The sequence below is a fragment of the Seriola aureovittata genome, chromosome 3 (genome assembly GCF_021018895.1).
Source record: "Seriola aureovittata isolate HTS-2021-v1 ecotype China chromosome 3, ASM2101889v1, whole genome shotgun sequence".
In the NCBI taxonomy this organism is placed as follows: domain Eukaryota; kingdom Metazoa; phylum Chordata; class Actinopteri; order Carangiformes; family Carangidae; genus Seriola; species Seriola aureovittata.
The window spans coordinates 695327-818031 of record NC_079366.1 but is presented as its reverse complement, the minus strand read 5'-3'; the positions used below and the strand labels follow the sequence as shown (position 1 = coordinate 818031).

Below are 122705 nucleotides of genomic sequence, written 5' to 3'. Positions count from 1 at the left end.
AGACCCTCTAAGAGACTAGTGAATTAGTGAAACCGGTGAATTAATTTAATCCATCTCCTCTTTCACCTTGTCAGAAAAAATGTATAGAGTTGTATCAGCATTTGTGGTGTAACCACTAGATGAGGTTTTATTAATTAAGAGCAGTCAGTAGTGTGAACCTCTCCAGTTAAGGTTAAAACTGCACAGCTGATTTAAAAGAGAAATTGCTCCTGCTGCAGTTTAAAAACATATTGCTTGACATGTTATAGAAATGTGATTCCTAATAGTAGCTGATTTCCCTTACTGTTGTTGTTTAGTCATTAGGTTGGCAGTAGTAGTTAGCAGCAGTAGAATTACAGGCACACACACAACATGCGTCAGAGCTGCTTCTAGTTAAGGTAATGGAGCATGTGAATTTTAATTGAAAATGTTTTTGATGACACTTCCATCTGAGCTGTCCAGTACAAACACCTACAACCCCCTGTTGATGGCTGTGGACTGACAGCTCACTGTACAAGTAAGTGTAGCTGTTTTTTTTTTCGATCAAACATCAAATGTTGTCAGTTTGATGTTTAAATCTTCGTCTGTCCCTGTGAATGCGTAAAGTGCCTCTGTCTGTATGACAAGTCTCCATATTGTCTGTAAAGCAAGGAAAAAGGTCAGATATCATTAGGCAGTGACCATCCTTTCTGTTTACTTAACATTCAGTTAGTGGTACTAAAGAAAGAAAGAGAATACTGCACCAGTGTCTGACTCACCATCCATTCGTCTTAGTTTTATGGTTCTTCCAAAAATGTACAATCGTGGGTAGTATACAGTGTACTAATAACTAATAACTACTAGCTCTCGCTCTCTCTGTATGTATATATATATATATATATATATATATATGTGTGTGTGTGTGTGTGTGTGTATTTACAGAACTATATACTATACCATATACAGTATATATATATATATATATATATATATATATATATATATATATATGTATATGTATATGTATATGTATATATATCTCAACCCACCTGCTCATTTCATTTGACTCTACTATTGTAACACCTTCATCACAGTGCTTGACATCTCAGTGCAAGAAGTCAACATTTCTGATATATATATATATATCAATAACTATATATAAATATGAATAAATACATATAGATACATATTGTTAAATTGTATAATAGTAATACCCAGTTCCTGTTTTTTTCTATTTTTACTTTTAGTTCATTTGACATTATGAGAAAAGAAGACATTAAATCACACAGAACTACAAAATGTGAAGGATGGGACAATAAAGTCCAAGAAGAGTAAAGATGCAGGAGTCCACGTAGCATCATCTGTCTAAATTATCACCAGTTAAACTATGCAAGCCAAACATCCAAAAGATATACTGTAAAGGATTACAATGTAACTAGAATGGTAAGTTTACACTTCCTGTAAACCATAATTTAACATTCCATTTAGCAATGTTTTGGTTTCCTTTTTATGTCAATATGCAAAGAGTAACTTATTCCAATTCAACATGTTGGTATAAAACCTTGAGTAATAGCAGGTTTAGTGTGGTGGACATGAGCTCAGGTAGTCCCTTTATACTAAAGTCTGCTGTGCTGTGTGTTTCCTGTCTCCCAGTGGCTGAGTGGTTTAATGGGACAATGTTCATGGAATGTCTGTGGACAGAGGCAGAGAGGTGGCTGCTGGTGGCTGTGCTGGGACTGGAGATGGTGATGGGAGTTGTGGGAAACTGTCTTGTTCTGCTGGTCAAAGTCATGGTAAGGTGGGATGGCAGTTCCTCATATTAGTGTGAACTGTTATTCCTGACCATGAAGTACTGTGGCTGAAATAGACTGGATCTTTTGGTTTTGGATGATCATTCACTTTGACATGATCTCAATATATTTTCTTCTTCTTTCTGTCGTTTTCAGTGCAGGGGTCAGTTCTGCTGTCGTTACTGGCTTCCTTTCATCAGTCTCACCTTGTCAGATTTAGGTAAAATTTACATGCCAAGGCCAACAATAGTGCATTACAAGAATATACGTTGTAATCTCCTCTCTTGGTGTATCCCACTACCTCTCAACCCACCTCATTTTCTTGACTCTAGTATTGTAACATCTTCATCATAGTGCTTGAAATCTCAGTACAGGAAGACAACATTTCTGATAATGAACCACTGTGTTGTCAAGGCTGCTCCCTGCTCATCATCTCTGGCTCCCTGTTGGCCATGCTGACGGGAGGTCAGAGGTCACCATGGTGTGAGGTCGTCAGCCTGCTGAAGTTTGCCTTCATCACCTCCTCCATAGGGAGCATAGGTACTTTTTTTAAAATTTATTTGATACATTAGATATACAGAATAAGGCACAGAAGAAGTAGGAAGTAGGTCCTAAAAATCCTGGAGAGGGTAGTAAGAAAATCTAGATTTTCCAAGGATCAATGTGGTCAACAAACAGGAGCTCTGGTCCTTTCCCCTGTGAACATACAATTTTTCAAAGTTTTGGTGCTTTTGGTGCAACACACTCTCCTTCCACCAGATACCTCACTCTCCAGGTGTCAATGGACAGGGTGTCTGATGGCAATAACTTAACAGCTCAGATATTGCTATTGCTTGGTGACCCATGCACCCCATTGTCACAGACTGAAAGGTATAGCCATTTTATGCCAGTGTCTGTTCAAGGTATTGCCATTGTATCAATGTACAACCACTACCTGTCCATTCTGCTGAACCCATGCTCTGCAATAAGGTAGGTTAAGCGGACAAAGTCTGCATACCCCCAGGACAGGCCCTCATTCCCTGGGAGACATCCAGGCCCGGACACCCCCTCCACCAGCCTCTACATGCTCCAGGGCAGACCCCCTAACCCAAGCACCCCTCGCCAGCTATACACTTCCAGTTGCACCCACAAGATACTCATGCCCCTGGTACCTGGGGACCCTGTTTCCATCATTGTGCAGATGTTTGATACCCTGGAGACCCAAGTAAAAGCTCTTATCACTAGAGACGGGGACACTTTACTCTTCTTCAGCCAAAAAACTTTTTCAGGTATTTCCATTGGGCACCAGAATATATACTTACAAAGGCATTGCCACTGTAAACCAATATCACTGCCTGTCCACCAATGGCGGCTGCTGGTCTTATAATGAAGGGAAGCTCATTTTCGGCCTACATCATAAAATGTGTCCGTTTATTTATATGTAAATTCGCAGAGTGACAGAAGAGAGTCGCCAAACACAAAGCTAGTCGATTTTAACAAAGACAAAGTCGCTGAGGATCAGTAACGTCTCCAAATCAACTCCGAACAACGGAATTAAAAACTTGAAAACTGCTCCGGTGGATGCTTATACTTCAAGATCGCTGATTCGCTCATTTCGCTGTCAATCAAAAAGGGACTCAGCCTCAGACAGATAATCCAATCATCATGCAGAAGCCGAGCGTCCGGGCCAGCCCACTGTCCCATAGACTCCCAGAGACGCTGAGCGTCCGATGGGCGGGACAAAGCCCAGCATTTATCCAATGACCGTCTAGTTTCGCTGCAGTGGAACAACCCACTCTCTGCTTCCCCATTGAAGTCAGGAGACGCTCGGCGTCTACACTGTGTAAAGCTCTGTGGCGCTGCGGGGATGAATGAGAAGAAGTCGTGTCGGTTACCTGTGATAAGTAGCTGATTCTGAACAAAAGATGAACGTGTTCTAGCGCATATTTAGTCAATGAAATGTACACACAACAGGACATATTTGACCACTTGTTTTGTTGACATTTTAGGGGAAGCTGAGCTTCCCTTGCAGTCTTAGAGCAATCACCACTGCTGTCCACTTACACATGCAGTAAGGTAAGGGAAATGGACAAAGTCACTAAACTAAACTGGTCAACTAAATCTCTCTATGACTGAACTCTTGCTCATCCCGGCCAATCATTCTCTCCATTACAATAACTTCAGCTCCTACCCCAATCAAGGTTTATAAGGAACCTGGATGTCATGATTGATGACCAGCTCTCCTTCTCTCACCATCTTCTCTCGGTCATGCCAATTTATTCTACACAACATCAGAAAAATTGGTGACTCAGTAGCCTACCCAACTCTTGGTGCAGGCCATGGTTATCTCTTGCCTTGACTACTGTAATGCCCTTCTAGTGGCTCTCCTTTCGTACAGAGTGAAACCCCTACAGAAAGTCCAGAACGCAGCAGTGTGTTTGGTTTTTGATCAATCTGAAGGGGAACATGTCACTCTACTGCTCACTGACCTCCACTGGCTACTGAAGGAGCTTTTTGCTGTTTAGAGAAAAAAACTCTCACCCCCACAGGGTGAGTGCAGTGTTCAAAATACTCAAAAGACCAGTGAATGTCCACACCAAAGAATTTAGTTCAAATTGTTTAGTGAATCTTTTCAGCAAGCAATGAACAATTACAGAATTCTGGATCAGATGTGCCTTTTCCTAACCAATAACAAGTGTTGGTCAGTCCACAGTCTGACAACCTAACTTTCCCTGATCCAGTGTATTTATACAAGTACAAACAAAGAAATGTGCACAGTCGTTTTGTCGTCTTCTGATTGGCTCTGCTGACTTCCTCCTTCCCATCTGACTCCGACCTTAAATGTCACCTAAAGCTCAGCACGCTCAAAGGAAGACAGTTAATGCATACATATAAATTACCACTAATCTACCTCTGTTACCTCCGGCTACCCCCTACACATGGCCATAGGGTGATCTTTATCAGTGGTTGTAAATAGTTTCCCGGAGGCAGATGTTTAAACGACCACTCACCCTTAGCACCTAAATATCCACTAGTATAAATCATTAAACAGTTTTAACTTTAATAGTCTGAAATACTACAACACTACCCATGGCTGTCAAATTCAAGTCACTACTGCTTGTCTGCAGAGTGACTTCTGAGTCTGCACTAATTTAATTCAATCATACAGCCTTATGCTGTTTCTCGAAACCTCCAATCCTCCAAGTAACATTTTCCCTGCTTACAATATAATCTGAGTCCAGACTGTTCTGGTCTGTGGTTCCCCAATGGTGGCACAAGCTACCAAAGTCTATCAGAGCAGGTCGTCTCTCTATTGTCAAGAATCTGTTGAAGACTCATCTCTTCAGAGAGACCTCTTCTCCTAACACCTCTGACACCCTAACATGTGTACCTCACACTTACTGTGAACTTCTTTACCTGATCTCCTTGCAAGTACAATGGGACAGCACTCCACAACAATAATGGATTTGGTCCTGTTCTCCCAAGGTCAACGTATACTATATACTGTATAAATATATGGATACATGGCTAATATTCTGATATTTTGCAAACTGATTATTTGTTATTAGCTGTATGTAAAATCTTAATCAACTAAGTTACCAGTATACATCTACAGCCGTTGATGGAATGTATCACTGTGGACTATCACTGTGATAAGCCAATGATACTGAACTTTTATGTTGTCCCTTGGCAAACCACTTAGCCACCGGACCATATCATACACTTGTTTGCTATATTAGTATATATATATATATATATATATATATATATATATATATATATATATATATACATACAGTACAGGCCAAAAGTTTGGACACACCTTCTCATTCAATGAGTTTCCTTTATTTTCATGACTATTTACATTGTAGATTCTCACTGAAGGCAACAAAACTATGAATGAACACATGTGGAATTATGTACTAAAAAGTGTGAAATAACTGAAAATATGTCTTATATTCTAGTTTCTTCAAAGTAGCCACCCTTTGCTCTGATTACTGCTTTGCACACTCTTGGCATTCTCTTGATGAGCTTCAAGAGGTAGTCACCTGAAATGGTTTTCCAACAGTCTTGAAGGAGTTCCCAGAGATGCTTAGCACTTGTTGGTTCTTTTGCCTTCACTCTGCGGTCCAGCTCACCCCAAACCATCTCGATTGGGTTCAAGTCCGGTGACTGTGGAGGCCAGGTCATCTGGCGCAGCACTCCATCACTCTCCTTCTTGGTCAAATAGCCCTTACACAGCCTGGAGGTGTGTTTGGGGTCATTGTCCTGTTGAAAAATAAATGATGGTCCAAATAACGCAAACCGGATGGGATGGCATGTCGCTGCAGGATGCTGTGGTAGCCATGCTGGTTCAGTATGCCTTCAATTTTGAATAAATCCCCAACAGTGTCACCAGCAAAGCACCCCCACACCATCACACCTCCTCCTCCATGCTTCACGGTGGGAACCAGGCATGTAGAATCCATCCGCTCACCTTTTCTGGCGGTTGGAACCAAAGATCTCAAATTTGGACTCATCAGACCAAAGCACAGATTTCCACTGGTCTAATGTCCATTCCTTGTGTTTCTTGGCCCAAACAAATCTCTTCTGCTTGTTGCCTCTCCTTAGCAGTGGTTTCCTAGCAGCTATTTGACCATGAAGACCTGATTCGCGCAGTCTCCTCTTAACAGTTGTTCTAGAGATGTGTCTGCTGCTAGAACTCTGTGTGGCATTCATCTGGTCTCTAATCTGAGCTGCTGTTAACTTGCGATTTCTGAGGCTGGTGACTCGGATGAACTTATCCTCAGCAGCAGAGGTGACTCTTGGTCTTCCTTTCCTGGGGCGGTCCTCATGTGAGCCAGTTTCGTTGTAGCACTTGATGGTTTTTGCGACTGCACTTGAGGACACATTCAAAGTTTTCGCAATTTTCCCGACTGACTGACCTTCATTTCTTAAAGTAATGATGGCCACTCGTCTCTCTTTACTTAGCTGATTGGTTCTTGCCATAATATGAATTCTAACAGTTGTCCAATAGGGCTGTCGGCTGTGTATCAACCTGACTTCTGCACAACCCAACTAATGGTCCCAACCCCATTAATAAGGCAAGAAATTCCACTAATCAACCCTGACAAGACACACCTGTGAAGTGAAAACCATTTCAGGTGACTACCTCATGAAGCTCATTGAGAGAACACCAAGGGTTTGCAGTGCTATCAAAAAAGCAAAGGGTGGCTACTTTGAGGAATCTAAAATATAAGACCTATTTAAGAGTTAAGAGTTATTTCACACTTTTTTGTTAAGTACATAATTCCATATGTGTTCATTCATAGTTTTGATGCATTCAGTGAGAATCTACAATGTAAATAGTCATGAAAATAAAGAAAACACATTGAATGAGAAGGTGTGTCGAAACTTTTGGCCTGTACTGTATATATACTGTATATAGATATATATATTGTGCATTAACCATTACATCCAAGGCAAAAACAGGAGCATCAAAATGTGCTCTGAGAACGCATTTATTTGGCCTCAATATCATTATGGGGTCGGATGTGGGCTGCCAACATTTTTGAGATTTTCAAGTGGGCCCTGAGTTGGAAAAGGTTGGGAACCACTGCTCTAAAGTAAAGGTATGAATCATTTTCAATTAAATCCACCCACTTAGTTATTTTCCATAACTTGTCCTGACCTGCAGTAGCAGTAGCCGTTGTAGTAGACAGCAGTCCCACAGCTTCAATTCATTCAGTTTGAGGGTTTCTACTCTCCTTCACAGCTCTCCTCTGTGTGCAGCGGCTGATTGGCAGGGCCTCCAGAGGAAGTGCTCTCTTTGTCGTCATTGTGACAGCATGCTCGGTTTCTTGGGTGACAGGGATGGTGTTTGGGAGTGTCCCTGTTGTCTACACCTGGATCAGGTATTACTACTTCATGCTTTCACATGACACATGACAGTTCATGAGAGTTACTACACAGTAATGAATAATAAAATTAAGCACTTCATATGATATGTAATGAAACAGATACATGCAGCTAAATGTGGTTGCAGTGAGAATACAAAGTGATGTTCCACATGGATTCCTGGATCATGACTGAACCATAGTAAGTGGGGTAACATACCATATTCCTCTCCATTATGTCTTCTCTCTCCTCCAGGTATGACAGTGCAGAGATGCTGTGTGCTGTCTTCTGGGAGAGCAGCTACTCAGACATGTTGGTCTACATTCTCTGTGCTTTCTCCATCTGTATCTTCCTCCCCTTCCTCATCATCTTCTTCTGCTCTGTGCTAAGTGCCACCGGCTGCTGCTCAAGCTGCAACAGGTAAAACACCTGAGAAAAGATGATTTCAAGAGACATGACACAAGCTGGAGACTGCTCAGATGACATTCTTGTTTATGCCTGGTAATATAAAATGGACACGTTCCAAGGTTTGGAGTTTGGTGCAGTTCCCATAATTGTGACTATTATGGTACCATGAATCATGCTAACCACCTGCGTTTACAAGAATCAGGTAAATAAGGACTCATGTGGAACTACCTGTATGAGTGCAGGCAGCACGAGCCTCCTACAACTTTCCAAATGATTTTATTTCATCTTATATTTCATCGTCGTTTTGGGTCTCTGTGGCGATTTTACACCTAAATGTTTTTCTGGTCATTTTTTCTCCTTTTTCTTGTTTTGAATCTGTTTATGGTTGATTTCAGTCTCTGTGGTAATTTTGTGCCTTTTTGTGATCATTTTCAGTCAGCTTTTGGTTGTTTTGCACCTATATTTTGCAGCTTTTTTGTGCCGGTTTTGAGTCTCCTCGTAGTTGTCTGACATCTCTTTGTGGTCATTTTCAATCTCTTTGTGGTTGTTTTGCATTTTGGTCGTTTTATTAATCTGTTTTTGGTTGCTTTCGGTTTATGTGGGCATTTTGAGATGTTATGTGGTCGATTTCAGTCAGTTTCAGTCGTTGTGCATTTCTTTTGGGTGGTTTTGAGTCTCCCTGTGCTCGTTGTGCGTCACTTTGTGGTTATTTCACATCTTTGTGGTTGTTTCGTGTCTTTTGATGTTTTTTAACTGACCACTATTACTTGCAAACAAGAAATAAAAATATTCACTTCATGTTGATACCATGACTAAACTACAGAGCACAATCCCTGTAGTTTTAATACATACAATTATATATGTAGTGTAATATTTACTATATATTGCTGTGCTATTATAGTGCACACATAAACAAAGCTGTCTTGTTTCCTCCTTTTCTCAGTGGCGATGAAGACCTGTCTGCAGTCACACCGCTGCTGGTGGCCTCCTATGTGTTCTGCTACACTCCCTTTGTTGTGTCTGAGGTGACAAATGCACTCAGTAACTCTGAAGCATCACCTGAGCTGCTGTACCTGCATGTATACAGGTGGAGAAGCCACAGTCAACACCTGCTTCTCTACTCACTGACTGTCTTTGTTTCTGTCTCTCCATCCACCAATCAGCTGATCCTGCTGGGTAGGCTGGACCTGTCACCGGCTCCTGCCTGGTTAAGGACACTGTCATCAGTGATGTCATACCTGGACTGTGGTCTGAACCCTCTTATCTACTGCTCCCACCACGACTTCAGGGTGGCAGGCCTGACCCTGCTGTGGACCAAAAGGAAAGCACAGTCCGAGCCTGTCCTCACGGCTGTCACTCAACGTGAGCTATAAACATGAGGGGAGAACCCGACAGTGATACAGCTCATTTTCCTTCCAATCAACTCATTGCTTTTTTCCTCTTTGTTTATCTATTCAGTGAATAATCCAAATTTCAATTAAAGTCATCGATGTGATTTCCAATTTTAAGACCCAGAGCTTTTCTTTGCGTTTCAGTCTGAAATGTTTCCTGTTCTGGGTTTTTGAGAAATGGATGCTCTCTGCAGTACATTCTTCATGTGGACTGTACTGTGAACATTATATTGCGTCAGAGCTTCCTTGATGTGTGTCTGGAGTAGGAAGAGTCACACACTTAAACGGATTATTTTTTAATCAGATCTTTAGTGAAACTTTTAAAAGCATAATTAGAAAACAAAATGCTGACTCAAAACAGAAAGACTGTTCTACTACTGTTTATTACACCATAAAATGATTATTAATGAGTAAGATGAGTAAGCAACATGTAGGGACATTATAACTGATGTAGGGAGCATTAGTGTATTAATAAAGGCTTTAATTACAGCATACAGTCTCGGCTTATCAGAAAATGGCGCCAGAGAAGGTTTAGTTGGTGAACTGCCACAACACCTACAGGCCAAAGTCACAAAATAATCTTAATGTGAGATGAGGTAGGCTACTCCCCGCGGCTCCGCGGACCTGCGCTCTCTCAGTCCTGGCGCGCGGCGCTCTCTCAGTCCTGGCGCGCGGCGCTCTCTCCCTGGGCCCTCTGCGTCAGCGCGGTCAGGAACCAAAAGCAGAAGTGGAACTGCAACACGTCGCACACTTTGGACCAGAAGTGCCCGGTGAGCCGCTGGAACAGCCGGTAACGAGCGAGCCAGTGATCCAGCAGCTTCAGCGCCACGAATCCGGCACACGACAGCATCGCGAGCAGCAGATATCTCCGCGTGTGACCGTCCCCCTGCTCCAACTGCAGGCGAACTCCCTTATAAACGGCAATAACAACGTGACAGCCCAGCGCCACCTCGAAGCCGCGTTCGTGCACCAGCGCCAGACCATAGCTGAGGAGCGAACACAGTTCAAACGCTGCCGCATGGGACGCGCGCCACCTTGCTGGCCCGCGGTCGATGAAGCCGATCCACACAGGAACCCACGCGAAGATCGGTAAGGTGAACCACTGGTCAAGCACGGCGGGAGCGCGCCGCAGCACAGCCAAGCGAGTCCACTGCACAGGAGCGTAAAAGAGCGCCATGAAGGCGAACACCTGTCTCATGTAGCGGCTCTGCGCCGTCTCCTTGTCGCCTCTGTCCCACAGCAGCCAGGACAGTCCCACGTAGACATAGGCCAGGTTCACCAGACAGTTACAGGGCATCGCCAGGAAAACTGGCAGAGACTCGACCCGTCGCTCCGCATAATGCTCATAAGACAAGTCCACTTCAACTCCGTCGAACAGGCTGGTGTTCGCCAAGGCGACGCAGAGCGCGACAGGCAGCGACACGTGCAGCAGAGCCGACTTCATGACTTGTTCCCGGTCATTACACTCTTCCTACAGTCACATGTGGACTCACCAGCTCTATGAGATTTAACGTTTCTCTCACTTTCCTGAATGGGATCAAAAGTCGGAACTGCTGTTGTTGTTATTATTCCGGATATCAAAATCATGTGGTAGGAGGGTTTGGATTGGCTTGCTCGCTGCTCGCCCCGCCCCACTCTATACTTCCAGTAAACAGAGCGGAACATTTGCTCAGTGCTTTTTGGCTTTACTGATTACTCTTGAAATCTATTATTTAAACGTTCAGCTTTCCTTAGGACTTAGGAAAAGACAACCTGCTTAGAGAATCTGACTGGACTTACACTTTTTTTTTTAAACTAACTTTATTTAAAGATAAATACAATGACAAACAGAATCACAGCTGCTGAGAAAGATGTTTTAATCCCTCACAGGAAGTAACATCAATACTGCTCAAAACAAGAACAAAGCAAACAAGATGAAGATGTTCAAGTAAGATACCATTGGAGGAATATACATATAGAGTCATCATTAACCAAAGTAAGGAACTGAAGAAGGGGCCAGAGCAATGATATTCAGACATGAGTATATTGTTTCCTGGCATAGGTGCACTGACCTTATATATTTAGTAGGTGGGGTGGTTTAGTGAAACATTTATATATTTATATATATATATTTATATATATATATATAACCTTTGGCCCACTTGAAAATCTCAAAGATACTGGTGGCCCACATCTGACCCTGTGACTATACAGAGACCAAATAATGCTCAGAGCACTTATTGTTTTAATGAGAATCTCTTGACTCTCTTTCCTTTTATTTCTTCCTGTTAATAACCAGCTCTCCATGTTGATTCTCCACTTTTTGCCATGTGATGTGATTTTTAGTGACAGGCCTTAAAAAAATGAAGGAGTATTTAAACATTTTAAAAGATCATCTTACTTTAAAATACTTAAACACATTATTTATATATATGTATATATAGATATATATTTTTTTAGATTTACATCTTTTCACCAAAATTGCAGCCTACTGTTTGGCAAATGATTTGTTGGCCCACTTGCAGGACCCCGCCCATAGGTTGGGAACCACTGATTTATGGATTTGGGCTTCAGTCTATCAGACAAGGATTTCCATCAGTTCTTGATCGGGTCACAAGTATAAAACAGCTACTCTGTTGTTTCTAAATTTATGTGCGTTTGTTGTGGTCAAACTACAATGATGTGTCGCTTTAAATGTTGCTGCTGCAAGGACACTCAAGTGTTTCCTCTGCTAAAGGAGATAAGATAGGAAGCAGTAAAGCTCCTTCCCTGAGCTCTGATCATGATGCTGCTCAGATACTTCAGCTAATTTCAATCAGTTGGAATCTTTCTTCTTTCTGCCTTTGCCGTTGTCTTAGCTTGGTGTCCGCAGGTCAAGCAGACAATCACAGCTTCCTCTTTTTTGGCGTTCTTGATCTTTTTTTGGATTGCGTCTTTGCTTGTAGTGTTGTATACATTGTAAATTATTGTTACCAGATCTCACAAGCTGGTCGGGCCTGGTCAGTACAGGATGGCAGACTGCCTGGGAATACCAGGTGCACTTTATCTGTTGCTGCTTCTTCACCAAACACAGCTGACAGACACGGTTCAGAGCATGTTGATATTTTAAATAGGTGATAATTAAAAAGTGAGAACAGACAAAGGCAGAGCTGCTCTTCACTCTGGTCCAATCACAAGATGATCTCAAGTGTCAAGTGTATGTCACCTGTAATGAGTGTTTTTACCCTTGGGAAGGAAAGCAACAAGCAGCAGGATCAAAAAAACACTTTATTGTCTCTTTATTAGCTAGTTACCAAAATATCATGCAACGTTTCCTAAAAAGAACTGTATACTACAACATTTCAAATCTCTGTACACATTTAACCTGATTTCATTTAATGATATGGAAAGTGACAGCAAAGCACTGATGAAACCAGATCGATTTACACAAAAACATAAAAGGGATTTGTGGCCACGAGCCAGCTCTCACCAAATATTTGTGACTGAGTGAGTGAGGCCGCTGCTCCTTTAAAATTATTTGGCGTGAACAGTTTCTATGATGTCATCAGGGGGTGTTTACAGCTGATCCACAACAGTTTTCAACCTTAACCCTAGCCTCGTTTTGATCTGCTCCTTGTTGCCCTGTTAAAGTTACTGCAATACATGTTAATAATTGAAATCTTCCCACAAAAAGCTCCAAGATCAAGATCCTCTTCTTAAACCACATGAACCACATTCTTCCAAATGCTGAAGCTTGTAGGCAAAAGCTCAAACCACATGTTCACAGAAAAACAAGAGCATCCTGTTGCAGCTGAAATCACACTGGCCCTCATTTATCAATCTTGCGTGAAAACAGGCGCAGATCTGAGCGCAGAATTGGTCGTACGATAGGATCCACGTGTGATTCATGAAACATTCGTATCTGACCAATCCCAGCGTACGAATGATCGGGTCTTGATAAATGCGGCGGCTGAATTCGATCGTCATTAACATGTTACGCCCTTAAATATTCCTGGTTCGGAGGCCCCGCCCACTAAGGTCAAACATGGAGAGAAGCGTTACTGGCAAAAAACGAAACTTTTCAGAGATGGAGATCGACATCCTGACATCCGAGGTGGCGCAAAATAAGGATGTGCTTTTTGGCAGTCTGAAGAGTGGGGTCAAAGGAGCTCATAAAACCGCTGTGTGGAAGAGGGTGACGGAGATGAGTTTGGCTCTGCAGCGCCGCCTCCTGCAGCCGCGCGCCAACACAGCTGTTTTGAAAAATAAAAGAATCGTGTGTGTGTCCTGGCCACCTGCCCACCACGTTTAAAAGCGATAGCTTGGCATCACAAATCATCTGTACATTTATAGAGTGGTAGTTCATAGCATGGTAGCTCCAACCAAATTTGGAAACCCAGCAATCTGGAGATCCCTGCGGTCTCTGAAAACGCGCTCACGTCTGACACGCGCGTATTGTTCCTCCAAAACGAGTAAATCTGCCATCGTTATGATTTAATAACTGTCAAAGCATCTGTTTAAATAAGGGAGTGAGTAAACATCTGACCAACCACAGTGCAACAATGATTATCTCACCAGATGCTTTTAATTGTTGTTCCAGTTGTGTCACACCCATCGGAAAAAACAAAAAACAATTACACAATTTTGCCATGAGTTAATTTGCAAACACACATTTCTGCTTGTATTTATTATTATTTCAATTTTAATGTGCAATAATTAGATGTCATGTTAGGCTATTTAGCCTCTCATATTGTTTTATTGTACAAAAAAGTGGTATCAGTAAAAAACGTGGGCTTTTTTAAAATTAATTTTTTTTTATCTTGTTTTATCCGTTTTAAGAATCTGTTTTGATCTGTTCTAAATATGTGACTGTTTATGCTAATGACAGCTGAGGTTTGTTTAATAATTATTTTCAGACTCAGCCAGATTTTGCTGCTGCACCGCAAATCCAGACTCAGATTTGCGTACACGAGCTCAGACCTGACGTGAGATCTGATCGTAGCTTCCGCTCACGTCCAAATTGATAAATACCGAAGCTTGCGTGGAAATGGTCGTACGCACGGTTTTCTGCCGTGCGTACGCAAACACAAACGTAGGCAAACGTTCGTTTGACGTTCGTTTGATAAATGAGGGCCAGTGATCATTCCAGAGGAACACAGTACTGAGTAGCAAAATTATTGTATTGTTTGACAGGTTGATCTCTGCACGAGAGGCGTTTGTCATGTTTCACTTGCCACCAGCAAACACCAAGTTCATCTGTCATGAGTGCACCGCTTTAAAAACTGCTCGAGTCATCCACTGTGGAGAATATGGGCACTTCCACAGCTTCTATCTTCTCTTCGTACCTCCAAAACCTGACAAACAAAGATGTTGGTTAGCCAGCAGGAACTACGGCAAGTCTCCAACGGCTGAGACCTTGCATCAACTCATCTCTGGAATCACAGTGCCTTCACCAAAGAAAACACATTTCATTCTAATTCATATCATGAATTATAATCAATAAATTCAGGGCCAGCTAAACCAGTGCAGGATGCTTCATGGATACAAAGGCACCATTTGGTAACAAATATCAAAAAAATGCATACAGTCAAGTTTGATAAAATGTTTGCTGAAGTTTTAGATCAGGTCACAGAATACACTACAACACCTGTTGCCAGGTAACTGTGATGAGTTCAAACTCAGATTAAGGAAAAAAGTAAAAAAAAAAAATCTCTTTTAAATGAAGGAAGAAAGTTGAAAATGGATAATCCGGAATTAAGTTTCACTTACAGTTCTGACAGAATATTAAATCAGGGTTCAGGGGAAAACAATTCACAGAAAATTGAAACACCTGTGTGGACTCTCGGCGTCTCAGCAGAGAAAGACATCAACGTTCAGCTTGTGGTACGACGTAAAGGCGCTACTGGTAAAGACTAAATGAATATTATCAACCAGAGGCATTGCATTTATTTAAGGTGTAGATGTGTTATATAATTTTGATTAATATTGAATGATTGATCTGTAATGTTGAGCAGCATATATGGCAGAGTTTGATTTGATTAATTTATGGATGTTTGCTAATCTTATCTGATTATGAGTTATGGGGATGTGAATATTATTTTAAATTATTTAAGCATAAAGCTGCAAACAAAATGTGCGAGTATGGTTTACTGCTAAATAAGTATAACTAAATGAATGTACTTTAAAAAATATTTAGTTAAGTAAGAGGTGGATAATATCAAAATTCAAAGAGTGGATATTTTGAAAATAATTGATTTTGTGTTCAATTTTCTTTTGTTTCTTAAAAATACCCAAAATCTCATCAATTCATCCTTAAGTCCTATTGAATGTTTGTGCCAAATCTGAAAAAGTTTTGTCAAGGTGTTACTGACATATCATGTCCACGAGAATGAGACAGACAGACAACCTGAAAACAAAATGGCTGCTCCTCTGACTGTCGCCAGCGCGGAGGAATAAAAACAAAATGCTTGAATGTTCACGAATCCAGATGCTGAGGCACTGACTTCTCACACCAACAGTGACCATGTGACTGTTCTCATCAATAATTGTCAGAAACAGCATTTCAGTGGTCTCACAGTTCATACTCTCTGTCACCCAGGTAATGACAGTAAAAATCATCACAGGTTTCTTTTACTCCAACTAGATATATAGTATCAGGATTAATCCTTTCATCCAATAAGCTGTTGATATCAGAGGTGGTAAAGGTGTCAGACGTTCGTGTGTGTGTGTGTGGCTCTGTTCGCCAACATACCTGAAGCAGTGCGTGTCCCAGAGGAAGAAGAGGAGGAGGAGGAGGAGGAGGAGGAGTCTGCAGCAGGAGGATGTCTGCTGTTGGTGTAACTGGAGTGGTTGTAGTTATAGGGCTGGTTTCTGCATAACAATCACACAAACAACCTGAAGGCTCTGATTTAAGCGGAGGAGGAATGATGTTCTCTCATCTCTTAACTAACCTTTGACGGCCAAATAGATACCCCAGCACTCCACCTGTCCCCATGCCAGTCCAGAAGCCTCCACCTGTGCCGGGAGCAGCTTGGCCTCCTGGGTACTGTTGTCCATGGGTGTAGTCACTACGGAAACCGTAGCCTGGGTTGGCACCACGATAGCCTGAGCAGACAAGAATACATTGCAGATTTCAGAGAGGCAGCTGTAATCTTATTTCACACTCCAGCACTACAAGCTGGATGCTTATTCAGCTGTTTGTACCAGAGAAGAAATACCCCAACTCACCCACCCCCCTCCCCAACAGGAGGACCAGACCATCTACTGTTGCTCTACCCTTCTGCATCAGCTACCTGTGAAGTCAGGTTTGAATCCCGGGGGTGGTGGTCCTGCGGTGGAGCCGTAGTGATTATCTCTAGGGTACCCAGCCTGTCCTCCGTCCTGCTCCCACTGGGCTGTGTTCCCAACGAGGAACAGCTTGTAGACGCCATAGGCTAAGAGCAGAAGCACAGCAACCACCAGCAGGCCACCTGAGTTCTCGCTGCCCGAGGGGTATGAGCTCTGATGGCTCTGCTGCTGATACTTGTTTCCGGAAAAAGCGCTGAAGAAACTGGAGGCGAAGCCCCCAAGATCTGAGACAGACAAACAGAAAACAAAATTTCCTCAATATCAAGTCTGTGTGTGAAAATTAAACCACACCAACCTCAAGTCTCTATACTCTGACCTCCAAATCCCTTGAATCCACTTTGGGAGCCCCAGCTGCCTTGTGTCCTCCTCCGGCCCTCTTCAGTCAGTTCCAGTGAGTATTCTAGCCCACAGGAGCCCTTCAGTATGTAAGCATCAGCAGGGTGGCTGTAGCCCTCACAGCTCACCTCCAGCCTTCCAAACTTGTACGCATTGTCCATATCAGTCTTACACTCCCACTGTGAACAGCAGAGGAGGGGTTATAGCCACAGACCACATCATTCACAATCACACACACACGTCCTGACTTCTTGTTTCCAAATAAATCACAGACTGACATTTGACTGACATTGAGTTCTGTTATGGACATTACTTTGTTTACAGTCAGTCTCACCTCCTGGCATTGGGACAGGAAGGAGAGTGTGAAGAAGCAGCACCAAGAAGCTGCCATGGTGCATGTAATGACTCCCACTAGCGGGCATCCTCACTGGCTTCCCATTGGTGAACACAGCCAGCTGTGTTTGTTGGAATAAGGCTCAGTCAACACTGAATCTCTTAGGCTCAGACCAATATTTATATGGGAAAATTTAGAACATCCTATGCAACTGTCGTGGCAAACATTTGTGTTTTTAATATTAACAACAAAAACTGAGTTGTGACCAGTCTTTGTGCTGAGCGGCATGATGTACAGTGATCTCAAAGCATCCTAAAAATTCATTCAGTTATACTCCATCCACCTCACCTCTCAGTCCTCACCTGTACATCCACTCCATCCCAACCTTTGTTCTGACACTGCACCACCTCTGGGATGAAGGCCTGGCAGCCTGCTGACCCTCCAACACACTGGAGCTGAGGGACGGGGCTGGAGCGCCCTGCTGTGGTGTAGCGACCCTTATACAGTGTCAACACCTGGACATCCCGCAGCAGCACACTGCCTGTAGTGGGGAGGAGAGGAGCAGGCTGGGTAAGCGATACTCCTACAGGTCTGCAGTTGTAAATGTCTATAATCAGGTGTCCTGCAGCCATTTCCCAGATCAATGCTCAAACAGTTGGAAAGGTGTAAAAAGATTGCTGGAGGATGGTTTTCCACAACCTGGCAACCCAGCAGTTGGTCTTATTAATATCTTAAAAGACTTATTCACCATTAATAAAGCCGTTAATTAAAGTTTACTAACCCCGCGGACTATAAACTAATTTAGTTTCCGGTATGGGCTGCGAGCGGAGTGGAGGTGTTTGTTACATTTTCTGAACATGGTGGTTGGCTGTAACGTTACCCTGACAACGTTAAAACACAGTGAAGCAGAACTTACCGCCATCCCAAGCCTGGACGTGTCCCACCATCACAAACGACAACACAACGGTAATGAACCGCTTCATCTCCCCGCCGTATGTGCCCGCTATAGTTGTAACTACAGTGGAGACCGGAACACAGATGATGACAAGACCAGCGAACTTTACCTTCCCTGTTGCGTCATTTGTATTTGCTGTCGCCGACCAATGGGGAAAGAGCACGACACCCATGTAAACTGTCAGTTCAACCAATCACACAGAGTGGATTCGTGTGGTCAATACCGTGCGTTCATGTGGGGTCGGAAAAATTAGTTTCCATCTGGGAAAATTCACGTGAACACATCATCAGTACGGAGCAACAACATTTTCGATGCATAAGCAGTTTAAGGACTGATGAATCCTGGATGAAGTTATCTTGAATAACAGTGAATAACTGTTGAATAACTGTTATTCATTGGCAAAAGGCATAATGGCAAAATGAATTAGAGAGATTTATTATCGTCTACCTGTAGTGGAGGCTGAACACATGAAAACAGCTTTTACCCACGCAAAGCATCATGATAATAAACATTATTTATGAAGTTTACTATATAGTGAGACTGTAAAAAAACATAAAGTTAAATTTGATTTTGTTAAAAGAAAATGAAATCAATTTAAACAACTTCTAACTATAAACGACACACACACTATGTATATACATTACATATAATATTTGTTGTTGTCTGTTTTGGCATTTTTTATGTTGATTTTATATTGGCTTTGTGTGTTAACACATTGCAAACTGTTGTTTATAATGTATTATACATATATATACAGAGTGTATATATATATATATATATATATATATATATATATATATATATATACTGTGTGAATAAATGTGAATAAATGTGAATGATTTGCTTTTACAATTTGCTTACAATGCAAATATCAATAAAAAAAAGTGAAATATCATTTTGGTTCTTAAAAGACTGGTTTATAGAGATATTTTTGAAGGTTACAAGAGTGAATCATTTTCTTTTCTTTTTAGTGGGTATCTTAATTAATAAGAATGTAGGCAGCCATATATCAGCATTTTTCTTTGCTTGAGCCTGATCAGTCCTTATTTAATACATAGAACATATATTGTTTATATTAAATGTGGGACGACTGAAGAAAAAACTACTAATACTACTACACGAGAACCAACAAACTACAATCCAGTCACAACCATTAGCCCACACTAGCATAGCTGTGATATACTCCACAGCAATGCTGAGTTAGCCAGCTAGCAATATCAACATTTGCAGAACACACCTGGGTATGGGTAACAGAAAGTTTGCTAACATTAGCATACTATTGTAACCGTCACTAGTGAAAATAGACATGTCATATTGTGAACCATCAAGTTACTGACACATGGAGGAGAAGAAAACCAGTTATGAGTCTGGAGGCTTTAGCAGCTCATAGGGTTCTCCTCTCAGTAAGCCAGACCAGTATTGGCTCCACGGTCGGACTGGGCAGGAAATTCAGCCTTGGACTGATCCACTGGGATGGGTTGCATGAATGATGCTGACGGAGCTGATCAATGCTTGACTAACGAGTGATGAAGAGGAAGAGAGCACGACGGGCCCGCCGGTGAAGATGAGTCATACTGATTACAAGTCATTTAGCTTGATTTATTTTTACAGTTGAGCTGCTGAGAGTACGAGACGAAATCCTCCAGTCTCTATTTTCACCATCGGTCCGAAGTGAAGAACAGAACTCACCTGTGCACCACAATCAAGGAAAAAGACTTTAAACCTTTTCTAAAATAAGCTAAAACAATCAAAATATAGTTGTCCAATCAGTTTTTTTTCTTTACTTTTTTGTCATCACTTGGCAGAGAAGAGATTAGTTGGCTCACTGATTGGTTAGGAGTTCATAACTAGGCCGTAAACTAATGAAAAATAATATACAAAAAGCCCCCCAGCCGAAACTTGTTGCCCAACAGTCGGTAATGGACTTCACATGAGAATATTCACAAAAATATGTTTAAGCAAAATGCTTTTGATTTTTTTGAATTGGTGGACCTTTATGAACTTAAAGAACATAAATAATTGAGGAATAAACAGACAATTGGACTTCCCAGATGTCATTTTATCAGTTGTTCCTTACCATAGTTTATCACAGTACAACAGTTACCACGGTCAAAATACATGAAACCGGACCTGTCCCCCTTTTTTCTTTAGTAGATAAAAACATTGGATATTTTAATGATATATTGACCACTGAACTGGAAATGTCCCCTTTTTCCATTTGAGAAATCTGGTCACCTTACCCCATGTCCAGTCCACCTCAACTCAGGTCCGATCTCTGTCTTTGTCTGTGGCCTTTCTAGACAGAAACATGGTTTTCTTCCTCAGTGGAGGAAACTCTGGAAGGTCGCTTTCACCTGAACACTGCACACTGAACTGTGACATCACCTGTGGGTGGAGCCTGAGGGGAGGGCCAATGGTTTCAGAGGGAGGGACTCACACGAACTAACATGCACACACTGCTGGATCAGCTACCAAAACAAAGAGCAGAGAAACTCAGATTACATCATGCACAGAGGGGGTGTGGCTTCTTCTCTGTTCAGGATGCCATTACTCCACTATACATAGAAAACAGATTTTTGCTGATGTATTAAAGTTTAAAATCTCATTTATAGAGCCTTTAAGTTTTCTGGGTCCAACATGACCCAACTCCAGCATCATCTCAAGGAGAAGTTACTCATTTGCTTGAAAACACAATAAAAAAACACAACCCAGTGGTTGTAGTAAAAATCAGGTCTTTTATTTTCTCAGTCACCCAATGTTTAGCCCATATTATTAAATCTCTGCTATAAGTTAGATATTTACAACATCATTCAAGGCCCTTCACAAAATGCATCACGATCGTCTTTAGAAAGAAATCTATTTACATTGTACAAAACATTGCATACATGATGATCTGTACACCAAAACCCTCTTTCCCAAAAAAAAGGAGTCACATTTTTTTTCCTTTGTTGTATTCCCCACCATAAGCATTTCTCACTGGCATCATTTCCCAACCCAAAAACCCTGTGTGTGTGTTTTTTTTTCTTTTTTCCTTTTCAGACAGGCAGTTACTAAGTCACAGTCAACTGGTCAGCTACTAAATTAGTCATCAAGACTGTGAGGAAGGCAGGTCGGTCAGAAGTGCTCAGTCCGTCATATTGATGTGCTCTCCTCTAAAGCATCTCAGTGTTTGTAGGAGCTGATGAAAATTCATTCAAGCCAACAGAAATCAACAGAAGCAAACGGCCAATCAAAGTTAACTAAATAAATAATGTGAATAGTTACTTTTACTGAAGTTTTACTAGTGTGGATTTGAAAGCATATTCTCTGAGGGATGGACCACTGCTGGTTTTCACGTGGCGAGGGACCTTGAGGTGTTTTAGAGAAAGGAGTGCTCTGTGAAGCTTCATCTAGGAGTAAACCAGCGTCTGTTGCTCTGTTTTCATTATGTGGTTTTCTTTTGATGCTCTTCTTATTCATTAACCTGTCAGATTACTGTGTTAGCTTCGACCTAGACGTGCCTCTTCCACAGGGGATGCTAAAAATGCTGTTCACAGACTCTGGAGTGCAAATGTGAAGAAAAAACAAATACAATTCAATGTCAGAATCTTGTTTGGCCTGTTCAGCGTTTGCCTACAGGAGCTTTAATTAGCTCTCTCTCCACAGGGGAAGGCTGATGTGGTCTCATCGACATGCTGATGCCGGCCTGTTGGCTCTTTCAGAAGCAGCTGACCAAACAGGACAGTTTTTCACTTCCACATGTTGATTGTTTATATCCTCCTTCACACATCAGCATGATGCCACCAAGTCAACACAATCAAATTTTTGTTTCAAAACTTTTAAAAATGCGGAGCGGATTACTAATTTCCCAGTCTATTGAACAGATTCTGCTCACCTGAGTTTCCTCCTTTGATATTTCTATTAAATGCTTTGTTTCTGACATCCTGTTTGACATATTGTTCCAGCTTGAAAGCCATCCAAACCTGCCTTTCAGACAAAAGCAAGGATGATGCCAAGGATGATGTGTATGTACAAACACCTGGTTAAACACACTGATGATGTGACTAAATCTTCCACCAAAAAAAAAAAAAAAAAGAAAAAAAAGACTCTTTGGTAAGTGAGCTAATCAGTTTGGCTAGCAGTTGATTGAAAAAGTCTAATAAGAGCAAGACTGTTCAATAGTTAGAATTAATATGATTAATTTCATAAATCATCGAGTGGTTTAGAAAAGACCTGAGAGCCCAAAAGAACAGATAGAGACATAGTGTAAACACGAGCATCATGAAGGACCGAGACAGAGACAGAGCCCAACATGTTTTCAGTTCAGTGAACCAGCAGCTTCAGCCTCCACATCACCAGCTCTTCTGCCACCTGGAGTATCTGTGTGTCTGTATCATGGATGAACATGTGGACTAAAGTTTGACTGAGGCATATTTTGGCTGGTGGCAGCAGTTTTGGATTGAAGCTGTGAACAGTAGACACTCTGACAATGACCGGCTCATGACAAGTTTTTCTTCAAAAGGACAGTGTCAGCTCGACAGACCTGTAAACTTATAGCATGGATGTGTTTCTTGGCGTGTTAATCAGTGTGTATGTCTTCATACAGTCACTGTGTTGCTCTCCCAGCTCCTGCTGCTCCTCTAGTCTTCATACGGCCACGATGTTGTTCATCTCCCATTTCTGAGTGGTTTTACTGGTGTCACAGTCTGATATGAACACTTTGTGCAGCAGGTCAGAGCGGTCCAGACATTTCCCTGTTTGGAGAATACAGATGAACATTAGGTCAGAACACACTGTGTTGCAGCTGCGAAATGTCTTGGTTTTTATTTGGGGGGGGGGTTTCTTATTTTTCTAGGCAAAAACGCTAAGGAGGAAGGGATTCTGTGACTGTAAAAAAAAAAAATCATATAATAATCTGTGGAACCAGATTTGGCCCACGGGACGCCAGGTGCCAACCACTGATCTAGAGATTCGGTGTCTTGCTTATTTTTCATATGTGACATGTCTCCTGGTGATGTTATAGTGACATCATAGCAGCAACAACACATACAACTTCCACCTTCCACCATAGTTTCTCTTTAGGCTGACTCTGAATATGATATAGACATAAAAACGTTTAAAAAAAAAAAAAAAAAAAAAAAAGAGAAATTAACTAATAATGAAAAGAAAAACATTCAGTAATCTGCTGCAGCAGAGAGGCAGCAAGCGTGAACACACACATGCCAGCTTCTCCACAGCAGCTGAGTGATGTCAGCCGCCACGCTCACACAACACAGACCGTGTGGTCCTGGTGTTACTACTACTGTGTGTTACACAACACGATTAATCCTTGTGGATCCCAGAAGCTGCACAGAGGCTGTGCAGCAGAACCTAACTCCACATCACAGGCCGCTCAGAGTGCAATGACCAAACCTGAGTGTGTTCAGCATCTGCTTCACCTGAACACACCTGATCACATGTCAGTGTTTTCTCCTCTCGTGGAGCTACAGGCCACACTGACAGGGTGGACGCTCTCAGGCTGTGCGCAGGCTGTCACTGAATGTCCTAATCCTTCTGATGATGATGATGATGATGAATATATGAAAAGTATTTTCTGTGGTGCAGATATTTACCTGTTTGCACATGAGTGAACCGATGGAGATCCTGGATGGACAGAGAGAGAAACAGGCTTCTTGGTCAATCCAACACTTTCCACTGTTAATAAACACTTCTGTGTGTGTGTGTGTGTGTCACCTTGAAGTACTTCCACTCAGTGTGCTGGTTCTGGTCACAGTGTGTGATAATGACAGCTGAATTATCAACTCCTCTGGTCAGGCACTGGTCGTACTGCATCAACTGGTTGGCTTCATTGATACGGAACAACTACACACAAACACGCACACACACACACACACACACACACACACACACACACACACACACACACACGCACACACGCACACACATGCACACACACACACACACACACACACACACACACACACACACACACACACAAATGGATCAGATTGCAGGGTAAAGTACTAGATGCCCTGAGGTACAACTCTTTGTTCCACAGAGTTGATATTAGATATCACTTTAACATCTGCACTCAATTGCTTACTGTGCATTGATGAATCAATGAATATTTATTCCTCATGTTGTGATTGGTCGCTCTGATGTCAGTTCAATCATAGTTGTCCTATTAGAGATGACGTGAACATGTGTGCAGCTGAAAAAACTTTAAGACTGGACTAAAGGCAGTTTAAAAGTCGAGCTGCCTAAGTCTTCACTTGTTATATTTAACACTGATTGTTAAGCAGCAAATATTTATGTAAGATTGACATCCAAAATGAGTTTAACTTAAACACCTTTTCAACAGTAAATAATGATGAATTACTATCACTGGCTCAGATAGAATGAGGCTACAATTAATGGTCTGTAAGTAAATTAAAAAAACATAAAAAGGATTCATAACTCATTAAGGAAACTCAAGTGGAAAACATTGAATAAAATCTAATAGTGTCAATAACTCATTGACATTGTGCCAAACTTGAAGAAGGTGTTCAAGGTGTTACTGAGATATCGTGTCCACAAGAATGGGATAGACGGACAACATGAAAACAATATGGCCGCTCCTGCTCTGTCGCCAGGCAGAGGAATAAAAACTGTCCTTCACTGGAAGACATAGAGTCCACTCATCTAAAGTAGCTCAGAAAGGCCACATATTGCTTCTGCAATTCTCTGTCTGACAAACTCATCAAAGACCAAACCAAACCAGATCCAGATCAGTCTCATCTGGACTGAGCTGTGCTAAAGGAGACTGAAGTGTTCCTTTACCTGGTTGCCCCCCATCCTGTGGCACGGTCCTATTTCCACATTGCCTCCATTGGTGTGTCCCATGCTGTCAATACAGTAACTTGTCTCAAAGCCGCGAATCTACACACACAGAGAAGGACACACACACACAATCTGCTGTCAGAGGATATTTCATTACATGGTTCAAACAAGCTGTGTGTGTGTGTGTGTGTGTGTGTGTGTGTGTGTGTGTGTGTGCACCTACCTCCCCCCACTCCACATTTTTCGGAGGCAGAGGGTAGTGCAGGGGGATGTCGTACGCTATTTCCTCCATGAACCATTTGAAGCTCTTGCATCGATGTTCCTCCCTGACAACAAGTCCAGACAACAAACAGCAATTCACTAACAACCACCACTCTTTGACTGTGACATAATCATTTATTCATTTCATAACCACTTCTAAAAATAAAAAGTCCTTTGACACTAACCCAACCCTTTGAAGAGCCTTTACAGGGCACAGTGTATATCACTTGTGTTGTAGTGATTTTAGATTTTTTTTTTTTCATCTCATCCCTCTCAGTCACAGCAGTGAGTGTCACACTTCAGTTCAGTTCTGAATGCCGTAGGTGAGGGACTGCAGTTTGATGGTGTAAAAAAAAACAAAAAAAACAACAAGACCAGCCAGCAAACTCACCTTAGTTAATGTCTGTTGTGCTGTCACCATGATCAAGCTGCTTTCTGCTACAGTAATGTTACACATGACAAAAACTTGCACTTACTACTATTGTAAAGTAACAGACAGCTTATAAACGAATGCCTTTAATTAAACAAGTGTTGCAGCGCTGTGCCATTCATCAGTTAAAAGAAGCATCAACATCTGGGGCTGAAACATGAAGCATCAACACTGAAGAACTAATTCCTCAGTTCCTGCAGTTCGTCTAATGACCACTAGGGTTAGCTGGCTCAAACAGTGAGTCAATCCCCATAGACTCCCATGTTAAAATGGCTAACTTTACAACAGAAATAAACATGTTTACAGCCTGATACAAAAACTGTTTTGGTCTCCACGCTAATTTCCTCCCTCATGACAACTGCTTATATAACTTGTTTACATTTTATTAAAGACTAAAGTTATGGAGAATTGAGGGCGTGGCCTCTTTGACTGACATGTGGCTAGTGAGTGAAATTCTAGTATGATTTAATTTTTATGTTACCATTGATTAGCAGGTGTTTGTGTCTGTATTCACTACCTGGATTGTTAGGTTAGGTTGGTTGTCAACTTGCTAATTAACCAGCAAATGAATTCACCTTGGGTTAGCCTTCGAGCAAGACGCCCAGCTGTGCTAATGATACTGTTATTAAACCAGCATGCCCAAAGTCCATGCATGCTGCTCCTCCTTGCCCATTTATGGATTAGCTGGGAGTTAGAGGAGGAGTCAAGCACTGCCAAGATGGTGAAGGTGGAGCAGCTCACTTTAAGCTTCTGATGTCTATCTTTATTTACAGTCTGTGGTCAAGAACAGAGATGTCTCTGACCTGCATTCATGTAATGTTGGAATAATCAGAAAAAAGTTCCCGACTGAGAAAATTGTTGCATTCACATGAATTTTCTAAGTTCAGTCCATGTCAGAGTGTGACGGTTGCACTCTGTGTCAGTTTGTGTGACGTCCACTTGTGCAGAGATTTTGTGGTGAATCGAAGCACTACAACGTGAATGGAAGGAAAAGAGGCGCAAATAGAGACATGTCTTCAACACAATGTCATTGGTCTGTACCGCTCCCATGTTGTGAACACGTAGCAACAGTAAACAAGCATTGCTGCAGTAGCAGCAATAAGCTAGTGTATTCAGTCATTTCACGCAATATTGTAATGGCTGGTTTACAGATGTGGATCATAGCAGCAGTCACTTTGTAAAAGATTTGGTCCTAAACTGTACTCAGACTAAAAGTCACAGTGTGCAGAGTCTTTAGGTGGGCATTTGATTGATTAAGTGAGACGAATAAAAAGTTTGAGCATCTATTAGAAATAAAAGTTTGCATTATTTTGTTATATGTGTGTTATACCTGAAGCGTTTGAGCTCACTGATGTCTCCGTAGGCCAGAGTGAGAGTTTCAGGGCGACTGGCGTAGAAGTAGTCCTTATATTCATCCCACCATACCTCCACCACACGAACATAGTTCTGTACACACACACACACTCACGTTTTTATAGCTAACTTTAAGTGTTGGAAGAATGTAAACATGTAAAATGTGACTATACATCTGATTAGTGGCTACACCTTCAGAGTGGGTGAGGATCCAACATGTGCAGGTGGAGGGTTCCCTTGCCATCCCTGAAGTCTGTAAATATGGCCAACACGAGAACATGGTACGAAGAGAAGCTGGCCGCCACACTGCCAGATCTATACAGAGAGAGAGAGAGAGAGAGAGAGGGAGAGAGAGAGAGAATATTGTTCTAAAGCCTTTAAAATGATCTTTCAGCCTCAGCCTGTATAAACTGGACTATTCCATGTCTACCTTGTATGAGATTTCAAAATTCTCTCCTCCCCATATCTGCAGTCCGGGGTCATACAGACCCAGCTCAAAGAAGAATTCTCTCTCTATGGCAAAGAGACCACCTGCCATGGCTGGAGACCTAGGTACAAAGACAGACACACACATCCAGAAACAGACATGTAGACACATGCTCACACAGGTGCATCACTGTGTAGCTCAACATTACTCTTCACTCTAAAGGTTTCTCCATTTCAAGCTACTACACAGTCAGTCCCTCAGTCAGTATTAATAACAATGAGAACACAGAAGAGACAAGAGCAGACTGACACAGAGACAGGCAAAATGAGAAAGTAATGAAAGCAAAACTGAGGGGAAAAACAGACTGACAGCAAGGCACAATGGATGAAGAAGTGATTGGGGGGAGGTGGGGGTGATGGTGCCCCAGTCCGAACCCGATTCACACCAGAAGCTCCCCTGTAGACCTGACCAAATTTCCCAAGACAAACCCACGGCCTTTAGATCAAGACTCAATCATTGCTCACTGAAGGCAGTGTTGTAAAGTTGTCAGTCCCTGGGTTAAAAAGAAAATAGCTTCACAGACCCTCCCTCCCCAAAACAAATAGGAAATTGGCCTTAATTACTGCAGTTACACCACAAACAGCAGAGTCAGACTGAGAGTAGAAGACTACACAAAGAGACAGGGCCACAGCACACTGTGGTGAAACGCCAATCAACTCCCAGTAGTAGAGACATTAGAGCACAGCAGCAGCCAATGGACAGGACAGGAGTCAGATATTCCCTCGGAGGGAGGTAGGTTTGGTTTAGTTGGTTAGTTATGATATGCAGTAAGAGTTAGGCTAGTTTTCCAAATTTAAACATCCTAAATTTGTGTTTAATATCAGCCGATGGTACTCATACTACCCGGTCCACATATTTCTGGGATTAGCATTTCTTCACTAGTTGGTTGCTGCAGTAGTCTTAATCTAATGTATGTACATATCGTTAGCATTGTTCCAGGTTAGCTGGGATATGTTTGTCCTCTGTGTTGACACTGACAGGATTAGTCAGGACGCATCATGTTCTGTACCTATATGGCTCAGTGTGAGTTTTTCTGAGTGCTTTTTCTCTGTCACCCAGAGGAACTCTCTTCCAGAGCATGCTCCAGTCCCACGCTCCTCTAGCAAAGCCGTCCTGGTCTCCTCCACCCTGGGGCTCGATGGTGAACTTCTGGCCATGGATGGAGTCGATCAGAGGCACCGTACACACCGTTCTGACGGAATGGGGGTGGGGCCATGCATACAAGATACATGGGGGGAAGAGGTGTAGGGGTGGTGTACATGAAGGGGGAAAAAACAGGACAATATGGACAGCAGTGCCAGTAAAAACACAAAGACATGGGGTGGAGTGTCAGAGACCGAGACAGAGCGAGACAGCAGCGGAGAATAGGACAGGTGGGATGAAGGGATTGGAGACAGAGACACAAACAGAACAGGGATGAGTGTTAGCATGCTGGCTGTGGAGTGAGTACCGGTAGGGCTGGGTGGTGTACTTTCTTTTGGCCTTCTCTCTCTGGCTAAGTGGGACTCTCTTCCAGAGCAGGCTCCAATCCCATGCTCCTCTAGCCAGGCCGTCCTCATCTCCACCTTGCTGGGGCTCCATACTGTACTCATTACCATCTATATAGTCTATCAGTGGTACTGTGCATACTGTCCTACACACACACACACACACACACACACACACACACACACACACACACACACACACACACACACACACACACACACACACACACACACACACACACACACACACACACACACACACACACACACACACACACACACACCTTGTCTGTATTGGACTATGATGATTAGATGTTATTTTAACGAACCTCACACCCACTTATCAAAAGGTTTTGTGTTGCTTAAATTAAATTAAATCAGTAATTTTCCTATTGAACAGTGGGACGATTGTGGGAAAAATGAAACGTTTTCATAAAATGTCACGTCGTTGATCTAAACCAATCAGCTGTTAGATCTAGTACACTCAAGGCGTTTCCCATCATGCCCTGAGGGGTTTGCAGTCAGTGGAGAGCACACATGGCGCCTGGCTCCAAAGATCCGCTGTTATTGTTGCCTACATTTGCATCACGTCAGAGCAAGTCGGGGTCAGGTCGGACAGAGAGCTAACTGGCTGCTGAGAATAATGTTGACTGTCTCATAACGACTGCTCATGTCAAGCTGTGGGATGTATAAGACGGTAAGTTAACAGTTGGTTCTCGTAGTAAACTTGTTGGACTCGGGAGAAAAGACCCTAGCCACTTTGAAAAGACCTGGGCTCACTCTTTCATTCCTGAGCGCAGTGTAGCTGCAGTGTCTCTGGTTTAACAGCAGCGTGCTGGACAGGTGACAGGTGTGTTACAGTGTTTGTGCTCTGAAAGACATTACAGCAGGAAAATGAACGTGTTCATCCGGGTGTTGTGTTCACATCACTGACGCTGAGAGCTGGAGCCGATTTCAGATGACTGAAATATGATGTTTCAGGTTTCAGAGCTCATAAGTCAAACATGTTGACTTTCTGTAAAGTATAAGCAGCTCATAAATCATTATCAATGCGTCAGGACAGAAAAGAAAATCATCACTATGTTACATATGGATAATATATAATAATAGTATATGTCTTGTATTAGGCGATACATGCATCATGTAGTTTAGATCTGTGGTTCCCAACCTTTTCCAGCTTAGGGCCCACTTAAAAATCTCAAAGATGTTGGCGGTCCACATCCAATGACATAACAAATAATACACAGCGCACTTTTTATTTTAATGATAACAATGGAACATTTCTTTTTTGTTTAAAGCGGAGAGATCACTTGTCGATTCACAATCTGTCTCCTTTTCCTGTTGCTAACCAGCTCTCCATTTTGATAGCAAACAAGTAAACAATGTGATCCAACAGTGACAACATAAAGGTTCCTATGATTGTTGAATTACAGTGAATTGCCTTGATACGAAAATAAATTTAAAAAATGAAAGTTTTTATACATCTTAATGTTTTTAAATATCATGTCATTTTAAAACATTTAAAAACATTTAATATTTTTACCAAAATTGCAGCCTACTGTTTGGCAAATGATTTTACAGCCCACTTGCAATATCCCGGCCCACAGGTTGGGAACCACTGGTTTAGGTGGTAAAGGTGAGATCACAGATATGGAAATACAACCATTACTGATGATATTCTGTGTAAAAACGACCATGTGCATGTCCGCATGCACCAACAGTAGGTTAATAATAAACTAAAGAAATGGCAGCATAAAATATCTAATCCTGTTTGTACCAAACTCTGTCCAACACACAAAGGGTCAAGCATACGAAACTCCACAACTGACTTTAATTGCGTAATAAACAATTTCTTTTTGATGAGAGCCAGTCTTATAAACTCAGAACTCTGTGACAGCTATTATCACATGATGAGGCTGAACAGGTGTGTGTGTGTGTGTGTTACCTGTCTTTTGAAATAGGAGCAATCAGTGGAGCATACCAGTTGATTCCAACCTCACAGTGAGCGTCCAGGTAGATCAGCACCTAAAAGACAAACGCACACAAACACCTGGATGTTTCTCTTTCACGTGATCCACACAGACTTTACTTGTGCAACTTGTGTGCAACTTGTGTGCCCCCCCTTAATACTGCACCAGGTCAGAGGAACAATTGACAGCATTACTTCTCTTAGAATCTCATTCAGGAAACCAGTGGTGATACCCAGCCCTCATAAACATCCACACACTAGTAACAGCAACAGTGACAGGTCCAGAGACGCAGCAGCACTGAGACCACGATACCTGTCCTTTAGCAGCCTTCTTGGCTCCTATACTCCTGGCCTGGATCAGTCCTTCTCTCTTCTCATTTCTGAAGAGTTTGACGAGACCGTTCCATTGTTTGATGTACTCCTCCAAGCGCTCCTTCAGATGGACTAACACACACACACACACACACACACACACACACACACACACAGATGGAACTTTACTTCAGTACTGTACTAAATATATTTTTTGAGTATCTGTACTTTACTTGAGTATTTTTTATTTCTTTTTAGAAAAAACTCCCCTACACTTAAAGACAAATATTGTACTGACTCCAACCCATTTCTATGAGGGACTCTTTGAAGCAGAGCTTTTAGTCAGCGAATGAATATTCTTTTATTTTGAAAATGTGATAGACCATACACTGTGTTGATCACAGGAGAAGAACCAATCAAAGCCAACTCCTCCACTGTCACTCATGTGTGAACCTGTCAGTGTCCTAACGATGGCGACATTAGATAAAGATGAGGCAGAAGATTCTTCACCAGAGACCATGGTCTGATCTGAGGTCTGTGTTTGAAGGTTTACAAATAAGTCAGTGAGTCATCAGGCTCTGTAAATATGGATCAATACAACGAGTTGACATTAAAAATATACTTTTGAATACTTCCGTATTTTTAAAATCAAGTACTCCAGTACTTTAACTCATAGCATTTGACCTGGAGGATCTAAACTCAGACTCCAGTGATGGAGTTGTGGACTTTGTCCACCTCTGCCCACCACTAGAGCTGCTTACAGAGGATATTTGTTTAAAAAATGTGCATCCAGCTGTCCTCTTTGATCAACTCATCTCGGCCCTTCCCACCATCTTACCCACAATGCCTCTGTTTCAGTTCAGCTCTCCCTACGACAGTGTTATGCTACATCACATATATCCATGACAGTTTGGCCTCTGTCTGCCCCCCGTTTCCTACGCCAAACTAACAGGGGGCAGCACATCACCACAGAGTCCGAAATCTGACTAACTGATGCTGGAATGTTCAAAGATCACATTTTATTCCAGCCGCCATAACGTGTGAGCAAAGCAAACCCACCTTTGTTGCTGTAGTCATCTATCATGACAATCTCGGCCAGGTACTTCCTGGGAGTCCTCTTGATGACACTGTGGACGGTTCTCATCAGAGTAGACCAGCCTTCATTATGGAAGACTATCACCACACTGGAGGTCAGCAGTCTGTCGTCATAATGCCAGTACTTACACCTGGAGATGTGGGACAGAACACAGAGTGCAGGTCAGTTACATTCATTCAGAAATGTCAGGAATGTTGCTGCTCTCTCTCTCTAATGCAACGTCTCTGCGCAGACATGAAAAAAACAAATAAATCTCTTGGATTAATCTCCTAGAAAAGAAATGGAGGGGCAGCGGGTAGGGAAACCACGAGAACCGATACTTCAGGAATCGGAAAATGGGATGGTACTTGTTTTTCTATAGAACTGAAGGTACTGAAGGTATCGTAGGTGCTGGAGATGTTATTCTTCTAGGACTTTCGAGAGCAGTAGAATAACACTACAAGTGTTCTGACATCAAACTCAGCAAGAAGAAGACAGGCACAGTAAACAACAACAACCATGGCGAACAACAGTGGCAAGTGCAGGTGCAGCAACAGGTCCGTCACAAGTTGTGCAAAAAAAAAGAAAACATGGAGATAGTTAGTATTTGACGCGGATCACTTGGGAAAGTTCTAGACGACTAAAAGCTAATATGTAAGCTGCCACAGGAGGAAACAGTTCAGACTGATCTGAGCAGCTCAGAGACAGACGTCAGATCTGTACATAGTTCAGTTACTCACTTTATATCATGTATATAACATGTCGTCAACATGTTCATGTCCTGAAATGTTAGTTACTGTCAGTGAGCTTTGACAGCTGACACCTGTTTTAACGACACTCAACACACAACATTTACAAGAATCATATCTCCTAACGTTAGCTTGTTTAAGCTAACAGTCTGTGAAAATATAACAATGACTAAACAGCAGACTAAACTGCTGCTCTACTCTGACTTTATGCAGGTGTATGTATGTGTGTGTGTGTGTGTGTGTGTTTGTGTGTGTGTAAGGTAAGGCAGCAGATAATGTTCAGTTTTTATTCAAAGTGTTCTAGAGAGTTGTTAACTCAACTGTGTGATCGTCATGGTGATGTAGCATGTGTTAATTCTGAGCTGTATCACGCTGTACTGAGAGGTGTGTCTGTTATTTAGCCTTACTCCATTGATATAAATAGGGTGGACAAAATAATAGAAACGCCTTTTAATAGACTTTATGTAGCAAAGTGTTTCCTCTACATTCATTTAGCAGTGGCGGCCCGCCAGTGCTAAATCATAGCCGCCACGCCTTCAAATTTCTTTTCTTTTTTTATTTTATTGTCGCAAATGCACCACCGCCACATCTCTCTACCTTCACAGCACAGCCGGTGTGATGATGAGCGCAACAGTGGGGGGAGGGGAGGAGAGGGGAGGGAGGGAGTGGGGTGGTTGGGGGATCCTATTGGAGTTAAGTACTCGCGAGAGCGCGGCCTTGAAAGTGACGTCACGTCAGGCACCAGGTGAGAGTCAGAGAAGTGTAGTCGTGAGGAATAAGGCAGCGAATTACCAGAGAAAAGGTAGATTTATTATCCAACTCAGTGACGCTAACTTGGGTGAACTAATTGATAGCATTAAGCTAATATCTACACGTCATTATGTATTAACTGCTGACTTCATTTTCAGATGAGCTTGTTCAGATACTTCTCTAAGAAGAGAAAGACAACAGATGAAGAAGACGCTAGTCAGGTAGCATCATAAGCCTTTTACTGACTCGTAAATGACGATGGTTAGGTAAAAAATAGTATTTTAATGTTCACACTTGTAATCAGATGTGATGTGAGTGTAAACTATATAACGCTGTTAGCGTTACGTTACTCACACTTTTAATGTAATCTTATTAGACAAGTAACATTAGACAGGGAGGAGTTGTTAAACAAAGTGGAGGAGAGCAGAGCACAGCAGCGGGAGAGCTGGGTGAAGGTGCAGGAGAGAGAGATGAGCCTGGGTGCAAACTTTGCCACTGACTCTACCCCCCCCCCCCCCCCCCCCCAAGTTGACTTACAACAACCAGTGCAGCTATGTGCTGGATAGCAAGCTGGCTATGTAGGAAGATGACATCCCCATTCTTATTTCTACTTACTAAGCTCTGATTGGTTGACTGCTTCTCCAGCAGCAGAAACCCCTGATAGAAATCACAACAACAGACCCATATATTTAAATCACTGAACAAACTGGAGATGTGACACCGGGCAAGGATTACAAGTGCTTTATGTTAAAACTACTACTTTAAAGCACATTCTGTCAGGCTGTAAGGTTAGTCTGTCGCAAGGCAGGTATACGTGGCGACATAACCAGGTTTTAAAAAGCTTAGCTGCAGGAATTGAAGAGTTACAGAGGCAGGCAAATTTATGAGGGCCTAAAATAAAGAGAGTTGCAATCAAGTTTTTTCAAGAGGGAGAGAAAGTTGGTAAGACAACAAGGAGGCAAGGCAGCTTAGAAGGTGCTTGTGATTGGGAAATGCAGGTAGATTTAGGAGGAAAGCTTGTTGTTCCCCAGGAAATAGCCAGTACAAAGCTAAGGCCTGACATAGTCTTGTGGTCTAGGAGTAGAGCTGACTGTTCCGTGGGAGGCCTTAGTTGAAGAAGCATATGAAAGGAAAAAGCTCAGGTATGCAGAGTTAGGGGCAGAAGCAGAGCAGCGAGGATGGAGAGTTAGGATTTGTCCAGTGGAAGTAGGATGTAGAGGATTTGTAGCAAGGTCTGTTGTCTCTTTGGTAAAGGAGTTAGGAGCAAGTGGACAGAGTGTGAGGAAAATAGTAAAGGACATGTCAGATGAGGCAGCAAGATCCAGTCAGTGGATTTGGATGAGAAGGAGTAATGGTAGCTGGGGGCCCAGCAGGGGGAGCACTTAGGATAGACAGACTCCAGGAAATCCAGGAAGAGGAAGTGTTTTTAAGTGGGGGGTGTAATCTGCTAGTGTGTTTTGTCAGAGTTGATGATGGTGTTGTTTGTGGTAGCATAGGCAAGATAAAGAAAATAGTTGTGGTGTGAGGAGCAATGATGGCTGGCATTAGGGGAGTGACTCTGGGACGCCAGTGATCACTGTCACCTCCCTCTTAAATCCCTCCATAAACTTCAATTGGTCCAGAACACAGCTGCCCGTATCATTACTCATACCCCCTCCATCCACCACATCACTCCTGTCCTCCAACAGCTCCACTGGCTACCGGTTCAGTTCCGTATTCATTTCAAAGTCCTTCTATTAACATTTAAGGCCATCCACAACCTCGCCCCCCCATATCTGTCCGACCTCCTTCATGTTCCCACTCCCTCCCGCTCCCTCAGATCATCTTCCTCCACACACCTGTCTGTCCCCTCCACCCGTCTCACCACCATGGGGAGTAGAGCATTCAGCTGCTCTGCTCCCCGTCTCTGGAACCTACTACCACCCCAACTCAGCAATATCGATTCATTCCCCCATTTCAAATCACAACTCAAAACACATCTGTTTAAAACTGCCTTTTCCATCTGATGCCAATTGCACTGTCACTTTTGTATTGTTTTTATTTTTATATTTCATTTTTATTGTTGTTAATTAATTCTTAATGTGTTTTTAATCTCAATTTGTGTAACTGTGTACGGTGTACAATATACAGTGAGTATATTTTATACAATGACATTTTATCTTACTCAATTTTGTGTTTTCTATTACTATATTTTTTCAGCATAGGACTGCAAGGCAACTTCACAGGGGTGGCAGAGGGCCCCTTTTCACACCTGAACAGGAGGAGGCTATTTGCACCATGGTTGTAGAAAACAATGCCATAAGACTAAGGGAGATAAAGAGTGCCATTATGGAGGACAACAACATCTTTGAAAACATCCAAACAGTCACCATCTCAACCACTGACAGGCTGAAAAGACACCAAATGAATATGAAGCAGCTGTACACTGTTCCATTTGAAAGAAATGGTGAAAGAGTGAAGAAGCTGCGCTACCAGTATGTACAGGTAAAACACGTATGAGCATGCAGTAACTGTACCTCACAGTAAACAGTACAACATCGTATAGTGATATACAGTACAGTAAGTGTGACCTTTACACATTTGCTATGGCTGTAGAAAAGAAGTTGCAATATGTGCTGTATACATTTGATGTAATTGTATCTTGTCCAAAATGAAAATGCATGTAATTCATAAAACTCATTCTGTGTCTTCTGGATATAGCGTATAATGGAACTGGAAGCAAGTGAACCACCGCACAACTTCATCTACATGGATGAGGCTGGCTTCAACCTAACGAAACGCAGAAGACGTGGTCGAAATATCTTCAGCCACAGAGCTACAGTTGATGTGCCGGGCCAACGGGGCGGGAACATAACCATGGGTGCTGCTATCTCTGAGAATGGTGTGCTAACGCATATTCCCATTATTGGGCCATACAATACAGAGCGTCTTGTCACCTTTTTAGACACTCTCTACAGGGATCTCATCCCTGAACAAGACAGGGGTCAGATTGGAGATGACTTGCCAAAGTACGTGATAGTTTGGGACAATGTCAATTTCCATCGCTCCAACATCATCAGGCAATGGTTTGGGACCCACAGGATGCTGATGGAGTTCCTCTCACCCTACTCCCCATTCCTTAACCCCATTGAGGAATTTTTCTCAGCATGGAGATGGAAAGTATATGATCACCAGCCACATACACAGATGACCCTTCTGGCCGCCATGGATACAGCCTGTGATGACATCACAGCAGATGCCTGCAGAGGCTGGATAAGACACTCTAAAAGATTCTTTCCACGCTGCATCGCAAGAGAAGATATTCGTTGTGATGTGGATGAGAATTTGTGGCCCAACAGACAGGAACATCAGGAGGTGTAGGAAGACTGCAGCACTACTTTATTTTTGTTTTTTTCTTGTGCTATGCAGTGCTGTCTTTTTCCTTTCTGTATCACAATGACATGGTCTGTCAACAAATAAATAAAAACAGTAAAAGCATAAATGTGAATCTTGTCCAGTCTCTTGCAATCAATCTCCCACATACACTAAGGTGTAACTTACAATTTACAATAATTGTCATCGAAACTTTAGCCATAGTTTACATCAGAACATCCCTCCAGAGACACTGTTATATTGACAACACGACTAAGCAATTTGACTGTCTTATCCGTACACAATAACACAAGGACTTTTCATCTGATGGCAGTGACATGTTCATTGACACAGATATTTACTTTTGAGAGATGAACTAAGGATTTTGAGCAAGAGACTGGCTTTTGCAGGTAATCCATGGTGTTTTGCTATTTGTACGAATTGTTTTGAGAAATTCACTTACTGTTTTGCAAATTTCGAGGATGATTCGAGAAATGTACCAAAGCGACTGAGAAAAACTGTAACAGTTATCATAGGACATGTTAAGCTTAGGGAGCCATTCACTGAGTCTGGTCCATTTTCTGTAGCACAAGTTTCTTGTGTTTACCTTAAATATGCTGCCAAGTTAGCTAACAGAGCCCTGTGCCATGAAGTAGGTTCAACATTATCAAGGATAACTTTTATTTATCTGGTTTAACTGAACTTAACATTGACCGTCCAGATAACCTGTACTATGAAGCTGGTTATCACCTGGTTCAGTTAACTCTGTGTTTACTTGCGACTTGTGTTTACTGCGATTCCGTTAAATCGATGTCATGAAGTGATATTCAACAAGGTGAAATGTAAACAACATGATCACATGACTAGAATAAAAAAGAAACACTAGAAATATTTTCCAATGACTTATGTCAGACTAATGATATTGTAAATAAGAGAAAATTAATTATTATGAATCATGAATCATTATCTTACTGAGTATTTTGCTCTTTTGTCTGATGATGAACAAACTGTTATGAACATGTGATAGGAGAGGAGAGAAGAAAAGTAGCTGATGTCTGATTATACCGTCTGACTGAAATGTTCATTTCTAATCATGGAAACATTGAACAGTGTGTGGATCATTGTTGGTTGTTTTATTTCTCGTCATGTTGCTCTGAGCTCAGTGATGAAGAAGAAAGTAAAAGCTTCGTCACTGTCAGTTATCTTTTTGATTAAAGAATCTGTTTTCAGGTCAAATGAAGCTCTAATAGTTATTGTGTAGTTATTTAGTAGATCCTGTAGGAATGGTGACTCAGTTACCATGGGGATTTACCCCAGTAACACGTGAAGCACCGTCATAGAACTGAAAACCCAGAGTTAAACCTGAAGTCATCTCGATAACCTCACATCCTGCTTCGTAGTACAGATTCCAGGTCAAACACACAGGGATGCCAGTACAGAGGGCTCCCTCAAAAACAGGGTGCAGGGTGTCCTAGGAAAAAACTTAACATTATGTGCAAGGCTCTTTGATGGCCAAACACCTGCGAGTGCACATTCCTGGTGAATCACTTAGTAGCATGAACATTGTATTTCTGTTTACCTTGTGATCGCCATGACAAAAGCTGGACGTGCCTTGAAAACTTTGCAGAGTTGCAAATTGTTTTTTTTGGTCTGAACTCCTGTGAACAACTAAGTGGGACTGACTCTGCTCCGACACAACTGAGCTGTCCACTTTATAAGCCACACACACACACACACACACACACACACACACACACACACTCTCTTTTAAATACGTCATGGAATCTGCTGTTTGTCTTTAGACAAATCTAACGTACCAACAATGACAAACAGTTGGGTGGGGTTTCTGTGTGTTCCTGTGCTGGCTGGATGTTTAAAGGCAATAATGAGAATTTTTCTGGAAAAGAAACCTGTGGATTATGTGAGGACTGTGCAGTCAGAACATGTTAGAGCTCCTGAAAACACCGAGTGGGACTCAGAAGTGAAGTGAAGCCAAACCTGGTGCAGTCATGACGTGTTAATGTAAAGGATTGGCTCAACCGTCCGACCTGTGTGTATCAGACCGGTTAAAGGCAGTGTGTTCAGTGGAGCATGTATGAGTCACACCTGGCTGCCTTGTGTGTGTGTGTGTGTGTGTGTGTGTTTGCTTAAAAGACGAGTCAGTCATCAGGTGTCTGGGCTGGTTTGGGCTGTTTGTGTAGGTGTGTGTAGGTGGGTGTGTGTGTGTGTGTGTGTGTGTGTGTGTGTGTAGAAAAGCAGGAACAGATTCCACAGCATAACTGTCATTGTCAAATAACTTATTTTAACTCCCTAGGGTAGATATCTAGGGCAGTTTGCTTTGATGTGTTCATTTACTTTAACTAAACAGCTCACAGTGATTTAATTGATCCTAGCTTCATGCACTCAGAGAAACAGGGATATGGTTTTTGTACCCAAAAGGTCAATATTTCATAAAAGTATCCTGTAAGGTGCTGAAATGACCTCAACACAGCGGTAGTAAGTAACACAGCTAGGTGGGTGTTTTAGTGATTTCAGCTAGTCTTTACATTGTTCTAATGGTTTTAATAATGTTGTAGGGTCATGCGGCAGGCTCACAAAGCCAGTGATAAAACACTGAATGAAGTGAATGTAATACAGTATGCGAGTCATGAATTTGTGTTTTGTAAATGTACTTTTACTGAACTTTGTTCCTGAATTGTGTCTGAAACCAAAATGAAATTTCTCTTGGTTGTAATCAGTGATAAGTGAATGGCTCCTCCGGTCTTATGCTTCAACTTAATGTTGAATAGCTGCTTTTTCTCATGTGCTGGAACAAATAACACTGAAAATGGATCAGTTTACATATAAAATGTTGATTTTGTTTAAAGGTGTAAAATAATTGTCATGTAAAACAAATTTTGGTCATTAATTGTTAATGTTTTTGCCTCATAAAAAGGTACAAAATGCACATAGCACCAACTGTACCTCATAAGGTAGCAATTCTGGAGGTGCCTCGGTGGTTCACCTGGTAGAGCGCCCACCACATGGGTTTAGTCCTAACTGCAGCAGCCGTGGGGTCGAGTCTGACCCACTGCCCCTTGCTGCATGTTATTCCCTCTCTCTCTCTCCCTGACTTTCCTGTCCCTCTCACCTATCAAAATAAAGGCAAAAATACCCCAAAAAACTTAATAAGGAACCAATTCTGTACCTTTCCAGTGGGTATATTTTTGTACCAGGACATAAAGGTAATTTTTTGTCACTAGGGGAACAGAAATGTTCTTTCAGAGGTCCAGAGAAGAAGGTACAAAAATGTACCAATGTTCAAAAGGTACAGCTGAACCCTGCTAGGGTACAGTGTCCTGTACTTCATTTCTTAGTGTGTGTTGGTAAAACTCCGCCTGTACTTGCATTAGATGATGTAGGGATCATTTAACTTTTCCTATAGTGGTCCTGTAATAGTAATCTAGGGCATATTACAGTTAGAAGAAACAACAGTATTAAAGAAGGCGGCAGACTTGCAGTCAGTATGAACAGCGTCACTCACTCTTCATGGCGTATATCACTGATGGTTCTGTCCAGTGAGATCATGTCGCTGGCCACCATGTTGAAGCCAAACTCTTTGATGGAAGCCTGGACTGAATCTTTGTACTCCGGACCCAGGATAAAAGGCTTCGCTCCCTCTCCAGGACCGCTGAGGACCCCTGGAGGCTCGGGCTCCTTGGGCTCAAAGTTTCCCAGGATACCTTTCTTCAGGATGGGGCTGGTGTAGGCATGTGAGTGGGGTCTGAATGTCACATACTGCTGCTGGATCACCTGCTTCTGGTTGGGCTGCTGCTGCTCAGGGTTCAGGGGATGGTCAGCTCCTCCTGGAGACAACAACCAGATATCAAAGGTGATTGATGACATACCACAATGTGCAGTTAATAAGAACCCTGTACTAGTGTGTTGTGTGTGGCAAAATGCCATAGAATGATAAAAATGGTATATTTTCCACAGTGAGTTTCTACTGATTCAGCAAGTTAAAAAAGTACATGTATTTATCAATCAATAAATAATCATCAAACACAACCTGGACCTGTATAGATAAAAGGATGGATTAACCCATTTAAAAATAACTCATGTAAACATGAATTTTACATAAGGTGCAGTGTTTCCTCTACATTCATTTAGCAGTGGCGGCCCGCCAGTGCTAAATCATAGCCGCCACGCCTTCAAATTTCTTTCTTTTTTTTTTTATTGTCGCAAATGCACCACCGCCACATCTCTCCACCTTCACAGCACAGCCGGTGTGATGATGAGCGCAACAGTGGGGGGAGGGGAGGAGAGGGGAGGGAGGGAGTGGGGTGGTTGGGGGATCCTATTGGAGTTAATTACTCGCGAGAGCGCGGCCTTGAAAGTGACGTCACGTCAGGCACCAGGTGAGAGTCAGAGAAGTGAAGTCGTGAGGAATAAGGCAGCGAATTACCGGAGAAAAGGTAGACTTATTAGCCAACTCAGTGACGCTAACTTGGGTAAACTAATTGATAGCATTAAGCTAATATCTACACGTCATTATGTATTAACTGCTGACTGCATTTTCAGATGAGCTTGTCCAGATACTTCTCTAAGAAGAGAAAGACAACAGATGAAGAAGACGCTAGTCAGATAGCCTATCATAAGCCTTTTACTGACTCGTAAATGATGATGGTTATGTGGCATACAGAGCCATCAGTGGGTTAATATACTTACATTATTATTGTTATTGTTTGCATGTTTGACATGGTTTCCGTTTTGTACAGCTCAGGTTCAGAGTGTGGTTAAAATTGTCTGTGTTTTATGGTAAGAAAAGGTTTGTTTATTGTTTGAAAAATGTATATGAATGTAGCAGTATGTGTCTAACTCCGACCAGCAGGATGAGCGCGTTCGCTACACTGTGTGTGTTCAGGGACAAGGGAAGTCTCGCGTTAATACGTTCCGAGAACGAGAGCACACACTTGAGTCCGAAATCACTGTGTGTGTGTGTGTGTGTGTGTGGCGAACGGTGATAATAAAGTATATGTTTGCTCTTTACAGGTAAGAAAGGAAAGAGTTAGAATTGTAAAAAGTGAGGGGTGAATATGTTGTGTCGTAGTTTATGGTCCCGGTTCCGTTATATGTGATATTGTTTATAAACGTTAATTGGTCAGCGAAAGTAACGTACCGAAAACGGCTGTTGGGATTGGTTGCTTAGTTACCGCAAGCGAGTGGGAGGATGGAGAGTACATAAATAACTTAAAATAGATATATGGTTGATTTGATTAATTTGACAATGTTTGGTATACATGATTAGCTGACTCTGTATTCGAAAAACAAGTTGATATTGAATGTACATGATGAAAATGGTCCGGATTAGCCATACAACGGACGTTATTTACCGTTTGGATGTTAGTGTAAATGTTCATCATTTGTCTGTGTTCAAATCGAACACGTTCCGAGAACGAGAGCACACACTTGAGTCCGAAATCACTGTGTGTGTGTGTGTGTGTGTTTGGCGAACGGTGATAATAAAGTATATGTTTGCTCTTTACAGGAGTAAATAAAAGACTTCAAATTAAATGTGTAGTGGAGGGCAGCTTCATTCTGCACCACGCTACATATTTTGGTAGCAGAGGATGGTTGATTCAGCCCACGGCCCAGTCGCATAGAAACATAAATGGACAGAGAAAAAGGAGGACCATGGAGGAAGCAAGGGACGACGTAAGCAGGATACTGCTGACACTGGAGGAGAAGGAGCTCATTTCCTTGTGTGAGCATCTAAAGTGTAACGCACCTGTTGGGGGGTTTGCCAGCAAAACTAGACGCGCCCTCATCAGTTTGGTGGAGACAACATTAGATGAAATCGAGGAGGGTGAAGAGTCCGCAGAGTCATATCAGCAGTATCTGCAGCATGTATTGTCCTACCTGGCCTCTCTGAAGCCGGCATTGGGGAAAACTGAGGCTGAGATTGTAGTTCAGGAAACAAGTGAGTTAGAGAAGTTGAAAATGCAGTACCAGAAGTTACAGCAGCAGATGGAAGAGGAAATCGGGGCGTTGGAGAAAAAGATCAAGCGGAAGACACAAGCAGCAGGAGGAGACACTGCGCCTGCCATCGTGACTGCAAAGGAAGAGGACACAAGGACTGCCACCACAGCACCAAACAGACTGCCCGAGGTGACGCTAAGGCGGGAGTTCCGGATAATTGGACAGATTGGGGAAGCTGGTCAAAGGGATAAATTGTCCTACACAAGCCTCATCAACCAGATCGAGTCTGGACAGCGGAAAGGACATGGAGAAGCGGAGATCATTGAAGCAGTCACACGTGCTGTGAGCCCAGGTCTTCATCTGCGGGAGATGTTGGAAATAAAGCGAGAGCTGACGCTGCACACCCTCAAGACCATACTCAAGGGTCACTACAAAGTGGACTCCTCCTCCGACTTACTGCATCGCCTGATGAACATGACAGAAGATCCAAAAGAGTCAGCACAGAATTTCTTATTCAGAGCATGAGAAAGTCCAGTGATGATGATGGAGGTGAGGAAGGTGAGCAGTTTAGTCCAGAACTAATTCAGAGAAAATTCCTCCGTTCCATAGAAACTGGTCTTTACAGTGATGCGGTTAAGTTCCAGCTCAAGCCTTATCTCAGTAACCGTACTGTCACAGATGAGGTGTTAATTGAGAGAATCAGTGAGGCTGCAAACTTAGAACAGGAGAGACAACAAAAACTGAGAAAGGCAGTCATAAACAAGCCCCCAAAAGTCAGTGAAGTGCAGGCGGAGGTGTATTCACCTGACGCCTCAGCGGCGGCAGTTGATACTGTTACTCACCGTGAAGCAGGGGGGAAGAGAAAGAAAAGTCAGGGACCCAAAACAGAGACAGACCCAATTGAAGCACTCAAGGCTGAGGTTCTAGAACTTAAAAAGTTGATGTTACAGACAGTGGAGGCCACACAAGCTAGACCGACAGAGAAAATGTTCACACCCAGCCGTAGTCGGCCCAGGGGTTGTAGGGCATGTCAGGAAGCTCAGATAGGTGACTCCTGCAGACATTGCTTTAAGTGTGGGCAAGAGGGGCATCTCTCCAGAGGATGTCGGCGGACCAGAGAGCAGCAGGGAAACGAGACTGGGCTGCCGAGCCGGGACCCTCGGTAGCCCGTGAATCATCCAGTCTCAACATGCAGCAACCTTTTCCCCCTCCTGCAGCGCCTCAAATGTCATCAGTCAACTACCTCCCACCACGACGCAAGGAAAGACTCATCAAGTTGATTGCAAAGAGACACACTGTCCATTGCACGCTGGACACGGTTCCAGTAGTAGCATTATGGGACTCAGGCGCTCAGGCGACCATCATTAATGAAGAATGGAGAAAGCTGCACTTACCACACAGCACGGTGCGACCTCTCAGTGAACTGTTGGGCTCAGACATTTTATTGGGAGTGGCAGCCAACCAGACTGAGATCCCCTTCATGGGCTGGGTGGAGGTAGAGTTTAGACTAGGGAAAGAATCCGCCATGACAAAGCCACTTCTAGTACCTATTTTAGTGTCAAGTGACCCAAACGTAGCAGCAGAGCCCATAATTGGCTACAATGTGATAGAAGAAATAACAGGAGAGGGTAGTCAGACAGCAAAGACAGAGACCATCCATACTGTGTGTCAAGCCTTTCAGATAACAGTCAAGACAGCACAAGCAGTGCTTCAGCTTATCCATGCCCCTGTTAGTGAGGAAGATGTAGGAATTGTACACACAGGTAACAGAACACTTACTTTAGGCGCTGAACAAGTCACCACAGTGTATGTTAATGCCAACACTGGGGCTCAGTATCATGGCCAAGACCTACTTCTAGTCCCAAGTGAAGAGCCGACATTGCCAGAGGGCGTAGTGATAGAGGAGGGTCTAGTCAGTGTCCCCAGTAAAAGGTCAGGTTATATACCCGTCCCCATCGCCAACACAAACAAACACAGTGTAACCCTGACCCCACGCACTGTTTTTGGTCACCTGCAAACGGTCAAAACTGCTTACGCGGCCAGTGTTGAACAGATAACCAGAGGACAGGGATTAAAGCCACCAAATAACACAGCATCAGCCCCAGACGGTGACAAATCAAAAAAACATAAACCCGCCTGGTGGGACCCTCCGGTCGACCTTAGTCACCTGAACGAGGAGCAAAGGAGGATCACAAAACAGTTGCTGAGAGAGGAGTGTCACGCGTTTGCATACGACGATGACGACATCGGCTCGATCCCCTCACTGAAACTCCACATCACACTGCACGACACCACCCCAGTAAGAAAAACGTACATGGCAGTCCCAAAGCCACTACACCAGGAAGTGAAAGAGTATATCCAGGACTTGTTGAATCGGGGCTGGATTACTCCTTCACGCTCTCCGTACGCCTCACCGGTCGTGTGTGTGCGAAAGAAGGATGGAACTTTAAGATTGTGTTGTGACTACAGGGAGCTGAACAAAAAGTCAGTCCCTGATCGCCACCCTATACCCAGAATCCAAGACATGCTTGACTCTCTCACTGGCAGCTCCTGGTTGTCCGTACTGGACCAGGGGAAGGCTTATCACCAGGGGTTCCTGGACAGGGAAAGCCAGCCCCTGACCGCTTTCATAACCCCCTGGGGCCTGTACCAGTGGGTCCGAATCCCGTTTGGGTTGAGTGCAGCGCCCGCGGAATTCCAGAGGAACATGGAAGACTGTTTGCGTGGCTTGAGAGATGTCATGTGTCAACCGTATCTGGACGACAATCTGGTCCATAGCCCAAGCTTGGAAGACCACATTGAGAACCTGAGGACTGTATTACAGAGATATCAGGAGCACGGGGTTAAGCTCAGCCCCCGCAAGTGCGAAGTGTTGAAGAGGAAGGTGAGATTTCTGGGACGGTTGGTGTCTGGAGAAGGCTACACTATGGACCCATCTGAGGTGGCCCCAGTCCAGGCCTTGAAGGAGAAAGCGCCTACAACAGTGGGGGAGCTGAGAAGAGTAATGGGATTCCTCTCATATTACCGAACCTACATCCCAAACTTCTCCAGAATAGCCCAGTCTCTCTACCAGCTGCTCTCAACAACACCTGATCAACTGAACAGAGGGAAGGTCAGGGCCACCACCAGGAAGAAAGGTAACCTCCCACCTAACACTCCTATACAGTGGACAGAGGACCACCAAAAGACATTGAACTCTCTCATAGACAAGCTGATAGAGCCTCCCGTTCTGGGGTACCCAGAGATGACCCAACCATTCGTCCTCCACACGGACGCATCCCAGGAGGGATTGGGAGCAGTACTTTATCAGAGACAGAATGGCAAGATGGTAGTTATAGGCTACGGGTCCAGGACTCTAACGCCACCTGAAAAGAACTATCACATGCACTCAGGGAAATTAGAATTTTTAGCACTAAAATGGGCAATATGTGAACGGTTTCAAGATTATCTGTATCATGCCCCACAGTTTGTAGTATATACAGATAACAATCCCTTAACCTATATCCTCTCAACAGCTAAGCTAAATGCTACAGGTCATAGGTGGGTGGGTGAGCTGTCCGAGTTTGATTTTTCCATTAAGTATAGGCCGGGAAAAAGTAACGCAGATGCGGATGGCCTATCCCGCATGCCTTTAGACATAAATGCGTTTATGACACAGTGTACAGAGGAGGTGGGTCAGGAAGTGTTCAGTGCAGCAGTGCAGGGAGTCTGCGTGCAGGGAGACACCCCCCCGGTCTGGGTAGCAACAGTCCCCATAGAAACCCTAGATTTAGTGAGAGATGCGAGAGCACACCCTCGAACCAAGTCCCTGACACCAGAACAGATACGAGACAGTCAGGAAAGAGATCCTGTCATAGGCCAAGTTCTGTATTATAAGAGGGAAAATCAGCACCCGTCCAGGAGAGCTCTCAAAGCAGAACCGGCAGGCGTCAGAGTATTAATGAGACAGTGGACAAAGTTGTATGTCAATGAGGAGGGAATTCTCTTTAGGAAAGCAGGAGAGAAACAACAGCTTATTCTCCCAAAACAGCATCGTCAAACAGTATTCCACGAGCTTCACAGAGAAATGGGACATCTTGGGGTCGAGAGGACTTGGAACCTGATACAAGATCGATTCTATTGGGCCCGTATGTACTCTGACATAGAACACTTTGTTACCCAAGAGTGTGAGTGTCTCAAGGAAAAGCGACCTCACAAAGCAACCCGTGCACCCATGACAACCATTGTCACAACACGCCCAGGTGAGCTTGTATGCATTGACTTTTTACACTTAGAGACATGCAAACAGGGGTTCGAATACATCCTTATTGTGATTGATCATTTCACTGGTTTCGCCCAAGCCTACGCCACGAAAAACAAGGCTGCCAAAACTGTTGTTGACAAACTGTTCAATGATTTTGCACTTCGCGTCGGATTTCCAGAGAGAATTCACCATGACATGGGGAGAGAATTTGATAACCAGCTGATGGACCAACTACAGAAGAGCTGTGACGTGCGGGGGTCCCACACAACATGTTACCACCCCCAAGGCAACGGGAAGTGTGAACGGTTCAACAGAACAATCTTATCAATGCTCCGCACCCTCACAAGTGAACAAAAGGCTGACTGGAAGAGCTCATTGACAAAACTGGTGCACGCATACAACTGCACCCGCAGTGGGGTCACAGGGTTCTCTCCCTACTATTTGCTCTATGGAAGGTCACCCCGCTTGCCAGTTGACCTGCTGTTCAACCTACAGTCCAGAGAGGCAAAAGAGACTTACACTGAATATGTACAGAACTGGCAAAATCGAATGCGACAAGCCTATGAGATCGCATCCAAAACAGCGGCCCGAGAAGCTCTACGAGGCAAGAAAGGCTATGACAGAAGAGCACATGGAGCCGACCTGCAACCTGGTGGACGGGTGCTCGTGCGTAACCTGTCAGAGAGGGGCGGCCCTGGTAAACTGCGGTCCTACTGGGAAACCAAAGTGCATGTGGCGGTGAAGAGAAGGAGCAGTGACAGCCCGGTGTATGAAGTAGCACCAGAGAGAGGAGGTAAGAGTCGTGAGTTGCACAGGAACCTCCTACTCCCATGTGACAGTCTGCCCTTAGAGAAACCGGAACCTGCCCCTGCAAAACAAGAGAGGAAAAGACGGACACGGACAAGAACAAGACAACACCAAATCAGCGAACCAGAAGAAGACTCAGACAGTGAAAGCAGTGAGGAAGTTGAGCTGGTGTGTCATTTCCCATACGACCAAGAACAAAGTCAGAAAGCTGTAGTCTTGAATCCAGAGGCAGAGCCGTTTGCACCAGCTCTGACGATGCAAGACGGAGCACCAGATCTGGAAGATGCAACAGTTGCTCAAGAGGAGGCAGAGACTGACAACAGAGGCGTCATAGCTGATGGAGATGGTGAAAACGACGCTGAGCCCGGGGAAAGTCTACAAGAGCCATCAGAGGAAGATGATCCTGATCCTGATCCTGATCCTCCTCCAATGACCAACTACCCGCAGCGACACAGGCACCGTCCCCAGATGCTGACCTACAACACCTTGGGTGAGCCGACGTGGGTGGGAGCGGGTGCTGAGAGTCTACACGTCGTGAGTATGTCCCCAGCCTGCAGCCCACCGGTCATGTGGCGACCGTGGGCATCACTAGACATTGGAGTAACGGGTTGAACTCACATTACACGAACATTACTCTAGCTCAGAGAAAATGGACTCTGAAAAGTAGAATGGTGAAATTCTATGGACTGTGAAGAAGAGACAATTCCAGGAGAAACATATTGAACTGATACCGTACAAACGAAGAGACTGGTAACAGACTAAGAGAATTGAGGCCGATATGAGTTCTGTTACATTTGAGAATTGACCTAATTGGGGTCCAGAGTACAGTAACTGATGTTTAGTGGTATAGGCCGAAATGGGTCAGATACTTTGATAAATGGGTACTAATTGAATTGAATGTCAAGTGCCACTTTAAAATAAGTAATACCATGTTTTCAGTGAAAAAAAAAAAATAAAATAATTCAATGTGTGAAAGGTACACTTGGGTATCTGAAATGTCTGGAGACATTTATTATTGGGGGGGAGAGTGTGGCATACAGAGCCATCAGTGGGTTAATATACTTACATTATTATTGTTATTGTTTGCATGTTTGACATGGTTTCCGTTTTGTACAGCTCAGGTTCAGAGTGTGGTTAAAATTGTCTGTGTTTTATGGTAAGAAAAGGTTTGTTTATTGTTTGAAAAATGTATATGAATGTAGCAGTATGTGTCTAACTCCGACCAGCAGGATGAGCGCGTTCGCTACACTGTGTGTGTTCAGGGACAAGGGAAGTCTCGCGTTAATACGTTCCGAGAACGAGAGCACACACTTGAGTCCGAAATCACTGTGTGTGTGTGTGTGTGTGTGTGTGTGTGTGTGGCGAACGGTGATAATAAAGTATATGTTTGCTCTTTACAGGTAAGAAAGGAAAGAGTTAGAATTGTATAAGTGAGGGGTGAATATGTTGTGTCGTAGTTTATGGTCCCGGTTCCGTTATATGTGATATTGTTTATAAACGTTAATTGGTCAGCGAAAGTAACGTACCGAAAACGGCTGTTGGGATTGGTTGCTTAGTTACCGCAAGCGAGTGGGAGGATGGAGAGTACATAAATAACTTAAAATAGATATATGGTTGATTTGATTAATTTGACAATGTTTGGTATACATGATTAGCTGACTGTGTATTCGAAAAACAAGTTGATATTGAATGTACATGATGAAAATGGTCCGGATTAGCCATACAACGGACGTTATTTACCGTTTGGATGTTAGTGTAAATGTTCATCATTTGTCTGTGTTCAAATCGAACACGTTCCGAGAACGAGAGCACACACTTGAGTCCGAAATCACTGTGTGTGTGTGTGTGGCGAACGGTGATAATAAAGTATATGTTTGCTCTTTACAGGAGTAAATAAAAGACTTCAAATTAAATGTGTAGTGGAGGGCAGCTTCACTCTGCACCACGCTACAGTTAGGTAAAAAATAGTATTTTAATGTTCACACTTGTAATCAGATGTGATGTGAGTGTAAACTATATAACGCTGTTAGCTTTACGTTACTCACACTTTTAATGTAATCTTATTAGACAAGTAACATTAGACAGGGAGGAGTTGTTGTGAAGGTGCAGGAGAGAGAGATGAGCCTGGGTGCAAACTTTGCCACTGACCCCCCCCCCCCCCCCCCCCCCCCTTCCTCTGTGGTGTCCAGGGCAACAGGACTCCATGCTCCATGATGTGTGGGTGGTGGACTCATGAACAGAGATGTGAACCAACCCCATTGATTCCTTTAAGCCTTCAGCTGTGACTCTGAGCTTCTTTTTCTCATTGATCTGAAACCAAATCATCTCCAGTTATATAAAGTCTGTCTGACTGTGAACTAGGGATGGTACCGAAACCTGGGGCAAAACTTTCCAAGTCGGAAATTTCGTTCAGAAATTCAGTTTCAGGTCACAGAGGATGAATGTGAGGAAAGGGGGGGTGATAATGGGTTAATGTTTATCGAGTGCATGTGAGAAAATAAGCAATGTTAATATTGTTCTTAATTTCTTTTTTTTCCTCTTACAAAATGCCAAAAAGTACAGATAAAAGTACTGCTAAAGTACCGGATCCATAAGTGGTATCGATAAAAGTAGTACTGATTTAACTACTGTTAAATCGATCGAGATGACTGTCACCCTTTCAGCTCCATGATGATTAACAATTCCTGATCCTGAGGCTACATCCACACTAATGTACTTTAGTATTAAATAACATCACTTTTACATTGTTTACACCTGACTTCCTCACGACTCCGGAGTTTTCGAGCCCCTAAAAAGGAGAGTTCTGTAAACACTGCTGGTTTTAGTTTGAAAACTGTGTGGGGGTTGTGTTTTATTTTGAAAACTCTGTTGTGTTGTAGTCTGGACGGACAGAAACGATGATGTAAACACCCACATTCGCTTCCTGATTGGGTCTACCAGTACCACCTTGATGTATCGCTGTATTAACATTGTGATGACTCCCAATATTTTCCACCGCCATGCTCGCCTCATACCCATGTTTTACGTTCAGTAGGAGTTCCACCTTGCTATGAAAACTCTGGTCTTATTTTTCACCACCGCTGTTACTCGTTTGTTGCATTTTCTGCAACAAAGCAACCAACTGCAGAGTAGACAATCTGCTTCCTGTTCACACCGGCACACACATCCCCAGTGGATGTGAATGGTCATGTGATGTGCACTTTCAGGTGCGTTAGTAGAGATTATGTCTGATATGGACCTAAAACACTCATCTGGATGGAGATCGTGTTCAGTTTAAAACGCCGTTCTAAAATGAAAAAGGCTTTTGTTTTAGTGATACACACAAAGTTTATGATTAATTTATGTAATTTTGTTTGTTTTATTTTGAAAATATTATTTTTGCAAGAGGCAGTATGGCGCTTTGCTTCGGTCCAGGACTCTCTTTGCATGGACTCTTGTTTATTTCCTCATTCTGCTGAGCAAAGCTGCACTGACCAGAAGCACTGCCGCCTGTCTCATTCTTTCTCCTGTTTTCACAGGTTGGTGATGTTTGAAACACTTGTATAATTACATACACTTATTCCTCTACATTTGTATTAAATGCTAGATCGATTTTGTAAGGGTAGTTGATGCATTTACATGAATTTGGGAACGAATGGGGATAATACAGTTTTTCTCTGTCGCGTGTGGCCCGATATGGCGCAGACATTAAACTCTTTGTTGTGTACTCTAGTTTAGTACATTTATATAGTTAGTGTGATTGTTTGATATGTATATTGTGAATTGTTATATTATTAGCACTTTGAGAAAGTGAGAAACTTTGCAGACACTGTAGTGGGTTTAAGAAGCCACATGATTTAGCTCCAGACAACACAGGTTAAAACTTGTATTAAACCTTGAACTGCAGCTACGATCACTATTGCAAAACAAAGCCACTGTGTTTAGTAAATGCAACAGTTTCCAGAGCCACTAATAATTGCCTGGATTTACTTCCTGATGAATGGTTGTTGTTACAGTGAAGCAGTCTGACGACCTTGCTGGTAAAAATCACAGTTAAAATATGTGTATCACAACCTGTTCAGTGACATGTCACCTGTTTCAGCAGGGTCCACGTGTCTTGTTCTAGACAAAGTAGGAGCTGAGCTTTTTACCCAGTGTTTTAAAAAAAAATGGAGCTCACCATGTTTGAGTCTGATGGAGTTGAGGTCAACCTCCACCCCCTCCACATGAGGCCAGGGCACCACAGGCTTAAACTGATCTGCGAGGTCTCCTTTGGGCAGCAGACTGTCATCCTGCAGGAAGTGTGTATTACTCACAGGTACATCATTAACATCAGAGAAAAACATAATGGAAGACTATGGTGCGACAAAGCAATGAAAAGTAACACAATATGATTAAATATGGCTCTGGACCAACTTCACACTAAGTGACAGTAAGCTGATAAGAGCTTGTCACTAACGGTGGGATAAGTGAAGGCTAAATCATTCTGTTCTGTTTCATTATGAACACTTTTGCCCAATCCTGCAGAGGAGCTTTTCAAGTTCATTTGGCTCATTATTAGGTTTTAAAGCTCACACATTTATTGTATGGTTGAGTCTGAACCGCTCTCAACGTGTCGGACAACCAGCGCACACTATCTGCCCAGCAAGCTGACCGAGTTAGCAAATATGTCAGGCCTGTGTGTCTGTCAGCTTTAGCGTTGGATGTCCGCGCTAATCTCCCCATTCAATTCATTTGGTTCGTGTCAACCCTTGATTCAGTTACATCAGATAAAAACAATGTTACATTAAGAATTTCTTCTGCATTCAACCAGTGAGCAGCACTTATGTTTCCTTGGATACAGAATGGTGTAAAGTGGCCAAATTTCCCGGTTATGAAAATTATTACTTTTATTGGAAACTGTAAAATGACAAGGGGCATCATCGTCATGCAAAGAGTCAGAGTCACTTATTAGCATCCCTGAATTTTCAAGTGCATTATTCTGAACAGGGTTTTTCTTGCATAGAGAATTGGGAAGTGGCCACCTCCGTCAAATTTCGTGCCGCCTCCCAATAAAATTCTAGTATTTGTTTTCTCTGTACTCGATGGATCTGAAGTTTGTAACTGCAACTGTACGCCACTACGGCAATGTAGTGGCGCTGTATCGTAATCTGTGAATCAGGCAGAGCCATCCGAAATTGCCAAAGAAGAATACTAACTCGCTGGATTTTCTGCCTGCGGAAGGAGGCGGCGCCCACATTTTGTGGCTCTTCAAACCATCAACGTTTTATAAGAAATGGAATACGGCGGCCCAAAAAAGATTTTTTTTTTCCGGATGACGTCACCGTGTGTACTACACTCTCCGCGCGGTCGAGCTTTGCCTCAGGAACGAAGATGCTTGCTAGGTTGATGCAAACGCCATACGGAAAAGTTAGTTAGAAAACTTGTCGGCCTGTTTTTCTAACGTAATTGTTAATCTATATATTAGCCGATATATTAGCTGCGTAATGACTGGATTCACTGATATGACACTGTAAGTGATTTTTAATAGCTTCCTTTTCTTCAGTGAATTTTAATTTGGTAAGTCATTTACCTGACAGGTGATCTTTTCTGTGATCTGTGTGCCCGCAGTCTCTCATCCTTACTGAAGTTCACCAGCCTGTCTTCCACTCACAACAACCACATTCATTTAGTTTATGGCTTAAACTGTCTCAGTGTGGTAAAATTATAACTCTGACTTCACGTCCACGTTGGTGGTTGTGGCCTGAGATGGTGCAACCTGCTCCCCTTCTCCCACTGGTCCCTGAGGGGAAGAACCGTCCATCATCGTCTCTCTTACTCCCTACATCGTCATTATGTATTCAGTATACTGTATGCTAAATGTTCAATGGCATTCATTATTGTTGTTTTTTAAGAATCCTTTTGATTTATTTTATCTTATTCAAATCAAATGTCTGGGACAGTAATGTACTTAATGAAAATACCTGGGTTCTGTGACAGCTATATTTGTGAACATTGAAATTCTGCAGTGTTGTGGAAATATTGAATTGTAATGAACTAATTCATAACAAAGAGTCACCCCATGCAGCCTGGCACTAATTTTACGTATACGTAAACGGAAACCACAATAAAGTTATAACCTCCAATATATATATATATATATATATATATATATATGTGTGTGTGTGTGTGTGTGTGTGTGTGTGTATATGTATACATATTATTGTGTAATCACAATAAAGTTATTAAAATGGAGGTTTTAACTTTATTGTGATTCGTTTAGACATTTAATGCTTGTTACTGATGATTTTCGCATCATCTATATATTACCACTTTTTTTCCTTTTCTTTTTTTTTGTGGCCAATATCATCTAACATAAAAGCACAGATAGGTCGCACAACTGCTTTTATTTTATTGACATTGATTGTGAAAAGATACTAACATTACATGGTGATCACCACAGAAATAAAAGGAATCTGATGACAATAGGTCGCTGAATGGATAGGTTTACAACACACATTTCAGTTCAGGCTACTTCCATCTGTGGTCAATGTGTCATGGACATGGACTCTTCCTTCGAGCATCTTCGCTCCCTTGAAGTGACACTCGGTTTGAATACACCGTTACAAAGGAAGTATTTCAAATGCATGTAACATGTGAAATCCTTCATTTTCGTGTGTGAAGTTGTTGTGTTTTTGTTGAGAAAGACGCTATCAGGTAGAAATCCCCTGTGTAAACTTGTGTGTGTTTTAAAAGATGCTGTCGGGTAGTAACCATGGTAACCAAGATATATTTGTACAAACGGAGCTGCCGTACTTTTCTGTCCAAGATGGCCGACCGTATTGCACATGCGCGAAGCAAATCGGGTAGGTCCGCAGATCGGGTAGCCACAGGCCGCATGACGCGGAAGTAACCCGGAAGCCAGAAACTTTCTTGGGGTAAGCGCCAGGCGATCAACTGCTATAGAAATGAACGGGCGCCATTTTTGATCCAAACCCTACAGATGAATATCATCTCTTTTACATCCAAGCACAACCAGCTTCTTGAAAAATGTCTCTAAATTAACGATACATTCATAGATTATTTTAAAAAGAGTTAGAAGTTAGAATCGCGAGGACAGGTTAAACAGTGCAGAGGGCAGACATCTTTAGTTCTTCTAATATGGGAAAAAAAAAGTTAATTCATGTTACTGACGAGATACAGTTAATTTGTCAGGACTGAAAGTAGGCCTAGTTCTCAGCCACAAGTATAAGTTGCCAGTGGAGGAGAGGATCAGAGTGCAAGAGAGAAGTCAAAGCAAAAGTACCAAGTCATTAGGAGTGTATTAAAGAGTATATTAAAGCCAACGTTTTTGGGTTTTTTTTAATCTTATTGCCGCCGTTGTACGGCTTAGTACCATCCCCGCCAAATTTTCGACCAGGAAAAACCCTGTTATTCTGAATATCTTCGGAAATAAATGCAATTGAACCAATTTGCAAGCAGAATATTTAAATAAAATGTCCAAAGCTAGTGAACTAAAGAAAAATAATAACTCTTCACGTCACAGTTTGTGTGACTGTGGGCAGCTCATACAGCAGCTACAGTAAGTTTTAAACTTGGTAGTGACTTGATTTCCACACGGAAAACATTTCACACAGCATGCAGCCCTAACTGAGCAACTTACATGACTAAACCACTGTCTACACACAATATTTAGTCATTTTAATCATCAGTAATGGATCAGTTTTGATAAAAATCATGACGACAACATTTATTTTTCACATGGCTGCACATCCACCTGGTGACGCAATATATATTCCTTCTGAGCACAAGCTTGTGTTTTTTACACAAAACAATTACTGATACCTTGATCGATCAGCCATAGACAGTTAGTGTAATAATCTTATGATCAAAGCCTCATTTATAGCCCTCACTGGTTCATCTACACTGAAAATCCCTTCATGAAATCTTATAAGGGTCAAGTGTGGAGATCTGGAACTGCATTTGCAGATCTAGGTGAAAATGAAGCTGATGAACAAACCTTTAAAAGGTACTTTATCTGTATATGTTACTATCCACAACAACAGTGTCCGAAACTATCCATAGAGTGTTAAAGTCACACTGAGAGGGATTAATAAATAGGAGGCTGTGGTAGTCAAATATTAACCAGGCTCTTCCTTAACTACACTCATAACTCTGCTGTTTATTGAAGGCCAGTTAAAAAAGGTAGCTTGTAATAGATAACACATTTCCCTGACTATTACTACGTGTGACATCAGTTATCAGAGGACCAATGAGTAATCTGAATCAGAAAGAAAGTTACACAATTCAGTGTCTCAGTGTTTCACTGTTTTTTCACTGAACTTCAGTTCCTGAAATTTCAATAAAAACTAGTAAAATGCAGGTATTGAAAAACTTCTGACTGGTTGTGTATGTGCTTAAAAAAGAAAGTAAAATATCTTCTTGTGAACTTTCACTACCTTGGACAATTATTCCTATACAACATATCTATCAATATCATATACTATCTGATGTCCATATCATTAGATAAATTGGGTAAATATAAAAATCCATTTTAATCTTGCGAATTATTTTTTTGTCTTGATGGTTTGTTTTTTTTAGGCTGTTACAATAATAATGTTTTGATGTAAAATATTGACATTCAATAAGTCATAATTTTTTCCTTCCAGAAACGCCACCATGTGAAAAAAAACCATACTGCACCACTGTCACCTCCACCCCACAGGTGGCATCACACCTGTGGATATACTGTAGTGGTTTCTACAGTATTAACCACGCCTACCTATGTTGGTAATGGAAAATATACACTGTGGATATCCTACATCAAGTACATCCTCATACTCCCATCATTATCCAACAGGTCGCTATTTTTGCTTTGCAGCAAATGTTCTCAGTTGTGACAGTTTCTGTAGAAAGGGGTGGCACTACTTTACAGTTGTCAGTTAATAATGACAATCCAATAATCATCGGGCATTTTTTTTGTAAAAATGGCAACATTTGCTGGTTCCTGTTTCTCAGATGAGATGAGAGCAAACAACAGATTCAAGTCGACATACTTTTACACGGGAGACATAATTGAACTGAGCTCAGCTGGTAACTAACAACTCAGTTCCGCCTGAGGGACCCATGATACCGACATGACGACATATGCGGATCTGCATCCTGGTGTGAACCTTTGTGGGTTAGGACTGTAACCTCCACGGCACCATGTGAATAAAGGCGCTGGTACTAATCGAAGGAGGATGTAGTTTTTCATCGAAAGGCATCTATTCACTTCACAGGGATGAATGCAGCTAGGAAACAATCTCCATGACAACCAGTGTAGGAGAGCTAGCTGAGTGAAAACCTGGTCGCTATCGGAGCGATGGCACCGATCTGCTCCTCCGACCCCTCTGACATTACCATTCATCACCCACACACTGGGTTTGCATAGCTAATGTACCAGGTGCTTTAGATGTGTTGTATTGGGAGTTATGCTAGCAGCGCCGATAGCCGTTCACGCTACATGCGCTTTCGACACTTCGGATTTACCGGTTTGCAGTTCACTCACCCGTTTTCCGAAGGGGTTTTCGTCGCTGGGTTTCGGTGACAGAGAGGACCAGAGCACCACCAAACCAAGAAACGTCCCAATTACAAGCAAGCTCCGTAAAATGAATCCGACTTTCAGCCTCATGTTGCGAGCTCTTCCCGGGTAGCCTGGCTGCCGTCAGCTAAGCTAAGTTAGCTGCTATTGCTCCTAGCAAGGGCTGACCGGCTGGCAGGATAGCCAGGCAGGCGGCTATCGACTCGGTAGCTGCGGATGTTTTAAGTTTGAACAATGAGGTTGGCCCTAACTCGACGACAGGTAGAGGTGCTAAAACAATGATATCTTGTCCCACCAGGCTGCTATCGTAGGACTCCTACGTCCGTCCCCTTCTTGACAGTTGTGGTCCTGCCCTGCTAACGTTACTGCTGACACGGTCCCCCCCGCCCCCCCGCAGTGCAGCTCTGCCCAGCTAAGAGACACACGCCTGTGGCGGCGTTAAGTGGCTCACCTCTGCGTTATGGCTCCAAACACTAAGAAAAATGTTGACTGTTATATTAACTATATATTATAAATTTCTTAACATCCAAATGTTAAATATCGACACCCTCTTAAAATAATGGCCTAAGTCATTTTTTCAGGTTTTTCAGGAAACACAAAAAACTCAACAAAAGAGTCACACTTTTGACATAGGCCATTATACAACCGGGGGTAGAATTGCATGTTCCCCTCAACTGAGGATTCAGGCGATTTTACCAGAGGTGGCCAGCATCATGAGGGGGTGATTTAGGCAAAAAAAACATTTTTGTCAAAACATGACTTAGGCCATTATTTTAGGAAGGTGACGATATTCATGTCGTGTCCCACAGTTTCTGACAGCAGTGTGCAGCGGGGCTGGTCGAGGACTCACGCGTATTAAAGCAGGTTTTACTGGGTGTGGGAGATCAACCAAACAAGAGGTCTATCTGGTTCTTGAGAGCACATTTGGTAGGTGACGCGCGGCTCAGGTATTATAAAGGCTGTGGCTCATTGTTGTAATGGCCACGTCATATATGTGTAGAGGAATGCAGAGACAATAAAAAAAACCCTCTTCAGTAAGGAAACAGTACGCAGGAAATATCCACACAGCTGGATAGAGAACACTGAAGAATAAAGAAAATTAGAAAAAATATAATGTAAAGTGTAGTATGTGTTAAGTCTTTTAACACAGTGTGAAGACCACGTGGAGGGTTTGGGTCATAGGTGTGTACTGGTAATTTTAGATCATCCTCAGACCTCACAGCATCACTTCTCAGACGTCATTTAACATGTCACAGGTTGTAGGCTTCTCCTCAGACACAGTCTTGGACTGAGAATCTTTCTGGACTTGTTACTAAATGTGTTTTTAAGTCTGCAGTCAACCACAAATGATTGTTCACACATCACATTTACTCAAGTACTGTGCTTCTGTCAGATCTGAGCTACCATGACTTTATTTCAGTGTATTCTTTTCATGCAATTTTATACGTACTCCATCACATTTCCGACTGCACTACATTTATCTGACACCTTTAGTCAAACATATGAATAGTTTATAAAATACGATGCTTTGTAAACAATCTATACATGTAGAGCTGAGACGATTAATCCATTAATCAATTGGTTGACTCAGAAAATTAATTGGAAACTATTTTGACAGTCACTTCGGTCATTTTTCATGTGTAAAGCCAAACATTTCGTGGTAACAGTTTGTCAAATTTGAATATTTGCTGCTTTTCTTTATAATTATTTAGAATTTATTTTTAATAATTAAAGCCTTGTAAAGCTGTCATTTTGGCCATTTATCAATATTTGATGAATTTTAACAAACCAAAAAAGTGAATGTAGAGCAATTGTTCTCCAGACTCATGCAATACCCTAGAATGCACTTTAAACATTGATTCCCTGAAAACATTGCAGCAATTACAAATATGCTTTTAAATCGTTTAAATCATAATGTTTCTGAATGTAATTGTTTTTATAAGGAACTGATTTTGTGTATTCTGATTGTTTGCCTGTTTTCTTTCTGCTTGTGTAATCTCGGCATCATTGAACATGAGGGTCACCCCTCAATGTACAGCGGGGAAAATAAGTATTGAACACGTCAACATTTTTCTCAGTAAATATATTTCTAATGGGGCTATTGACATGAAATTATCACCAGATGTTGGTAACAACCCAAGTAATCCACACATACAAAGAAATGAAAACATATAGGTCCATAAATTAAGTTATGTGTAATAAAGTGAAATGACACAGGGAATAAGTATTGAACACACTTAATGAAATTTATTTAATACTTAGTAGAAAAGCCTTTGTTGGTAATGACAGCTTCAAGACGCCTCCTTTATGGAGAAACTAGTCGCATGCATTGCTCAGGTGTGATTTTGGCCCATTCTTCCACACAAACTGTCTTCAAATCTTGAAGGTTCCCGGGGGCCTCTTCTATGAACTCTGATTTTCAGTTCTTTCCATAGATTTTCAATTTGATTCAAGTCAGGTGATTGACTGGGCCAGTCTAGCAGCTTTATTTTCTTTCTCTGAAACCAATTGAGAGTTTCCTTGGCTGTGCGTTTGGGATCATCGTTTCCTCTTCAGCATCCTGGTAGATGGCAGCAGATTCTTATCAAGAATGTCTCGCTACATTTCTCCATTCATATTTCCTTCAATTATATGAAGTCTGCCAGTACCATATGCTGTAAAACTGCCCCACACCATGATGTTCCCACCTCCAAACTTCACTGTTGGTATAGTGTTTTTGGGGTGATGTGCCATTTCTCCTCCAAACATGGTATGACATCCAAAGAGTTCAATTTTGGTCTTATCTGACCAGACTATATTCTCCCAGTATTTCATAGGCCTGTCCAAATGTTGTGCAGCAAACTTTAAACGAGCTTCGACATGCTTTTTCTTCAACAATGGAGTCTTGCATGGTGAGCGTGCATAGAGGCCATGGCCATTCCCTGTGTCATTTCACTTTATTACACATAACTTAATTTATGGACATATATGTTTTGATTTCCTGTATGTGTGGATTACTTGGGTTGTTACTGACATCTGGTGACAATTTCATGTCAATAGCCCCATCAGAAATATATTTACTGAGAAAAATGTTGACGCGTTCAATACTTATTTTCCCCGCTGTATCTCAGATATAATGAAAGGTTGATGAACTGATCACTCAAGTAAGTAGCAAAATGCTGCATACACATTCATGTTGGAGTAATAATAATCTAATGATGTAATATATAAATGTACACCAGTCAAAGGGGGCATTTTCCTCACTGAGTACTTTTACTTTTAATGCTGTAAGTATATTTTCCTAATTATACTTACACACTTTTACTTAGTTAACATTCTCAATGCAGGGCTTTTAATTGTAATTGAGTATTTTTACAGTGTCATATTATTACTTTTACTTAAGTAAATCTGAATACTTCCTCCAGCAATAATAAAACCCTTATGAATTACCTCTTGACAATGTTGACACAGTACATACACAGTGTTATACATTGAACTAAACAGTCCACTGGCTCCGATTACTGGTTCAGCAAACAAAGAGTGACCCCGCTCCATGCTCACTAACTGCCAGAGATGTCACTGAGGTCATGTCACACATCATTTATTGGTATTTACATATACATACAGATACTTGAAGGCCAGCACTTGCCAGTGGAAAATAAATTCACAGTATTCACAAAACCAACATCTAGAGCCAAAGTGAGTTCAGCGTGTGGATCAGCTGATACTATCAGTCAGAAAAATATGTCCCACTGCACAGACATTAACATAGAGAGAGGTTGTGATAATTATGGCAACACAAGGCGATGTATGACCTGTATTTGTTACAACAGTAATGGTGTTCTACACAGCCCCTAAAGGAATTTTTTAAATCGAAAACAACTGGACTAGGTTATTTGTCTGTGAAGACGTTTCACCTCTCATCCAAGAGGCTTCATCAGTTCGTGTACGCATCTGACCAGGCTAGGACCAGTCCTAGCCTGGTCAGATGCGTACACGAATTACCAGTTGTTTTCGATTTAAAAAACCCCTTTAGGATACTATGACCTGGACAAATGAGAATATACACAGGCTTACTGTTCTACACAGCATAAATCATGGTGTTGGTATGTTATGAAATGTGGTTAATTAGGGGCTTGGCACATCCAAATTTAAAATGTTATAGAAATCTTTCCACTCATGTTGCATGCATGCCCTCTACGTGTGCTCCAGGTAGTGAGTGAGCAGGGAAGGTAGAGGAAGGTGGGGGAGCTGCTTCAGTCTGGATCGACCAATCAGATTCCTGATCTGGAGACGACACAACTGACAGAGACTCCTCGGAGATACTGGAGAGAGACAGAGTGATTTCATTTTGAATGTCAAGTGGTTCAACACATCAGTATTGAGAATCACCCTAGTACAAGACATTGCAGTACCTTCAAATGCCAGTAGCAGCTGCTGTGTTCTTCCACCAGGGGGTGCTAGCTCTACAGGTCGTTTATTGTTACCGTCTCTTAGGTTGACATCAGCTCCATAGTCCAGTAACAATGGAACCTGATCAGCACTGTCCTGTCTGACAGCTGCATGCAGAGGACTGTCCCCTCCCCTGCCTACATTAACACTTGCCCCTAGAGACGAGGAGAGAGCAGGAGGAGGAGAGGACAGGAGGAGGAGGAGAAGGCGGGAAGAAGAGGAGGAGAGGGCAGGATTAGGGTGAGGAGAGGGCAGGAAGAGGAACAGCAAAGGGCAGGAGGAGGACGAGCAGAGGAAACTGTAGTAAGTGATCATCCTATGAACCAGTACGACTCCTCTGCATGAGCCTGTTAGTTGTTCTGAAGTGCAGGACTGAAACCTGTGGGTGAAGCAGCTTTTAGCTTTGGTGTTCTGAGCTGTTGGAACAGTCTGACCTGAGAGCAGCTGAAGTGTTGAAACATTAAACATGGCTTTAATGAAGTATGGTTTTTTAGTCATTAGTCACTTTATTTTATTCACTTATTTTATTGTATCTATGTTATAAATCATATTTTATTCTATTTTCGTCTCTTCGTCTTCGTCGTCTCCCGCTTATCCGGATCCGGGTCGCGGGGGCAGCAGCCTCAGCAAAGAGGTCCAGACGGCCCTCTCCCCAGCCACTTCCACCAGCTCCTCCGGGAGAATCCCGAGGCGTTCCAAGGCCAGCCGAGAGATATAATCCCTCCAGCATGTCCTTGGTTGGCCCGAGACCTCCTCCCGGTGGGACATGCCCGAAACACCTCCCCGAGGAGGCGTCCAGGAGGCATCCTCACCAGATGCCCGAACCACCTCAACTGGCTCCTCTCGACATTGAGGAGCAGCGGCTCTACTCCGAGTCCCTCCCGGATGACCGAGCTCCTCACCCTATCTCTAAGGCTGAGCCCGGCCACCCTGCGGAGGAAACTCATTTCGGCCGCTTGTATTCGCGATCTCGTTCTTTCGGTCATTACCCAAAGCTCATGACCATAGGTGAGGATTGGAACGTAGATCGACCGGTAAATCGAGAGCTTCGCCTTCCGGCTTAGCTCCCTCTTCCCCACAACGGACCGGTTCAGCGCCCGCATCACTGCTGACGCCGCCCCAATCCGCCTGTCGATCTCCCGTTCCATCCTACCCTCACTCGTGAACAAGATCCCGAGATACTTAAACTCCTCCACCTGAGGCAGAGCCTCCCCCCCGACCCAGAGCCGGCAATCCACCCGTTTCCGGCTGAGAACCATGGCCTCAGACTTGGAGGTGCTGATCTTCATCCCAGCCGCTTCACACTCGACCGCGAACCGCCCAAGCGAGAGCTGAAGGTCGGTGCTCGATGAAGCTAAGAGGACCACGTCATCCGCAAAAAGCAAAGACGAGATCCTCCCGCCACCGAACCCAAACCCCTCCCCCACCCGGCTGCGCCTAGAAATTCTGTCCATAAAAGTTATAAACAGAACCATTGACAAAGGGCAGCACTGGCGGAGTCCAACCCCCACCGGGAACAGGTCCGACTTACTGCCGGCTACGCGAACCAGACTCACACTCCTTTGGTACAGGGACTGAATGGCTGCTATCAAGGGGCCATCCACCCCATACTCCCGGAGCGCCCCCCACAGGGAGCCCCTGGGAACACGGTCGTAAGCCTTCTCCAAATCCACAAAACACATGTGGACTGGATTGGCATATTCTATTTTATGTTATTTTATTTTTATTTCTTTTTTTGCTAATGTTATTATAGTTTTTAAACAATCTATTTTATTGCCAGCTTTCTTACTTGATTTGCCCTTTTTCTTTTTAGCTCATCAGTCATCTTTGATGCACTTTGAACTGCACTGACCTGTATTAAAAATGCTATACAAATAAAGTTTGATTGAATAATTGAGTGATAGATTGATTGATTGATAGAGAGGTGATTACAGGGAAAAGAAATAAACAATAAATGTTTCTGTTGCATGTTTTGTTAAATACACTCGATACTTCCACCTCTTCAGGCCTTGAAAATAAAAATTAATTAATTTTAAGTTTAAGTTTCAGAACCACTTAAGTTTGCAGTCATCTGGAATAACGGCACACAAACAGACGCCTTGATGATTTTTGGTGGTCAGGGAAGCCACCAGGAATCACAGGTAAAGTGTATTTTTGTACATTTCGACCCAAGTTAAAAGTGCATTAAGCAAAGGAACCACTGCTCTAGACCAATGGTGGCTTATATAAAACAGTGGGCACCTGCTCCCAGTACACGAGGTGACACAGGTGTGCTGCAAATGGAAGTGGCAGAAAGTAAACCAGACACACCTCTGTGCAGCAGGATCTTTGTGCAGGCTGTGTGTCGGTGAAGACAGCTCATGTAGAGAGGAGAGCCCAGGTGAGACACTTCATAGTCTGGATCTGCTCCATGAGACAGCAGTGACTCTACACACTGACTGCTACCTGTTCACACACACACACACACACACACACACACACACACACACACACAGACATGATGAAACATTCAGCAACTTTCAATGATGAAGAATTGCGCTTGAATTGAACTTGAATTGAACAGCTTACACTCTGGCTGCTGTCCCTTTGTTCTCTCTTATCAGGGTTTCAGTGTCATATTTTACTGTAGTTAAACATTACAGCCTGATCTGGAGATGTTTTATTTTGAAAATGCCACTATGCAGAAGAGAGACAAGTCATTTAGCCAAGCTACACCAAAATCTAGTGACGTGGTGTTTGAGATATTGTGACTGAGCAAAAAGACACCGACTAATCGGGACCTAAACTAGACCAGAGATGCCATGGAAACATAATGTCATTATGTCAAGGGCATGATTGTAAGCACTCAGAGAACGTTTCATGTCAGTTTATTAAAGACTGGCTGAGATATGCCCAAGCATCAACATCAATGAACCTAACACTGAAGAACCAAAACCTGCAGTTCCCTTTAATGACAACGAGAGACTGACTACAACAGTGAGTCATCTACATAGACTCCCATGTTAAAATGTCCAACTTAACAGCAGAAATAAACATGTTTACAGCCTGGTACAAAAACAGTTTTGGTCTCTATAGTTAATTTCCGCCTTCATGACAACTGTTTATATAACTCACCAGTTTAAATTTGATTAAGGACTAAAGTTATTTAGAATTGGGGGCGTGGCCTCTTTGAGTGACAGGTGGATAAGGGTATGCTTGCCACAAAAGAGCATGCAGCAAAGTCTCAGCTCCCCACACACCCCACCTCATTTTTATATTTGAAAATCAGGATACTGGGCTGCTCAGTTTTATACTGTAAGCTTCCTGCTCTGCGTATTCACCTCTCTTGCAGGCTTCATGCAGTGCCGATGGGAAATGTGTGTGTGGCGTGTGTGTGTGTGCTCCATTCTGCAGCAGTATGTCCAAACAGCTGACACTCCCGGATGCACAACAGTTGTACAGAGGAGTGACACCATCGATGGTAGCAGCATTCACCTAGACACATACATAACTGTGAGCAACATACATACACACACGTGTGTTTCAGCAAACATAACATAATTATAGTGATAGTAATAAGAAGAACACTCACATTAGCTCCAGCATTTATTAGTGCTCTGACGCAGGCTACATGTCCCGACAGGCAGGCTTCATGAAGAGGGGTCACATGATCGATGGTGACAATGTTGGCGTGATATCCCTAAAATATAAAAGCACACAGCATTCTGACTTTAGTTGTTGAACTTTCTGTTTGACTTGTTTCAAACAGTCTTTCTGGTTTAAATGGATTCTGAGTAAACACTAGTGACTGCAGTATCGGCACATTTTCCAGATTCCCAGGTTTCTGCCTTAAGGACATGACTTTATCTGCTGCTGGGAAAAATCACACTAATGCCCCCTTCCCCTTTTAATACATCTATTGTGACACCTGTAGAAATAACTAACTGCATCTGTGGAGTTATTAGAGTAATCAGTTATGAGGTGTAATTGAAGTTTTTGTATGTAAGTATATTTGGTGGCTGTGGGGGCCATTCAGAAACTTCAGCTCGTATTTCCTGAAGTGGTTCATGGTGGATGTTGAGGTCTGCTTTGGATCATAGTCTTGTTGTTTAAACGTCTCAAAGAGTGAACTGGGGACAGCTTGTCCAGTTGGAAAATATTTTCTGGGTCAGTGGTTTAGGTTAAGAATATAGACAAGACAAGAATACCTGTGTGTGTGTGTGTGTGTGTGTGTGTGTGTGTGTGTTACCTGGGCCAGCAGAGTGCGCAGGGCAAGCAGACGACCCTGAGAAGCAGCTTCATGGAGCGGTGAGCGATCTGCCCAGGACCCTGAACATAAGTAAAGCAAAATATTTAACTTAACTGACACACTAACTGAGGTGTATTTATAATACTCATTAATTTCAGTTGTTCTATATTCTTTCGTACGATTTGAAATATCCTGACTTAAATATCCTAACTGGTAGCATCATAAAAGTGTGAAGGCGACGCTGGGTGATTTTCAGCAGAACAAACTCATCATTCAGAAAACACTATAATCAATCAAAGAGTCTACAGGGACTTTAAAGATTATGATAAATAATAATAATAATAATAATAATAATATTAACAATAGTAATTGTTATTATTATTAAGCTTCAAACTGCAGTTATGAATTGTCAGGAGCATGATATGTACTGCCTGAAGTCAGAGGCACTAGATTAAGTTAACAGCTCCAGAACAAGCAGCTTTCTGTCATCTCTCTAAAAATGATAGATCCAACATCTCTTCTCACATTTAGCAATATATTTCTCCTTCCACCAATTTGCTGCATCAGATATTTAGATGGGTGAGTGATTTTCTATGACAGTACAATCTGGCTTGTATGGACTCAGCTGACTCAGGTCCCATGCACTAGAAGCTTAGTGCTCAGGCCAAAGCCATCCACCGCCATCCATCCCCAGCCTCCTCTCAGCCTCTCCAGCCAGTTCCGGTTCCAGAACGTTGCTCACTGATCTCCAAGCGCCGGGCTTCTTAATTTCACACTGAACAAACTAAAGCTGTCATCATCATTTCTCTGCTCACTGGCTGAGCGAGACTCTGGGGAACCGCCCAGTGAGAGAGGCAGCCTCCTAACTTCTCCTCTGTCAAGCTGTTTGACCCCCCGGCTCCCTGGAGGGAGGCAGCGAGGGGCCTGTTGAATGTGGCAACAGAGACTAAGTGGAACAAACATTCTCTTTCTGACGCATACCACCATGGACTTGCTAATTATCTAAACTACCCACAGACTGTGATGATTTAATCTGTTTCACTATTCACACTAGGGGGAAAGCAGCCCATCAGCTCCCTGCTCCGCCCCCAAGTCTGAACCATAGACTGTAAATAAAGATGGATGTGGCCTCCATGACATCACCCACAGGTTTCTGAAGCTCAGAGTAAGCTGCTCCACTCTCACCATCTTTGCAGTGTATGACTCCACCCCTAACTCCCAGCAAATATAAATATGGTCAAATAGGAGGGGCAGGTAAGGAGCTGAGGCCTTGGTGCATTGCGGCTTGTGGCAAAGATACGATCACCACCTGTCACTCAAAGAGGCCACGCCCTCAATTCTCCATAACTTTAGTACTTAATAAAAAGTAAACAGATGAGTTATATAAACAATTGTCATGAAGGAGGAAATTATCTATATAGACCAAAACTGTCTTTGTACCAGGCTGTAAACATGTTTATTTCTGCTGTAAAGTTGGACATTTTAACAGGAGTCTACGGAGATTGACTCACTGTTGGAGCCAGACTCTCGTGGTCATTAGAGGAACTGCAGGTTTTGGTTCTTCAGTGTTGATGCTTCATGTTTCAGACCGGAGGTTGACGCTTGGTCTGAACCCATGCAGCTGGGCCACACCAAATCTCACACTGGAGGAGCAATGGGCTCTAGGTGAACTTCTGCCTGTACAGTGGCCAGTTCGACCATTTCCAAGTCACCTGTTCAGTAAAAGCTGTGATACAACGCCACAAATATGATCACAGCACAACTTGTCATGATGATCTTCAAGTAAACATCAAACATGCAGCGATCAGGTTACAAAGTCGTCAAACAGGAATGTGCACACACCACAGACTGAACAGTTTTTCACCAGGATTGTCATATCATCAGAAAGGGTCTGTAAACTAAATGTCACACTACACCACCTGCATCTCAGACCAAAACAAACGCTTAGTCCACCACACCTCCAGCCTCTGTTTGGCTACAATCCCCTCCCCTACCTTCACCTTTTCAGTCAACAAGGTGTTATGATGCTATGAAATCATCCAATAAACACACAGCGTTACGATAAAGTTAACAAGAGCCAACTGGCAACAATCCAGCACAACCATTAGCCCACGATTGCATAGCTGTGATATGCTTCACAGCAGTGCTGACAGTTAGCCAGCTAGCAATAGCAACATTTGCAGAACACATATGTAATATTATATGTATATGTTAAAGAGTTAGCCTATGTTAGCATGCCAATGTAGCCGTCACTAATGAAAACAGACTGTAACATTGTGAAAAAATATAAAGTTACTGACAAATGGAGGAGAAAAAAAGTAGTTCTGAGTCCAGGTGGAGCCTTTAGCAACTTGTAGGGTTCTCCTCTCAGTAAACCAGTCCAGTATCAGCTCCATGGTCGGACTGGGAAAGCAATTCAGCCTTGGTCTAATCCACTGGGACTGGCCGAATGAATGACAGGCACACAGAGAGGACTGGTAAGGACACTCAGTGATTTTTTGGACGTTTTGATGGTCCACCAGCTGACCGGGATTTAAGCTGGCAGCTGCCATGTCCAGTCCACTTGTACTCTTGTCTGATCTCTGTGTGTCTGAGGCCTTTTTAGACAGAAACATGGTTTCTTCTTTAGAACAGGAAATGCTGGAAGGTCGCTTTCACCTCAACGGGCGTGTGTGTTTATAGACGAGGGGAGGGCCAGCGGTTTAACAGGAGGGACTTAAATGCACTAACATGCACACACTGCCGGACCGGCTACCAAAACAAAAAGCAGAGAAACTAAGATGACATCACATACAGAGGGGGTGTGGCTTCTTCTCTGCTCAGGATGCCATTACTCCACTATATCTTTACATAGAAAACAGTTGTTGATACTGTATATGCTGCATATAGAGCATGCATGTATATATGTGTGTGTATGTGTATATATATATATATATATATATACTGTATATGTATTCATATACTAGCTTTATTAATAAAAATACTCTAATAATTAATATAACTGTTAGTTTCAGCCCCACTCATGTAACACGACTTCAGCATTGCAACTAATCTGACCTGCCTGCTTAACCAGCTAACTCAGTGTTACTGACTGACTCAACCAGTGAATCTACCAAGACTTTAGGCACCAAGAAAAACATCTTCCTACTCTCATCTAATCTGCTGAGCGAAGACACAAGTTGCAAAGGCAGGCAGCCATATTTAGATGGTCTGTGAGGTCATTTAACTCCCTGGGTTGTACATGCCAGCAGCCATTTTGGAAAGGTAGACGAATAGAAGGAACACTGAACTCCTCCCTCTTTACATAACATTCTAACAACCTGTCTGAATCCAGTCTTTCACCTCCACACTTCCTTTACTCACTATCCCTCCCCCCTTTTTTCCCTGTATGCCTCAGTCCTTTCATATCCTGTTCAGTTGATTTATTTTACATTTATTTTTCTGTTGTAAAATGCTCCACATGGTACATAACTTTTAAAATTTTCACATAACAAATCAAACAACCACTCCCTGAATTTGTGGCACTGTCCAACAAAGCACAGTTCAGAGGTGATCAGCTTCAGATACCTGACACTCACTTTACCATGATTGAAGTCAGATTCTTCAATGGCCAGCTCCTCCATGTCTGCTCGGACATTGACTGTGGTGGAGTATTTAGTTTAGAGGGTTTTTTTAGGTGTCTTACACCTTTAAAGTTATTTTTTGGGGGCTTTTTGTGCCTTTAATGGACAGGACAGTAGAGAGACAGGAAGTGGGGAGGCAGAGAGAGGGGGAATGACACGCAGGAAAGGGCTGTCCAGCTGCAGTGAGGACTGTAGCCTCTATATATGGGGGTGCCTGCGTAACCCACTGTGCTACGCGACACCCCAGGTGTCTTACACCTTTATTAGAGTTTGAAGTAAAGAGACAACAGGAAATGAGGAAGAGAATGACATGGATCAAAGTGTCCCAGCAGGACTTGGACCAAATCGTCAGGCCACTAGGCCTTCATGAAAGATCTGACTTCTCCAACACTGCAACGTATTAATGGTGATGTCTACTACTGTGTCCTCAAGTGAATATAACTGAGTCAACATTGGTTGTATCCAAAAATGAAAACATTGGATTGTGGATAATATAAATTCCTGGTGTTGACACGTAAGAAAAACGTCTTAAAACCTGTCAATGGCACAAGCTAGGATGAAGATGTGTTTCTCACAAGCTCCGACAAGGTTGACTTTACAACTCAATATGACACTGTCAAGATCAGGCATGTGCACAGACCTCTTCCTGTAAGTGTTTGAAATTCAAAGCCTGTATGTCTTATGTTTAGTTATTCCTCTGCTTCCTTTAGTAATAGAGAAAGTAAAATTTGCCTTAACAGAGACTAGGCTCAGAGCTCAGTGATGTTATTAAAACATCGCCAAAGGACAAATAGCCCATTAAACTTTAGCTTCAGAAAAAGTAGCTGTATGGTCGGGCTCTTGAAGTTGGTTGGTTTGTTTATCTTTTTTTTTATTTAGAGAACAGCTTTTTCAGTTTTATGTGAAGATTTGTTAATATTATAGACCAGGAGCAAACAAACTATACATGTGAAAACACCCTAAAGCATGCACAGTGTGTTTTCTTTGTTCTTGCCTGTTCTTGTGATAAATGTAGAAGCAGTCAAGGCTAGAGAGCTTTGTCTCTGTGTACATTGATCATTTTGTTGAAATCTGTTAGGTATTAAACATATGCAAGTGTACAACATGCTAACTACAAAGACGGCTTCCGAGGCACTCCAAACGCTTCAGGAGTCTGTTAGGCACCTACAGGCTGATATTAAACTGGACATGGATGCTGTGAGAAGTGAGCTAACAACACTGGTCACTAGCCTGCAGGCATCGCTAACTTCACGAAGCCCGACCGAGGGAGCTAGAGGAAGCTGCTGTTTTCATTGACAACTGTGTCACACAGCTCTACTCCACCATATCCAGCATTTCACAGTGCTGTCATGTTAACCTTGACCCTACCGCACAGGCTGCGTGTGGCAAGTTACTGCCTGAATATAAAGCACTAAAGACACAGAACCATGGCCACCATCATTTCTGTGCTGTTGATGAATAATTTGAGCTTGGTCACACACGTGAACTCTAAGCCTTCACATGGAGACAGAGGGAGAAATGTCCCAAACATAGTCTAATGTAACGTATGATTCTGTCACTGTTATCCACCTCTGATGGAAGTGAAGCTTCCTGATCAGCTGATTATTTATTGTACTGTAACTGAACTGTCTCTGTCCCACTGTGACATTTCATCCACTTTAAATCCTGTGTTATAATAATTGTAACGATGACATTTTATTATCATATTACTATTATTATTAGTAGTAGTATTAGCAATAGTGGTAGCATTCTGACTTTCAACAGTTTGAAGCCCAAATAAACATTTTTTTCAGTTGTAAAATCCATCTGGAGGCATTCAATCAGAACAGGGAGTGTGGTCTCTCCATCTCTCTCTCTCTCCCTCTCTCACAACCTTGACCAACCTGGGCCTAATCAAACACGTCCACTCCACTGGGTCAACACATTTCAAATAGAGAGCTGTCACCATGCTGATGAGTTCAGCAGCTGGTGCAGGAACAGTGACATGATGGTTACTAAGAGTAGGTCAAACGTAGCAGTCAAATAGTTTTGGTTGGTTAACATCCTGATAATAAGGTTATGAGTTTTCTCAGATAATTATAAGTAGGTTTGTTGAGTTTATTTGTTTTGTATGTGACCTACATTTAGGTCCATGTTTAAGCATTTAAATACATGCTCACTATAGGCTCACTCATTTACTTTCTTTCAAAGTTGAAATTACTAACTAAAAACTAAAAACAAAACGTTGTCAAACAAAGAGAAGCAATGCAGTCTATCAGACCAGGTATCCCATATGAAAATGTACATATATGACATTTCCATATATGAAGTAAATGTTCATATTAAGTAAAAAAAAAAAAAAAAGGCTATATTTATATATGTGAAAATTATATATCAAACCTATATAACATTGGAACATTTTCATGTATTGACATTATATTGTAGACATATGTTTTGCACATATGCCATGCCTTTCAGTATATGTTGATATAATATATATAAATATACAATACAGAATGTTTAAAATTAAAAAGAAAAATGTATATCATATACTTTTATAAACATACAACGTTTTGAATGTGTATCAAAAGTTATAAAGTATGTTGTTTTAATAAACTTGCATTTATAAATTAAATATACATTGTTAACAATACGGTCGCAACGTTATATAAAAATATAACAAGGGTATTCCCTATATGTTATAAACTTCATATATCCAGAGGTTGTATATATATATGTAATGATAATATATTCCCTTAATGGTGGCATATATGGCAACATCACTCATATATTACATTTCCTTACAGCAGGAGTAGTTTATAAAAGCTTTGTTGAGTTGAGATGTTTGTTATGTCTTTCTTTTTTCAGTTTGGTATAGAAATGGACAGAATCAGGCAGTAAATGTCAAACATACAAATCACCCTTACTTAATTATTTTGTCTTCTTCCAGGACTCTATGCGTCTATATATTGTCAAGCTTTAACTCAGTGTTTTCCCAGTAACAGAAACAGCCTGAGCAGCAATGCACCGACCTTGGCTGGTCAGAATGCCCCAGCAGGCCTTCTTCCTCTCCGGGCCATGTTCGGGTAGCGTTCCGGGCTCTGCGCCTCTTTTCCGGGACACCTCCGGGGCTCCGGACGGAACCTCCGGCATGTTCGCACGTCTCGTCCTGACACGCCTACTGCTAAAACAACACAGACTGCAGCAGCGGAGCGCTGCGCAGGGGAAGGTCAGGAGAACGACGTGATTGGCTGAACGGCTCTGTTGTTGTGTTCACCGCACACGACCGCCTCACATGCGCGCCCACGTGTCCACGAGCGAGGCTATTTTTGTCGCTGAAGAGGAGCAGACTCAGCTGAGTGTGCGCGGAGACTGTAGCTGTGGCACAGTAAAGCATCTAATGATCAGCTGAGTCTGACACATGGTAACTTTTAACTCTCTGTGCTCCTTAGAGGATCTGACTGATAGCTTTCAAATCTGACCTCTGATCAGATTCCAGTGTAGATCTCACACCTCACACACATTACATTTGTACATGTGGGTCATATATGACATATATGAGTGATGTTGTCATATTTAGTATGTCACCTATAAGGAGATATATTATTATCACACTTATAGATCCTCTGGATATATGAAGATATATGTTTATAACTTATATGGAATACACATTTAAAGGTAGCACAATTTAAAAATATCTATATGACGATTTTTTATACAAAAATGGAATGACGACCAAGATTCTGCGACCAAGGAAGCCCCAGCACCAGCTCCCAAAGCTCCTATAGGCTAGATACCTGTACTGACTAAAACAACTGGACAGGGCATTTAGTCTTGCAAACATATATCTATGTTGTGTCTCACAATTTGTTTTTATGGATCCAGTGAATCCTACAGTTTTTTTTATTATCACTGATTATAAGTGCCTCATTTGATATAAATAAATGCATGATTGACACCTCTGAATTCATGTATTCTATTATATTATATCTCTCCACTGCTAGAACAGCCTACTTCTGTCAGTTAATCAGTAACAATAAACACAATCATAGATTTCTTTTTGACACTATAGCTAAACTCACTCAGCAGCAGCCATCTCTTAGCTGCTCACCCTTTACACCCCATGACTTTCTAGAATTGAGTCCCTGTCAACTTCTCCTTCAACAAATTTCGAGACTCTGTCTCTTGCACTACTGTCTTAGCTAGTGTTGAATTCTAAACCCACCATCTGTCAACTGGACCCTCTACCAGCTAAGCTCTCCAAAGACCTCTGGCCAATATTGGAACCTTCAGTGCTGAACATTATTAATTTATCACTCACTTCTGGCACAGTTCCCAGTAGCTCTAAGACTGCTGTGGTTAAACCTTTACTTTAAAAAACCACACCTTGATCAAGGATCCCTAAATAATTATCAACCAGTCTCAAACCTTCTTTTCTTTTCTAAAGTCCTGGAAAGAGCTGTGTCTCAAGAGCTTTTGTCTCATTTGTCTAATAACAATCTTTTTGAACTGTTCCAGTCTGCCTTCAGGGCCTGTCACTCCACTGAGACAGCGCTCACTAAAGTAGCAAATGATCTTCTGATCTCCATGAATTCGGACTCCACCTCTGTGCTCCTCTCAGTGCAGCTTTTGATACTATAGGTCATTGTATTCTCTGAGATCCACTTGAAAGCAAATTCTGTGTTTCTGGCCTGGCCCTCACCTGGTTAAAGTCCTACTTATCTGACAGAACACAGTGCATCTTCTATAACACTATATCAACATACTCTACTGTGAAACATGGAATACCCCAGGGCTCTGTTCTTGGCCCTCTGCTTTTCTCTCTCTATATTTCACCTCTTGGTCAAATTATTCGCAGTCAAATAAAATGAATTTCCATTGTTATGCTGACACTCAGTTGTGTGTACCTGTAAAGGCTGATGATTCCTCTCAGATTACAACTTTAGAGGTCTGTTTGTCTGCTGTGAAAAGCTGGATGTCGTAACTTTTTGCTCCTAAATTTAGGCAAAACTGAGATGCTGGTCGTTGGCCCGACCCGACATAAACACCAATTTGATCATTAACATTAACTCTTGATAACTGTGTGATTTCTCATAGTCTGACAGTCGAAAATCTGGGTGTCACCTTTGATTCTTCCCTCTTCTTAGATCAGCACATTAAAGATATCACCAAGACTGCCTTTTTTCATCTATGTAACATAGCCAGGATTCTGTCTCTTCTGTCTAAGACTGATGCTGAAATCTTAATTCATGCTTTTGTTTCATCAAGACTTGATTATTGTAATGTTATGTTTTCCGGCCTCATCTGGCTCGTATTAAAAATCTTCAAATGGTTCAGAATGCCACAGCTAGAACTGTTACTAAATCCAGAAAATTTGACCATATTACAGCCTCCCTTCATTGGCTTCCTGTTCTTATCAGATCAGACTTTAAGGTGCTTTTGATGGCATATAAGGTTAAATGGACTTGCTCCTTCATACCTGTGTGATCTGCTTAAACCTTATACTCCATCTTGTGCTCTCCGTTCCCAGAATTTAGGGCTCCTGTCGGTTCCCAGAGTTAAAAAGACGTCCTCCTCCCTCCGGAGTCTGGAATGTCAACTGCAAACCACCTACTGCCCCCATGATCCTGTTTAACACCTGCTGCTAAACCTGCTAAAATTTACTATAATTAATAATGATAATTATTCATGTTATTAGCTGTCATTACTATTTACATCAGTGGGAGCACTACAGTTGCCGCTACATTACTGTTGCTGTTACTGCCGCTACTATCACTATTGTTAATATTGCTATCATTGTATGTTCTTGTTCTTTTCCTTTGTGCTCTCTCTCTCGCTCTCTCTCTCTAACCCAACCGGTTGAGGCAGATTGCCACCACCCTGAGTCCGATTCTGCTCAAGGTTTCTGTCTCTTAAAAGGAAGTTTTTCTTTGTCCACTGTCGCCTAGTGCTTGCTCTTGGTGGGAATTGTGGTCTCTGTAAACAATATTATAAAGAGAAGATCTTGACCTGCTCTATTTGGAAAGTGCCTTGAGATAACACGTTGTGAATTGACGCTATACAAATATATAAATAAATATATATATATAAATGAAATTGACTTGACTTGAAGGCAAAGGTACAAAATCAGCAGACCAAAGCAGGGTCAAAGACAGGAACTGGTCAAAAAAACACTAAGCACTCACTAGGGAAACACAAGAATTGCTGGTACGCTGTCACAAGGGAACAATACTCAACAGGGAAGGGAGATAATGAGACACAGGTGCAGCACATTAGGGCAGGGAAGGTAATCACGCAGGCGGGAAACATACAAGTACGGGAAGTGAAGGACCTGAAACGAGACAAGAGGTGAGTTTCAAAATAAAACAGTAAACATGAGAAAAAACATCTTTCATCTTTCACCATGCCTGAGAGAAAGCCGATAGCAGCAGCAAGAGCATGCTAACCGATGTGAGTGAAGAAGAAGAAACAGAGCAATTTGGACAAAAGATTCTCGGCATGTCTCCAGTCCATTCGTTGGTTCTGGCCAGCCTCTGGACGTCTATGAATGGATAGATAGATAGATAGATAGATAGATAGATAGATAGATAGATAGATAGATAGATAGATAGATAAATAGATAGATAGATAGATACTTTATTTATCTACTAGGGGAAATTCATGTGTCCATTAGCTCATTGTTGATAATAATTAAAGCTGCAAGCAGTGATGAACGGGCCCTCACACTCCTGCGCACCTCCAGGGGGCTCACAGTCGCAGACCATAATGACCACCAGACACTGTGCTCATGGGTTAAGATTTATTGCACAGATTGTGTGGCACCAGAAAAGATTTAAAGGATTTTTATATGCAATCTCAATTCAGACCATTAGGTGGAGCCAGAGACCACATAACAGGCACACATGAGGCTCTATATAAGACTTACAATGAAAATGTCATGTAAATTATTCATTCATTCATTTTCTACCGCTTATCCTCTAGTAGGGTCGCGGGGGGGCTGGAGCCTATCCCAGCATCTTCTCGGGCGAGAGGCGGGTACACCCTGGACAGGTCGCCAGTCCATCACAGGGCAAACACATTTTGCATGTCTTTGGACTGTGGGAGGAAGCCGGAGTACCCGGAGAGAACCCACACTTGCACGGGGAGAACATGCAAACTCCACACAGAAAGATCCCACGGCCGAGCCGGGACTCGAACCCGGAACCTTCTTGCTGTGAGGCCTGATTGTCAATTAAGAGTTACTTCATATTTTCAGTAGGTGGCGATGTGATTATTGTGCAACATTAGTATGCAGATATCTTCAGTGTGAGAATGACATCAAACATGTAAAATTTAGGGAAGATTGGAGAAAGTATCATAGAGTTATAACTTCCTATATTTCCATTAGGTGGCACTATGAGTATTACTAAATCTGAGCATGTAGACGTGTTCAGGGCAGGCGTCTTATCAAATCTGTAAAGTTTCAGCCTGTTTGGACACTGCATGCTGGAGTTATAGCAACTTCCTGTTTCATGGCGAAGGATCAAAGTTCAGAGTGCCACCACGGGTGGGTCCTTTGAAGATAACTCAAAAGCTCTGCACTGTAGAATTGCTCCGGTCTGATGATAAGAATAAACAAACTACGATCTTGGAATTGTACAATATGTCACGTACATAAAGCCACTTCCTGTTTCGCGTTGAACTCGCCGCCAGAGCCCCACCCTTAAGTGAAAAGTTAAAATTCACATCCAAGAAGTATCAGCTTCCTCAACAAATTATTTTCGGACCCTTTTTTTGAGGTCCAGGTCAACTCTCTAGGAATAATAAATGAAAAAGTAAATCGTAATATCACATGTTGCCCAGAGGTGGGGCTACGAGAATTACTAAATATGGACATATAGATCAGGACTCTTATCACATATAAAAATTATGGGGCTGTTTGGACACTGCATACTAGAGTTATGAATTTTCATGGCGAAGGACCGAAATTCGCCTTACTGCCACAGGCAGGCTGTTCCACGAAAAGTCACGTTTTGACAGTGCATCATCAAGTTGTTAAGCATATCCTGACAATGTCTAGGTCAAGATTTGATGAACCTGCTATGAGCAGTATATCAAAGTGTATAGGAGGTTTGATGCACCTGTAGCTGCTTCTCTGTCCTGCCAGAATGTTGTGGAGAGGGTGGTTGGTATTGTCCAAGATGGCCTCCATCTTACATTGCATGGGTCTCTCAACAAAAGAGTGAGTCCAGACTCCTGCCAAGCATAGACCCAGCCTTTTTTACCAGCTTGTCCAGTATTTTGTTTTCATGTTGGACATGCTGTTGCCCCAGCAGACTGCAGCATAAAAAAGTATACTGGCCACCACTGACTGATAAAACGTGTGCAACATTTCACTGCAGACATCAAAGGAACTGAGCCTCCTGAGGAAAAAAGAGCCGGCTCTACCCTTTCCAATAGATGGCATCTGTGTTCAGGGGCCAGTCCAGTTTACTGTCCAGGTGCACACCTAGGTATTTATAAGTGTGCACCACCTCAATGTCCTTCCCTCGAATGTTGACTGGCTGAAGGGTGGGCCTAGACCTCTGAAAATCGATGACCATCTCCTTGGTCTTGGAGGTGTTCAGAAGGAGGCAGTTCTTGTTGCTCCATTCACTGAAGGCCATCGTCAGATCCCTGTTCTACTCTTCCTGCCCATTCCTGATACGTGCCACAATAGCTGTGTCATCTGAGTATTTCTGGATGTGGCAGGACTCAGAGTTGTATTTAAAGTCCGCTGTATACAGGGTTAACAGGAATGGAGCCAGAACAGTCCCCTGTGGAGCCCGAGTGCTGCTCATCACTGTTCCCTAGACATAGTTACCCAGCCTGACGTACTGTGGTCATCTTGTCAGGTAATCCACAATCCAGGACGTGAATCACGGATCCACCCCCATCCCTTCCAGCTTGTCTTTAAGGATGGGGGGTTGGATGATGTTAAATGCACTTGAGAAATCAAAGAACATTATCCTCATGTAACTATCTGGCTCAGCCAAGTAAGAATGGGCCCGGGGGCCCAGGCGAACTGTAGGGGGTCCAATGCATGTTCAATCTGTGGCCTCAGAAGGTGCAAAAGTAGCCGCTCCAGGGTCTTCATGATGTGTGATGTGAGGGCCACCGGTCTGTAGTCATTTATCTCGCCCTACTTTAGGTACTGGAGCAAGACATGATGTTTTCCACAGGACCGTGACCCTCCCTGTTTAGAGACTTGACCCCAGTGTGGAGGGAGTTGCAGCTGCAGTTTCAGGTTGTGGAGGAGATGCCATAGAAGCTGCAGCTGAAGCAGTGGGACAGAGAACAGGTGAGGCTGCGTCAAACCTGTTGTAGAACAGGTTGAACTAATTGGCCTTCTCCACATCACCTGATGTTGCCTGGCTGTTCTTCTCTTCATAACCAGTGATGGTTCTCATCCCCTTCCACACCTCTCTGGTGTCGTTGTGCTGCAGCTTCCTCTCTACTTTCCTTTTGGAGTCGTTCTTCGCCTGCTTCAAACTCCTCTTCAGCTTATGTTGCACACACCTGAGCTTCTCCCTGTCTCCATCCCTGAAGACCTCCTTTTTCTGATTGAGGAGGGTCTTGATGTTACTGGTGATCCCTCAATGAGCGGGTGGTTGCAGCCTGCCTCAGTACACAGGGCTTGCAGGAAGGCTGAAGAAAAACCCGATTCTGATCTGCCAAGTGGTGATAGAGCTGAAGCAGTGTAGGCCTCCTCGACATTTGCATACAACAGATCCAGTGTCTTATTTTCCATGGTGGGACAGTCAATATGCTGAGTGAAGCCAGTCAGGTGAGATGTGAGAGTGACATAGTTAAAATCCCCCAATATTGCAATGAATGCATCAGGGTGCGTCACATGCGACTGCAGGCTCTGCTCCTGGTTGAATGTAAACAACAATGGCGAAGATGTGTGAGAACTCCCTCGGTACATAGTACAGTCTAAGACCAACTGCCAACAGTTCAATATGCGAACAGCAGATCTTCTCCTTCACTGTGATGTGACTGGGGTTGCACCATTTATTGTTCACAAGCAGAACCAGTCCTCCACCTTTATTCTTTCCACTTGCTCTCGCCTTTCTGTCCACTTGCACTGCAGTGAAGCTGGGTAAATCCACACAACGTTTGGGAGTGTTGTCTTCTAATCAGGTCTCCGTGAAACACATGAGACTACACTCACGATATGCTCGCTGGTTCTTCACAAGTGTCTCCAATTCATCACACTTGTTAGCCAGGGAGTTAACATTTCCAATGAGGAGTGATGGTAGAAAAGACTTATATCTCCATGTCTTAGCCTTCATCTTAGCCCCGGCTCTGCATCCACAGTATGGCTTCTTCAGCTAAGCCGGTATTAGTACTAGTGTTGAAAAAAGTATTTTTAGACCGCCACCATGTCATATACATCTTAAAAGGAGTCATTGTGAGGCTACCAGACATTGACCGGCATGAACAGACAGATGAGTGCTAACAAATGCGTGTTCCGACTTTTTGGAAGCTCAAGATGCCCCCTCGGATCGAGTTATTTACCCTGGATAGCGGAAATCCCATCCTGTGGTGAGTCTCCCACCTTTCGGAGTTGACAAGACTGATGGACCACCCACCTCTGAGTCGGACGGGCCGGGTCCTCAGCCACCTACCTCCGGGTTCTACGAGACGGACAGATAAGAGCCCCAGCCACCTACTTCAGTGGTCTACGAGACGGATGGGAAGGATAGTTCACTCACCTGTCTCCAAGTCCACACGTTTCACCCAAAGATCTCTCCAACTTTGGAGATATGGAGGTGGATATGAAGATGTTCTTGCCTTTCAAGGGTCCCCACCATGCTCGCCGATGCTATCATCCCAAGTCATCCCGTCTGCATTGACGCCTCTTACCTCTAGCGGGAAACTGAAAGTCCGGAGGATGAAATCGACGGATGGGTCGGTTTTCATCAAAGTTGTAAAATCCATGGTGCTCCATCTGCTCAACATCACCATCCACAAGTACCATCGCGATAACTGTTTTGGATGTACCATCAACTACCCTAGCTAAAAAGAACATCAGTGTTTCGCAGTGCTAGAAGACGACTACTACCGGAACAACTTCCACAGACTGATGAATAGACTGTGTACCCCCAAATTCATCTCTTCCATTCAACAGCTGCTGACCAAGCGCAACATGCGTGTGGACGACGACATAGTCAAAACTGTAGCGCAAACCCTTTTACATGAGCTTAAATCAGAGATTAGCGACTGCATTACATTGCGACAGCTACTCACCGCTGCTAGGTGTGGTAAATATCAGAGGTGGTTTTGAGGCTACTGTGAGTGCTTTGGGATGGGGGAGGGGCTCGTGGCAGCACCCGCTGCTCGTTGAGGACAGTAACTGCAGAGCGATACGTGCTTTCACGTCAGTCTCCAAACACCAGAAAAGTCTCCAATAACACCAGAAAAAGTCACTAGATTTGTTGCTAGTCGCTTTTGACAAAAAAAGTCGCCAAGACGATTTGGAAAGTCGCCAGATTTAGCGAGAAAGTCACCAAGTTGGCAAACCTGTCTCTACCCCCTGTCATGCATTAATGTAAAAACATACTCCATCCCAGAAGTTCAGGGGTGCCCATGCCACATACCGCCACTACTAATGTCTACGCCTGTTACGATTCCATTCTGGAGATCAACTGTAAAAGACAGGTGCTGGTTGATTATTATTAAAAAGATGAACAATCGTCAACTGCAGAGTCTTTTGCATCGTTTGCTAGGAGATACATTTTGCAGCGTGTGGGCCTCTGACCAGCTGCCATCGCTGAGTGTCTCATTTAAGCCTTCTGCCTACTTTATCGTTACACACACCCCGGACATGCCCGGGGAGCAATGGTTAGTGTTGACTTTAGAAGAGGACAGCAAAGCCACCTTTTTTGACTCTTACGGATTCCCTGCCAGATTTTGCTCATTACCCATTCAGCATCTTTAAATTTTTGCAAAACCACTCCGAGCCGATATTCTACCACAATTGGCAACTACAACACATCCTGTCCACTGTCTATGGTCAACACTGTATATATTATCTGTGCCATCGAGCCTGTGGATTATCTTTGGAACAAACATTGTCATCGTATCACGACGATCTGTTCAAAAATGACCTAGAGGCGTCCAACTTTGTGAAAAAATATCAACATTGTGTTAGGAATCAGAGGTCAGACTCCTTTAACCACAGGGCTTGCTCTTTACAAATGTTTAAAGATTGTTACAACTTGTGAAATGTTTGTCGATTGATGTTTTGTTTGTTTTTTTGTTTTTTTTGTTTGTCTTATTTCTACAACGATAAAAAATATCTTTAGATTATTACGATTTGTAAAATGTTAGATCCTTTGTTCCCACTGCTATCAGGCTATACAACAACTCAGCCAAAGGAAGTGGACTAATCTAATTATTATTGTTTATTTATTATCAACTGTTATTATTATTATTGTTATTATCAACAATGAGCTAATGCACACATGATGTGCCCTAGGGGATAAATAAAGCATCCATCCATCGGTCCATCCACCCACCCACCCACCCACGTGGTGCAGACCTGGGCCTCCTCAGACTGGGCTGGTCATATTCACACACATCAGGATCCCTACCCCTTGGCAGGGGGGCACCATGATGTAAGACAAGAGTTACAGTCCGGGGTAAGATAGAGCTGCAGGTGGGGTGGATGCTATTTTGGTAGAGCAGTCACATCTTGTTTACAAAAAGCACACATAACAGTGTACATAGCAGTGTAAGTTAAGCAGCAGCTGCTATATATATATAGACTGGAGTTACTGACTGCAGCTTCCTAAAGTAGATCATGCTGGGGCAGCCTCAGCCTGAATTTCATGTTCAGATTCAAAAATGGGAGTTTAACTCACAATAGTGCTTTTAAATGCGTTCAGTTTCACAATGCATACCCGTTCCCTTCACTTCTTCTTTGTTGGCTTGTCTGCTTTAGTTGTTGTTTATGCTTAAGTTAATATCTCCTAATGTACTGGTTGTCTATGTGTTGCATCCTCTTGTCTGTTTACTGGTCTAGAAGAGTTGTGTGCCCTGTTTTGGGCCTGTTGTGCGCAACACACACACACTCCGACCTTCACATACATACTAGACATCATTCACCACTGGACACGGGTGGTGAGGATTTTAAGTTGGGTGAGCATAAGAGCTCCAACCGCTAGTCAGCGCTGCTGGTTGTCTAGGAACACAACCACATTCATTTAGTTTATGGCTTAATCTCAGTGTGGTAAAATTATAACTCTGACTTCACGTCCACTGGGTTGGTGATGGAGGCCTGAGATGGTGCAACCTGCTCCCCTTCTCCCACTGGTCCTTGAGGGGAAGAACCGTCCTGGACGTCCTCATCGTTGTCTGTCTTACTCCCCACGTCATCATTGTGTGTTCAATATACTGTATGCTAAATGTTCAATGGCATTCATTATTGTTTAAATTAAATCTTTTTTTAAGAATCCTTTTGATTTATTTGATCTTTTTCATACAAATATATGGGACAGTAATGTACTGAATGAAAATACCTGGGTTCTGTGACAGCTACATTTGTGGACATTGAAATTCTGCAGTGTTGTGCCTCCTTGTTACGAAATCGTTCAATACAATACAATATTTCCACACCATGAAGCCTGGCAGAGTAGTCACAAATAAAAGAGCTTCACTTCCACTTTTTTGCACTAATTTTACGTAGAAAATATAAAATAACAGTGACTTAATTAATAAATATATTTAAATACAAATAAAACTGAAAAGGTTTTGGTGGATCAAAGTGGTAAGACGATGAAAAACAAATCATTATGTAAAAAATGACCAAAATCAATACATTTTATTTGATATGCTCCATTATAAATAAGTAGTGCAAGAATGCTTAGAAGACGTGCTGTATGAGTATGCTTCAATATAAAAAGGTAAGAAAGTAAAGCCCTTGTAATATGTGTCACATGCAGTAACAATTTCTAATAAAAATGCTCAAAAAACAGGTCATTCTAAATATTTTTTTGGTCCGATTATGATTTATTGTATTGAATCCAAAGTGATTTTAAGCTCTAAAGCTTTTAACTGAATGACTTGTTTTCCTTTTAACATCACAATTAACTGTCATGAATTATCCGTGGTTCCTAGGTTCCTATGTTTAACACCATCTTACTTTTCAGAACATTATCTTCATTGTTTGTTGCTGTTGTCAATTGTATAAATTGATGATTTCAAGCCCCAAGCAAGTCCTGTTGAAGTCTTATTATTCCTCCATGAAATCCGCTAGCATAGCATTTATGAACGCACAGCTCCAGATCCAGAGCGCTGTTCGCTCGTTCTCATAGCCCAGAGGCATCATGGGAGTGAAACTACATATTCAGTGGGCCGCATAATGCAGAAGTAACCTGGAAGCCAGAGACTTTTTCAGCATATGCGCCAGGTGAGCAATTTCTATAGAACTGAACAGGTGCCACTTTTAGATCTGGCATCCAGGTCTTATAATACATCCATGGACACGACCCCCTACAAAGTCACGTCCGCCATCTTGGGTCTGGCATGGGGTCATCTTTCAGATCACATCTGCCATCTTGTCACACACACACACACACACACACACAAAACCTGAATGCATTTACTGTATTGCTGTTGTCTTCTATATGTTTGGTTAGTTGTTAGTTGTCAAGAATGTGGTTAACTTTGTTGATTGTTGAGATTAAATAAACATTGTTGTAGTTTAAAGAAGAAGTCTTTGAGTCCTTATTGTGCATGTTTATTGTGACCTGTGGCTAATTGAGAGTCAGAGCTTGAACTTAACCCTTTTTTAGACACTTATAGTTGTTGACCCCAGGAGCTCAGCTACTTTAAGTTAACTACTAAGGTCGTAAGACTGCAACCTGGTTTGGTTATCGTTCCCGGTCTCCGGGTTGTGTCCCGTATTAAATCTGAATAATTTAAATAATAACAATTAATAATTTCTTAGTTAATAATTTATAATTTTTTGACATAATAAATCATACTTTATAACTAAACACGTCCCTACCAGATCCAACAGGTGCAACACATTAGGGTGGGGCAGAAAATCACAGTGGCGGGAAACATAATCAGGAGGTCAAACGGGGCAGGGGGCCCCACTGGTAAACTGACCATAGGTGTTACACTGTAAGGCCTCTAGAGGAAAATACCTCTTGTTTCTACACTCTTTTGATCAATTTGTTGTCCTGTCCAACCACATGTCTGTAACCCATCCCCCTTTTACTCAACTGTATAACTGTCCCTCTGTCTCAGACCTGCTCTGTGTCAGTAGGCTCACTGTATGCTGGAATACCAATAAACTCACACCATTATGACAAACTTGGAACTAAAGAGTTCTTCATCATGAGGCAAAAGCAGCCCTCTAAATTGAGAGACAATATAATGGCATGGAAATTCTCGTGGTGGGCATTGGGTTCCCTGATTACCTGGCAAACGGAGCAGTGTTGCTTCTCATGAATGCTTTCTGCTTTGTGAGTAGATTGCAGCTTCCATTGGTAAACAGTCAGCTGAGTCCGTTGTGACCAGTTCGAACTGTCATAAACTGGGAACCACAAAGTCAGTGACTCAAAACCATGACTCAGGCGAGGGAAATTTCAGGAATCAAAGTCGCAAAGGTTTGGTATGTTACCGGCGCCAGAGCTAGGGGTCTCTGGTCCGGCAGTCTGAGCCACTCAGGCGGCGGGCACTGAGCGGCTGAGCTACAGTGTAACTGTGGATCTGTGGATCCAAACACACGACACGAGAGCTGTTAGCTCATGTTACTACTGCTTAGCAGGTTTATTCTCTGCACATGCGCAGAGCAAAGCAGAGCAGACTGTTTGCTGGACCCACTGGTGTTAGAGCACCCTCTACTGGTGCAACGAGGTAATGCTTTCTGCAACTGTGTTCATCAGAGTTCAAATAAAGGTTCAAATATTAAAATGAAAAAAGGGGGTGTCTGTTAACATAATAAACTATATGTGGCTATTTCAGACCCACTACACTCTCCCCTGCTCCAAGAGATGTCTCCCGACATCTAGAACCAACAAAAATATTAAAAGAAAATGTCTCAAAACAGTCTTGTCAACATACAGTTACTGTATATGTGCATGTGTACAAGTGTGTGCCAGTGTAGGTGTGTATGTGTAAGTGTGTGTGTATAAGTGTGTGCAGGTGTAGGTGTGTATGTGTACAGTAAAATCTGGTCTAGTCTGTTCTTCAAGTCTTTCTGTGTCTCTAGCATGTCCACACTGCTTGTGAAGGGTAGAAACAATGTTTGGGGACAGCTGGGCAAAAGGAGGGTATGGGACATGGATTGAGGGGTAATGGGAGATGAGACATGGGGTAAGGGGCATAGGTGAACATCAGGTTTGCACCTGGTCCCCAAGACTGGTATGATGATTGTCCAAGATGGTCATATGTGTGCATTTCTCGAGGTCTCTGTGCTCGAGCTGACCTCCTCACAGGTTGCACTTCCTCCTCGGACAGTTCCATTGCAGGCTCATCATTGTCCTCCTGCTCTCTTGAATCAGCCTCCCCCGCCGTGTCCTCCGTTATGAGTTCTCCTTGCACTTCCTGAGCTGGTGATGGAACAGCTGCCAGCTGGTCTGGTGTCTGCACTGGATCTGGGACAGTGACAGGATCATGTTGTTGTTGTTGTTGTTTTTGAGCCATGTCTGTTACCTGTCTCGGTGGTTGAAACTCTGGAGCTATAGGTCGGAGCTCATTTGGTGGGTTAGACTGAGGACTTGCAGGTCTGACTCTCCTCCTGCTATACACTGGAATTGTCCGAAGGCAATATGTGTATTCCTCCTCTTCCTCAGAGTGTTCAGACTCCTGCTCCACTGTCTCTCTGTTGTTTCTGTAACAGTCTGTCTGTCTTTGTCTCTTTCCAGGTGTGGACTGACTCGGTGGGACTTCTAAGGGCAAATCATTAACAGGTAGCAGAAGGTTGCGATGCAGCACACGGAGAGTGCGTTCTCCTGTTTCTGATTGAACTCTGTAAACAGGTCCGTCTCCCATCTTTTCAACCACTCGATGAACCTTTTTCTCCCAATAAGCTCTAAGTTTGCCCGGACCAGCCCTCTCTGACAGATTCCTGACAAGTACACGATCTCCGGGCTGCAGTGTGATACCTTTAACATGCTGATCGTAATACTTCTTTCCTTTAGCTGAATGCTTCCTACATGCGTGAAGCCCATTTCTGTGCAAACTCTTGCCTGGACCGTGGCTCCTCTTCAGGTTTCAAGTCAAAGAGCAGATCTACAGGTAAACGTGGAGCTCTACCATAAAGAAGAAAAAATGGCAAATACCCTGTCCCCTCATGTCTTGTACAGTTGTACGCGTGGACTATGTGAGGTAGGTGATCTTTCCACTCTGTTTTTTTCTCCTCCTGCAGACTTCGGAGCATCTGTAGGAGTGTCCTGGTAGGGAGTAGTTCGTGAGTGGGAAATTCCTGCGAGCTGCTGGAGTCTCTGGAAGAGACTGTTTTTCAAACTCCCGGCCCTGATCATGATGTAGCTTTTCAGGGTACGTGAAGCGAGGGATAAAGTCATAGAAGATTTTCTCAGCTGCTGTTCTGCCAGATTTGTTTTTTGTGGCATAAGCTTGACCAAACCGAGTAAAGTGATCTACCAGGACTAAAATGTACTCATAACCGCCTTTACTCTGTTCAAGATGTAAATAATCAATTGAGACGAGCTCAAATGGAGCACTGGTTGTTATAGAACCCATAGGTGCTCTCTCTGGGATGTTTGGCTTTTTTTGTTTAATACACTGACACTGGCGAATGACATAATCTTCTATGTCCCGTTGCATAAAAGGCCAATAAAACCTTTCTCGTGCTAAATGTATGACTTTGTCGGCGCCCACATGTCCCATGTCATCATGCAGATGTTTTAACATGGTTGCCTTCAGTTTACTGGGAAGAACCAACTGTTTCCTCTGTCCTGTTTGTCTTTACAAAATCCCTTTGTCAAGTTCGTGTACCAGTCTGCGTGTTTCTCGTCCCATTTGTCTCTTTTCTTGATCCTGAGGACTCCATCCAGTTTTCTTTAGGTTTATCACCTCACAGATGGGAGCATCTTCTTTCTCTGCAGCTCTGACACTTTCTGGGGTGATAACTGGGGTGTGTCCAGTGTGTGTGTCACCTACATCAGACTGTAGCTGTAATGCAGCCACCCATGGCACATCACTGTCTTTTACAGCTTTGTCCCCCTGTCAGATGGCAGAGACTACATCAGGGGACACTGTCTCTGTGTACTCTTTTAAGTGATCAACAAAATGCACTGGGTGTCGTGACAGGGTGTCAGCATCAGCGTTTGACTTGCCTGGCCGATATTTGATGGTGAAATGAAAGTCGGCTAACTCACCCACCCAACTATGTCCGACTGCGTTCAACCTGGCTGAGCTCAAAACATATGTAAGGGGGTTATTGTCTGTGTATACTATGAACGTGGGGGTATAATAGAGGTAATCTCTAAATTTATCACAGATTGCCCACTTTAACGCCAGGAACTCAAGCTTGCGAGATGGTAGTTTTTCTCAGCTGCTGTGAGTGTCCTGGAGCCATAAGCAATAACCCGGAGCTTGTTTCCCTGCTGTTGATAGAGCACCGCACCCAGACCTTCGTTCGAGGCCTCTGTGTGGAGTACAAAAGGTAAGTCATAGTCTGGATAAGCCAAAATGGGTGGACTGGTTAACATATCCACAAGGTGTGATACTACAGCACTGTGATCTGATGTCCAGTAAACAGGTGTTTTGGATGAGAGCTGACCACTCTTAGTATTTTTTGACTTAACTTTGGTAGCTCTCTGGCTAGGCTCACTAGGACTCTCTATTAGCTGAAACGGGTCTTGCTATCCTAGAAAAGTCCTGTATGAATGTTCTGTAATAGCCTAAAAAACCTAAGAGGGCTCTGACCTCTCCCACATTCTTTGGCTCTTTCTCTTTCAAATGCCGAACTGCCTCAATATCTTTAGGGTCAATCTGAACACCGTCACGAGTCACTAAGCGTCCTAAATACCTGACCTGTCTTTTAAACAGTTCACATTTTTTTGGACGTAATTTGATACCATGCTCTCGCAGGCGACAGATCACCCGTCTCAGATCTTCAACATGGTCATGAAAAGTCTTGGAAAAACAGAGAATGTCATCCAAATATGGAGCACAGCACTCGTCCCTCAACCCGTCAAGAACTCCCTCCATACATCTTTGAAAAGCCGCTGGGGCGTTTGTTAGACCAAATGGGAGGCGGGTCCACTCATAAAGCCCCCAGGGTGTGCTAAAGGCAGTCAGATGTCTGGAGCTCTCATCGACGATGCCTTGATGGTACGCACTACCCTGGTCGAGTATGGAGAACCATGAGTACCCCCCCAGACTGTCTAGAACAGGGGTCGGCAACCAGAGCCGCATGCGGCTCTTTCATCCTTATACTGTGGCTCCGAGTGGCTTGGGAAAATAAAATTATAAGTATTTAATTGAAGTGTATTTTATTTGTGTTAGTTCTTTTTTTAAAAATGTAAGTTCTAAATTGGAAGATTATTGTGATCTTGAAATATCAAAATAAAATTATATTTTATTATTTTTCGTCGCTCAAAATAAACGTCACACTCGCGGACGCCGGTATACCCGCCAAAACGCCGTCCATTTGTCGAGACTTTCAACCCCAGGTAGGCCAAGTATGGAGAAACGTAAGAAAAGAAAAATATCTGAAGAAAATAGAACATTTAATGATGCCTGGGCAGATTCATTTGCATTTACCTCTGACGAGAGTGGCCTACCAGTATGCCTAATTTGTGGACAAAAACTGGCTAACATAAGAGGTCAAATGTCGCAAGACATTTCAAAAATACACACAGAGCCTTTGCTGAAAAATATCCAGAGGGAGAAGAGAGAAAAAAAGCTGTTTCGGAACTGATGCGGAAGGCTGATCTGAGGAAAAATCAATTCAAGAAGTGGGTGAAGTCTGCAAATTCAACTACATATGCAAGTTTTGTGGCCGCTCAGGAAATAGCCAGGCATGGGAAACCGTTCACAGATGGAGAATATATGAAAGAGTCATTCATTAAGATTTCAGAACACCTATTCGTGGACTTTAAAAACAAGCATGAAATTGTGCAGAAAATCAGAGAGATGCCTTTCTCTGCGAAGACTGTCAAAGACAGAACCATAAAAATGGCAGAAAATATCACAAAACAGCAAATTAAAGACATCAATTCAGCTGCAGCGTACTCAATCGCCTGTGATGAGTCCAAAGACAAAAGTGACATTGAACAAATAGCGCTGTTCTGCCGATATGTGAACTCTGCTGGACCACAGGAAGAAATGGTTGAGCTGATACCACTAAAATGCCAGAGGGGGGGGGACATCTGTGAGGCTGTGCTTGATTGTTTAAGAGCCAAAGAAATAAAAACAACCCACCTAGTGTCAGTGGCTACTGATGGGGCACCGAGTATGACTGGAGCGCACAGGGGCTTTGTGGCCTTGCTGCAGAAGTCACTGGATAGAAAGCTGCTGACTTTTCACTGCATCCTGCACCAAGAGGCATTGCACAGAGGTAATGAATGTTGTCATTCACATTGTCAATAAAATAATGGCAAAAGGTTTAAATCACCGCCAGTTCCGTTCGTTACTGGATGAGGTGGAGAGCACATACTCTGATCTCCTGCTGCATAACAGGGTCCGGTGGCTGAAACGTTTTGCTGCATGTCTGGGAGAGGTAAAAACTTTCATGAGCAGCAAAGGGCTCACCTTTCCTGAGCTGGAACAGCCAGAGTGGCTGGAAAAGCTGCATTTCATGGTGGACATGACAGCGAACCTGAACACGCTGAACACAACTCTTCAGGGGAGACAGCGCTACACATGCTGGAGGAGGTGTTAGCGTTTGAGCGCAAACTGACAGTTTTAGCCAGAGATTTACAGAGATGCACACCGTCTCACTTCCCCTCTTTAAGGGGAGTTCAAACAAGCTCACAAGGTGATCAATTCAGAGTATTTGCAGTCTGCAATCACCACAATGCAAACATCGTTTGGGAAACGATTCCGTGAGTTCAGAGAGGAAAAAACCACATTGTCCTTCCCCGTCACTCCCCTGACCATCGATCCATCCCTGCTAAATGTGGGTGCATTTGCAGGTGTAAGTCAACCTGATCTGAAGCTGGAGTTGGCTGACATAGCTGACAAAGACATGTGGGTGTCCAAATTCAAACGCTTGACAGAGGACCTTGAAGATGTTGCCCGTCAGAAGGCCACTCTTGTTCAGAATCACAAATGGAGTGATATTGAGAACCTTCCAAGACCGGACAAACTCGTGTTTGAAACATGGAATGCCATCCCCGACACCTACATAAACATGAAGAAATATGCCTTTGGAGTCCTGTCGATCTTCAGATCCACATATGTGTGTGAGCAGCGAATTCTCCACCATGAACTACATTAAAAACAAACACCGCTCACGCCTCACAGACGACAGCTTACAGTCCTGCGTAAAGATGAAAGTGACTTCGTACAGCCCTGATTTGCAGACGCTGTGCGCAGAGGTTCAGGTGCAGAAGTCCCATTAACCAGGTAAAATAAATATTTATGCAGATATTTTGCAAATATTTATTTTTCATTGTTTAGTGACACAGTGCTTTTTTTCCCAATTTATTTTTTAAATTCAGGTCAAGGCTCCGCTACACACTGTGAAAGCCCAAAGGCGATATAAGGATGATGGCTCACAGCATTTTTTTGCTTTTGTTTGCTACATAGATAATTATAGTTCAGCTTTTTAATTCATTTGAAAGAGACATTCAACTCGGCGTGTTGCTTTTTTTAATTATTTTTTCAAGAATTCAAAATGTTCAAAATGTGTTCATTACATAAATAAAATTTAATTTTCTCTGTTTACACAAAGTGTAAAGGTAAGAAAAAGCAATATATACAGTGTAATCTTCATTTTAGATGTCAAAAAGTATTTGCGGCTCCCAGTGTTTTCTTTTCCGTGGAAACCGGGTCCAAATGGTTCTTTGGGTGTTAAAGGTTGCCGACCCCTGGTCTAGAAGGTCTTGGATGCGTGGAAGAGGGTGGCGGTCCGGGGTGGTGTTCCGATTCAAGCCTCTGAAGTCAATACACAGACGTAAACTCTTGTCCTTTTTCCTGACACAGACCACTGGAGATGAGTAGGAAGAAGCAGACTTTCTGATCCAGCCCTGGTCGAGCAGATTTTGGACATAGTCCTTCACCTCTTTGTACAAGGGCTTAGGAACGGAGTTGTAGGACGTTTGCACTGGCGTGTCATCCTTCAGATGGATTTTCAGTTGCAGGTTTGGGATGCACCCAATGTCACAATCATCTTTGGCGAAGACATCTGACTCTTCATACAACATGTCTCTGACAATGTTTTGTTCATGTTTCTCCAGGTGCGACACATCAACAGGGGGTTGCCACTTCTGTCTTGTCGTGTCCTCTGTCTTGTTTTTCTCACTTGTTCCTCTTTGTTTGTCTGTACTAACCTGAGCTGATGATGTATTAACAGTGTTAGGGGACATTGGTTCTAACCAGTGGCGGCTGCTGGTCTTATAAGGAGGGGAAGCTCATTTTTCGGCCTACATCATAAAATGTGTCCGTTTATTTAAATGTAAATGCGCAGAGTGAAAGAGAGTCGCCAAACACAACGCTAGTCGTTTTTAACAAAGAAAAAGTAGCTGATGATCAGAACGTCTCCAGATCAACTCCGAACAACGGAATGAAAAACTTGAAAACTGCTTCGGTGGATGCTTATACTTCAAGATCGCTGATTCACTCATTTCGCTGTCAATCAAAAAGGGACTCAGCCTCAGACAGATCATCCAATCATCATGCAGAAGCCGAGCGTCCGGGCCAGCCCACTGTCCCATAGACCCCCAGAGACGCTAAGCGTCCGATGGGCGGGACAAAGCCCAGCATTTATCCAATGACCGTCTAGTTTCGCTGCAGTGGAACAACCCACTCTCTGCTTCCCCATTGAAGTCAGTAGACGCTCGGCGTCTACACTGTGTAAAGCTCTGTGGCGCTGCGGGGATGAATGAGAAGAAGTCGTGTCGGTTACCTGTGATAAGTAGCTGATTCTGAACAAAAGATGAACGTGTTCTAGCGCATATTTAGTCAATGAAATGTACACACAACAGAACATATTTGACCACTTATTTTGTTGACATTTTAGGGGAAGCTCAGCTTCCCTTGCAGTCTTAGAGCAATCGCCACTGGTTCTAACCCACCTGGAAAACAATTAACTGGTTTAATTTCAGTAGCTTCCTCTAATGTTCCTAAAACCGTTATCTTAGGGAGGTAGATGTCATGCTTAGTGGGGTTTTGAACAGGTATCTTAACAATTTTTGAGGACCCACTTGGAACATCAACTAAGGCCTGAAACAAAGCCAACCCCTCAGGACAGTTACTCACGAAGTGGGGTTGGAAGAGTATAACCCCACCCCTGGTCATTCTCTGGTTCTACATCTCACCTCACAAATCTGCCCTGCGGGAATAATGAGACCCATCTTCCCTGTTCTCACACTGCACTCTACCGCTGTCTCACCTGTGGTCAGCATCTGACAAACAGAGACTAGGGCTTCTACAGCACTGTCATTAGTGCCACGGGTGCTCAGCTCCGAGGCATCTATTAATATTCTCCTTCGGGTTTATTATTCTTCCGCCAAATTTTGGCGCGTAACTCGTCCCGCAGCTTTGAGAAAACCCCGGTAATATATACATCAAAACGTGCGTCTTGATCCCGAAAGAGGTGCTATGACTTTTGGTGTTAAAATTCCAATTTTTCCCAAAGTTATTCCCAAAATACTGGGAATAAATAATGCATTAGGAATGCATTGGAATTTTCTTTAGAAACCCACAAAATTTCACCTTTTTTCTACAAAATTTCACCTTTTTTCTGAGTCACCCAGCTCTCTCATACCTGCACGTAGAAATGTGATTCAAACTATAAAACGGAGGAAAACTTCTGCTCTCTCAAAAAGACAGGAACTGTTTTTACATAACATGTAAACTTTTCAAACTGTGAGCACTCAAAGGAGGAGTGCAAATCACTTTTTCTTCAAAGTTAGAGTGAAAGCGTCAGTTGGCTAGAGTGCGTGAAGCAGTAAAAAATAACCTTTATTTTTATTTTTAACTCGAGCTCACGGCCAACCCGTAAAAAGGAGACAAATAATTCTTTCTGAAAATGTAGACATAGTTGTTGGGATTCATAAAATGTAACTTTGACAGGCAGGGTCTGCACAAAATTTAAACGGGGGTGCCGAGTCCGGCAGCAATACCTGTCTCACTCTCATTGACACCTAATGTAATCGTCTTTTTTTTCAAAAGAATCTCACTCTGTCTTCGCACTGAGCTTACTCACTCATTTTAAGGAATATCTGAATAAAATAGAGACTGTAGAAACTTCTGGCTTCAGTGTCTGGCACGGTCTTTTCGGTTTATGAAAAGAAGTAACAGTTTTCTCATAATTTGCAGTTGTTTGAAGCCATGTAGAAGCCAAATTCTGGGCAGATTTTCAAATTGCCATGGCAACGGCAGCTCCTGACCTGTGTGCGTGCGTGCGCCTAGCAACCAGATAACCAACTCTCCAAGCTCTGCTAGCTTTACATTACATGTTAGGTCTTAAATTACATTTAGTTAGGTCTTAAATATGTAAGTCCATTTACTGCTTCCTTCGTTGCTTTTTTTTTGTTTTGTTAAAAGAGTGAATGAAGTTGTGACGGTCTCCGCTGAGACAGAGGAGAGGAGAAGCTACTAGCCCTCTCTCGCTGTCACTTCTAGTCGCGTTGCTCTCCTCCCCAGTAATGTTAAATTTAGCACAGAAAAAAACATAATAGTGGTAATTTAAATAGCAGTTCATGGGATTTATTAACCCTCAGGGGTCCCTCTGTCCTTTTTTGGACATTTTCTTCACTTTTCTTTTTTGATTTGCTGATCATTTTGGCTGTGTTACAGCTGAAGGTATGGATTTATGCAAGAAAGTGTCTTTTTTTGACATATTTTTTAAAATCTAATGTCAGTTACTGTTACAGGTCTATTATACACTGGTAACACATTTTGTACCCTCTGGGGTTCCTCGCGTCCAAAAAAGGACACACAAAGAAAATGCTATAAAATCATCATATATCAATATTTTTTCTGCTTTTTTGCATAAATCTCTTAAACCACTTCAGTTCTGCTCAAACCTACCAAATGTTTATTAGTTTTCAGGATTTTAACCCTTTAAAAGCCAGTTTGAAGACATGTTGCCTCTTGTTTTATTAAAAAAAACAACACAGAACGTGAGATATTTCCACATAATACATGATGGAGGGATGTGACATTGTTTTATATCAGAGTCTTTTATATCAAGACATTTCTCAAAACCAGAATATGATCAGGGTGACTTTTGAACACCGGAAATAAATCATGTACTCATCCCGGCAGTAGCCCCCGTGGCACTCAAAATTTCCCTGGAATTTTCTAGTTTATACTTAATGTTTCTTTTAATAAAGCAGAAATATCAACCTCACTTCTCTGTTCTTTGATTATCTCAACTAAAACATTGCTGCCTAAAATGAAAAAGAGGGGGTGTCTGTTAACATAATAAACTATATGTGGCTATTTCAGACCCACTACAGGTACAAAGGTGAGCAATACAATGACACAGTCAGATCCTTGAACACAGAGGACAAAGACAAACTGCCGAGGGAAGGGGAGAACACAGGCTAGATACACTAGGAGAATGGAGACACAAGACACAGGTGCAAAACTTTAGGGTGGTGCTGACAATCAAAGTGGCGGGAAACACACAAGGGCAGAACTGAATTTGCAACAAAAGGGAGAGTTAGTGATACCAAAATAAAACAGGAAATATATAATAACGATAAGACAAAACCAAAAATGAAAACATGACTAAGGAAGCAGAGCTGGACATGACAATAGGTTTAATTGAGCTGTGCACTTGGTCTTAATAAAGGCAAAAACCAGAAACACTGTCTATGCACAAGTTTCACGAAACATAAAATATTATGATTTATGTATTTATTTATTGTAAAAATATGAACTAATAGAATTGTGTCTGACGAAATCTGATGCTATGATCCATGATGTTGTGAAGTGTGTGTGATGTAGTGTGTTGGGCCAGGTGCTCCTAGTTTTTCAAGTCTTGTTCATACCTGTACTTCCACTACTACAAACATCCCAACATAGTGGCAGTGCAAGTGTTGAGTTAGTGCTTGTTACATAAAGACTTGATTTTAAACTTTAAAATTGCGCCTTATAAGAGTCCAACTACAAATAATTATGGATTGTCAGTATTATCAGTTTTTCTGGGTACATTAGTGGTTGCAGGTCTGAAATGAAGAGAGTAAGGATGCATTGAGTTCTCTCTCTTCAGTTATCACGATGATGCCCAGGCACACAGGATCTCCATGGAGCTCAGAGTGACCTCAGGTTCTTGGTCTCCTCTTTACCCTGATGTCTCAGTTAGTCCAGGTCCAGCTCTAGAGGAGTCCTGCTTGTTCCAGACTTCTTTATGTCAGAATGATGGAGACCACTGTTCTTCTCAGGAACCTTCAATGCAGCAGAAACACAACCCTGTCTCTGAGCTCTGCAGCAGTTCCCTCCTCCTAATGGTTTCTGCTCTGATCTGCTTTGAGACCAGATATAGACAGGTGTGTGTCCAATCAGCTGACTTTACCACAGAAACATCTCAGAGATGATCAATACAAATGGAGCAACCTGAGCTAAATTTACATAGGCATAGTAAAGTCTTCACCATGGCAACAAGAGTGAACGCTGGCGCAACTTGCTGCTGCTGCTCGCCGGTAACCTAACTTTTTAACTTTTAATATTTTTTTTCAACTTTTCAGAAGTTCTGACTTATTTTATAGTTTTTATAAACCTAATCGGACCTTGTAATTGCCTTCATTTGGAATATTTCTACGATTTACTGGCACTACGTCCGTGTGAGTCTTAACTAGCCTACCGTTAGCTCACCTGTTCTGTTCCGGCTTGAGCCTCACTTGACGTTTATCTGGTGAACGCTGCCTGAGTTCTCGTCCACAATGTGGACGGTAGGACATACATCTTGTCCGTATGTGTCTGGCTCTTTCTACTGCCCGTCCACTTGCCAGTGCTGGTGATGCTTCAGTACTCGGCCACTGACCTGCTCCGGCTGCGCTGTCACCTGCCTGGACCTGCGCCTGAGGCACTCCACCTTCACCCGGACATCACCTTCCAGCTCCGCCGGAGATACATTCACCGAGGGTCCCGCCGTAATTTCCACTATAACAGCTCAACAACAATAAAGTTCATCTGGTCCAGCTCTCGACGCCCTCCACGCTCCACCAGCCGGGTTGTCGACCACAGTGTGTTGACCCGCCTAGCCTCGTCGGCCAACACCACCACCAGCTGCGACAACACCTCACTCAACTTCGCTCTGCTAAACATCCGCTCACTGACAAGCAAGGGACATCTCATCCAGGACATCATCACAGACCGTAAGCTAGACTTTCTTTGTTTAACCGAGACATGGCAACAGCCCAACGACTTCTCCCAGCTGATTGAATCCACTCCTAGTGGATTTGTTTACGTCTGTCAACCCCGTGGCTCCGGTCGGGGAGGAGGTCTCGCGATAATTTACCGCGACAAGTGGAAAGTCTCGCCGGTGTCTGTGCCCGTCTCCAGCTCGTTTGAATCCACTGTCTGCGAGCTGTTTGGTCCCACTCCAACCATCATTGCTACTGTCTACCGCCCCCCCAAACCGAATAGTGACTTTTTAAATGACTTTGCTGGAGCTTTCCTCTCCCATTTATCCTCTCTCTCACCAAATATAATACTGGTGGGTGATTTCAATATCCACATGGACATAATCACTCTACCTCTCACCAAAGACTTCACATCCTGTTTAGAGAGTTTTGGATGTCAGCAGCATACCACTATTCCCACACACTCCAAAGGACACATTCTGGATTTAATCTGCTGCTCTGGTGTCACCCCCCTTGAATTTACAGCTGATGAACTCCCCATAACTGACCACTTTCTCCTCTCATTTACAGTGAAACTCACTCTTTCCATTTCTAAAACACCACGCCTCATTTCATTCCGGAATATAAAGAACATCAACCCTGCCACTCTCACATCAAGTATCCACTCCTTCTGCCTCCCTGACATCCACAACCTGTCCACCCCTGATGATCTGGTTTCTCACTACAATACTGGACTTCATAATATTCTTAATTCTCTTGCTCCGTTAAAAACCAGATCTGTGTCTTTTTCCGTCTCCGCCCCTTGGTTCACCCCTGATCTTCGTGTTATGAAAGCCAAAGGTCGGCAACTTGAACGACTCCATCGAAAAACTGGTCTCACTATTCACAAAGAAATGTACAATAACCATATTTTACATTATAAGGACTCCATTGCCACCACCAAAACCCACTACTATTCCAGTATAATCGATGCAAATAAAGGAAACTCCAAGCAACTGTTCTCCCTGCTCAACAATATCACCCAACCCAAGGACTCTCTCCCCCCTCACTTATACACAACCTCCTTCTGCAACTCCATTATGTCTTTTTTCACTGCAAAAATCAAGAATATCCACCAGCACTTAGGTCCAAATCCTCACCTCAGCATCTCAACCAACTTTCACCCATCCACACACTCATTCTCATCCTTCCTGCTCCCCACTCTCTCAGAAATCAAAGAACTCATTCAGAAATCCAAGCCATCCACTGGTCAACTGGACCCCCTCCCCACACAACTTGTTAAAGCCTGCCTTCCCTCTCTGGTCCCCCTCATTTCTGCCATCATCCACTCCTCTCTCACCAATGGAACTGTCCCTACATCTTTCAAAACTGCTGCCATTACTCCAATTCTGAAAAAACCTGGCACCGACCCCTCCAACTTCAACAACTTCCGTCCTATCTCCAATCTACCCTTCATCTCCAAAATCCTCGAAAAAACTGTTGCTTCCCAACTCCATTCTCACCTATCCCACAATAACCTGTATGAACAGTTCCAGTCCGGTTTCCGTCCACTCCACAGCACTGAAACAGCACTCATCAAAATCACCAACGACCTCCTGATGGTAGCTGATTCTGGGCTCCTCACCATCCTCATCCTCCTTGACCTGAGCGCAGCCTTTGATACCATCTGTCACACCACTCTCCTCAACAGGCTGTCTTCCATTGGCATCACCCACACTCCATTAGACTGGTTCACATCTTACCTCTCTGGCCGCACTCAGTTCATTCAACTCAAGTTCTTTAAATCCATCCCCTCCCCCGTCACTTCCGGTGTGCCCCAGGGCTCTGTCCTGGGGCCCCTCCTCTTCATCATCTACCTCCTTCCCCTCGGCAATATCTTCCGCAAATTTAACATTGACTTCCACTGTTACGCTGATGACACCCAGCTCTACCTCTCCACTAAACCCTCATCCACTCTCCCGCCCACCTCCCTAACTGATTGCATCACTGAAATAAAAACCTGGTTCACTCTAAACTTCCTTAAATTAAACAGTAACAAAACCGAGGTTCTCCTCATTGGCACCAAATCTACTTTATCCAAAACCAACAGTTTTTCTCTCACTATTGATAACTCCTCCGTTTCACCCTCCCCCCCAGGTTAAGAGTCTGGGTGTCATCCTTGACAGCACACTATCCTTTCAATCCCACATCAGTAACATTACCCGGTCTGCCTACTTCCACCTACGAAACATTAATCGCCTCCGCCCCTCCCTTACCCCCCACACTGCCGCCATCCTTGTCCACAGCCTCGTCACTTCCCGTCTGGATTACTGTAACTCTCTCCTCTTCAGCCTCCCTCTTAAATCCCTCCATAAACTTCAATTGGTCCAGAACACAGCGGCCCGTATCATTACTCGTACCCCCTCCATCCACCACATCACTCCTGTCCTCCAACAGCTCCACTGGCTACCGGTTCAGTTCCGTATTCATTTCAAAGTCCTTCTATTAACATTTAAGGCCATCCACAACCTCGCCCCCCCATATCTGTCCAACCTCCTTCATGCTCCCACTCCCTCCCGCTCCCTCAGATCATCTTCCTCCACACACCTGTCTGTCCCCTCCGCCCGTCTCACCACCATGAGAGCAGAGCAGCTGAATGCTCTACTCCCCGTCTCTGGAACCTACTACCACCCCAACTCAGAAATATCGATTCTTTCCCCCATTTCAAATCACAACTCAAAACACATCTGTTTAAAACTGCCTTTTCCATCTGATGCCAATTGCTCTGTTACTTTTGTTTTTATTTTTATATTTAATTTTTATTGTTGTTAATTAATTAATTAATTCTTAATGTGTTTTAATCTCAAATTTGTGTAACTGTGTACGGTGTCCTTGAGTGCCAAGAAAGGCGCCTTTAAATAAAATGTATTATTATTATTATTATTATTAAAGTTTCTTACTTATGTCAATGTGATATTTCAGTTTTTCCTTATAAATTTGCTGAAATTTCTAAAATTCTGTTTTCACTTTGTCATTATGGGGAACTGATTGTAGATTGATGATATACATGACTTTTGATGATTTATTTAGATTTTAGCTGCAACAAACGAAATGTGAAAAAATGAAGGGATCTGAAGACTTGCACTGTGTGTATATACTATTTTGTTATGATGATGTTATAATTAAACCAGAAATTCAACACGATTGTTTTTCATGACAACGCCAACAGTTAAGAAAGAGAAGAAATCTATATTCATTGACATGGAGCTCATAAGTTGTACATTGTGTCAAAGCATTAAAGGTGCTCTGTTCTACATTCATGTGGCTCTGCCAGGGCGAACAGTGCAGTGGTGCACTTAAAATGCACCTGCCCCAAGGAATTGTGGGGCATCATTAACTCCTGTCCCTTCATAAATGAAGGTGCATGCTAAAGGTGATGAGATAGGAAGCACTGAAGTTCTTTTCCTCAGCATTTAGAGAATTTGACCAGCTAAAAAAAACCTAACAAACAACAACGGTGTTGCTGAGAGAAGACCTGCAGAGCATCAACATGTTTCACTGTGATTTCCTCACTGAAGCCTCTCAGATGTGTCCTCTGACTGTCCAGCCCATGAGACAAGAGACGAGCTGATGAAGATGATGATGATGATGATGCTCTCACATGAGTTTGTCTTCACTCATGGACTTTCTCAGCCCTGGATCTCGCCTCTCAGGCTGCTCTAAACCTCTGATTGGTGGAGGTTGTTCTTGCTCCATCCAGACAGATAGGAAGACCTGAAACACTACTGCCTCCTTTACTCTGTGTTTTTATTGTGGAGAAAATATAAAGCTACATTTGAATTTACAATGAATTATTATTCTGCTATAAAACAGCAGAACTAAACAGCAGTCAAAGACAAGGCTATAAAGAACAGGAAGTAAATATGAAACATTATTTACCATAAAGGATGATTTAAAGTAAGTTAATGAATGATTCATTTCATCAGTGATACTTGTTGACTTAGCATTATAATGGTTGGATGAACATTTTCAAGCCTGTCTGAAAACAGCACTGACATGTCCACATACACACTGACAGAGCTCTTGGTCTGTGTTGTGTTGTTCCTGCTTAACACAACGTTAATGAAGAGATGGAGATGATCCTATCCAATAATATCTTATAAAGTTCAGCTGAAGAACACAAGGCTTTGACCGTCTGAGTCAATCTCATTTTCCTTTCCTTTCCTCACAAGGAAACTGTTGAGAACTGAACTTTAAGCGCTTTAAGTCAAGAGATCATCAAGGATGATGGTGGACTGGACTCTGTGTGTGACAGTGGAGCTGTTCTAAGCTGTTGTTTAGTTCAGTTTAGTTTAGTTTAGTTTAGCTTAAATTAATTTCATCAGCTTTTTAAAATCACAAATTATGTTCTTTAAACTAAATTAAAATGAACGTTATGTTGTTTTTTTTACAGACTTACTATATAATAAACTGCATAAATAATGTTTATTATCATGATGCTTTGGGTGGGTACATGCTGTTTCCAGACGATACACTCACTGGCCACTTTTTAGGTACACCTGTTCAACTGCTTGTTAATGCAAAATATCTGATAGGCCAATCACATGGCAACAACTCAATGCATTGTTGATGCCAGAGGTCAGAGGCAAATGGCCAGACTGGTTTGAGCTGATAGAAAGGCAAAAGTAACTCAAATAACCACTTGTTACAACCAGGGAGTGCATGAAAGCATCTCTGAACGTACAACACGTCGAACCTGGAAGCAGATGGGCTACAGCAGTAGAAGACCACACTGGGTGCTACTCCTGTCAGCTAAGAACATGAAACCGAGGCTACAAATTGCATGGGCTCACCCAAAATTGGACAATAGAAGATTGGAAAAATGTTGCCTGGTCTGATGTGTCATGCCTCACCTTGGCACTAGGTCATGTTTTAGTTTTTTCTCACTTTTTTAGTTCTGTTTCCTGTTTTATTTTGGTGTCTAACTCTCCTCTTGTTTCAGATCCACTTCCTGCCCTTGTGTGTTTCCCGCCTTTGTGATTGTCTGCCTCGCCCTGATGTGTTTCACCTGTGCCTCATTTTCAGCTGTGCGTTTGGGTGTTTTCCTGGTGTGTCTGAAAACCTTACATGATGAGTCTCAATTTCTGCTGCAACATTCAGATGGTAGGGTCACAATTTGGCATAAACAACATGAAAGCATGGATCCATCCTGCCTTGTATCAGGCTGGTGGTGGTGGTGTAAGGGTGTAGGGGATATTTTTTTGGCACAGTTTGGGCCCTTTAGTACCAGTTGAGCATCATTTAAACGCCACAGCCTACCTGAATATTGTTGCTGACAGATTTCTTAAACATGACAATGGGTTCACTGTACTCAAATGGCCTCCACAGTCACCAGATCTCAATCCAATAGAGCACCTTTGGGATGTGGTGGAATGGGAGATTCGCATCATGGATGTGCAGCTGACAAATCTGCAGCAGCTGTGTGATGCTATCATGTCAATATGGACCAAAATCTCTGAAGAATGTTTCCAGTTGTTGAATCTATGCCCTGAAGAATTAAGCAGTTCTAAAGGCAAAAGGGGGTCCAACCCAGTACTAGCAAGGTGTACCTAATAAAGTGGCTGGTGAGTGTATATATACATTTAAAATAACACATTTAAAGAGCAAAATAACACACACTAAATGAGTGGGCAATTAAATAAACATCCTATGTGCCACAACGTCACCCAAAGGGTTCTGATGAGCAGGTTTGAAGCAACTCTCTATTGAGTTTGCCTTTATTTCAAAATAAGAGCACACTGTTATTCAAGATAACTTCATCCAGGATTCATCAATCCTCAAATTGCTTTAAAAGACCCTACTTAGCTGAATGGGAATTAACAGGATTATTTTATCTTGATAACAGCGTGCAGTCTGGATTAGGTCAACCACATTTGAAGATCATGATCCAGTTTTATTCAAATAAAACCATCTGAGAAGTTTAAACTGACATCTAACTGGTTTAATGTTTAATAATGCATGTTATATATACACATTTATTGTAAGTTTTTAATGTAAATGTTTAATCTGTAAAGTAACTCCAGCTACAGTATTTTCCTCTGACATGTAGTGGAGCAGAACTGTAAAGTAGCAGAAAATGGAAATACTCAAGTAAAGTTGAACACACCCACCTAACATTCACAAGGAGTCAGTGAACCCTTGGATTTAATTACTGATCGAAACTCCTTTGCTACCAAGAACCTCAAACAAGCTCTTGGACCAACAATCAAAAATACACTGATGTTGAGTTTGTTATCAAACATTCATATTTGAGTAGCTGGAGCTTGTGAATTTGTGGCATTTTTATTTAAAATGACCAGTTTTCAAAATGGTTCTACATTTCTGTGAAATGTGTTGTTAGCTCATCTATTTTTTAATCAGGGATCTTTTTTTTACTTTTATACCTCAGAGTATAATTTGTAAAATATCAAAATAGGAGGTTGCCTAATTAATTGCCTTTAAAATCAACATTTAACTTTAAAGCTACATGAATATGGATTTTTGACCACTGCTAGGAAAATGATAGTTACCTACTATTTGTCATATAATGGCCTTAAATAATCGCTGTAATACAATTATTAATTTAGTATTATTTCTTAGACCTTTACTGCCATTTAGTCAAACATTTGTTTATTGAATTTAGTTCAGGTAGGAGCAGAGGTTGATTGTGACAGTAACAATGGAACAGATTAAAGAAAATGTGGTAGGAGTGAAGGTAGTAGAGGCAAAATACCAAAAAAAACACTTGTAATGGAGAGAAATATGAAAGTCTGTCAGTAATTTAAGAGAAAAGACTACTATCCAAAGTTTACATAGGTTACATGAGATATGAGGTTAAATCCGATGTCCCTCCGCCATTGAGGTGCTTTAAATGCAAGAAATATGGCCACGTAGTGTCAGTGTGTAAAGGCAAACAAAAATGTGGAAGATGTGTCGTGTGATTATTAACTGCTCTGCACAAACAGACAGGAAGAAGGAAAAGATCAAACTAATTGTTAAATCAGCAGAAAAATATCTTGGGATCAAAGGACTAGGATGGGAAACAGTTGAGGAAATGGTTTTGTCAATATAGAGAAAGAACATGAATCAATAGTGATCAAGATCTGATCAGGGAAAGAGGAAATAACAATAATTTGTTATAATCCATGTAACAGATTGTGTGATACATTAGATACTATTGGTGGGCAAATATGTGAAATGGTTGGTGTTGGGACTTTAATGCACATTGTGGGGCAGTAAAAAAAATAGATGCAAATGGTTTAGTCATTGAAGAATTCATAAAGGATAAGGGACTAGGTATAATAGTACACAGAATAGAGAAAGTGTAGTAGATCTGACATTGATTTCAAATGAAATGGCAATTTGAAATTATTAGAGTGATCATTATCCTATAAGAATTAAAGTGGGAATTGAAGTACAGCAAGAAGAGGAAGTGATGATGCCAAGATGGAAAATGGAGAAAGCAAATTGGGAAACCTTTCAAGCAATAAATAAAAGTAGGTGTGAGCACTTACTTAGAGAATTTATTTCAGATGTAGATGGATTCAATAAAAAGTAGGTTGGAATCATAATACAGTTGGGAGACGAAACTATACCAAAGGGTGAAGGGAAGAGAGGTAAAAAGAGTGAACCATGGTGGGAGGAAAATTGTAGAAAAGCTATAAAAAGAAGGAACACGACATTTAGACAGTTAAAGAAACACCATTCATTAGAAAGATTAATTGAATGTACAATGTCACAGGCAGTTCAGAAGACTATAAGAACAACTAAACGGGCATATTGGAGGCAATATTGTAATAAAATAGGGAGAGAGACACATTGGCTGATATATGGGGAATGATTAGAAGAATGTTAGTGTTGAGAAGTTACAACAAAACAGCTGTCAACAATAAAGAAAAGGCAGAACTTCTGGCAGAAACTTTGGTTAAAATTCACAGTTTAGGAAACTTGTCAGTAAAAGCTAGACAGTGTAAGGATAACACACTTTCTCTGAATCCAGGTGTTAATGTAAGGAAACCTACAACAAGAGAAAATTTAGATTTACCTTTCAGTTTGTTTGAGTTAAAGAGGGCTGTGTTAAATACAAGAATATCTTCTCCAGGGAAAGATGGAATCTGCTACAGTATGTTCATATGCTCATCTGGAAGATAGTGCACTGCTTGCTGTGTTAAAGCTATTTAATTTAGTTTGGGACACAGGGAAAAGTCCAATAGCATGGAAACGGTCAGTCATTGTGCTAATTTTGAAACCTGGTAAAAAACCCTCAGACCCCTCAAACTATAGACCAATAGCTCTCACATCGCAATTAGGGAAAACAATGGAAAGAATGATAACTGAGAGGTTAACCTATTTTCTGGAAAGCAGAGGCCGTCGTTCTTCTTTTCAAAGTGTTTTTCATAAAGGGAGAAATACAATGGACCCTATATTATGCTTAGAGTCAGAATTTAGGAAAGACCAAACAAATCAGGAAATGGTGGTAGCTGTCTTTTCCGATGTAGAAAAAGCATATGATATGTTGTGGAAAGAAGGACTGTTGATTGAATTAAGTAAGTTAGGTGTTGGAGGGAAGTCATATAACTGGGTGCTTGACTTCCTATTTAGTAGGACAATAGAGGTAAGAGTAGGTAAAGAATTCTGAAGTAGAGAATGGAATCCCACAGGGCAGTGTTTGCAGTCCAGTGCTGTTTAATATCATGATTAATGATGTTTTTGAGACAGTTGAGAAAGGGATAGGCAAATTGCTGTATGTGGATGACGGGGCATTATGGATAAAGGGGTGGAATTTAAGATTGATACAAAAGAAAATGCAGACTGCAATTGAGATGGTGGAACAATGGGCAAATAAGTGGGCTTTTAAACCATCTGTTGCAAAAACGCAAGTGATATATTTTTTAAACGTCATAAGACAATATCTTTGAAACTTGACAAACACTTGAGCAGAGTCAGTGTGATACGGTTTCTTGGAGTATTATTTGATGAAAAGTTGACCTGGAGGCAGCACATCGAAAAAGTAACGTCTCGTCTCAGGACGAGACTGGGGAGCAACCAGAGCATCATTGTTCAATATATACCAGGCCCTTATGAGAGTGACATTAGATTATGGGTGTGTAACTTATATGTCTGCAGCAGAGAGTCATCTTAATAAGCTGGATGTGGAACAAGTTCAAGGGCTAAGAATATGTAGTGGAGCATTTAAAACATTTCCAGTAGCTGCCATGCAAGTGGAAATGGGGGAACAACCTTTAATTTGAAGAGTGAAGCTAATGCTGGCATACTGGATGAGTTTAAAGGGGCATAGTAGCTCATACCGTACAAAGGCCATCGGGCATGACTGTTAGGAGCACAACGAAACTCATTTCAGAAGTTTTGGGTGGGCAGAAGGTAAAACAATCATAAAGAGTCAAATGCAAAAAATATAGCAAGAATATTAGGACATGAATGACAAAGGTAGACACTTTTATAGAATCCAGAATCATGTGCGTTTGGGAAGGAGGATGGGCAGGAACTGAAAGGAAGAGGAAGTCATTACTCATCCCCGGATAGGACATACCAGACTAAATCAGATAGATCAGGTAAACATCCTACAGGTAGATGTGCACATTGTGGACATTCAGAATCAGTTCAGCATGTGCTGTTACAATGTAGGGGATATGAGGAAGAAAGAAAGGCTATAAGAGCAGCATTAAAGAAGGATAAGCTAACATTCAATGATAGGAACCTACTGAGAGAAACATCAGGAAGAATGTTTATTCATCTAATCACGTAACTGAAAAACACAGGGTTGATAAACAGAATTTAGTCCCCTTTTACTCTTTAAATTAGTTTCCTGCCATTCTAATGCTCCACACTCCAGTCCGGTAGGTGGCAGTAATACACCTGAAAGCTGGTTGCCAACCGCCAATCAAATCAAAAGAAGAAGAAAAAGCAACTATGTGTTCGTTCTATGACGCTTGGTACTTCCGCTTTGTACACAGCAGTTAGCTAGCCGCGCACAGTGTGTGTGATACAGCGTTATTCTTCTCATTCCTGTGTCTGCAGGTGTCTTTTAAAGATGAACACGGTTCTGTCCAGAGCGAACTCTTTGTTCGCCTTCTCTCTGAGCGTCATGGCGGCGTTAACCTTCGGCTGTTTCATCACGACAGCTTTCAAAGACAGAAGAGTTCCTGTGGACATCCACGTCTCCAAAGTCATGCTGTAAGAATTATCTGTAGCAGCTGTTGCGCATGAAGCGTTAACACACTATGTATTACCGATGCTTTCCTATAATTCACACGGTCATTGAGCAGCTCAAGGCCGTTTACGAGACTTTGGGTATAAAGACACAACCTGCTGCTGGGTCTTTGATGTTCTGGGCTTGAACCTGTTTCCGACTGAGGTTTAGTAGGCATACTAGCTTGTGTAGTGATGGACGCTGTTGAGCACCTCAGTTTCACAGTGATGCTATTGAAATTCGTGGGCGCTCTGATGTAGATGAAACGGACAGCTAGCAGGTTTGCTCAGGATGCCCTTTTAGGCGCGATGGCGTTAGCTGGCATCCACCAACTCACCTGGCTGGAATGCCTACAGTGTCAGACGCCTTTGTACATGCATATTTTTTTATTCAAATACTGGGACACAACAGAAAACCGCCAAATAGAGTGCCTTAGGGCCAACCCGGATGTTAGCACCACCATAGTTCTCCCCACTAAAAGCAATTGAATTTTTACATTTTGCATTATTAGTGATCCTGACAGGTTTAGTTCAGCTGGATCTTCACTAATGAATTAAATGAATTTCCCTCGACAGCCCAAAGAAATCACGACAGGAGTATTTAGTGACGTATTGTCATAGAATTAAACATGAAAATGTCTTGAGCTTGTGTTAATCACAGACCTGACTTCTGGATTTCTAGACTTGGGGATGAGGGAACAGGAAGTGCAAAAATGCTATTTTATTTTCTAGTTTAAGGACTCATTCATGCGGCACTCTGTGTCTGATGAAGTACAGAGAGTTGGTTACTTCAGCATAGCTAATGACATATTTCCTGAATCCAATTCCTGTATTATTCATTTTATGCAAACTTGTTGTGTGGCAGTTTGTGTGAAGAGATTACAACTTGATTCATGCGGAAAAAAAAAAAAAAATCATCACTTTAACAAAAAACTTAATGGATTAAATAAATGAACTGATCTTAGTCGTAAAAGTCAGGTATCATGCACCCGTATCAAAAATGTTCCATCAACACTCATCTGTACTAACCTAGAAAACTACATGGACTGTTTCATGTGGTCAGAAAATCTTACAGGTGCAATTCTAAAATCAACAGGGAAAAGGGGTCCGGGAACAGACCAGGGAACAGTCTTAGAACAAGTTCATTCTTTTCAAGCATAACACATTTGAATCTTGTTTTTATCAATAAAATAATCTAAACCTTAAATAACTTGTATAATATATAATACATCTATACCCCTGTACCTTTTTAAAATACCAAAAATATAGTTCATGTTAAGAGATGTGTTTAAATAAGGGTGTGACTGCTGTGTTTTCACTTACACTTTTAGATTGATGTCACATCTTCAATCTCTCTGTCATCCTGTTTCCTCCGTCATCGATGTCCCTCTCTTCTCTCTGTTCAACAGGAAGAACGTTGATGACTTCACAGGGCCCAGAGAGCGCAGTGATCTGGGTTTCATCACTTTTGACCTCTCAGCCAATATCCTTTTCACCACATGTAGTGCAATGTAAGTGCACAGTACATGTCAGAAGAAGACAAGTCAGCCTGTATAAGTATTGGTAAATAAGTCATGTAAGTATTGGTGAGCAGATCTGAAGTGTCTGGAGGTAGAACAGGAGATTTCAGAGAGAATATCTGAAGTTATAGTCCAGGCAGGGCTTTAAAATCCAAATAAAAAAAATCTTAAAATCAATTCTGTGCCAGTACAGGGGAAATGTGGTCAACTGGTGACCAGTGAAGACAGGCCAGTACGGGGCAGATGTGCTTTCTCTTCTTGTTACCACTTAGGAGTCTCATTGCTGCATGTGAGATAAGGCTGACTGACTGATTCCTACACACAGAGAGAGAAGAACTGCTTCAGTCAAGGCAAGAGGAAAGAAAAGCTTAAGCTACAGTCTCCAGATCTTTGAAGGGATAGTTTGAGTTATTTGACATGGGTTTGTGGGAGGTAGTCAAGCAAAGTCAGTGTGTTACCTGCAGTAGATTCAGATTAGCGTGATGACAATTAAGAGAGGCTGCAGGGAACATACTGCTGTGGGCGGGGCCAACAGAAAAAACCTGTTTTAGGCCACAGAAACAATCCAATATCTGTTTAAATGCAGCTTCATGTAGAATATTTTCAGCTTTTTATCTTCCCGCCAAAACAAAGTGAAGTTCATCTCTTTCTAATTCACTCAGCTGACCTGTAGCTGTGGCATAATACAGTGCACTTTGTAAGTGCGTAGATTGAGAAAAATATAATGCCAAATGATAGTGCTGTTTTCAAGAGAAAGAGCTGAAAATATCCTACATGAAGCTACATTAAACGCACACTGCAGCCTGTTCCCTGCTGCCTCTCATAACTGGCAGTGCGCTGATCTGAATCTACTCCAAAAACTGGCTTGCCAGCAATAATATACGGCCTGCCAGATTATTTTCATATTTAGATTTTTTTTTTTTTAATTTGATGCTAAAATTGATCTGGATGGATTAGAGAAAATTGGACTGAGGCCAAACTGACTTGCTGACACCTGACCTCAAGCATTATGGAAACTCTAGTTTCAAAACTTAAAGCATCATTCTCCCCCCAGACACTTACAGTCAGTCAGTCAGAGGCCGTGTTTCGACCGCAGGAACTTTCCCCAGGAACCTTTTGAGAAACTATGCGTGTTTCGACCGCAGGAACCAGGGTCTAAATTTTGTTCAGGGATAATTGATCGACCCCCAAAGGAACCTTTTAGTTCTAAAAGTTCCAGGTACTTTTTGGTCGAAACGGGGCTATAGTACATCGTGTTGGTCTTCGTGTTGACGTGATCCCTGTGTGAGAACCACTTGACCTGGACCAGCTGTGGGTCCTGCAGGGAAAATTTCTGTGCTCCTGTTGTTCCTGAACTTTACCTACATTTGCAGCCAATTTTTGACTGGAACGTTAAACAGTTGTTTCTCTACCTGTCTGCTGAGTACGCCACAAAGAGCAATGTAAGACACACACACACACACACACACACACACACACACACACACAGCGAGGTCAGACTGACACTGTCATATTTCATCAAATGTTACTTTATTTATTTTAAATTACTAAATTTGACCAGATGACTCTGTCTCATTTACAGTTTTTCTGTTGACCAATGGCCTGACATATAAACTTGTGTGTGTGTGTGTGTGTGTGTGTGTGTGTGTGTGTGTGTGTGTGTGTGTTGTGTGTGTGTGTGTGTGTGTGTGTGTCAGTCTCTGAATCAGGTGGTGCTGTGGGATAAAATCGTCCTTCGAGGAGAAAATACCAAACTGAACCTCCGAGACATGAAGTCTAAATACTTCTTCTTTGATGACGGGAACGGGCTCAGGTTAGACACACACACACACACACACACACACACACACACCCTCCAGCAGAGTCTGGCTGCGAGTCTTCTGCTCAGCCCTTTCGGTCTCAGTCTAACTTATAGTCTAGGTGAGGTCAGGTCCATCATGTAGGTGGGTGTGGACTGAGGTGTTTCAGTGCTGCACGGGCGTGTGAGGTAGATGGCATCCGTGTTCAGGGACCAGTCCAGTTTACTGTCCAGGTGCACGCCTAGGTATTTATAAGTGTGCACCACCTCAATGTGATCCCTCGAATGTTGACTGGCTGAAAACATCAGATGAAACAGACTACAACTGGACAGACTGAGAATGAACTGTGGCCTGATGTGATTCTGTTCGATACGTATTCAGCTCCTTCAGGCTGACGAGATCTGGTCCTACAGTCTTTCGTTTCAGTAGTTTCATGAACCTACACTGTCAGACTTAAAGGACCAATCCAACAGTTTAGTAATTCCATTCCCTGAAGTTGGGGGACTGACAGCAGACAGATAAGAGAGAGGTCACAGTCAAAGCATCAGAAGCCAAAAGAACCTGATCTTTAGTCCCTAGTATGGGTCTACCTCCAAAAATCCTGGATCCTGGATTCCAATATGTTTTACTAGAGCCCACATCTTTTAAACTCTACACCTGTGACTGTCCCATGAGCAGCATTCTGTTTTTAATCTCCACAGGTTCAAACAAACTTGACATCTCCTCCTCTATTCTGTTTTTAGGTCATTTTATCTTTTGTTAATTTGACTCTTTTAAATCGTGTTTAAATGTGTTGTTTAACATCGTCCTGTCGTATTTGGCCTTTCTGTCTTGTGTAAAGAACTATCCGAGGTGCTCTTCTTTACGGGCTGCACGTTAACAGATGTGTGTTCTGTAGTGTGATTGGCTGACTAACCGTCATGTCTGTCGTCTCCAGAGCCAATAAGAACATCACTCTGATGCTGTCATGGAATGTCGTTCCCAATGCTGGAATCCTGCCTCTAGTGGCTGGAAGTGGACACGTCAGCCTCCCTTTCCCAGATGCATACGAGGCCACAAAGAGCTATTAGACTGACACAAAAACATATGCAGCCAGTTTAACATGCACCGCACATACACTGATGAAACTAATGATTCACACACACAATACACTGGTTTGTCTTCATACCTTTAAATGAATATTTGGTTTGTAATAAAAGTGGAGATTGGAACATCTGTGTCTGTGAGGTTTTTTAAAAGTAAGAATAGCAAGTAAACTGTTGATAAAGGGTCAGTTCATCCAAATAAAGAAGCACTTAAGGTTATTATGTGCCTGCAATGCAGTTGCATCGAAGGCATATATTATTATGCTATTGCATTGTAGGCATATATTATTATTATTATTATTATTATTATTATTATAAGATAGATGCTTTATTTATCCCCTAGGAGAAATCAATGTGTCCATTAGCTCATTTCTGGATGTGGTAGTGTATTTAAAGTCGGCCGTATACAGGGTGAACGGGAACGGAGCCAGAACAGTCCCCTGTGGAGCCCCAGTGCTGCTCATCACTGTCCCTGAGACACAGTTACCCAGCCTGACGTACTGTGGTCGTCTTGTCAGGTAATCCACAATCCAGGATGTGAAGCAGGGATCCATCCCCATTCCTTCCAGCTTGTCTTTAAGAATGGGTGGTTGGACGGTGTTAAATGCACTTGAGAAATCAAAGAACATAATCTGGTTCATCCAAGTAAAAATGGGCCCGGTGGTTACACAAAATCACAGTTAAAGTTTTGTGTCATTTTTAGACCGTTTATAATGGGTGTGTATTGCACGGAATGTAAAGAGCTAGAGTAGATGACATCATCACTAGAGTGGGAGAAGCTCTAGAACTCCTGAAAAAATTCAGTTTAACTCGTCCTCGTCACATATTTCAGTCTTCACACATTACAGCTCCCTCAATAGTAGACAAATTTGTCCTGTTTCATAGCATGTGTCTACCTGAGCCTCAGAGTGACGGGAGTAACCTCCACCTCTCCCACTGACTACAAATACACACAGTCAGAAAGCTGTTTAGAAATTAGTGTTCATAGAGAGAGATTACAGTTCAGACTGGACAGTATAACACTAAATACAGCAGAAGACATGTTGAATTTACTTTGAGCTTTGAGCTACAGGAAATGTTCAACCATCATAGTAGCTCTCTCATAGACTGCACTAAAAACACACACCACCATTACCACCCCCACCATCCCATTTTTTTTTTTATCGCTGAAGATAGACTAAATAACAGAAACACCTCTGTATAATGTAACATACACTACATCCTCCACATTGATCAATTGAATCAAAAACTGTCTAAAACTATTTTAATAATAAATTTCCAACTGAGTATATTAGTAATTATCAGGTGTATGCTCATGCTCCAAAGTGACTAACTGCAATTCATTCATTCATTTTGTTGCTGTTCTCACCAGGGAACTGATATCTCTGGTAACCTAAAGATGTTCCTTAATTTTTATAGTTTTATCATATATTATTATTACCACCCTGCAACATGTTTTACCCCTCCATCCCCATTTTCAAATGTAACGCATCAATACCTTTACTCAAACATTTTAACTGACTTACTTTGTTCTTTTATCTGAGAACATTTTTACACAGTGATTTATTTCTACTGATGTCTTTTCACTAATACTAGTGACGCGTTCATGTGTTGTCATACTGACGTCAGTGTGGTGTCCCTTCTCCTGTCAGTTTCTGTTACTGGTAGAGTTTATTGCTGCTCTGTCTGAACACAGTTAATGTTGCTCTTTTCTTCATCACAGCGTCTGACTACCTGCTGTACATTTAAACTTACACTAGTTCTGCTCCAGCACCCAGAGCTCTCTGCTCCTATTAGTGACTGTCACTAAGCCTGCAGTTGTTTACATGCTTTTCAGCTAGTTACTTTAGCTTAGCAGTTAACACTAGTTTCTCTTTCTCTCCCTCTCTCGCTCTCTCCCTCTCTCGCTCTCTCCGTGTGGTGTCAGTGTAGAGGATTGTGATGTTATGTTATGTCAGATGTAATCATACAAAAATGCTATATTATGTTAATAATTCTTTCCTGCTACCTCCATCAGATACAGCTAATGAAACTGATAATGGGGGTGTTAGATTTACAGTAGGTGAATGATCACGCACTGACATTAGTCAATAATATTGGCGGCGCTGCGAACATGGCCCCCCAAATCAAATTCTGCTTAGGGCCCCTAAGATCTTTTGAAGAGATGAGGCTAATAAATATTTTAACTATGAAGGCAATCGCAGCACAAGTGGAGGGCAGTAGTTAGTTAGAACCATATTAACATATGAATTAACAAAATTAGCCTCTGTTATGTCATAGCCTCAACATTTTATATACAATATTTATCATGTTAAATACATTATTTTATTGTTTGCCATTACTGTAGATGGTTCCACCCAACTCTTATATATAATATACTTTCCACCTGAAGGTCTGTAGAAGGCATATAGGCTTATTTACGAAACCACACAAAAAATGACAAAATTATCAAACATTCTGTTGCCCTTTATTAACAACAGCAACAAACAAACTGTAGCAGCATAGAGGGCGCTGCTCTTGATTGATGCCAGTTGGCAGCCGATAATTGGTCCAGCATCATATAAAAGCGGCAGCCTGTCACCTGCTCTGTCTTGCGCTCCCTCATTGCGTCATTTCCGGACCGGATAATTGTTTGCCCCTTCAGAGCGGCAACGGTGGGCTGTGTTTGCGGTTGCATTTAGCGTCTTCTGTATTGGTAGGTGTCCTTCTCTCTCTCTCTCTGCCATTGCTGCCATCTCTGCTGGCTAAATGCTGGTGTGGTTACAGGTGAATGCCGGTAGCCGTGCGGGTCTCGTCTCTCCCTCACTCTCCTTAAGCCTGTGTGAACTCTATAAAGGTAAGCGTTTGTTATTGCTGCTTCCCACAATTCTTCAGTTTTAGTGTAGCAATGCTAATTTAGTTTTTTTTAAATATTAGGAAGTCATCAGCTGACAGAATCCACCGGTGGTGTGACGTCACCACCAGCTGACTTGAGCCGCTGCTGTTTCGTCTCCTGTTTGCTTGCTTTGTGTCCTGTTCCGTGTTCGTAGCTGCTTGCTGGCTTGCTCCTTTGCTGTGTTTGCTGCTGTTGTCCGCGCTGCTGCGGGCCTCTCCATCCTCGCTCAGTTACCGGCTCGGCCTTGGTTGGTCGGCCGCTCCACGCTCCACGCTCTCCCTCCCGCTCTTACTGCTGTGCGGTGCTTGCTGCTGGGGCTGTGGGTGACTGACAGCTGCTTTACACAGCTATCGGATTGTGCATAGGACTGTGGCAATACGGTGTAGAGTGTTTTTTTTCAATATTGTTTATTTCATTTCAGGCAGTTTTAGTTTAGTTATCTGCCCATTTTGTTCTCATTCTGTATGTTTATTTTGTGATTATTTTTGGTATTAATTTGTTGTTCTTTTCTCTCAGTTGCTGCAGGCCGGTGGTGGTGCTGGTGACTCGGGTGGTGGTGTCCCTTCCTTCTGTGTGCCGTGTCCTGGGATTTTTGGGTGATTTCACATTGTGTGTGTGCTTGCCACGTGTGTTGAGTGTCTGATTATTTTCACCTCAATATTATTTTGTATTTGGTAGACTCCCCACTCCTCTCACTAGCTCCTGCCCACACCCATAGGCCTCAGCTCCTGTCTCATATTACTTTTTTTTCGTATGGTTGGATTTTATAGTCTTTTAGAGTATTTTTGAAATAAAGTGTATTTCTTGTTGTAAGTACTTGGACTCATGTCTCTTGCCTGGGGTATAACGAACCTGTGTCCTATTATTGTTAATGGTGAATAATTCCTTGGGTGAAATTCCCAAGGTGGCGTTGTCAGGCAATTAAAATAGAATTTGGATTGGTGTGACCCACTGCTCGACGCCGCGACACTTGGCGTTGTCGGCAGGATTTACTCTAACGGCAAAGACGTGTACTCCTTTTACTTACTGTGTTTTATTGCTTTTTATTTTTGTGGTTGTGCATTAAACGCTGTCTGTCTTGTAGGCACCTTGGGCAGCATAAGGAGACGAAGCAGCAGTGGTTCCCGGTGGATCTTCGTGTTAACTCAGGTGAAGGTTTGTGTAGCAGATTAGGCTTTTTGTAGTTTGGTGGCACACTTGTAAGTCACTACTTTAGTGTAGTGTGTTGTGTTGCAGCAATGGAGGAAGAATTACAGGGGCTTAGAGATTTGATTGCCCAGTTAAGAGCTGATAATGAGCGGTTGAGACAGGAACGGGCTGGCCCCAGTGCTTCACCGTCTGCCTCTTCTGTTCCACCCACTGCCCCTTCCACCTCTAATGTCTCTGTAGCAGAGAGATTAGTGTTTGTGCCCCGAGATAGGAAGTGTCCTATCTTCAGAGGTAGAACAGGTATGAAGTTGAGTGAGTGGGAAGAGGAAGTACAGGCTTGTATGAGGGCCCGGCATTTATCTCGGATTGACCAGGCGTTTTTTCTGTTTGACCACCTGGAGGGTGAAGCTAGAGAGGAGATCAAGTATCGCTCTGGCGCAGAGAGAGAGGACCCTGACCGAATACTTGCCATCTTACGGGAGCTTTACGGGTGCTCAGAATCCTATGTCGCTCTGCAGGAGGCTTTCTTCTCCAGGAGGCAGCAGGAGGGAGAGACTCTTCAGGAGTTCTCCCTCGCTTTGATGGGCCTCATGGAGAAGGTGAAGCAGTGTGCGCCCACTTGCATGCCAAATGCCGAAGCGCTACTGAGAGATCAATTTGTTGAGTATGTGTTGGATGGTTCCCTGCGGCGTGAGTTGAAGCAGTTAGTGCGTAGGCAACCTGATAGCACCTTGCTTGATGTCAGGGCAGAGGCAATCCGGTGGGAGCGTGAGGGTTTACCTGGTGGTGCGAGGGGCCGCAGTAATTCAGTCCCCTCAGTGTTTGGTGTCCAGTATGGCGTTAAAGGTGGCCCCCAGTGTGCTGTCTCTTCAATCCCAGTGTCTGAGATGAATGACATGAGAGAGATGCTAAAGCGTCAGCAAGAGCAGCTCAGTCAGCTAACTGAAAGCATTGCTCAGTTGCAGAATTTCCAGCAGCGCAGTCGTCCACCTCGTACTGGCCCCATAATATGCCGGCGCTGCAATCAGCCTGGTCACATTGCAAGGGATTGTGAGGGAGTGCGTGCCCCTCCCCGCTTGCAAATCCCTTTACAGCCCCCATCCAATGCTGGTAGGCGACCTCGTGCTGCTTCGGTGTCGGAAATCTAGTGCCCACCGAATTGCAGAGCCACAGTTTGGGTGGGGCCGCTACTGGCTCACAAGATGTCTCGAGCAGCTTAGATGTTGCTGAGCTGATTTCTTCTTGTCCTCATTTAGATGTGGACATGGGTGGAGTGAAGGTCCCTAGCTTAGTGGATACTGGTTCCATGGTGTCCACTGTCTCTGAGAGCTTTTTCCGCCAACATTTTGAGCCTTGGGGTCAGGAGCGCCTTCGATCATGTCACTGGCTGCAGCTTAGAGCTGCTAATGGCTTGGATATCCCCTATGTTGGCTACTTGGAGCTCGAGGTGCAACTTTGTGGTAAAGTGATGCCCCGGTGTGGAGTGTTGGTTGTAAGGGACCCCCCTGGTGGTGTGCCTGCTCAAGTGCCTGGTGTGTTGGGGATGAATGTGATCCGCAAATGCTACCATGAGCTTTTTGGGCAGCATGGTGTGGCCCTGTTCTCCCAGCCCTGTGTCTCTGAGGCTCCAGGGCCTGTTGTGCAGGCACTGCAGCGGTGCCATCGTGCTACTATTGCAGCCCCAGAGGACAGTTCAGGGAAGGTGAAGGTCAGGGGTAAGAAGGCTTGGCGTATCCCTGGTGGTGTCCTGAAGATTGTGGCCGCCACATGTTCTGCACAGTTTTCAGGTTCCACAGTGTTGTTTGAGCCCCTGGACTCTGGTTTGCCTGCAGGGTTGCTTGCTTCTCCTGCCCTGGTTCGGGTTATCAGGGGCACAGCCTACATACCAGTGGTTAATGTAGGGTCTGTGGATGTGGTGTTGTATCCCCGCACTGTGGTCGGCACGTTGGACACTGTTAACGTGGTCAGCCTCCCATCTGGGGTCATCGAGGTGCCAACAAGGGTAGCTACTGTGTCGTCCCAGACAGCCTCAGCCACAGTATCACAGCAGATGGAGGACATGGACCTGTCAGCTCTTTCTGTTGAGCAACAGGGTCAGGTGAGGTCTCTGTTAAGGCAGTACTCCAATGTTTTTGCAGCTCATGATGGAGATCTGGGTTGTACCAACCTGATCTCTCACGATATCCCACTGGTTGATGATGTTCCTGTCAGACAACGCTATAGGCGTGTTCCACCCTCAGATTATGAGGCTGTTAAGGAGCACATCAACCAGTTGTTGTCATCACAGGTCATTCGAGAGAGCAGCAGTCCCTATGCATCCCCCATCGTGCTGGTGAGGAAAAAGGATGGTAGTCTGCGCATGTGCGTTGACTACAGGCAACTTAACAGTAAGACCAGGAAGGATGCCTTTCCTCTACCACGCATTGATGAGTCCCTTGATGCCTTGTCTGGTGCCTGCTGGTTCTCTACACTGGATCTGGCCAGTGGTTATAATCAGGTGCCAGTTACAGAGGCAGACCGCTCAAAGACGGCCTTCTGTACACCATTTGGTCTGTTTGAGTGGAACAGAATGCCATTTGGACTTTGCAATGCCCCCAGTACCTTTCAGAGGTTAATGCAGCGCATTTTTGGTGATCAGCAGTGTCAGTCACTGCTGCTTTATCTTGATGACATTGTGGTTTTCTCATCATCAGTGGAGCAGCATCTGGACAGGCTGAAGGTGGTGCTTGGCCGACTTCAGGCTGAGGGCCTTAAGGCCAAGCTCAGCAAGTGCTCCTTCTTTCAGCAGGAAGTACATTACTTGGGGCATGTGATTTCTGGTCAGGGTGTCTCCACTGACCCAAGTAAGATTGAAGTTGTAGCCAATTGGCCAGTTCCCACCACAGTTTCTGAGTTGCGGTCATTCCTGGGATTCGCCAGTTACTACCGGCGTTTTGTGGAGGGTTTCGCAAAGTTGGCGGCCCCTCTGCACAAAGCAGTGGCTGAGTTTGGTCGCACTCAGACTGGTAGGAAGTCTGAGCGTGGGGTTATTAGGTGCTGGACAGACGAGTGCCAACAGAGTTTCCAAGCACTGAAAACTAAGCTCACCACTGCCCCTGTGCTGGCCTATGCCGACTTCTCCCTCCCTTTCAATTTGGAGGTCGACGCAAGCCATGGTGGTCTGGGTGCTGTGCTCTCCCAAGAGCAAGCTGGTAAAGTAAGACCAATCGCTTACGCCAGTCGAGGTTTGAGGCCCACTGAGAGGAACATGCAGAACTATAGTTCCATGAAACTCGAGTTCCTGGCCCTTAAGTGGGCCATGACTGAGAAATTCAGGGAGTACTTGCTGGGTCACAAATGTGTTGTCTATACAGACAACAACCCTCTGAGCCATTTGTCATCAGCCAAACTGGGTGCCACTGAGCAGCGATGGGCTGCCCAGCTTGCATCATTTGACTTTGAAATCAAGTACCGGTCAGGGAAAAGTAACCAAAATGCTGATGCCCTCTCTCGTCAGCACCCCCCTGGTCCTCAGATTGTGGAGGCAATGCTTCCAGGCACTGCTATGCCTCAGCCCTTGCAGCAAGCTTTAGGGTTGAAGGTTGATGTAAGTACAGCTGCTATTGTCGCCTTACCACAGCACACCTCCTCTGAGATTGGTACCCTTCAACAGGCTGACCCTGTCATCCAAACCGTGCTGACATTTTGGAGGCAGAAACAGCGCCCCAGCCAGGATGAGCGGGCCCAGTTGTCCCAGCCTGCATTGGCTCTGTTGCGGCAGTGGGAACGGCTGGTTGAGAAGGATGGAATCCTTTACCGCCAGGTGTTTCGGTCAGACGGTGCTGAAGCTGTGCTCCAGCTGTTGTTGCCAGATGCAATGGTAAGTGAGGTGTTGACCAAGGTCCACCAGGAGCATGGGCATCAGGGAGTAGAGCGGACCCTGGCGCTCCTCCGGTCTCGGTGTTACTGGCCCGGCATGTCCTCTGACGTGGCCAAATGGTGCCAACAGTGCGAGAGATGCCAAGTTGCTAAGGATGTTCACCCAACAGCTCACAGCTACATGGGCCATCTTTTAGCATCACGCCCTAATGAAATCCTGGCCATTGACTACACCACTCTAGAGCCTGCTCAAAACGGTGTGGAGAGCATCTTGGTGATGACGGATGTCTTTAGTAAGTACACCATAGCTGTCCCTACCAGAGATCAGCGTGCCCCCACAGTGGCTAAGGTCCTTGTGTCAGAGTGGTTTTATAAGTTTGGAGTCCCTGCTCGCTTACATTCTGACCAAGGCCGTAACTTTGAAAGCTCGCTTATTCAGCAACTTTGCAGTTTGTACGGTGTTGTGAAAACGCGTACCACCCCTTACCATCCAGCTGGGAATGGACAGTGTGAGCGGTTCAACCGCACCCTCCATAACTTGCTGCGCACACTGCCAGTGTCTCGGAAGAGAGACTGGAACTCGTGCCTGCCTCAGGTATTGTATTGTTATAACACAACTCCCCATCAGGCTACTGGAGAGTCTCCCTTTTTCCTGATGTTTGGCCAGGAACCCAGGTTGCCTGTAGACTTCCTGTTGGGTAGAGTTGAGAGCCCTGTTGGCGGCACAGTTCACGAGTGGGTTCAGGAGCACAAGGCTCGGCTGCAGATGGCATTTGAAGGTGCAAGGGAGCGCTTGCAGCATGCAGCAGACCGAAGGAAGCGCCATCATGACCAACATGTCAAGGACCTACCACTGAGGGAGGGTCAAGTGGTGTTCCTGCGTGACTTCACCGCTAGGGGGCCCCACAAGACCCGGGACCGGTGGAGTTCCGTGAGGTACGAGGTGTTGAGGGCACCCGAGAAAGGTGGCTCTGTGTACACCATTGCACCAGTGGATGACCTAACTAAGGTCAAACGGGTTCACTGCACCATGCTGAAGGCCGTGGTTGGCTTGGACTCGCTTGGTTATGCTTCTTCTGCTCCTTCGTCCTCAGAAGGGCAACTTTTGGAGGATAGCTGCTCCTTTGAGTATGATCTGGTAGTTCAACAGCCTTCTGTGGGTTCTTCTGCCCCACCCCCTACCAGACCAAATGTTCTGATCCAGTCTCTGCCTGAAGTGCCTGCTCCACCTGGCCCAGTTTCCCTTGAGGGTGGCGTGATAGTGACCTCCTCTGCAGGAGAATCCTCATCTCTGGCTCCACCTAGTGGAGCATCCACCTCTGGGGTTGTTTCCCCAGCTAGTCGGTCCGGCCATGAGTTGCCACGCCGGACGGCACGGTCAACTGCTGGGCGTCACCCTAATGTCCACCATCTCCCACGTTCAGTCGGAGAAGTGGGATCTGCTGCTTCTCCTGCTTTGGTGTCTAACTCAGTTCAGGCTATCTTTAGACCTTGGAGCTAGCTTGTTTCAGTCTGTTCATCGTCGGGACGGCGATGCAGAAAGGGGGGATAGGATGTAGCAGCATAGAGGGCGCTGCTCTTGATTGATGCCAGTTGGCAGCCGATAATTGGTCCAGCATCATATAAAAGCGGCAGCCTGTCACCTGCTCTGTCTTGCGCTCCCTCATTGCGTCATTTCCGGACCGGATAATTGTTTGCCCCTTCAGAGCGGCAACGGTGGGCTGTGTTTGCGGTTGCATTTAGCGTCTTCTGTATTGGTAGGTGTCCTTCTCTCTCTCTCTCTGCCATTGCTGCCATCTCTGCTGGCTAAATGCTGGTGTGGTTACAGGTGAATGCCGGTAGCCGTGCGGGTCTCGTCTCTCCCTCACTCTCCTTAAGCCTGTGTGAACTCTATAAAGGTAAGCGTTTGTTATTGCTGCTTCCCACAATTCTTCAGTTTTAGTGTAGCAATGCTAATTTAGTTTTTTTTTAAATATTAGGAAGTCATCAGCTGACAGAATCCACCGGTGGTGTGACGTCACCACCAGCTGACTTGAGCCGCTGCTGTTTCGTCTCCTGTTTGCTTGCTTTGTGTCCTGTTCCGTGTTCGTAGCTGCTTGCTGGCTTGCTCCTTTGCTGTGTTTGCTGCTGTTGTCCGCGCTGCTGCGGGCCTCTCCATCCTCGCTCAGTTACCGGCTCGGCCTTGGTTGGTCGGCCGCTCCACGCTCCACGCTCTCCCTCCCGCTCTTACTGCTGTGCGGTGCTTGCTGCTGGGGCTGTGGGTGACTGACAGCTGCTTTACACAGCTATCGGATTGTGCATAGGACTGTGGCAATACGGTGTAGAGTGTTTTTTTTCAATATTGTTTATTTCATTTCAGGCAGTTTTAGTTTAGTTATCTGCCCATTTTGTTCTCATTCTGTATGTTTATTTTGTGATTATTTTTGGTATTAATTTGTTGTTCTTTTCTCTCAGTTGCTGCAGGCCGGTGGTGGTGCTGGTGACTCGGGTGGTGGTGTCCCTTCCTTCTGTGTGCCGTGTCCTGGGATTTTTGGGTGATTTC

At 43.0% G+C, this 122705-nt stretch overlaps 7 protein-coding genes and 2 long non-coding RNA genes across 10 annotated transcripts in view; 5 read left to right on the top strand and 4 right to left on the bottom strand.

The window, feature by feature from the left end:
* Positions 1–1590: 1590 nt before the first annotated feature.
* Positions 1591–9419, top strand: si:dkey-9i23.8 (galanin receptor type 1). The gene is made up of 7 exons (XM_056371474.1): positions 1591–1751; positions 1905–1968; positions 2163–2288; positions 7483–7621; positions 7860–8024; positions 8956–9037; positions 9176–9419. Exons 1-7 carry the CDS (start codon positions 1635–1637, stop codon positions 9383–9385), a joined length of 903 nt encoding a protein of 300 aa, XP_056227449.1. The 5' UTR covers positions 1591–1634; the 3' UTR covers positions 9386–9419.
* Positions 9420–9767: 348 nt separating this feature from the next.
* On the bottom strand, positions 9768–11002 carry tmem187 (transmembrane protein 187). Its single transcript, XM_056371473.1, has one exon. It carries the CDS (start codon positions 10845–10847, stop codon positions 10062–10064), a length of 786 nt encoding a protein of 261 aa, XP_056227448.1. The 5' UTR covers positions 10848–11002; the 3' UTR covers positions 9768–10061.
* A 1629-nt stretch (positions 11003–12631) lies between these two features.
* saraf (store-operated calcium entry-associated regulatory factor) lies at positions 12632–18459 on the bottom strand. The gene is made up of 7 exons (XM_056371465.1): positions 18295–18459; positions 17741–17919; positions 17025–17223; positions 16654–16932; positions 16312–16465; positions 16113–16231; positions 12632–14715 (listed from the first exon to the last, which is right to left on the bottom strand). Exons 1-7 carry the CDS (start codon positions 18359–18361, stop codon positions 14690–14692), a joined length of 1023 nt encoding a protein of 340 aa, XP_056227440.1. The 5' UTR covers positions 18362–18459; the 3' UTR covers positions 12632–14689.
* Positions 18460–21048: 2589 nt separating this feature from the next.
* On the bottom strand, positions 21049–58278 carry galnt7 (UDP-N-acetyl-alpha-D-galactosamine: polypeptide N-acetylgalactosaminyltransferase 7). 2 transcript variants are annotated; one of them, XM_056371458.1, is made up of 15 exons: positions 57872–58278; positions 52523–52634; positions 40879–41200; positions 32490–32656; positions 31432–31562; positions 31095–31174; positions 29113–29295; positions 27606–27723; positions 27368–27490; positions 27153–27268; positions 25355–25457; positions 25132–25230; positions 24046–24174; positions 23925–23955; positions 21049–23066 (listed from the first exon to the last, which is right to left on the bottom strand). In XM_056371458.1, exons 1-15 carry the CDS (start codon positions 57992–57994, stop codon positions 22960–22962), a joined length of 1944 nt encoding a protein of 647 aa, XP_056227433.1. In that variant the 5' UTR covers positions 57995–58278; the 3' UTR covers positions 21049–22959. The 2 variants fall into 2 exon arrangements, with proteins under 2 accessions (XP_056227433.1, XP_056227432.1); XM_056371457.1 differs by lacking the exon at positions 29113–29295 and adding an exon at positions 28672–28854.
* A 3190-nt stretch (positions 58279–61468) lies between these two features.
* Positions 61469–73462, bottom strand: LOC130166120 (ankyrin repeat and SOCS box protein 5-like). The gene is made up of 7 exons (XM_056371472.1): positions 73198–73462; positions 66564–66643; positions 65907–66014; positions 65656–65809; positions 64646–64780; positions 62299–62490; positions 61469–62208 (listed from the first exon to the last, which is right to left on the bottom strand). Exons 1-7 carry the CDS (start codon positions 73316–73318, stop codon positions 62081–62083), a joined length of 918 nt encoding a protein of 305 aa, XP_056227447.1. The 5' UTR covers positions 73319–73462; the 3' UTR covers positions 61469–62080.
* A 17725-nt stretch (positions 73463–91187) lies between these two features.
* Positions 91188–101352, top strand: LOC130166996 (uncharacterized). Its single transcript, XM_056372887.1, is given in 5 exon segments — positions 91188–91575; positions 97297–97932; positions 98860–99779; positions 99781–100255; positions 101237–101352. Coding segments are annotated over 5 exon segments (2535 nt in total).
* A 6261-nt stretch (positions 101353–107613) lies between these two features.
* spcs3 (signal peptidase complex subunit 3) lies at positions 107614–112407 on the top strand. The gene is made up of 5 exons (XM_056371478.1): positions 107614–107862; positions 109287–109362; positions 110765–110839; positions 111095–111210; positions 112134–112407. The coding sequence occupies exons 1-5, from the start codon at positions 107720–107722 to the stop codon at positions 112264–112266; spliced, it is 543 nt and encodes a 180-aa protein (XP_056227453.1). The 5' UTR covers positions 107614–107719; the 3' UTR covers positions 112267–112407.
* Positions 112408–114837: 2430 nt separating this feature from the next.
* Positions 114838–115882, top strand: LOC130166134 (uncharacterized). The gene is made up of 3 exons (XR_008827112.1): positions 114838–114976; positions 115048–115117; positions 115673–115882. It is a non-coding gene; the product is annotated as an uncharacterized LOC130166134 (long non-coding RNA).
* A 5888-nt stretch (positions 115883–121770) lies between these two features.
* Positions 121771–122705, top strand: part of LOC130166135 (uncharacterized) — a 1067-nt gene continuing 132 nt past the window's right edge. Inside the window, exons 1-3 of the long non-coding RNA XR_008827113.1 lie at positions 121771–121920; positions 121992–122061; positions 122618–122705. The exon at positions 122618–122705 is cut by the window's right edge and continues 132 nt beyond it. This is a non-coding gene — a long non-coding RNA (uncharacterized LOC130166135). The remainder of the gene's footprint in view (positions 121921–121991; positions 122062–122617) is intronic.

Coding starts and splice junctions, on each gene's coding strand:
- LOC130166120 (XM_056371472.1), bottom strand. CDS start 73,318: ATGCCGGAGGTTCCGTCCGGAGCCCCGGAGGTGTCCCGGAAAAGAGGC. Junction 64,781..65,655: donor GCATGAAGCCTGCAAGAGAG/GTGAATACGCAG, acceptor GTGTGTGAACAG/GTAGCAGTCAGTGTGTAGAG. Junction 62,209..62,298: donor GCTGCTACTGGCATTTGAAG/GTACTGCAATGT, acceptor GTCTCTCTCCAG/TATCTCCGAGGAGTCTCTGT.
- galnt7 (XM_056371458.1), bottom strand. CDS start 57,994: ATGAGGCTGAAAGTCGGATTCATTTTACGGAGCTTGCTTGTAATTGGG. Junction 27,491..27,605: donor ATTTTGAAATCTCATACAAG/GTAGACATGGAA, acceptor CTCTCTGTATAG/ATCTGGCAGTGTGGCGGCCA. Junction 23,067..23,924: donor GTTCACTCATGTGCAAACAG/GTAAATATCTGC, acceptor TTCTCCAAACAG/GGAAATGTCTGGACCGCTCT.
- si:dkey-9i23.8 (XM_056371474.1), top strand. CDS start 1,635: ATGTTCATGGAATGTCTGTGGACAGAGGCAGAGAGGTGGCTGCTGGTG. Junction 1,752..1,904: donor TTCTGCTGGTCAAAGTCATG/GTAAGGTGGGAT, acceptor TGTCGTTTTCAG/TGCAGGGGTCAGTTCTGCTG. Junction 7,622..7,859: donor GTTGTCTACACCTGGATCAG/GTATTACTACTT, acceptor TCTCTCCTCCAG/GTATGACAGTGCAGAGATGC.
- tmem187 (XM_056371473.1), bottom strand. CDS start 10,847: ATGAAGTCGGCTCTGCTGCACGTGTCGCTGCCTGTCGCGCTCTGCGTC.
- spcs3 (XM_056371478.1), top strand. CDS start 107,720: ATGAACACGGTTCTGTCCAGAGCGAACTCTTTGTTCGCCTTCTCTCTG. Junction 107,863..109,286: donor CACGTCTCCAAAGTCATGCT/GTAAGAATTATC, acceptor TCTGTTCAACAG/GAAGAACGTTGATGACTTCA. Junction 109,363..110,764: donor CTTTTGACCTCTCAGCCAAT/ATCCTTTTCACC, acceptor CTTTACCTACAT/TTGCAGCCAATTTTTGACTG.
- saraf (XM_056371465.1), bottom strand. CDS start 18,361: ATGAAGCGGTTCATTACCGTTGTGTTGTCGTTTGTGATGGTGGGACAC. Junction 17,920..18,294: donor CGTCCAGGCTTGGGATGGCG/GTAAGTTCTGCT, acceptor TCCCCACTACAG/GCAGTGTGCTGCTGCGGGAT. Junction 16,232..16,311: donor TATCTATTTGGCCGTCAAAG/GTTAGTTAAGAG, acceptor ATTGTTATGCAG/AAACCAGCCCTATAACTACA.